The sequence below is a fragment of the Acomys russatus genome, chromosome 14 (assembly GCF_903995435.1).
Source record: "Acomys russatus chromosome 14, mAcoRus1.1, whole genome shotgun sequence".
Lineage (NCBI taxonomy): Eukaryota > Metazoa > Chordata > Mammalia > Rodentia > Muridae > Acomys > Acomys russatus.
Window position 1 is genome coordinate 45,808,424 of NC_067150.1, and position 141,534 is coordinate 45,949,957.

Here is a 141,534-nt window from a genome sequence, read left to right on the forward strand (position 1 = left end):
TCCAAGTCCACAGAATGGTGTTGCTCACAGCTAGGGTGGACCTTTCCACTGAAGGTAATGTGATCTAGAAATTCCCTTACAGGCTTGTCCAGAGATTTGTCTCGTAAGTAATTTTAGGTCCTATCAATGGAGAACCGATATTAACCATCTCCTTTCATTTTCCTTCTCCCCTCTGCTCATCCCTCTCCCCTGCCCTTCTCTTCACTCCTTCTCCCTGTCCCCTCCTTCACAGTTTGTTTTCTTTATTCAGTACTGGATTGAGTCCAGGGCAGCTCACATGTAAGATAAGCACTGGACCTCTGCCCTTCTCGCAACATAAAACAAGCAAACAAACAAAAACAAACAAGGGCTCACTGGTTGCAAAGACCTTGAGTGTTCCAGCTTCCTGCCTCAGCTTCCTGAGCAGCTAAAGTACTGGCCTGCACTCCCAGGCCTCTCCTTGTTGTGTGTTTTAAAAATGAAAACAGCGCCGGCCGGACATGGTGGTGCTTTTCTTTAATCCCAGCACTTCGGAGGCAGAGGCAGACGTATCACTGTTGAGTTCGAGCCCAGCCTGGTCTACAAAGTGAGTCCAGTATAGCCAAGGACTGTTACACAGAGAAACTCTGTCTCGCAAAACCTACAAAAAGAAAGAAAGAAAAGAAAACAGCATGATCATCCTTTACTTTATGGCTAATACCCACTAAGTGAGTATTTACTATGTTTTTCTGGGTCTGTGTTGCCTCACTCAGGATGATTTTTTTTTTTTACTTCCATCCATTTGCCTTCAAACTTCATGATGTTATTTTAACAGCTGAGTAATAAATATTCCATTGAGGGAGCCCACCCCTGACACTGCCTGGAGGATCAGGAACCAGAGGCTGCATAGCCCAGAGACCCAGGATAGAACCAAACACAACCAACAAAACCAAAACCAAACAAAATCAATCAGATGATTCCTAATGATCTTCTGCTAGACTTGTAGACCAGAGCCTATCATAACAATCATCAGAGAGGCTTCATCCAGCAACAGGTGGAACAGATGCAGAGACCCACAGACAAACATTGGGGGTAGGGGTGGGATCACTAGGGAAATCCTGTGGAGGAGGAAGAGGAAGGATTGCAGGAGCTAGAAGGATCAAGGACATCACCAGAAAACCCACAGTATCAGCTAGCCTGGGTCCATTAGCACTCACGAAGAGTGAACTGACAACAGAGACTTGAGTGGGTCTGACCTAGGACTTCCACGTATATGTCATGGTTGTGTTGCTTGGTCTTTTTGTGTGACTCCTAACAGTGTGAGCGAATGGGGCTGTCTCTGACTATTTTGTCTTATTCATTTATTTATTTATTTAGTATACAATGTTCTGCCTGCATGTGTGCCTGCCTGCCGGAAGAGGGCACCGTTCTCACTCTAGATGGTTGTGGGCCACTATGTGGCTGCTGGGAATTGAACTCAGGACCTCTAGAAGAGTAGACAGTGCTCTTAACCTCTGAGCCATCTCTCCAGCCCTCTTTTTCCTTCTTTTGGGACACTTTTACTCCTACTGGGTTGCTTCCTCCAGCCTTAATATGAGGGGAGGTGCCCAGTTGTACTGCAACTTGACATATCATGTTTGGTTGACATCCCTGGGAGGCCTGCCCGTTTCTGAAGGGGGAGGAGGAGGAGTGGATAAGGGGGAGGGGAGAGGGGAAGAGACTAGGAGGAGAGGAGGGGGAAAGAAACTATAATCAAGATGTAATCTATGAGAAAAGAATAAATTGAAAAAAAAATTTTTAAGCCTAAATGAGTTCTCTGTTCCCTCCGCCTGTCATGTGCCATTCACCTGACTTGGTTTCTCTCCATAGCTTCTCACTAGACTTTCAGAATCATGAGATTCCTGGCCAAGAAACAGAAGCAAAACTGTTCTATTCCCCAGTGGTTTGGCATGAAACTGGTATCAAAGGCAGGTACAACTCCCAGAGAAGGCCCTGGAGGAGAGCAGAGCCTGGTGTGCACGGATTCGCATAGCGTGGTGTGCCTTGGGGCTTCTGGTGGGTTGTGGCCATCCACCAACCCAACCAGATGGAGATGAGCGTGAAGCCTATGGAGACTTGGCTGGATTTTAATTGAGGGGGGTGAGGCACGTTGATTTACTTTTATCTGTTCTACATGAGCTAATTGGTTTGTTCAATAGTAAAATATGTAGGGGGCTGGAGAGATGGTTCGGAGGTTAAGAGCACTTGGCTGCTCTTCCAAAGTTTCTGAGTTCAATTCCCAGAAACCACATGGTGGCTCACAACGATCTAATGAGATCTGGTGCCTTCTTCTGGAGTGCAAGTGTACATGCAGGCAAAATACTATACATAACAAATAAACAAATCTTTAAAAAAAAAAAAGTAAAATATGTAGAACCTTAAAAAGCATATAAATAGTAATTTATTCAAATAATAATTTAACATGTGCCAAGCATTGTTATGGGCACAGTACACTGCAGAGAATGGCAGACCCGAGAGAGAGAGAGAGAGAGAGAAGAGAGAGAGAGAGAGAGAGAGAGGCTAGCGATAGAAGATAGAAGAGAGAGAGGAAACAGGTTGTTCTCTTTCTAGTCCTCAAGCTCATTCATCAAAACTCATGCCAGGGTATGAAAATGTGACACCTGTACTTCAGACAGACACATGGCAAGTCCCCTCGGCATTTTCCCCAAGAGTCTCGTGACCAGGAGCACCCTGTGGTGGATACCTTCACATCATGCCTCCCTTCTATTTGCTCCACTATGTTTTGTATAAAAAAAAAAAATTGTTTGTTTTTATTATGCGTGTATGAGTGTTGACCTGCATGTCTGTATATGTACTGTGTGCATGCCTTGTACACACAGAGGCCAAACAAGGATGGTAGATCCCCTGGAGATATAATTACAGTGGTTATGAAACACAGTGTGGAAGCTAGAAACTGGACCGTAGCCCTCTGCAAGAGCAGAAAACGCTCTTAATCTTGAAGTCATCTATCCAGCCCCTCCACCTTATTTTTTTGAGGCAAGGTCTCGCATTGAACTGGGAACTCATCAGTTCAGCAAGACTAGTTGGCTAGTGGTTGCCAGAGATCCTTCTAACTCCCTTCCCTAAAGCTAGGCTTACAAGTACAAGCCACTACATCCAGCTTTAAAAAAAAAAAAAAAAAAAAAAGATTTATTTATTTATTATGTATACAGTATTCAGGGTACATGTACACCTGCACACCAGAAGAGGGCACCAGACCTCATTATAGATGGTTAGGAGCCACCATGTGGTTGCTGGGAATTGAACTCAGGACCTTTGGAAGAGCAGCCAGTGCTCTTACCCTCTGAGCCATCTCCCCAGCCCTATATCAAGCTCTTTACATGATGGGAGGGACTCAGACTCAAGTCCTTGTGTTGTGCAGCAAGCCCTTGACCACTCCATCCCATTTTTATAGACTAAGAAGCTGAGGCCCAGTGATATCCCAGAGCCAGTCAGTGGGAGATGGCATTCTGAGCCATTTAGTCTGACTCAAGAGCCTATTGCCCCCTAAGCTCCCTCCCTACACCTCTGGAGTCCAGGGTACAACAGGAGAGGGAACTACTCTATAATTTGCTCCCTACCCAGAGCCCAGCATCCCTACATGTAGGGAACTGAACAATAGGAGACAGTTCTTTCTGAACAACCTTTCCTACCCATAATCCTTTACATAGCATACCCAGTTCTCTCCAAACCTGGGCTTTACCCCCCTCAGTCCCATATTTCCTTTGAGTATAAATATAGAGCACTCCTTATTTGCCTAACTTTCAGAATTGTCCACCCCTGGTCCAGAGCCATCTGCGTTATGTCCCTCCTTGTACAAAAAGCCTTTGTCTTCCTAGGAAAATGATCAGGTTCTGCCTGTAAATGTATCCAGCGTAAAAGGCAGTGGAGGGAGGATGCCTCATGGAAAAAGAGGGCAGGGCATTTCTTTGCATTTGAATACTTCCAGGACCTTCTTACCTTGGCAGCAAACCAGCACTGGGATGAACCTCAAAATTCTCGCTCTCTGTGGTGCCATGGGCCTCTAGGAAATCTGCTGAGTCCTGTGTGCCTCTTGGATAATTTTTGTTTTGAGACAAGGTCTCTCTGTGTAGCCTTGGCTGTCCTGGACTCACTTTGTAGACCAGGCTGGCCTCGAACTCACAGAGATCCACCTGCCTCTGCCTCCCGAATGCTGGGGCAGTAAAAGGTTTATATTGAAGTAGAACATGTAATTAGTGAAGGAGATAAACTCTGCCCCATGGATGTTCCTAGTGAGCACATCACCCCAATCAAGAAATAGAAACCAGCCCTTGACAGCTCCTCACTCCTTCCCAAAAGTCATTAAACACCCCCCCCCACACACACACACACACATGCACATTGCACACATACAAAAAAATGTTTTCCCACATGTCGTGGCCTTATTCTCAGGTTTATATCATATACAGCAGGTACTTCAGATCTGAGGTGGAAGGAAAAATTAATCAGCAAGGAAATTTCCCCACCAAAGCACAGAAGCCCCAGTGAGGGCTGGATACACCGAATTTCAGTCCAAGGGCTCTGCTCACAGAGGCCGTGTTGGTGTCTTCTTCTCCGCTGAGACAAAGACTGGAGGTTGGGAGAAAAGAGACCAAAGTCAGCAGCTCGTTTGCTGGCCCAGAGAGCACGGAAATCCTGCCTGACCCTCCTCACCAGACTGCTGTGGTAGCCTCCTGCTAGTGACTCTGGCCAACCAAAGTGCCTGGTCCCAAAGCTTCACAGAGGAGAATCATCTGTCAGCCCAGAGGCAACAGGCCTCCTGTGTGCTGCAGGCGTTGAGGAGGGTGTGTGGGTACAGGCAAATGAGCTGCATCGCACACAGATATAAAGGACGGCTGTCATTCGTACTCGGGTCCCACAAGTGCTCACCAGGATGGAGGGCGGCCCACAGCAGTTCCATCTGGGCAAGGCACTGGAGGAGACAGGGGACGGGCAGGCCTTGGCTGAAATCCAGGAGCTGGCCCTAAAGTGGTTCATGGAGACACAGGCCCCCTCTATCCTGCAGAACGGAGCCCTGCCCCCCTGGTTTCATGGATTCATCACTCGCAAGTAAGGCTGCCCCTGACCACGTGACTAGCATCGTCTTACAGCTCCTCAGGGCTGAGAATATGGCTCAAGGACTCTGGAACTCTGGGCTCCTGACCTTTCCCTCACTAGGCAGGACTCTGAGGATAGAGGGCACAGAGTAAAAGTAGCTTCAGAAGGCAGGTGCTGAGGGCATTTCCCTAGTAGGGGTCTTTGGTAGCTGTAGCTGTGGGAAGGACAGAACATGGACTGTGTGGGAGTTCTGAGTATCTTGGCCAAAGCTAGAAGGCTGTGCCATGTACCAGCCCTGGAATGCTACTGTAATTGAGCTAGAAAACTGTGCAGGAAACCTAGACACATGGTTGTCCTGGCATAGAGCGAGCACGTGGGATTTGGCATTGTGGTGGAGCTAGATTGCCAACCTTCCCACATCCCAGATGGAGGAAGGTGTGAGAACCAAAGCCCACCAGGTCCTGGGCCCAGTGCCTAGCAGCCCCAGAGACAGCTTTGTGGACCACATGAGGTTGTGTGTTCAGGGGGGACCTGCACCTGTTTCATGCTCTGTGGTCACTGTCTTACCATTCTTTATTTGGAAATAAGAGGCCCCACATCCTCATTTGGCACTGATCCCCGAAAAGTATGACAGTAGTTCTGACTAGAGTAGATGCTCAGGAAGTATCTGGTGAACGAGTGGAGAGGAAAAATATAGTCCGTGTTCTGCCAAGACTCCCTCCCCCACACCCACACACAAGCTAGAAGCTTCCACCATGTCTCCAAAACACTAGGCATCAGGTTGTGGGGTGAATTCCTGTAGGCTTCTCTTGAAATCAAGCTTGAGACCCAACAGAGGTTCTTTGCTTTGGAAACTCTTCTGTAGCGTACATCTTGCACAGCTTAGTCCCAAGAGAGGGATTCCTGACAGTGGAAGAAGTCCCCAGCTGTGTGGCATTGTTCTTCCTGTATTGCTATCCAGGTAGAGAGCAGGGAGCTGCAGGTAGTGTCTGCTGCACCTGCTGGCAAGGCTGCAGTGGGGAGTGGAAGGTGCCAGAGGCCATAGGACTCACATCCAACTCCAGACGGAGCCTTTAGTTTGCTCACTTGAGCCAGGACCAAGCACAGACTGTACCTTGAGAGGCCTGAGAGTCAGTCAGAGCTCTGAGGAGGTTATCTATCAAGAGCCTAAGGCCATGGTCTGCAAGGATCCTGAGGCAGATCTAATTCAGGCTGCTTGGTTACTGTGAGGGTACAGACCCCAGTTAATGGCATGTCCTCTGTCCAGGCAGACAGAGCAGCTACTCAGGGACAAAGCTCTCGGTTCCTTCCTCATCCGCCTCAGTGACCGGGCTGTCGGCTACATCTTGTCTTACAGGTAAGTGGGAAGCCATCTATGAAGGGACAGGAAGCCTGAAGGGTCCATAACACAGAACCTGCTGTGGAACACGGAGGTTCAGAAACCCACTGTCTGGTTTTCCCTGGGCCCTGACCTAATGATTCATCCATCCATACTTGGCCAACCCTTTCAGGGCAACAGCACTGGCCACATGCCAGGGATGGTGTTGCAGCCTTCAAAGGGGTGAGGGAAGCGGAGGGGGAGGGGGGCACACATCTTCCTGGTGGACACAGATAAACTCTAAGCCCAGGAGAGGAGGAATAGGTATTTGCTAGTGGGAAGAGGGCATGGCTGGGTATAAGAAAGTCTTTCTAGTAGATGGACTGGCATGCGCAGAAGTGGAAGATTTTGAGAGTCACAGATCCTTGGGTGCAGCAGGACACAAAGTCTCTGGGAACAGAATAGCCTCAGATGAGACGTCCTACCACAAGGAAGGGATCCAGGCAAACTGCCACTTTACCAGGGTCCTTCTAACTACATAAGGAGGGACAGCTGGGGATAGTCTGGGGTGTGAATACCACGTGGGGGGGCATGCCAGTGGTTGGATATGAAGATCTTGGGTCTTACTAGTGTAAGGCTGAGACTAAAGAGAAAGAGACATGCACCTAGTACAAAGTCAGAGGTGATGCCCGTGAACCCTGAAATCAGGCTGGGTTGGAAAGGTAGAAGGGCTCCCACTGGAGACCTGGAAGGAAGCCAGCCAGGCGGAGCAAGCTTCCAGGTCCTCAGATTGTGATGCAAATTATGTGCACAGACTCTCCTTGTTCAGACCGTAACCTGGAGAAAGCGCCTTTGCCTCTGTGCCTTTGCCATCTGATATGCAAAACAGGAGCATTCTAGTTAACTGTCAGACTGCTGCAAACGCTCAATAAGGTGACGCATTTGAAAGTGTGTGGCACGGTGAACAATACATGGAAGGGCTAAACAACTGTTCACCTTTGCTCAATTCTCATTTTTTTTTTTCCCTCTTGACACTATTTTGGGCACGCTGAAATATAATACATAAGGACTTTCCAAATCTCTTTTCAGTTTTGGTTTTTCTTTACCTTGTGTTCCTTTGAGCTTCTCTCTCCCTCGTGAGACCTTAGGTCGAATGCCACCTTATAAAAGATAGCGGGGCTGGAGAGCCGGCTCAGTGGTTAAGAATGCCGCCTGCTCTTCCAAAGCTCCTGAGTTCAATCCCCAGCAACCACATGGTGGCTCACAACCATCTGTGATGTGATCTGGTGCCTTCTTCTAGCCTGCAGGTGTACATGCAGGCAGAACACTATGCATAATAATAAATAAATAAATCTTTAAAAAATAAAAATAAGTAAAAGATAGCAAGAGGAAGTGCTCAAAGAAATATACAAGTGAAAAGGAATAAGAGAGTCCAGAGATGAATCAGCTTGCTGACTCACGTCGGAGGTGTCACTGCCATTTCTGGTTTCCCTGTAATTGGCACCAAGCAGTTGGATAGCCGAATGAGGAAAATATGGTCACTACCTCATATAAGGCACACAAATTAGTCATTCTACACGGATCATAAATCCAAAATAGAAAACAATAACCATTCTCAAAAGAAACAGGAATATATTTCCATAAGTAGACAGAGTGTCTATGAAAATAGGATGAAGAAAATTTTCTTAGATACAAAAATCACTCACTATAAATGATAAATTTGGACGTGAAGACTATGTGGCTGCAACACCTGTTACCCCACTGCTGGCCAGCATTGACTCAGCTGAGCCCGCTGCCTCCAGTGTCTCCTTCAGCCCTTGATGCATCCTGTGACTCTCCCCTGAGGCAGACTTTGTTGAAGAGGACAACCTTTCCAAAATAAAGGAGCCATCTTTGGTCTAGAACCCCCAAACAAGCTCTCAAAAGACTGATAAATTTGATTTCCTTAGGATTGTGTGTGTGTGTGTTGTGTGCGTGTGTGTCTTTTGCTCCACCTTGCCGAGGTTACTCTTCGGCATAGACTCAGTAGAAATGAATAAAATGCATTCACCAAAAGACAAGCATAACAAGCCGGGCAGGGTGGCACACGTCTGTAATCCCAGCACTCTAGGAGGCAGAGGCAGAGACAGGCGGATCTCTGTGAGTTCAAGGCCAGCCTGGAGTGAGTCCAAGATAGCCAGGGCTACACGGAGAAACCCTGTCTTGAGTCCTCCCTCTAAAAAAGACAAGCATAGCAGCATATCTATAACAACCTTAAGAAGGAAATAGTCTAAACACCCAATAGGCTGTAGGCTTTCTATCAGACGACACACTACATGTAACTTTTGAAGGAAAAACAAAAAACAAAAAACAAACAAACAAATAAAACCCCTAAATCTACTTTGACCTAAGTGAACCTGAAAAGTACATTGAGTGAAGGAAGTAAGACACAAATAAGGATTTTTTTTTTGCATAATTCTCATTTATTTAGAATTTCATAAAGGAAGAAACAAACTTGCGGCATAGCGGTCAGAAGGAGGCCACCTGTGGGATACGGGCAGGGAGGGGCTAGGCAAGGTTTTACATCCTGATCTGCATGTGGTTACGCGGTCATTTTTATGTGTACAAATCCATCTTGCTGCACACCCATGATGTGTGCTCTGTGTTTAAGCCATTCTTCCATTAAAAGGGGGGGGGGGGTGAGGAGGGGCGGGGTTCCGTTGTTCCAGAGGGTGGGGAGTGGGTGAAATGGTAATGGTGCAGGGTTGGATCTTGTTTTCGCTGGAAGCTTTGATGTTTTCTTCCTCTTTGTTTTTGTGTTTTGTTTTGGGTCTTGTTTTGTTTTCCTTTCATTTTGATCCTCTAAATACTGTATTAGTCAAGCATGGCAGCTCATACCTATAGTCCCAGCACTGGAAAAGCTGAGGCAGGAGGACTCACTTGACTTTGAGGCTGGTCTATAAAGTAAGATCTTCTCTCAAAAATAAATGCGTAAAGAATTAAAGGATTTAAAGTGAAAATAAATAAGTAAATAAGGCTGAGGGGCGTGGCTCAGGGGTCACAGCACTTGCACAGCCCTAGGGAGGCCCTAGGTTTGATGCTCAGACCACAAAAACAAACTAACAGATCGATTATTGCATTAGTAAATCCGATGAGCGATATTTGGGGTACCTTTTAAATTTCATCTCAATGAGTGTCTAAATCACTCTAGTCCTAGCCCTGGCCTCCCCAAGGACAGGCTCAGCTTCTTCCCAGGGGTCCAGACATTTGAAGTAACCCTCTGCTTCCCCAAGGAACACCACAGATGCCCATGGGGAGGCAGCCCTTGGCTAGCTGAGTCTGTGCTGACTGGAGAGATGATCCTCTCCAATACTCAGGGGTAAAGCTGGCTCTCTTGTAGCCAGCAGCCCAACCCAGCCTATGTGTAACTGTGTTACAGGGGTAGTGATCGCTGTCGTCATTTTGTCATCAACCAGCTCCGAAATCGGCGGTACCTTGTCTCAGGAGACACCCTCAGCCACAGCACCCTGGATGAGCTCCTACGCCATTACCAGGAGGTGCAGCTTGAGCCTTTTGGGGAGACCCTTGCTGCTGCTTGCCCACGGGTAGGCATTCTTCTTCCCCGGGGGTGAGGGTGGTAGGACGGCGTGTCCAGCCTTGGGCTAGCAATCACACAGGCACATGCTATCAAGGGAACTTAGGGGAGTCATGGCCCCTCATTTTAAAGAGACTCTTACCCAAGGTCAGAAACCTGGTGGGACGTTTCCATCCCTTCTCCACAGCCCCTGGCCAGCAGTTGAAGACTGCCAGTGTATGACCATAAGCCTGTTATATTCCCACTGCCCCAGCTAGAAGAAAATGATCTGTACGACGCTATCAACACAGGCCTCCAGCAGGCTAATCTAGGCCTGGAAATTCCAGCCACGGAATTCCCCAGCATGGTCCGGGACAAGGCCACCAGTCCTCGCCTTCCTGCAAAGCCCCAGGTCTCCTTCCTGCACACCAAGAAAGCTCAAGATGCAAGTCCCAGGACTGTTTCGAATGAGGAAAGTGCAGAGGTGAGGATTCTGTGCTACAGAAGCTGATGGCTGCCAGCCCAGGGTGTGGGGGTCATACCACAGCCAGGAGGTCGCTGGAAGCCAGCAGGGCAGTATCTTCAGACATAGAGGATGAGCAATGTAAAACCAGTCCCCCAGTGAGCCACCAATGCTATGGCCTGCCCTGGTCAACTGGATTGCCCTCAAGTCTAGACCAGATTTTTCCATTTTCTCACTGTGGAGCTTGGTGTGCTGTCTCTGAGTCAATTTACCATTCCTGAGATTCTTGAGAGGTCCCAATGAGAGGGGTCATGAGATCCCTGGAAATCACTTAGCAAACTGCAAAGTGGAGTGTCTTTATGATGGGCTCGGCTCAGAGAATGTCCTTGACACATAGACCACAGTGTGCCAAGGATTTCTTACATCAGAATAAAACCTAAACTCCTCAAGGTCTACAAGAGCCTCACTAGTATCCCGCACCTCTCTTCTGTCCTCACTGTGCCCCCATTGGCCTTCTAGATCTTTCTTAAACCCATGAGGCTTTTAATTTGTTGCATGCTCTGCCTGGCTGCTCTTCTTACCAGAGAGTGATGTCACTCACACTCATGCTGCATTCCATCTCTCCTCAGAAAGGTCACATGAGCTAAATGGGCATGTCACCTTTCCCACCTGACCTACGGAACATGTTTCCTTGGCCACCTACTACTTTCTCTTCTCTGTTACCTGCTTTGACCTGACATGACGTTACCAATGATGCATTCATAATACTGTATACTGCATCAAGTCTGTGGACACTGTACCACAGCCCCACGGCGCTGGTTTCCCGGTTAGAATGCAAACTCAAGCTGGTCTCAGGACTTAGACTGCCTGTCATGTAGTCGGTACTCAGCAAATATTTGTTGAAAGGATCCGTGAGTTGGGTTGGGAGTAAGCTACGCTGAAGGGGTGCATAGCACTGAGTGGATGGACTCCTGGAGTCCTGTGGGGGGACCAGTGGACCATGCTGGAGCAGGAGGGCCAGGCAGGATAAGCTTGGGCTGGCTGATGAGCTGGTGGCCTAAGGTCTTGGATGTCAAGGTAAAGACTACCTAAGAGTCATGGAGCCAGGAAACCCGAAGGTTATGAACCAAACCTTGCAAGTGATAGGCAAACTGAGGCAGAAGAGGGGAGGCGCAAGCTATTACCATAGCTCAAGGGGTCTGAGGTTGTGGTAGCAATGGGGTGCTTTTAAAACATCCTCTGTCCCTCTCTCCCAGGCACCCACTAGGGTACCCCCCATCCCCCAGAGGAGTCCCTCTCTTCTGGATGAGCCTTCTGCAGGCACCAGTGACATCGTCTATGCTGACCTAAAGAAGATGAACCGGCCACAGCTAGGCCTGGGCACAGAGATATCTGGCAAGCACAGGCCAGTTCCAGCTGGCAGCCTGGCTTCTTCCCCAGGCAGGGAACCCTCAAAGAAACTCTCAGATGAAGATCAGAACAGGCCCAGTAGCCCAGGGCCTGCCTCATCTGGGGTGAAACCAGACCAGGGCTCTACAATGCCTTACACTTCCTTAGGCCTTCCCCTGCCCCCCAATTCTGAGGCCCTGGGATCACAGCCTACTACTTGGAGACAGGGCTTTCTAAAGCTGAGCCACGAGGCTCAGTCCTCCTCTGAGGCCAGCTCTACGGATGTCTACCAGCTTGTTGGAACAGCAGGCCTACAACAGGAGGGTAGAGGCAGACCAGACCAAGGAGGCAGTACTTACGAGCAGATTCCAAACTGCTGGCATGGTGCTGCCAAGCTGCCAAACCCTGGAGTCAGTCCCACATACAGTCAACTCTCAGGGCCAATGGACTGTGGCTATGAGAAGATCTCAAGGACCTCTCAGCCCCCACAGCCAGGGAACACCTATGAGCAAATCCCAGCCTCCAGGAACAAGGACAGTGGACGGGTGCACAAGGTGAGTTCCCGAGGGGAGTGGGTGGTGGTGCACACCTTTAATCCCAACACTAGGGTAGCAGCGTCTGGAGGGTCTCTGTGAGTTCGAGGCCAGCCTGGCTTACATAGTGAGCTCTAGGACACCAGGATTACAAAGAGAGAATCTGTGTGTGGCCCTCAATCATGCCCAGGTTACTGCCAATGCTCAGAAGTGCCCAGAACTTTTCCTCCAGCTGCTAGATTTCAGGATGAAATCACCTTAGAGCTTCCTCTATGGCAGAGGACCCCCTGCTTTTCTTGGGGCCCAGTGAGGGGCTGTCAGACCACTGGGGGGTGAAAAGAAGGAGGTCCTTGGCCCTAGTCATGAATAAGCAGCTCTCTAGCTTCTCCCACCCTTAAATAACCAGGTGGAAAGTTCTGGTGGATGATGTCCCTGATGACTACAGCTACCAATTTAGCAAGATAAAATACAAGGCATCTGGTTACATTTGAACTGTATATAAACCAGTAGTTTTCATGTGTCTCAAAAGTCATGATGGGGGCTGGAGAGATGGCTCAGTGTCTAGGAGCACTGGATGCTCTTCCAGAGGGCCTGCGTTCAATTCCTACCATCCACATGGCAGCTCACAACTGTCTATAACTCAGTTCCAGGGGATCCAACACCCTCACACAGACACATAAGCCATATACCCAGGCAAAACACATGAAACAAAAATAAACTGATTTTTTTTAAGTTAAAAAAATACCAACACAAAACCAAGACGGTTTCTTATTTTCCTAGAATTCAAATTTAACCTGGCAAACTGTTTTTACTTGGTAACCCTATCCAGCCAGACTCTCTTCCTTGTCTATAAAATGGGCTGACCACGTGGTTGTGCTCATGGTAGCTGCCCAGGAAAAAGTCCCCCACATCCTCTCTGGACAACACACTGTCAGAGATGGTTCTTGGTGAGCAGGGTGGCTATTTCATGATAGAGAAGAGGGCTGTAATCCCAGAACTCTGGGCGGCAGAGGCAGGCAGATCTCTGTGAGTTCAAGGCCAACCTGGTCTACAAAGTGAGTCCAGAACAGCCAAGGCTACACAGAGAAACCGTGTCTTGAAAAAAACAACAAAAACAAAACAAAAGAGAGATGGGGGGGGGGGGAGACCATGGAGGGTAAGAACACCATCAGAGGGAGACGGTTGGCATATGATGGACCTGGATCTCCAGGGTGGCACGTGAGCCCATAGCCCCCTCCCCATGCCTCAGCTGCCTACATTTGCAGATGATAGGAATGGACAGGTCCTTCCCTGTGGACTCAGCCTCTAAGTCCAGGGAAACATGGAACCCCCCTCTCCTGGCCTGAACAGGAACATCCTGAGCTTCAGCCCAAAAGGCCTCGAGGGGAGCCAGCTCCTCCCTCAGGGCGGGGCTGTGCCCTCCTACCCCCATCATTTTCTGAGGTCGATCCTCTAGGATTTAGACAGTGGACAGTCCTTTAAGGACCTCAGAAGCCATGTCTGAACTTCATCTGGATGAGTATCCCAAGTCCTCCTCTAACCCTGGTGGTGCTGTGTGTGATGCCTCTCCCCCTCCACCTTTGCCACCAGGGCATAGCAAGGCCCTAGGTAGGCAGGAGGCAGCAGGAAGACCAGCACATACCCAGGAGGAAAGATGATGCTCTGCAGCATCTTCCGCCTCTTTTTACATTCCTCCCTTCCCTACCACCCTTCCTCAGCCAGACAGGCAAATCCTCATCTTAACCTTGAAGGCTGAAAGTGGAGTTTGGGGGGCCCTGGGAGCTATAGTCCCCTGCATGTGGAAACCATAGCAGCATGCTGTATTATGGCATCATCTTTCCAGCTTGGACCTTCACCCCAGGCCCGAGCTAAGAGCCTCTTTCCCTCTCTGCTGGGGAGCCCAGACACTAACATCTTTTCCCTCCTTCCAGCCCGACAAGTTTCGGAGGCTCTTCTTCACAGACAAGAAGCACAAATTCTGAGGAAGGCCTGGCATTCAGAGGGTCTCCTGGTACCCACACTACACTGGGGATTACTGGCTACCCTCAGCTCACACGAAGGTGTAACCCAGCCAGCTACTATGGAACCAGGCTCTGCGATGCAGCCTGGGGACCTGTCTGGGAAGACATGGGAGAGACCTCGCAGCAGCCTGCAACTTCTGGAATGTTCTCAATGCAGTCCATGCACACAATGAAGGAAATGAGGCCAGCAAGAGTGGGGACTAACTAAGAGAAGGGTTGGGTGAACATGGAGATGCCTGGGCTGACTGATCAAGCTGGCCTCACACCTCAGAGACTTAACAAGTATGTGGCAAGCCAAAACAAACCTTTCCCCAACGGACCAAATGACATCATGCTGTTACTTCTAAGAACAAAACCAATTCCCTTCCTCATGGCTTTGCCGGGAGATAGGAGGGGGAAGGCCAGGAGCCACATCCTCTGCTCCTGCCCCAAGAGGATGATAGCAAGAATCTGTTAAGGTCCAGGGTCAAAAGCCATGGCTCTGACCCCAATAGCTGGCGAGGCTCCTGGCAACAGCCCCTCACTCTTTCTGCCCCACTTCTCCATCTGTATCCTAGTTTCCCCATGCAAACTCCGAGCTTGTGCTACAGCAATCAGTTTGAGGACATAGCTGGTGAGGGCCTGAGCAGAGACACACACCCTGCCCCCTCGGTAAGGCACACTGAAGCTTGGGATGCTGGGCAGCATCTGGAGCCAGCCAGCTGACATCTGATGCCATGCCTGTGTGAGATGGGCACTCCTACCTGCTCTTGGCCTCCAGCCTGTCCAGACCTTTGGATCAAGGCAGATTCCTCCCACACAACCTGCCATCAGCCTGGTGGTTTTACCTCCAGAGAGTTCCCAGGGCTTTGCTCAGTCACCACTTTGGGAGGGAGTAGGGCACTCAGGCCTCTTGTTCCAGCTGGTCCATGAGGCAAGCACATGGGGTGTGTGCCCAGCACATTGACCAAGCTGGCTCTTCCAGGGGTCTTTCCTGTTTTGTACCACTCTCCCTCATCTATGTGTCCCCACACCCAGAGGGTGAGCAACTGGTCTGCCATCCTCTCTCTACCCTGCCCCTACACTCAGGAGGCAGGAGCTAATACCACAGGCCTCCTCCCCACCTGTCCGCCCTGGCTTGGTGCAGAGTTGTGGGGAAAGCCGTGCCTTGCTAGACATTTGGCTAATGTTCTTTTCCCTCTTGAAGTCCCATCCTGCTGGGAGGGGAGGGGTGGGGGGCGAAAGGCCTGAGAGTAGTCGGATACCCTAACAACGGCAACAGGAACAATCCTCACTCAACAACCTGGCAATGAAGTCAGCATCCAACACCGATGCTTCACCCAGGCCAAGGCTACAGGGACGGAAAAGGTACCCCTGAGCATGCCTAATGCTGACAGACATAGAGAGTGCAGGACACCAAAGTGTTTTATTCCTAGGGATTCACAAATCTGAGGTCAGCACACACCAGTTGACACCATGTCCTCAGAGAGGGTGGGTGGAGTGGTGTTCAAGACACAGGGGCGGAGCCCTTTGGACCCATTGCTTACACAGCTTCACATTGGGAAAGTATGGGGGTCGGGTGAGTACAGCCCAGCCTTGGCTTTGGTAAAAGATTGCATAGCTTGTTAAAACCCCAGCCTCTGTTTTGCTTGTTTTTTTGGTTGGTTGGTTGGTTGGTTTGGGTTTTTGTTTTTTGTTTTTTGCACTTAGCCCTGGGTGGCTGGGGTGTGTGCCCTGCATGTGGATTGTTCGTCTCCACTCTTCCTGCTAGGTTTTCCACCTTCCCCTCCTAGGAGGACACTCCTGTGTGAGAAAAGGACAGGGCAAGGGGGTGGTTGAGAGAGCCCACAGGGAACTGCAGGTGTTGAGGGTGGACCCCTGAGGCCCCTGGCTGGCCAGGGTCCTGTTCTTCACAACCCTGATGCTATTCAGTTTTTTTATTTTTTTTTTGTTTTGTTTTGTTTTTTGTTTTTTTGTTTTTGTTTTTGTTTTTTTGCTGCTAAAAGGGCCACAGGAAATGTCCATGGGTGAGAACCCCAGATGCCACAGGTCCTTTCCTAGAGCACTTGGAAACCATACCCGCACAGACAGTAGGCCAGAGGATGGTGTTCTAGGCCCCCCAACAGCCTTGGCAAGTGTCCTCAGATTCGGATGTGGAAAGTGCTGTAAAGAAAGAGAGAGCACAGAGAGGGTGAGAGAGGGTGTGCCGGCAGGAGGCTCTGCAGGGAAAAGCTGACCTGGCCCTGGTCATTTCCTTAAGGAACGCTGCATGGAGGTAGCCACGGGAGACTCAGAAGGGGCAGCTGTCCAGTTTTCAGCCTCCTAAGCTGAAAGGCTACACCCCTCCCCGCAGGCTTGAACCCTCCTGTGCACCATGGAAGGTCTCAGCCCTCCTGTGATAGGATTAGTCATGTAAGAGCCAGGCACACACCTGGGCAGCTGGGCCTTGACCAACTATTTCGGGCCTGCAATGCATCATTGCCCACTGGAGGGCCCATGAAACCAGGCAGCCAGCTGTGACTCGCATATTGTGGCCTATCCCACCCAAGCCCAGTCCCGAGGGTGGGGGGTGGGGGGGGACAGCACCTGAGAAAATCAGGGGCCTTGGCGATCATGTCCTCAAAGTCGGCAAAGCCCAGCTTGCCATCGCCATCCAGGTCAGCTTCCTCGATGACTTTGTCGCACACCAGTACCACCTCGTCCTCATCCAGCTCTGACTTAGTGAGTCGGGCCAGCGTCAGCTCTAGATCTTCTTTACAGATGAAATTGTCGGTGTTGAAGTCTGCGAGGTCAGGTGGGAGATGGTCAAAGAGGCCTGAGTCCCTCCAGGGCCTTTGAGGAGGGATGGGGCCCTGTTGGGGGGGGGGCCCTTCCTCGCAGATGGCCACACCCATCTCTCCACTAGTCTCTGGAGTCCCCAGGGTATCTCTATGAACTCAGAGGACACTGGGGTTCTTAGACCCAATGACGGAAACCAGGAGGCTCACGCACAAAGTATAGCTTAAACAACCACAGTGAACAAACATTTGGGGCAACCCACACACCCCCACAGTGAAGGCGTATACAGCCACAGCTCGAGCAGTTCCAAATATGAAGCTCTCTGGGAGCTTCCCACACAAGCCAAGCAGCCTTCCTGCCCTCGGCCCACAGTGGACTCGTACAGCCAAGGAAGCCAGGGCCCAGAAAGGCCAAGTGCCTGAGTCCAAGTCGGAGATCCAATCAGGGATAGAGCAAGGATTCTGACTAGGGCTATCTGACTCTAAGACCCACACTTTCTAAATGACACCTTGCCACCTCTAAATGACCCCAGGCCTCCAGACACACATGACTAACTAACACATATGTCATGTTGTATGCAGTCAGTATGTACAACTTAATCTGTCAATTAAAAAAAATGCAAGTCAGGTCAGGAGATACAGGATGCCCCTAGAGAGAGGCCAGTGCATGGATGGCCTTTATGTACAGAGTAGGGGGCATTGCTGGGTCTACTGGGCACTACCACTATCTCCAGAGCCTGGCAGGGTGGTTCTGTGGGGTGAGCAATGTGCAGGCTCATCATGCCTACCTACTCTCTCAGCACAGCGGCCAGCTCTGTACACTTGGCTCCTTGTGCCTCTGATGCCTTCCCAGGAGATACCCCCTTGGCCTTCACGTTTCTTCAGGCATCACTTTCGAGAGAGAGGGTCCCTCCATCTGAATGCCTGTTGCCCACTAGGCTGGCATAAATGGCAAAGATGAGGAACAAAGCCACTTTCCGCCTTTAGCTAAGCCATGCCTGAACTCTGCAGGTGAAGAAGCAGAACTGGGGAGGACTAGCTGCCCACCCCTGACCTTGCCTGTGGAGGCCTCCGTAGTGGGCATGCTCCTGAAGGACCTGCAGAAGAGTCTGGAAAGACCTGCTATCTGGTCAGTAAGAAATGGAGACCTCTGCATGTTCTGCACTTCCTGCTTATAGGAAGACAACGGCCTTTCCCAGGAGCAGCACCGTGGGCTCCTAGACTGAAGGATAAAGGATGCAATTTTAGAATCTACATTTGTGGAATGGACAGGGAGGGTCTGCTTTCGTATATGCAAACACGATGTATTGCACAGTGTATCTAAACCAAAGTCCTTTGAAGTAAACGTGAGATCACAAAATTAACAGGCGGCCCTTGATGGGCCCACTGCTTCGACATCCACCAGCTTCTCAAAGGTGTGGGAAGGCTTGTGGTCTTTTCCTCTGGTCCAGTAAAAGTTCAAGGCACAGTGGGTGAGCTGTGTGGTAACCTCCGGTTAGCTACAGGAGAAGTGTGTGTGCCTGGCGCCCTCTCGTGGCCAGTCGGTCAACAAGCTGAGGAAATGGGATGCCCCTATCTCCCCAGTGATCTTTCTAGAACACAACTGCCCTTCCTTTCCTGCCTGCCCTTCCCTGCCTGAACCCCGCATTGTCCTGGTCCTGAGCACTAGCCCCAAACTCCTCACAGCCTAGTTTACTTCTCTATACCCTCTCGGATCCCTCCTCCCACCACATTCCAAACATTTCATATCTTGGCAAGCCGTGCTGTCTACTCTGTTGGGGTGTCTGTCCTCTTGTCTCCAGGGAACTAACCCCTCCCCCAGTCCTCTAGTTCCCCCGACCCAGGGTGAGCAAGCCTCTCTTTCTTTCTGAAGATGTGTCTCAGGCATGATTTATGCCCTCAAGGCAGGCATTCATCAAAGGATAGCCTTAGTGTACCCATCAATAACTGGATGGTCCAATGGCTCCTGTGATGCTCCCTTCAGCTCTACAGCTCCACCCCGCTGCCAGCCCTTCCTTACCATAGATCTTGAAGGCATAGTTTGCCTTGAGCTCTCGGGGCGCTGACTCGCAGAGCACAGAGAACATATCCACAAAGTCATTGAAGGTGAGGTTCCCCTCGCCATCCTCAGAGAAGGCCTCCACAATCCTCTCCTTGAAGGGATTCTCCTAAAGACAAGCACAGCCATCACTGGGGGTAGGTGAGGCAGGCAGGGCCCTCAGGCCAGTCTGAGGGCAGCCTGTGACAGCTGGCAGGCATGGCCTCTGGAGTGAGGCAATAAACACAGCTACTTACTTAATGGGGTCATTGGAGGAGTTGCCAAGTCAGAGTGCACAAGGCCTTGATCCAGGACCTGGCTCAGCAAGCATGTTCCCATGCCACACAGGGTACATACATGCGCACAGCAAGCTGAGTGTGCCAACTGTCTCAGTTTTCAGAGGCACACACAGGCTCCTTCCTCCACCTACTGGGCAGTGTCCCCAGCAAAGGAACTGGTCCATGGACAACTGCTCCATGAAGCCCTCGCTCCAGGCTAATTCAGACCGGACAGGTGAGAAATGGAAGTCAGGCCACAACATGTCAGATAATTGGAAACAACACAAGCAGCAAGAGGTAGTCCTGATGCCTCCTCCAGCCCCACAGCCCATTTGTTCTCATTTCCAGCACTGCCTCTGCTCCTTCCGGTAAGGCCGAATTGTCTAGGGCCCACAGTGCTTTCATCACAGCTGCTCAGCCTGGATCAACTCTGGAGACAAAGTCTCTGCAGTGCCTCACATTCTCCATGACACTCAGCCTGGTCCCCTACTCCCTTGAGGACAGGCAGTGCTCTCCAGGGCCAGCCTTGTGCTCATCATCTCTCAGGACAGAGTCAGGATGCAGGTCCAAGGGGGATGCCATGTAGCTCTCTCACCCTACTGTAATCCATACATCCCAGGCCTGCCAAGTTCCACTGCACTGTGGAATCATGACCAATGCTCTCTTACTGTGGGAGAGTCCTCTGTATAGCCCATGTGAAGAAATCAGGAAACTTTTCATGTCTAGGCGACATCACAACCCTGGGAGCTGGCAGAGCCTACCGCACATAGCCCAAACCCAAATGAGCATTCTAAAAAAAACTCCCAGCAACTTTGGGTCTTAGATGTGCCACTAGAGATGACCAAGAATCCATGACCAGACATGGGGGAAGAGAGAAAAATGGTCTGAGAGAACCAAAGGCTGCTGTGTACGGCCCGGGCGACTCCACATAGGCATATACAGGTGGGCACAGGCCAATGGCTGGGCAGCAGGAAGCCACAGATGCACAGTACACCTCCCAAGCCCCACACCCTTCATAACTCATGTGTGCAAAGTACACATTGGGGAACTGAGGCACAGAGCGCTTCTGCGGTCAGGGCAACACATTCTCAGTGAGTAGAGGCAGACTTCAGTCTGGGTCTGGGCCTCTGCTCCATGCCCGGATGTGGAATCCCCCTGCTCTGCTCCAGCATCCGAGGCAGCGGCCTCTCACATACCCGGAGCTCCGGCATCTGTATGATGAGGCTCATGGGCACGTGGACGATGGGACTCTTCCTGTAGTCCATCGGTACCAGGTTGGGGGCCAGCTCATAGAACCGCGCATGGAGCCTTTAAGAGAAGCAAAGGAGAAGCACTTAAAGGCTGCCAGTACCAAGCCCCATGATCCAGTGCTACCCTGTCTGGGCTTAGAAAAACAGTCCTTATCCAGGATCTAGTGAGGGGATAGTAGGGGGCAGGGGTCGTCTGCTCTGTCCACAGTGGTCACAACTTAAAGGGGGAGCAGGTTCTGCCCAAATCCCTGTGCTGATGACCCAACCGCCTAGGCCCTCCTTGCTTCTGACACACCATACTTGCACCAGCACAACTGACCTCCCCTCTACTTCCTCCCCAGTCCCCAGCTAGGCGACTATCTCCCACCACTCTCTTTCTCTGTCTCTCTCATCCTATCTCCCCTTCCTCTCCCTCTTCCCACACCCCGACCTGATTTGGTCTCTCTTAAGTCTTTTATACTGTACTGGCAAGATGGCTCATTGGGTGAAGATGCTTTCTGTCAACAAACACCCTGAGTTTGATCCCTGAGACACACATGGTGGAAGGAGAGAACCAACCCCCACAGCTATCCTACAACCTCCACATTCTCTCTCTCTCTCTCTCTCTCTCTCTCTCTCTCTCTCTCTCTCTCTCTCTCTCTCTCTCTCTCACACACACACACACACACACACACACACACACACACACACAGATAAATAAATGGGTTTTTCGAGATAGGGTCTCTCTGTGTAGCCTTGACTGTCCTGGACTCACTTTGTAGACCAGGCTGGCCTCGAACTCACAGAGATCCACCTGCCTCTGCCTCCCGAGTGCTGGGATTAAAGGTGTGCACCACCACGCCTGGCTTAAATAATTTTTTTTTTTCTAAAAGGAGTTTTTTTTTTTTGTATGTTTTAGGCACTGTGCCTGACATTTGTCATCTTAATCCCCTGCTCATCACCGTGCAGGCAACACATCATGACCCCAGTTTGCAGCTAAGCAAGCTGAGGTCTGGGAGATCTGTCTAAGGCCACAGAAATAGAACTTCCAGGGCCCTGGCTGGAACCTGAGACTGGCCAGTCCAAAGCATAGACACACTCCTGTACCTGCCACAATCAGAGGTCCTCGAGGGCCCCAGCCCAGTTTCTGTCCTGAAGGTCAGGTGCTAAGAGCACTCAGCAGCCTTCACATCCTCCAGGAACCCCCCAAAATGGGTCTTTACAGCCTTCCTCCAATTGCAGTCAGCAGGACCAAGCCTTCCAACTGAGCTAACCCACCCTGGGTGACGGCTCAGGGCCCCAGCTCCCATCCCCCACTCCTGCCCTGTACTCCGAAGGCTGTGTCTTCCTGGAACGCATGCCCACCTCAGTCAGCTGCTCATCACCTGTAGGATGTGAGGCCTCCTGACACCATGTCACCTGGAAGTCCCTGTCATCCAGTCCTCTTTTGTCCTGTGTGTCTGTGTCTCTTACATCCCAGAGGTCATCCCTCCATCCCACAACAGACTCAAATTACACTCATATGAGATAGCACCTGTGATGTGCTGGTGTACGGGGCATGTGGAGGGGTACCAGCCAGGGCCCAAGGTAGGCATTTGCCCAAAGTGAGGCCCCACACTACAGTGGACTGGATCATGTATGACCTCACATCCTGGACTGGACCTGCACATCTACCTCAAAATCGGATCAGAATAGATCCCGTAAGTGACCTAAAATGTCCAGGTCCTCCCTTAGTAAGTCCCTCGGTATGACCAAGGCTCACCTGGGTCCCATCTGACCCCTGGCATTGGACAGACCATTTGGCTACTTCCTCAGCTCACACGAAGCTGCCACCTATCGAGTTCCATGCCTCCAGACTAGGACTGTGTGACATCCTTGTCCCCTTTAATTGTCAAGCATCCCTGAGAAGTAGATATTAGCCTCCCACTTTTCAGATGGGAAAACTGAAGCCCAAACGATTAAGTGCCTACTGGCACTTGTATAAGGCTAGTGAATGAGCAGTGAGGATGAGATTTGAACCCAGTATTATCTCACACACACACACACACACACACACACACACACACACACACACACACACACGCATCAAGCCACCCTGGAAGACACCGCCTCTCCGAGAGCAGAGCATGTCCGGGGTAAACAGAAAGTTCAACGCCACAGCTCACACTCCTGGAACACATCGCCAACAAAGGACCTGAGGTCACAAGGGACAGAGCAGAAGGGGAAACCCCCCACATCCTAGCCTTGGTGTAAGACGGGGTCAGCAGACACCAGAGTGGCCAGATCAAAGCTGGGACTGTCCGCAAGAGGACGTTCAGATAGTCTGTTATCTCCTACATTGAGGAGTGTTGCCCTTTTTATAACAGGCCTTGCACCAAAATTTCTATTTTGCATTTCACGCGCTCTTTGGAGGAAGCAGGGTTTGACGGGATCTCACCATGTAGCCAGGCCTTGCAAACTTCTCATGTCAGCAGCCTGCAGCCTCCCGATGCTGAGCTTGCCATTCTTGCCTAACTTGTCCACTTTTATTAGGTCCATTGTGTTTCTAGTTATATTTAGGACTACATCTTAACATCTACTTCTCTCCACTTGTGCTAAGGGTGATGCTGGGTGGCTCTGGGCATTGGCATGTGCCCCCAAAGTTGTGGGGGTTGCTGTAGCTATAGCTTCAAGCCAGGCTGAGGTTGGAAATGCACCTAAACCACTCACTAGCTAGTGGGGCAACCTTGAGTAAAGGGAGTATCCGCAGAGAGTAATTTTCAGTCAGAAATGGGAACCAGGCTATCATTTTCCCCACTTGTGCGGGTTAAATAAGACAATGTCAATAGAACTGCGGCAATTCCCAGAACCTATGTTAAAGAAGAAAGAAAAGAAAAAGCCAGGCACGATGACATATATGCTTGGGGTTTTTTGTTTTTAAAAATCTTGATGAAGCTGGGTGTGGTGGCTCACATCTTTAATCCCAGCACTCGGGAGGCAGAGGCAGGTGGATCTCTGTGAGTTCAAGGCCAGCCTGGTCTACAAAAGTAAGTCCAGGACAGCCAATGCTAAATAGGGAAACCCTGTCTTGAAAAGCCAAAACTGAGCTATCCTGATCTACAAAGTGAGTCCAGGACAGCCAAGGCTACACAGAGAAACCCTGTCTTGAAAAAACAAAAACAAAAACAGCAACAAAACGTGCTGGGCATGGTGGCACACATCTTTAATCCTAGCACTCGGGAGGCAGAGGCAGGCAATCGCTGTGAGTCCGAGGCCAGCCTGATCTACAAATGAGTCCAGGACAGCTGAGGCTACACAGAGAAACTCTGTCTCGAAAAACCAAAATAATAATAATTATAATAATAATTCATTTATTCTATTTTATCAGCATGAGTGTTTTGCCTGCATTTAGGCATGTGCATTACACACACAGGGATAGTTGTGAGCCACTGTGGGGTACTGGAAACTGAACCTGGGTCCTCTATCAGAATAGCAAGTCCTCTTAACCTCAGAGGTGCCTCTCCATGCCTGGCATATACACTTTTAACCGCAGTGCTGGGGAGTAGGAGACAGGCAGATCCCTGAGGACTGGCCAGCCGACCCTACTTGGAAAGCTCCAGGCCAATGAGAAACTCTGTCTCAGAACAAAAGGGGAAGGTGCTTGAAGCACATCTGAGGTTACTTCCTGGCCTTCACATGCATGCACACACAGATGCACCCCTATACACATGTGTACCCTTGCAGCCAGGTGGTGGTGGTACACACCTTTAATCCTAGCACTCAGGAGGCAGAAGCAAGTGGATCTCAGAGGTCGAAGCCAACCTGGTCTGAAGAGTGAGTTCCAGGACAGCTAGGGCTACACACACACACACACACACACACACACACACACACACACACACACACACACCCCTTGTCTCCAAAGTAAGTAAAATGTGCACCCATGCACACAGATGCATATATTCTCTTCTGATCCCCTTTTTTGATGTCTGCAGGCACCAGGCACATATGTGTCGCTCATGCATACGTGCAGGCAAAACAATCAGTGCACATAAAATAAATCTTTAAAAATATTCAAAAGTAGAGGGGCTGGAGATACGGCTCAGAGGTTAAGAGCACTGTCTGTTCTTCCAAAGATCCTGAGTTCAATTCCCAGAAACCACATGGTGGCTCACAACCATCTACAATGAGATCTGGTGCCCTCTTCTGGCATGCGGGCACACATGTGGGCAGAACACTATATAAATAATAAATAAAATAAAATAAAAATCTTTTTAAAAATATTAAAAAGTAAAACAACTAGAATGATGCTGGAAATTTGTTTCTTTTTGGTTTTTTTTTTTTTTTTTTTTTTTTTTTTTGGAGACAGGGTTTTTCTGTGTAGCCTTGGCTGTCCTGAACTCACTTTGTAGACCAGGCTGGCCTCAAATTCACAGAAATCCACCTGCCTCTGCCTTCCAAGTTCTTGGGATTAAAGGCATGTGCCACCACACCTGGCGATGCTGGAAATTTTTAAGGAACTCCACGGATAATTTGAAAACCCAAATCACTGTGGGAAAAATCATCAAAAAGAAGAGGAGGAGGAGGAAAGAAGGAAGGAAAGAAAGAAAGAAAGAAAGAAAGAAAGAAAGAAAGAGTGCATCTACACCTCTGTCACTCCTTCCCTCAATAAAGGGCACTGGTCCCATCTTAACCCTCAGAACAAGAAAATGACAACTACGCTACTCTAGCTACATGAAACCAAGTGTGGAAGTCACCTGGATGATTCCAGGAAGTTAGCGGAGCCCTTCCTACCAGCAAGGAGGCCAACCAGCCAAAAACGTCAAAACCCAAAACAATAAATAAATAAATCCATAGAGAAAGAAAGAGAGAAAGGTGGGAGGGAGGGATAAAAGAGAGGGGGAGAGACAAACCAAGCCCTCGTTCCAGAATCCGAAGGACGCATTCAGAATGAAACAATGGAACCTGCAAAAGGTCAACCAGCCAACTTTGTATAGCAAGGTCTTGACTTAACTTCCTGCCGCCTGCACCCTTCCCCCAAGGGGGGGAGATGACAAAAAAAAAAAAAAAAAAAAAAAAAAAAAGACACTGGCATCAGACTCAGAGGAGCTGAACCTGACTATTAATAAGATGTAATCTATGATAAGCAGCATTTGAAATCATTTGAGGGAAAGATAGATGGCTCTGAGAAGCCAGAAACTGATAACCCCAATCAATGCCGGGCTTTCACATGGGGTTTTTAATATATTACATTTTTAGAAAAGAAAGAATTAAATTAAAATTTCAAATTTATTTGCCAGCATTTACAGACTGAAAGACTTTTACACTGTGCATCTGTTTGCTGATCCTGCTGCTGCTGCTGGGAGCAGCTATTTCTGCAGAAATGATGCAGGGACCGGCCCACGTCCTGTACTCGGGGTGCAGATTGGCCCCTGCAGGCAGTTAAGTCTCAGACTCCTCATGTCTAATAAAAATAAATAAAAAGTAACTAAAATAGATTACATAAATGTTTTAAAGGATAAGAAAATAACATAGTAATCTCTTAGCAGATTCCCGGGGGTGTCAAGAGGACAAGCTTGCCTTTGGCTGGAGAGGACAGGACGCCCACTTGTTCAGGAACCAAGTGTCACTGGGGATGAGAGAGCTGAAGGACCAAGCTCTTATCCGCAGGAAGCGCAGGAAGCGCGGATGCTGAGAGAAATGGGAGGATGGGTGGGCTGGGCTGGAGAGTAATGGGATCTACAGGGGCTGATGGTAGGGGGAGCAGCTGAGCAGGGGATTATCTGTGATCCGAATCACTGACAGATGATCCTCCTGCTCAAGTTTCCCCGCCCTGCCATCTGGTCAGTACTCAGGGTGCAGCCTACCAAGGAAACAGGCAGCTGGGAGCTAGGGAAGGAGGGGGCTGCAGCAAGGTCCTGGGAGGAAGACAGCCCAGTGGATGGATGCACGGTCTGGCCAGCTGGGCTCTGCCACTGACCAGCTGTACATCTGTCACTGGGTGGTCTTTCTCCTTACCCTCTCTAGGCCTCACTGAGACATGAGCAGTGGAGAGGGGCGGGCCTGGCAGGCCTGCAGGGGTCAGTGACATGGGCCTCTCTCCTGGGAGTGACATCCAGAAACAAGAGAGGTAACAGCTCAGGCAGGGTGTCCGCCTACCTAGGAGGTTCCTTCACCTATGGGGGAGAGGGATTGTGGAGACCCAGGGGCCTTTGCCTAAGAGCCCTTCATTTGCCAGAGACACCCCCAAAGGCCTGTCAGACTAGCTCCATCCAACTCTTGGCTTGGTCTTGAGCCATTCTTCCCCAAGGGCAACCTGGCTGATGTCAATAGGATTAGTACAAAGTGGGGTGAGGAGGAGACACGGGCCTTTGTCTCTGCATTTTGCCAGCCTGGAACATCCTCCTGTGGCCAGTGCCCCTATCCCTTATCACACTCTTTACACAGTCAATGGAGGCTAAGAGGCATTGCCCAGGTGCCAGGCAGGGGTAGGGATGCCTGAATCCGGCTCCTGGGGGAGCTGGTTACTGAGCCTATGACTCTAGAGAGCTCTGGCTAGCTTTAGGAGCACTGAGGATAGGAATGCTGTGAACCTCTGAGCGCAAGCAGCCACGCAGCATGCACAAAGCGGGAGGGGGGCGGGGGGCGGGCTAAAGAGGCTGGAAGCACAGCTCCATAGAGGTGTCAGGATGGTAAAACTGAAAGGAGGGCTTGTCCCAAGACCTCTGGAAGGTCAGAGTCAGCACCAGAAATCCTCACCTAGGACACATCATTCAGGATAGGCCATCCCAGTGGTCAGGTGCCACTCCTTTTTGATTACTGTTTCTTGCTAGTGGTGACAGCAGCCCCAGAAAGCGAGGCTCCAGAGGGTCTAACCTCGCCAACGCCATAGAACTCCAGTGCTGTGGATATGGGAAGAGAGCCCAGGCCTCGGGCCAAGCCTGGGAGGATCTGACCCTCTAAGAGGTAAAAATGGGGTATCCTCTCCCTCACCCAAGTGACAAGGTCGAATGGTAGGCTGGAAGGGGAACACTGTCCCCACAGAGTGGTCAGGGTAGGGACGAGCGTCAGTGCAGCTCTCCGGGGAGGCTGCACCAGGTTATAGCCCCAGCCTCAGCATCGATCTCTAGGGAAACTGATCCTGAGACTTTGCTGGCTTTTAGTGACACCAGATAGCCTAAGTAGAGGGGGGGCAGCAATGGCTGCAGGTTTCCTAGCATCCTGTAATGGCCACTCTCTGGCCTGAGACTCACAACACTGCAATGTCTCCTGCTCAGGACCCTATCCTTAGCCCACAAAGAGAAGGGCTCTCCTGGACACCCCTAGTAAACAGCTCAGGTGGGCACTTTGGCCCTTGGACATCCCTGGAGTGACAGACATTGAAGCCAGAGGATTCTTAGAGCAGTTGGCTTAAAAGAAGGAGGATCCCTATGGTTGCAGGTCTCCAAAGACCCCACCCCTGCCACAGCCCTACCCCCCAGAGAAACCACACTTACTTGAGGATGTCCTTCTTATTGAAGAACGTGCAGTCCTGTGGAGGGAAAACACACATGGTGGACCTTTAGAACCCTTACAGCTACGGAGCCCTACCCATCAGCCCTGGGCCCAAGGCAGGATCGTGCCTACTGCCCCTCCTCATTCACCCGCGGAGGGGAAGACAGCCAGTTCTAGTAGGTTCAGAAGATGCCTCCAGAAGCTTTTGATCCTTGCCCCCTGCCAACTGGGCCCAGGATACTGATGCATAGGTGGGGTGGGTCTGGGTGAGATACATTTGGGGGGTACTTAGCAAAGAGGAACACAAATGGCAACAGTAGATTTGAAGGGGGTGGGAGTGGGGTGGGAGGATGGCGGGGGGGGGGGATACATTGTGGGAGAGCAGGGGAGTAGCTAAGAGACAGAGAGACAGTTCTACAGACCACTCAAGAGAGAATCAACAGGGTCCTCAGCACATCACCATAGGCACTGAGAACAGGACCGCGTACGGGTAGGCAGTCTAAAGTAGATGTCCTGAATAGCCATGAGCAGCAGCCCTGTGTTTGGAAATGTATACTTACAGGCATATGCACTCTGTGGTCTCAGGCTGCAGGGACAAGGGTTATCATACTGAGGAGGCAGTAGAAAGATGGAGAGCCTGAGGTAGGAGGGGTAGAGCCCAGAAGAAGGGAGTGGACAGGTAGCATCTGGACTCTTTAAGGACCTGTCTGTCTGGAGGAGATACATCTGTTCATGACCTGGAGTCTTAGATAATGCTTACTAGGCCAGGCCTAGGTGAGAGGAAGAGAAAGCAATCCAACAGGATGTAAAATGCCCACCGATGCGGGGCTTTTCCGTTTATCTCCTGCTGTCTAGCTCTTCTGCCTTTGCCCACTTTTCTAGCATAAGGAACGAAGGCCTCAGACTCTGCAGAGCCCACGGGGCCTCCTGGGGCCTTATGCTAAGCAGAGCTGTCTCTAATGAGGGGGCGAATGGACACAGGCCAGGCGCACCCAGCAGCCAGGCTGGCTCCGGAGGACCTGGAGCTGCTAGACACCAGGCCAGCTGGATTGGGCACTGAGGTGTGCCAAAGAGGATACCCACAGTGTCCGCACAACAGCTGGAGCTCTCCTTGCTGAACCTGGATAGGCAGAGAGGAAGGTGGGCGCAATCTCCAGGTTCCCACGATGCGCAGCGAATCTGTCTTTCTAAGCTACCTGCGGTCTACTGGGAGCCAGATGAAGGACTCCATGGGGCTGCACCCATCTTGGAAACTTGGGGGCTTCTCTTGGAGGGCTCAACTTAAAGCTCAGGCTGGGAAGCAGCAGCCTCATCCTGACCTAGTTAGTGCAGACAGAAAACTCCCTGTCTAGCAGGGCTAAGCCTCAGATGGGCTGAGAGCATGTGAGCCAGGAGCCCACGCCTCCCAGGAGCACTCTCCCTATGTGGAGGGATAGCTCCGAAGGGACCACGTGGAAAGGGCTGTCACAGGACCGGAAGACGGAAGAGGGGGTCCTGGTGGCTCCAGTCTCCGTCTGTTCCTCTAACATATACCCCGAGTCAGAAAGAAAACACACAGACCCCTCAGGAGTACTGCTTGCAGACGGTGGGAATGGTTCCCACCTATCCTGGCCACCATAGTACAATAGACTCACTTCACACTGCTCTTTAAAGAATGGTGCCCACACCATAGCAGCAGCCTCCCCGGGGATATGGTAGAGATATAGGCTCTCGTGCCAGGCTCCTAAGTCAGAAACTCTGGGTGGAGCTAACTCTTACTAGCAAGAGACCAGAAAAGACCACCTCCAGGCCAGTGCCAGCTAGGAGCAGTTTTAAAGGCCTGGATCTTGCTACCCCTCAGACCAATGAGAGGGGGAAGTCCCTGGGTCCTCCCAGGCATCCGTGGCCCTTCAGAGCCACCCAATCCTTCCAAACAGGCCTGTACTCCCAGCTACTTAGAAGGCTACGGAAGGAGGGTCCCAAGCAGTCCTTCCTGGACTACTGAGTGCTTAGTAGCCAAGGCCAGCATGGGGCAGTTAGTGAAGTACCGTCTAAAAAAAAAACGTTAAAAGTGAACAGTAGACGAGGGGTGAGGATACAGATCAGTGGTCATAGAGTGTCTAGCATCCAGAAAGCTTTAGGCTCAATCCCCCTTGGGGCTCCCACTTGACCCCTAGTTACTCAGTGATTTTAAAGTGCTGCCCAGGCTGAGAACCAATTCATAGCCAGTACACAATTACCATGCGCCGTGCATGAGGGACTCTCAATTGCCAGCCTCATTTCATCTTCAGCACTACGCTGGGACAACCATTATCTCCCTATTTTACAGATGGGAAAACTGTGTCTCAGGGGGCCCTGGGCCGGGAGAATTAGGGTCAGGATTCTGGAAGCACCAAACAGGCCAGGCTGGGTTCTTCTGGTCACTAGTAGAAGCCTGGAGGTCATCTCCATCAAGACTTCTTTCTGCCTCTCGGCGGATGTGCCACCAATCCCACCCCCTTCGCCAGCACTTCCAATCCCTCTCCTCGCCCCTCAACTCAAGAGCTCCTTGTGGCATCTGTTTCCTATTTACCTGGCCTGCCTACAGCAGTGGTCGGGAGCCAAGCCACTATCTGTGCCATCTGAAGGAGGGGGGGGGGGCTCCTCTCTGGCTCTGCAGCCCAGCCTGGGAATGGCCTTACCAACCAACAAATGGCTGGAGGTCAGGCTCCAGAATGACCTTAGTTGATCCCCATGACAGACCTCTGATGTAAGCATAGCTGGATGAGTAAGAATTCCCACCGTAGAAGTGGAACCTAGGCCAGGCGTGGTGGCGCACACCTTTAATCCCAGCGCTCGGGGGCGGGGCGGAGGCAGGCGGATCGCTGTGAGTTCAAGGACAGCCTGGTCTATAAAGCAAGTCCAGGACAGGCAAGGCTACACAGAGAAACCTTGTCTCAGAAAAAAAAAAAAAAAAAGAAGAAGAAGAAGAAGAGGAGGAGAAGGAGGAGGAACCTGGACCCAGAAGAGACACCAACTTGGTAATTTCCATAGCATCAACTGCCCAACTACAGCTGGGATCCCTATATATGAGTTCTTTGCCCTCTTAGAACTATATGCTAGGTTTGTGTTTGTTCCTTCCTTCTTTGCTTCCTCAGAAGTCTCTTCTATGCCTAGAAAAGCTTTCCCAGGAAGAGAGGAACACAGACAGCAACATGACCCAATAGGAGCCGTTCACTGGCCCAGGGAAGGACTGGAGAGGTCTACAAACCATAGGCTCGCTGCGCACTCTCAGGTGAATGAACCAGGGTGAGGTCCAGGAACGCTTCCTGAAGATGTGAGGCCTAAACAGACTGTTGGTGAGGAGCTGAGGCAGAGCAACAGCTTGACGGGAAGGCCTGCAGGGTGCCCGAGGCCTTGGAGCAAGAAATGACGCTGGGGGCTGAAGAGACCGCTCAATGGCTAAGAGCAGCCGTTGCTCTTGCACGGGACCCAGATTCCATTCCCTGCACCAGGGCCCATGTGGTGGTTTACAACCATCTATAACTCAAGTCCTGGGGATCCGATGCCCTCTTCTAACCTCCATGGACTGACCACAAGCACATACGTGGTCACATACATGCAGAGAAAACACTCACACACGAAATAAAACAACTAATTTGAAAAAGAAATCAAATTGGAGGCCAGCTGAACCTAGACCAGCCTAGGATAAAGCCCTGTTCCGACCTCTCAAACAGTCATCCCAAGACCCCAGAAGTATCTGGAGAAAAGGCGACCATGCCCATTTTAGAAAGCTGCTTGCTAGAGATGGGCATGGTGAGCTAGAAATGATCATACTGAGTGAGTTAACCCAGAAGCAGAAAGACTCACATGGTATATACTCACTTATATCTGCATACTAGCCCAAGGGGCATGTCCCACGAAAGCCTTCACTTACCAGGAAACTGGGACAGAGGGGAAGGCATCCTATTGGGACTCTAAATGAGAGACGCATGGGAAAATAGCAAAATAAAAGGCTACAGAGGGTCCTAGAAACCTACAAGTAGAACAATATGATAGGCAGATTTGGGCCCGGGTCCCGCTCAAACTAAGACACCAGCCAAGGACAATACAGGCGGTAAACTTTAAACCCCTTCCCAGATCTAGCCAATGGTCAGAATATTCTCCACAGTTGAGTGGAGAGTGTGATGTGACTTTCTCACGTAGTCTGGTGCCTCACGTTTGACCATGTCCCCTGGAGGGGAGACCTGGTGGCACTCAGAGGAAGGACAGCAGGTTGCCAAGAAGAGACTTGATACCCTATGAGAATATACAGGGGGAGGTAATCCCCCTCAGGAACAGTCATAGGGGAGGGGAATAATGGGAAAATGGAGGGGGGAGGGAGGAATGGGAGGATACAAGGGATGGGATAAACATTGAGATGTAACAAGAATAAATTAATAAAAAAAAAAAAAAAAGAGAGAGAGATGGGCATGGTATTTGTGTCCGTTCATTCAGTGGCTGGCTTCTCAGGGTTCCTACAAGGATCTGACTAGAGCTTAGTCAACCCAACTATACAGAGGCCCATGCTGCCTCCTAATAGAAAGATAAAGGAAGGAGGGAAGAGGAGGGGAGGGGTGGAAGAAGAGAAAGAAGAGGGACGAGAGATAAGACTACAGGGACCATGATGGAGGGGGAGGAAGCTCCAGGTAGCCCCTTGTCCCTAGGAGATGCTGGAGGGCTGACCAGGGTCATGTTCTTGGGATGGAAGAGCAGATCTCAAGGTGAACTGCAAAGCAGGCTGGGTTATAGGGTTTGTTCGTAAATGAAAATGCGGGCTAAAGCAAAGAGCTAGGGTGGCTGGAGGAGTGCAGCAGGTTCTGGAGAGGGCAATGGGCCCTGTGTAGGTACGTGAAGGGCTGGGGGAATGGGTGGGCCACGCACGTAAGCGGCCGGGACAGTAGCCTAAACTTTGGGCATCCGCAGTGGCATCTGGAGAGCAGGAAATGGGGCATCTTGTCCTGGGGAGGGAAGACTGTCAGGCTGTGAAACGCAGAGTTACTTGGAAAAGAGACTGTAACTCTGGTCCCCCGCACCCAGCCCTGGTTGGCCACCATAGAGAGAGAGGCAGAGGGATGGGGATGTGGGGCTCTCGCATTTCATGGCTCTCATTTCCCTGGCAGGGTCTAGTTGGGCCCTGGCAAAGGATCAGAACTCAACACTGGACTGGGTCTGACTAGTAACCCAATGCCAGGCTGGTCTAGCAGGCTTCCCACCTTCAGCAGGCCACTCTTCTCTCCTGGGTTGCCTGTATCTACCTCCACTTACAATGCCTCCTTTCCAGAACTTGCTGAGGGGGAAATAATCCTGATTTCTGCCAGGCATGGTGGCACACGCCTTTAATCCCAGTACTCGGGAGGCAGAGGCAGGCAGATCACTGTAAGTTCGAGGCCAGCCTGGTCTACAAAGCAAGTCTAGGGCAGCCAAGGCTACACAGAGAAAGCTTATCTCGAAAAACCAAAAAACAAACAAACAAGCAAAAAACCTGATTTCCCAAGGCTCCGTGCAAGCTCTGCCCTGTTTCTGAACCTCCTGTGCAGATACGTAGCCTCCTTCCTCAAAGCAAGGGCTGCCTTGCCATTGCCCTCCCGTGCCCACTAGGGCTGTCCTCAAGTAACTTTCTGTCACTTGGGTCCCTCTGGATGCCAAATGAATAGTCATGAAGGCTTTACACACATCTAAGGTAGGAATACACATGACATTAAAGCTGTTTAGAAAAGACTCCACAGTTGGGCTTTAAAAGATGAAAAACAAGGGGAAGACATTTCATGCCCAGGAAACTACCTGAGCCTGGCCAGTGGGGAAACTAAGTAAGGCAGATGGAATACAGGGTACAAGATATAGACACCTGGGGAGAGTAAGGCAGCAATGGTGAGCTACCCAGCTGAGCCAGACTCGGGACCAACCAGGAGATAAGGTTTCCCCCCCCCCATACCTCCAGAAGTTTTCACAGAGCTTGGGGCTTTGAGATCACTGTTCTGGACAGCTAGCTCTGACCTTGGAAGAATCAGGGTGAAAGGGGTTACTGGGAGCACAAAGTAAGTTGGGAGATGCCTCCTTCCTCCAGTTATGTCCATAGAGAAACCCCAACAGATAAACAACACACCCCGACCTGAACTGCATTTGGGGCCTCTTGTCCTCCCCCTACTCCAAGACCTTTCTGGGCTGGGGGTCATGCCCAATGAGCTGGGAGGAATGGCTGGGGTCCAGCCTGGGCGGGCAGGAAAAAGGTGAAAAAGGAAGAAAAGGGGTGTTGGCTCGGCGCATCTGACAGAATACTCTGACTGGAATGCACTTCTCATTCCCCGGCTTGGGAAACTGAGGCTCGTCGAGGGGGGGATGTCATCCAGCCAAGGTGCCGTTGCGCGCTGAAGGCAGCGCCAGGGCTTGAACCTCAGTGCCTCCCGCTTTGGAGAGGCCTCGGGAAAGGACCGAAGGGAGGACTGACTACAGGGGCCGCGGCACGCCGGGTTCACCTGGTAGTTATCCAGCTGCTCTTCAGTGAAGATGGTCTGCTTGTTCCCCATGGTGACCGCGGCGTTACGGGTGGCCGCGGCGTCGTCTCTCACCCTTCGGAGAGCTGCTTCCCATCGGCAGATTCTGGAGCCCCGAGCCCGGCGCCCGTGGCCCTTGCCAGCCCGGAGGCGGGCAGCGTCGCCAGCCTAGCCTGGCCCGTTCCGCTGGGTCCCGCAGTTCAGGGGGAGGGAAGCAAGGGTTGGGAAGTGAAGGCGGGGCCGGAGGCGGAGGCGGGCCTAAGGCAGGGGCGGGGCCAAAGGCGGGATTTGGGGGGCGCGGCCTGGGGGCAGGAGGCGGGGCCTTAGACCTGTCTAGATTGAGCAGGGAGGTGATTTCTCTCAGGGGACAGAGGCCTGCTCAGTCTATGCTGCAGCGCGCTGAGATGGCCTAGCGGTGGCCTCGGAGGGCCGCCTGACTGCTGGTTACTGTCTGTACCTCCCGTTCCACCTAGCACTCTGACCGGCAGCGCCTGGGTTATGCCTGGTGACAGTGGGCCAGAAAATCCCATGGAGTAGTGTGGTAGAACAGGCACGATTCTCCAGCCTCTGATGAGACACGTGGTCCTAGATTGAGAGTGAGAGTGTTATTTAGTTTGGCAGGGTCACAACCTACATCCCAAGTCGGGTCTGTCCTCAATAAGCCGATTTAAAAAGCCAAATTAAAAGTTGAAAGCAGTAAAAGAAATTTTATTCAATGTGATGACATTGGTCTTTGGGGTCCTAAACTGAGATCAAAGTATATTGTTTTTTGGGTTTGTTTTGGTTTTGGTTTTGGTTTTTGGTTTTTGGTTTTTCGAGACAGGGTTTCTCTGTGTAGCCTTGGCTGTCCTGGACTCCCCTTGTAGACCAGGCTGTCCTCGAACTCACAGCGATCCGCCTGCCTCTGCCTCTTGAGTGCTGGGATTAAAGGTCTATGCAACCACGCCCGGCTGAGATCAAAGTTTAAACAGAGGGCCAAGGATATACACATCTAAGCAGTCCTAGTCAAAGTGTATGTCACGCTCACAACTGCCCCAGCACTGTTTGAAATCTCTTTCTGAGAGTCAGAGGTAGGCAGATCTCTGAAATTGAGGCCAGCCTAGTCTACACGCTGAGTTCTAAACTAGCCAGGTCTACATAGTAAGACATCGATTCAAGCCGCGCGTGGTGGCCCACGCCTTTAATCCCAGCACTCGGGAGGCAGAGGCAGGTGGATTGCTGTGAGTTCAAGTACAGCCTGGTCTAAAAAGTGAGTCTAAGACATCCAAGGTTAACACAGAGGGACCTTGTCTCAAAAAACAAAAAACAAACAAACAAAAGACATCGACTCAAGTAAAAAGAAAAGAAACGGCCACGGCAGCCATCTTGCAGTAACTTGCCAAAATGACAAACACGGAAGGAAAGAGGAGGGGCACCCGCTGTGTGTTCTCTAGGCCTTTTAGGAAGCATGAAGTTTTTCCTTTGGGCACCCACATGCAAATCTACAAAAAGGGTGATATTGTAGATATGGGCACTGTTCATAAAGGAATGCCCCATAAGTGTTACCACGGCAAAACCGGAAGAGTCTACAACGCCACCCAGCGTGCTGTGGGCATCACTGTGAACAAGCAGGTTAAGGGCAAGAGTCTCGCCAAGAGCATCAGTGGGCGCATTGAGCACATCGAGCGCTCTGAGAGCAGGGACTGCTTCCTGAAGTGCATGAAGGCGAACCAGAAGCAGAAGGAAGCCAAGGAGAAGGGCACCTGGGTCCAGCTGAAGCGCCAGCCTGCGCCACCCAGAGAAGCACACTTCTTGAGGGCTAATGGGAAGGAGCCTGAGCTGCTGGAGCCCGTTCTGTATGAATTCACGGCCCAATGTACAAAAAGGAATAAAGGACCTGGACTGCATTTAAAAGGGGGGCGGGGTCTGGAGAGATGGCTCAGTGGTTAAGAGCACTGACTGCTCTTCCAGAGGTCCTGAGTCCAATTCCCAGCAACCACATGGTGGCTCACAGCCATCTATAATGTGATCAGATACCCTCTTCTGGCCTGCAGGTGCAGATGTGGACAGAGCAATGTACACATAATAATAAATAAAGAAATCTTTTTTTAAAAAAAAGAAAGAAAGAAAGAAAGAAAAGAAAACCTCTTTCTGAGAGACAAGTTCCCCCTCTTGTACATTTTCCTTCTCTAGGGATGAGATTTCTGTGGAAATTGCCATTTCTTCAAGGTTCATTGTTTCAGCAATCTAATAATCAGATTGACAGGCACAGGAGTCTCTCTAGAATGTCTTCCTTTCTTCCCGGCTGGTGAGAATAGGATCTAGGTGGAGCCTACTTGTGTCACCCATGCTGATCCTGGGCAAGCCTTTCTCCTTTGCCAGCCCCTTTGCAGAGGAGTAGGTCTGAGACACTGACCTCTGAAATCCTCTTGGACGGCAGGAGATGTAGCTGAGCACTAGAAAACGAGAGCCTGGGTTCCATCCCCTGCAGGGAAGAGAAGGAAGGGTGTGTGTGTGTGTGTGTGTGTGTGTGTGTGTGTGTGTGTGTGTGGTGTGTGTGTGTACCTCAAGCTGGGCGAGCACCTGGCCTTTGACCCAAAGTGTGGAGGCATCTCAGAAGGAGAACAGCCCTTCACAAAAGCCCTTCATCTCGAAGATGGCACTGAAGGCAGGAAGGGCCTTCAAGATGTGCCTTGTTTCTTAGGTTCTTGATTTTAAATCACAAGGGAAGCGGTAGCCCAGACTTTCTGATTTAGTCTAGGTGGGGTGGCTGAGGTTATAGGCATCCTCGTTACTGCGGGCCCATGCCTAAGACTGAGGCTGTGGCTTGTAATTGGACAAGTGAAAGTTTGTCAGAGGGCTTTGTGATGGTTCCTGGTTTGGGTTTTTTGTTTTTTTGTTTTTTTTTTCTTCCATAACTGGTTGGCGCTTTATTCTGTCAGCCCCCAGTGAGTGCAGCAGAGGTCACCTGAACAGACTGACAGGCCACCCTACAGGAATTGCAAGTGTTCCTGGAGGTATTGCAATTGGTGGTCAGGAAGCTATTAAGTGGCCCAGGGAACTAATGCATGCATGGCCTTCAAAGACCATCTTAACCCCTTCCTCTCAGTGCAGACACATGCAACAGGGGCCTTGGCTATAAGAAAGAAGCAATGTCTGTTCTGTAAGACACAGGGAACCAAAAGCTGACAGGTGCATTTAAGAGAGAGGGAGGGGGCCGGAGGGAGGGAGGAGCACAGAGACACAAAGACAGATGGGTGGGGGTGGGGGGATGGGTATGAAGACAGAGAGACAGAGACAGCACGAAGCGGGGTGCTCTGCCTTTGAGAAATGTCCCTTTCTCAAAAGTTAGAATTAGGGAAATAGAAACCTTGCCAAAGTACAGTCATTAGTACAAATGTATTTCCTGCCTTGGAGTGCTCAGGAACAATCCAGAATTCTGTGTGTTCAGATCCTGTTCTGGGACATTCTTGTGTAATTGCTAACATGCCTTTCATTTGTACAGCACACCTTCTAGGTAGAAAAGTCGGCACCTTTACAAACCTCTCACAGGAAATGGAGGAAGCCAAACTGAGTTGACTATTTTTCACTGCCCTAATTGAAGCCCTCTCTCTTTAGCTCTGATACTGTGAGGAAGGCTAAGGGCTGCAAATCTGAGTAGTAGGCAAACTGTAAGCCAGCAGCAGGATGGCTGGCCCAATGCCACCCAGCTAGGAAGTAGGGAAGTAAAGTTCTAACTTCATTCTCTTCGCCTTATGCCATGGTCATTCCGGATGTTCAGGACAGGCCCTGAGGAAGACAGGGCGTTGCTTAGAAGGAGAAGGAACACTGAGTCCATACCTGGTGTGTAGGACCATGTCAGACTTTATAGCAACTCAATACACTCACTCCATTAGCACTGGGTCAGTCTGTAGAGTCTGGTGTTACCTTCCTACTTAAAAGAGCAGAGAAATGGTCTCAGAAAGCACACAGTGCCACATATGTTGATGAACAGACTGACTGATTGATTTTGAGACACGAGCTCAGCTATGTAGCCCAGGCCAGCCTGGAACTTGTGGCAACTGACCTGCATCAGTCTCCTGAGTGTTGAGATTACAGGCGTAAGCCACCATGTCAGGCTAATATGTGTTTAAATCTGGGCGTTGCTGGGCATGAAGATACACGCCTTGCATCCTGGCATTTAGGAAGCTTCGCCAGGAAAATGTGGGGGTGGGGGGAGGAGTCCATGCCAGCCTGGGCTACAGAGTGAGACCCTGTCTCTAACAAACAAACAAAAAAAAAAAAAACAGATCTGAGCTCCCCCACCCTTCCCTGATCACGTTGTCCAGGGCAGGAAATAGAATATCTAGCTTCCACAGGTTAAGGGTTCCATACTCCTAGTCAATTGCAGTCTTGTCACCGCTATACACAACACAGGAAGACAGTGGAGTGGAGGGGTGGGAGAGTAGACCCTGGAGTGGGGCTCGGAGAGACTACAGTGGTATCTGTTGATTTGTAAATACTTTTGAAATGTTAGCTTTTTGCATTTGTCTATTTCATTTCTAATTCTCACAGTGAATTTTAAATTTTGGGAGGAAACCAAATAAGTGTCAGCAAGTAGCCAAGGAGTGAATCTGACAAAAGGTAAACGGTTTTAATCCTGAGGTTCACAAGAGGAAAAGCCAGTTCCACCATTTGAGCCAAAGTTGAGGCAAGCTTTATTAAATCCTGGCCAAGATGGACTTTGGTCAGGATCACTCCCTGGAACTTCCAGCTGAGTGGTCCCAAAACACTGTGTAGCAGGGGCTTATAAAGACAAACCCATAGACCACCATACTTTGCCATGAAGCTTTTGTTATTTTCCGAGAACTACAACTCCCAGCATTCCAGGAAGTTAACTGGTCCCTGGGCCTGTGGGATTTACATGTTAATGTTAGATATTACAAAAGGATTTGGGTGAATACAATAAAGTACTAAGTTCCTTCTGTCGTCCCACAGTCTTTCCAGTTTAATACATGGTTTTGCTTGCTTCTTTGTTTCTTTCTCTCTGAGGTACTGAGACTTGAACCCAGAGCCTCTGAAATGGGTGAATAAGTATTCTATTACTGAAATGGGATCTCAGTTGTTGGATTTCTGAGGCAGAGGAAAGAGACATAAGGCAGAAAGAAACCAGAGTCTGACCTTCAACAGACTGTGTTTATTATCGTATACTCCAAGGGGCAGCCTCTCTCACGAATGAAATCTAGGGGTCTGCAAGGGAGAAAATTTGGCTGCATCCCATTATAGGGGTGGTGGGGCGATACAGAGGATAAACGGGGCTGGTGCTCACAGATACGCACTGCACCGGAGAAGCCAGGAAAGTTAACCACATGGCTCACCTTTTCAATGGAACGGGGTGTGGGGCTGCTCTTCCTGGAATGCCAGGAATATTTTACAGCTTGTGATCCTTTGCTGCCTGATGAGACTGGCTGTGCTCATATCGCCTATGTGGATGGAACTTTGCTATTTACTTATCTCAGACACTTTCCTCCTTAAAAAAAAAAAAAAAGAAAGAAGAAGAAGAAAAGTATTTGGTTTTTTTTTTTTTTTTTTTTTTGGTTTTTTTGTTTGTTTGTTTGTTTGTTTGTTTATTTTGTTTTGTTTTGTTTTTTTCCGAGACAAGTTTTCTCTGTGTTGCCTTGGCTGTTCTGGACTCATTTTGTAGACCAGGCTGGCCTCGAACTCATAGAGATCTACCTGCCTCTGCCTCCCAAGTGCCAGGATTAAAGGCATGCACCACCACCATGCCCAACCCACCTAAGTCTTGAGCTTTACTTTTAGACCATAAATCCATCTTATGAGGAGTAATGTCATTTGTACTTTACCACAGCTTAAGTGACTTCTATGTTATCTTAGGAGGCAAGCCGATCCTGGCTCCCACAGGCATTATATCTACCTCAGTCACTCTCCCCAGACCCTCAGCTTGAGCATTGCTTTGAAGTCAACGGGAATGACATCATCTTACAGACAAAGCCACGCGTACTTTGCTTCATCTTACGGATGCAGCCCTAGGTACTTTGCTAAGAACGTCAATGTAAGCATGCCATAGGGCTGAGTTAATTGTTACCTGAATACTTTTTTCCAAAATTGTGCCGTGCTTAGCTATGGCTAAAGTAAAATGACCTGAGCCAGGTCTCATAGCCCAGGCTGGATTTGAACTCCCGATGTAGCTAAGCCCCTGTCCTCTGGTCTCTACCTTCCACATGCTTGGATTAAAAGTGTGTGGCACCCACACCTGGTTCCAAAAATCCTGAGACGTTATACAGGACCGTTTCCATCTAACCAGTGAGCTCTGCAGGACTTTTTGTGGGTGTGATAGCTCCGTTTTATGGGTAAGAAAGTAGAAATTCAAGTTCACCAACCTAAAGAATGTAAGAATTAGAGCTTATATTTGCCCGCCGGGGATGGTGCGCTATTGCTGTGACAGCATCACTGAAAATAAATGCTATATCTTTGAGATCGGCAACAGGTTCTGTCTCCCCTAGCTGCTGTGGAAGTAGGAAATGGACTTTCAAGTCTTCATCTTGTTACTTTATGCGTTCAGTTGTACTGAGGACAGAGCCTAGAGCTTCGCACAGCCTAGACAAATACTCTGACATTGAGCCGTATTCCAAGCCCCATCCTACCCCTACACACTTTTGCTTTTTTTTTTTTTTTTTTTTTTTTTTTTGTATGTGTGTATGCGTACTACATGTGTGCCCAGGGAGGTCAGAGGTCAGAAAAGGGCATCAGATCTACTGACACTGGAGTTACAGATGATTGTGAGTTACTATGTAGGTACTGAGAACAGAACCTGAGTCCTCCGGAAGAGCAGCCAGTGGCTCTTGAACACCAAGCCATCTCTCCAGCCAAGCACCCTCCCCCTCCCCATGGACACAATGTGACCTACTCCCTCCTGGTCCTGTTGCCATGACTACCCTTTAATGATGGATTATACCTTCAAAGTTCAAGTCAAAACAAACCTTTCTTTTCTTTCTTTCTTTCTTTTTTAAGATTTATTTGTTTATTATGTAAACGGTGTTTTTACATGCCCGTTCCCCTGCATGCTGAAGAGGGCACCAGATCTCATTCTAGATGGCTGTGAGCCATCATGTGGTTGCTGGAAATTGAACTCAGGACCTCTGGAAGAACAGACAGTGCTCTTAACCTCTGAGCCACCTCCCCAGCCCCAAACCCTTCTTTTCTTAAGCTGCTTTTCTGGGATGTTTTGTCTCAAGTAACGGATTCAGTCTGCCTTTGCCGGCTTCTCTTTCTAAAGTTTTGCAAGAGATGAAAGCTCAGGAATAGACCTAACTGGGTGAGAGAGTGAGAAAGCCTACTGACTCCTGAGACATATTGCTAAACTGTTCTCTAAAAACAGACTTGGGGCAATTCTTCAAGGTCAGCCACAACTTTGGGTGTCTCGGTTTCACCATCAGCTGCAACAGTGTGTGACCCTAGAGTCTTGGTTTACCCTGAGGAATAAAGAGGTTAAATGTTTCCACTATTTCCCTGATATGCATGTGCTCTTGGTTTAAGCTTCCATGTGCAGTTTTGGCTGTGAGCTGATTGTTCTGATCCTTTGCATATTTATTGCTGTATTTAATGTCTTCAGATTTGTTGGCGTTTCCCCTGAAACTGAGATAGGGATTGTGCTGGCTAGTTTTATGCCAACTTGACCCGAGCTAGAATTATCTGAGAGGAGGGACTGTAAATTGAGAAATTGCCTCCATAAGACTGGGCTGTAGGCAAACCCATAGAGCATTTCCTTAAGTGGTGATTGATGGAGGCAGGGCCAGTCCATTGTGGGCGGGGCCACCCCAGCGCTGGTGGTCCTGGCTTCTGTGAGAAGCAAGCCAGTGAGCAGTGCTCCTGCATCCAGGTTCCTGCCCTGTTTGAGTTCTGGCCTTGACTTCTTTTTATGATAAACAATGATGTGGAAGTGTAAGCTGAATAAACCCTTCTCCTTCACGGTGCTTTTGGTCATGGAGTTTTAGCCCAGCAATAGAAACCCTCACTAAGACAAGGATGCATGTTTCACTGATGACATTCTTATTCATTTTTTTTTTTGTGGGGGGGAGGGGTTCAAGACAGGGTTTCTCTCTATGTTATCTTGGCTGTCCTGGAGTCACTTTGTAGACCAGGCTGGCCTCGAACTCACATGCTTCCCAAGTGCTGGGATTAAAGGCGTGCGCCACCACGCTTTGCAACATTCTTATTCTTATTTTATTTTATGTGTATGGATGCTTTACATGCATGTTTGCCTGTGCACCTGGTGCTTTCCAGGGGCATTGGTTTCTCTAGGGGCTGGATTTATAGCACATGTGGGTGCTGTGAATCACATTCTGGCCCTCTGCACTCTGCCAATGCTCTTAACCCCGAGCTATCTCTGCAGCCCCCTCCCCTTTAAAAATGTGTTTTAGATGATTTTCAATTTATGCATGAGTGTTTTGCTCACATGTGTGTGTATACCACATGTGTCCCTACAGAGGTCAGAAGAGGGAGTCAGAGTCCCTGGAACTGGAGGGTGGATGGTTGACAGCTGCCATGTGGGTGCTAGGAACTGAACTGTAGGCCTCTGGCAGAGCAGCAGGTGCTTTAACTTCTGAGCCATTTTCTCCAGGCCCATTTTTGTTTCTGAGACAAAAGTCTTGTTCTGTAGGCAAAGCTGGCTTCAAACTCATAGTGATCCTCCTGCCCCAACCTCCTTAATATTGGGATTACAAACACAAGTCACCACATCATACTTTAGTGAAGATGTTTAAAATAAACTAGGAAAATTTTGTTGAAGAGTTTGTATGCTTCTTCTGAAAAAGGGGGACCAGTGAATTGGGGAGGTGGGTAAAGGGCTTGTCATGCAAGCTTAATGACTGGCTCAGTGCCCAGAACCCATGTAAAGGTCAGAGGGCAATGACAAGTACTCTCTTCAATCATTTTTCACTTTATTTTTTGAGACAGGATCACTCACTGTCTCAGTCACTGTTCTATTGCTAAGAAGAGACAGCATGACCAAGGCCATTCTGAAAAATAAAAGAAAGCATTTAACTGGGGCTGGCTTTGTTTCAGAGGATCAGCCCATGATCATCGTGGTGGGGAATGTGGCAACATGCATGGCACTGGAGCAGTAACCTAAAAACCCACCCTCTGTAACAGGCTTTCTTCCAACAAGGCCACACCTCCTAGTCCTTCTAAGCCCTATCAAAGAGTTCCACTCCCTGGTGACTAAGCATCGGAATATAAGAGCTTCTGGCCAATTAATGGGCAACAAGTACCTTGGTGCATTAATGTCTGTGCTCCAGAAACAAAGCGTGTCAGAGATGGTCTTGGGGTTTGACGGTATATAGTGGAAAAGAATGCTATAAGTTTCTCAGGCTAGTAGTCATGCCTTTGGTCTGAATAGAAGGGAGACTTGGACAGATGTTGGCGACTTCCCAGAGAAATCAACATCAGAGCTGAGTTTCGACAAGTGGCTGAGACTTCAGCAGTCAAGAATGGGGCAGAAGGGCACAAGGGCACAGGGGGACAGAATCTCAAGAGCCTAAGTGTGGAGGGTGGCACATGGGAGACATTTGGGGAGCAGCCAGCATGCCTACTTGGCTGGTACCTCTGGTCTTTGACCTTGGAGTGGGAGAGGGGAAATAAGCTAACAAAATACACAGATGACAGGAGGAAGTAAGGGAGAGTCACTCTCTAAAAGCATTGGGAACTCCAGTCAGAGCTTTGCTCAAAGAGTATGGCTGGGATGGGAATGCTGAAGAGATAGCTCAGTAGGTAAAGTGCTCGCCTTATAACCATGAGGACCTGAGTTCAAGCCCAAAATGGAAGGAAGGAAGTTGGAGAGAGATGACTCAGGGATTAACAGCATGAGTTGATCTTCTAGAGGTCCAGGGTTCAGTTCCCAGCACTTACATGGTGCCTGACAACTCTGAGTAAATCCCATCCCAGAGACCAAAGATCCTCTTCTGGCCTTCCATGGACACTAGGCATATACATACATGGTACACAGACATGTGTATAGGGAAAATACCCATACACATAAATAAATAACTTTAAAAAAAGAAAACAACTAAATAAACTAATTAGTGCATAGAAAAAGAATAAAGCAGAAACAAAACAAAACAAAACAAAAAAAAACAAAAACAAAAACAAAAAACCAGGCCAGCAACCAGGACAAAGATCCTGTTGTGTAAATCTGATCTCCCGAGATTGATACTTCTACGGATGGAGTTCACAAAGTTGTTCTCTGGCCTCACATATGTACCCCCTCCCCCACACATTAACAATAAATTAATTTTTTAAAGCTGGGCACGGTGGCACGTGCCTTTAATCCCAGCACTTGGGAAGCAGAGGCAGGTAGATCTCTACGAGTTCAAACCCAATCTGGTATACATAAGTAGTCTCAGGCCAGCCAGGGCTACATATTGAAACTCTAAAAGGAAACAAAAATGTTGGGCGTGGTGCTGCATAGTAAGTGCTTGTAATCCCAGCTGAAGAGCCAGGAGCAGACAAATATCTTTGAGGCTTGCTGATCAACCAACCACTTTAGCCTACTTGCTGAGTTCCACGTCTGTTGAGAAACCTGCCTAAAAACAGAGGGGGGGGGGGATGTGGGCAGCTGTGGTGGTTTAAATATAAAAGCCCCTTATAGGCTGATATATTTGAATGTTTGGTTTCCAGCTGGTGGCCTGTTTAGAAAGGATTAGAAAGTATGGCCTTTTTGGAGGAGGTGTGCCACTTGGGTGGGCTTCAAGGTTTCAGAAGCTTTGAGCTTTCTCTCTGCCTCCTGTCTTCAGTTGGGGATGTAAGCTCTCAGCTACTTCCCCAGCGCTCTGCCTAGCTTGCCTGCAGCCACACTCCCCTCCATAATAATAGCCTAACCTTTTGAAACTGTAAGTAAGCTCCCAATTAAATGCTTCTCCCCCCCCCCCCCCACCTTTTAATCAGTTGCTATGGTCCTGGTGTTTCATCACAGGAGTAGAACAGTAACTAAGACAGTTTTGCTTAAGGAATTACATGTGAGGTTGTTTTCTGGCCTCCACATGTGTACACACACACACACACACACACACACACAATGTGTACTCATGAGCACAAATAATGCTGGAGTAAAGTACTAGAAGGGAACCGTCTGGGCACAGGCTGTCAGGCATGAAAGCAGCTGTGAGAGGTCTGCTGTGGAAGCCCGACTGCAGGGAAGGGCACAGGGGATGGTGTTGATGAGAGTCCCCTCCCTACCCCCCTCCCTGACAAGACCACAGGTTTATCTGGAGTGCACTTCATCTCAGAGCAGTCTCTGGTTTCCCGTTTGGGTTCATCGCCCTTCTGGCTAGTGGTGGATAGCTTCTGTGGGGCCAGAACCCTTTCTGGGATGGGCTCTGGGGAGGCCTGGATTAAATTGCCCTACCTCCCCTGGCTTCCAGCTAGGAACCCTGGGAAAAAGGAGTGTGGATATTATTTCCTCAAAGAAGCCCCGCTGGGTTGAGTCGTAGGTCTGACTTACCTGATTTTATCAAGAGCCTTTTGAAATCAGGACTGACCAGGGAGCAGAAAGAGGCCAAAGAGAAGCCTTAGAAATACAGTCAAGAAAGAATGCTAAAAAAATCAATCAATCAGCACCTTTAATCCCAGCACTTGGGAGGCAGAGGCAGGCAGATGGCTGTGAGTTCGAGGCCAGCCTGGTCTACAAAGGGAGTCCAGGACAGCCAAAAGGCTACACAGAGAAACCTTGTCTCCAAAAAACAAAAAAGCAAAACAAAGATCAATCAAGCAAACAAGCAAACAAGCAAACAACCCCCAGGGGCTTAAACTCTTTAAACTGTATATTTTCTAGGAATAGGTCAATAATCATCAAACTGGGCTTTGTGCTGAAATAAAAAAAATAAAATCATCTGCAGACATCGTGAGTCACCTCTCAACTGGAACCAATCAATCTTCCTTTCTTTTCAAATCACTATGATGATTGACAGGAGCTGGAATCACCTAGGAAACCAGGTTCTGGGTCAGCTGGGGAGGGTTATGTAGGTCAGGTTAACTGCCGTGAGAAAGCCCATTCTAACCACTGGACTGAGTGAAAAGGAGAAAACAAGTCGAGCGCCAGAATCCATCCCAGCTGCTTCCTGACTGCGGACGGACGTAGTGTGACCAGCTGCCTCCAGCTCATGTCATCATGACATCCTGACCCTGGAACTCCTCTTCGTCAGACTAAATCTCCCTTCCTTCATTTGCTTTTGTCAGGGTGAGTTATTATACCAAAAAGACTATAATCGATACAGTAACCTTTGTTAAAACCAACCTATGTAAGCTTTATGTAAGTTTTACGCCCACCAAGAAAATCCTGGAAAGGTGCCTCGGAGAAACCAGATCTCCCTCTTGAGTGTGGGCTTTTGATCGGCCATGAAACTTTCTCCTAATTTCTTACTTTTTATCTCCTCTCAAGGTTTGCTCTAAGGGGGAACCCTGGATAGATGTCTCTAGATGGTCTATCTCTGAGACTGTCACAGCCTTCTTCACCTGCAACCCTCTTGCTTCTTGCCACTTACACTTGATTGATGCCTGCCTTTCCCACCTGGCATGTAAGCTCTAGTCCTGGGTGCCTCTGATCACCAGCAGGCACAATTACCAAGGTGTACCTACAAGATGCCCAGCTAGAAGTGGGGCCCTGACATGTAAGTGACATTAAACAATGTTTGTAAAAGCTACACCTAGTGGCTCAGGCCTTTAATCCTAGCTTCTCTAAAGGCTGAGGCAGGAAGATAGTTCAAGGCCTGCCTGGACTATAAAGTGAGGTTAAGGACAGTATGGGTAACTTAGTGAGACTCTGTCTCAAAAAAAAAAAAAAGAAAAGAAAAGTAGAAATAAAGAGGGCTAGTGATATAGCTCCTTGGTAGCATTCTTGCCTAGCATGTGCCAGAGCCTAGTTTCCCCAAAACTAAAAAAGAAAGTTTATGGAGATGTAAAGATAAAAAGACAGATCAAGAGTAGATGTCTCAGTGGGTAAAGGCACTTGTTACCAAGCCTAGTGCTCAGCCACACATGTGCATGGTACATGTATGCTCTGCCCCACCATCTGCCACACATGTGCTGTAGTACATGTGTGCTCTGCCCTGTCACCTGCCACAAAATAAGTAAATGCGGGGGGGGGGGGGGAAGAAAGATGATCAGCAGTTGCCGGGATGGAGGTCAGGAACAGGAACGGACTGTAAACAGCCTGAGGAACAAATCTGTATGTTAAGAACTGGATCGTGAACTGCGTGGTGGTGGTGGCGGCGGTGCAGGCACACACCTTTAGTCCCAGCATTTGGGAGGCGGAGGCAGGCAGATCTCTGTGAGTTTGAGGCCAGCCTGGTCTACAGAGTGAGTTCCAGGATAGCCAGAGCTATACAGAGAAACCCTGTCTTGAAAAACCAAAACCAAACAAACAAACCATGCATGTATGTGCATGTGTGCGTGCATGAGCACACACACACACATCCAAAAAAAGCCACATGGATGTTAAATATTCCACAAGGCCGACTGGCTGAATGCAGAAAGCTAGAATGCTGCAGGTCCAGACCCAAATTATGTTGGCTATCTTATCCTCTAAATAGGCATCTGTTGCCCATCCCTGTGTGTGACCCACCGCCCGTGGAACTATTAAGTAAATCCTTTTTAGAAGGCACTTGCTCCTAACTTTTCCTAACCCAAAGGCTGAGAATGTCATCAGATAGCGTCTCAGGCCTGTAGGCAGGGTTTCTTGGCTTTGCTATAAGCTGCTAACCTGATGTTCCCAATGTATTTGAGAAATGATGATTTTTCTTGTTTTACTACAGTTCATGAAACTGTTGCCATGGTGGATGATGTATGTGTGTTTGGGTGCCTCTCAGTTCCTTTCTTCTTGAAGGAAGCAAGTCAGGCAAGAGACATGGATAGTTTGATCAGCAGTTTGCTTAACAGAGCAGCAGTCTAGTCAGTAAAGCCGAGTAGGGCATTCCCCAGAGAGTTGAATGCACTGGCCCAAGTTGGGGCAGCAGCTCGGTGGGTAAAGCAGGCTCTCCAGAGAGAGACAGAATGGCTTCCTGAGGGCAGAGAGCTCCATAATGGAGAGAGAGAGAGAGAGAGAGAGAGAGAGAGAGAGAGAGAGAGAGAGAGAGGTGAGTATGAATATTTATGAGGGGAGTAACATATTCATGAGATAAGGTGACAATTTTTCCATCTGAAATTGTGAGCAGGGTCTTCCTTTTTGCATATTTCTTTCCATGATGCCAGCAAAAGGGAAGAGATTTGACACATCTCTTGAGACTGCAAACCCTTTGTTAGTATACATGAGTAGGCAAACGTCCTGGTGTCTTAAGTGTCTGATATAGTGGAAATAGCAGAACTGCTGATCCAAGGATGTTTTAACCCCAGAAGGGCATTCTGATTGTCTATAGGCATGGTTACCAAGATGTAACTGCAATTTTCCTTCCCCACCTCCTATTTAGATATTCCCACGGTGGGAGCAGGGAGGAGACAGGGAGGGGACAGGGAGGGGACAGGAAGAAGACAGGGTCTCCTTCCCGGAGATGCTCTCTTACAAACTTCTCTTCTTTAAAAAAAAAAAAAAAAGGTTTTATTTTTATTTATGTGTTCATGTCTTTGTGAGTATATGCTACATGTATGTTGGTGCCTAGGGAAGCCAGAGGAGAGTGTAACTGCCTGGAGCTAGAGGCACAGGTGGTTATGAGCCTTCTGCATTGGGTGCTGAGAACAAACTTCAGTCATCTGGAAGAGTAAGAAGAGCTCTTAAGCTCATAACTGCTGGGTCATCTCTCCATTTCCAGAAGTTGTTATTACTTGGTTTAGTCTTTTGCCCCAGGAAATGCTTTGTGGGTGCTCAGAGCCTGCTAAGACTGAAACCAACTCTTCTCTTACCTGGTGAGCTTGGCTGTCTCATACCCAGCTGTTTCTTTGTTTTTTTGTTTTTTTTTTTTTCCCCAGATAAGATTTCTCGGTGTAGTCCTGCCTGTCCTGAAACTCGTTTTGCAGACCAGATCCAACTGCCTCTGCCTCCTGAGAGCTGGGATTAAAGGCGTACACAACCACTCCCAGTTTGCCACAAGAAGGTGCTGGGTCACCTAGGCCTGTAGTTACAGACGATTGTAAGCCACCATGTAGGTGCCAGGAACCGAAGCCAGATCCTCTTCAAGAACAACAAATACTCTTAACCTCTGAACCACACTAAGTATATTTAATATTCAAATTATATTTCAGTAAGGCTATTAAAAATAAAAAATCAAGGTAGGTATGGTGGTGCATGCCTATAGTCCCTGCACTTGAGAGGTAGAGGCAAGAACAGAGGATCAATAGTTCAAACCCAGCCTCAGCTATATAGTGAGTTTGAGGCTCCATGAGTTTGTCTCTAAGAAACGAAACAATACGAACCAACGTTTGGAAATAAGTAAAATATCTGTCGCAGTGGGATTGCAGTTTTAAGGGGGCGCATTATCCCCCAAATAAAGAAGGCTGATTGGCCCCTAATAGGTAGGAAACATATACATCATCGGAACAGCTACTCAATGAATGAAGCCGGGAAGGAGGGGAGGCTTCCGGGTGGCAGCTGGTCCCGCTCCGCGTCATCAAAAGATGAGGGCGGAGATTGGTCAGACAGCGGCAGCTGTGCACTAGGGTCAGGAGCTGGCGACCAGCAGCAAGAAGACCCGAGTTAGGGGCGGGGCCACGCGGGGCCTCGGGGCGGGGCCGTGCGGGACGGGCTGGGGGCGCCGGCTACGCGCATGCGCCTTGCTGTTGCCGCTGTCGCCGCGGTGAGGGAAGTAGAAGCGATGGCCGGGTCCGCGTGGGTGTCCAAGGTGAGCGCCACAGGGTTGCAAGCTCGCGGGCAGGCAGCGAGGGCAGGCAGTGATCCCGCCTCATGTATGGCGGAGGCGAGAGCGCGGAGGCGGCGCACGGCCGGCGGGGAAGAGTTGCGGGATGGAGGCCAGCACGCCGAGCATGGCTAGCCCTGATCCGGGACAGCCGCGCCCGGCGGGGACGGCGTCAAGGTCAAGGCAGCTAGCACTGCTCCCGGTGTCCCCATCAGCCTCCTCCAGGATTGGAGCACAGCCTCTCTGGGAGCGCTGGAGGGTCACGGAGCGGCCGCCCAGGCCCCGCGGCCCTGTTACCTGCGGGTCTCCGGGCAGCCTGCTTCATGGCCCAGGTCGCCCCTCCCTGGTCCCTGAGCCTTTGACCGGGTAAACTACGGGCGCGAGAGGTTTTCCCAGGTGAGGGAATTCCGCAGCCGGCCAGCCAGCCAGATTTTTCTCCCTCTTGGAACTCTTCCTTGTCAGATGCCTGGTGCCCAGTAGGTATTGCCACTTCAGAGGACACCGGGCATCCTCCTCCTTGGGATTACACCCAGGGAGACTGCAGCGTCGTCCCTTCACCTTCCGTTGTTGGAAACCCTGAGATCTGGGATGCTCTGGCTTTCCTCGATAGCTCAGGTACTAGAGCTGGAAGGCGCTTCAGGTTACATATGAAATCTTTTGGTTTTCTGGTGGAGCTGACCTGTCCCCGAAGACAAACTTGTTCAAGGTCATAGAGGAGGTCATTGTCATCTGGACGAACAACCCAAGTATTTTGATTTTCAGCTCCCTTCTGCCTGTCCGGTGGCCAAGGTCACTTAGCTAATTATGGGTATGGTACTGACCAGGCCTTAGGTCATCTGATGGTGTAGCAGGCATTTCCCTAGAAATCATCTGTAAGCAATGCAAATTTTTAATAAAATTTGGTATTGCTTCCCCCCCTTTAAATAAAATATAAAGAGAACTTCAGAAATGCACTATTATGTACTAATAATTCAACTTAGGGATCTTAGTTTTAAATCCTGACAAGGCCATTGGCCAGCTGTGCGCGCTGAGCAAATTACTTAAAGTCAGTGAGCCCACCTGTAAGATATCTGCACTTGTGTTGCAGAGTTCTTTGTGCATGAAACCACCTACCTCACAAAGAAGGACGTGAGAACTCGAAGCTTTCCTAGCTATCAATATATTTGACTTGGCAATTGTCAAGCAGTGGTTTTTGGATAGCAGTAACTAGACTCTACTTGGTCATTCTCTTCAGACCCACATTTGCCTGGGATGCTGTTAGGTCACATTGGTTTTTTTTAAAGGTGTAGCAACAAGTCAATCCTTTAATGTCTGGCCCTACACTCCTACCTGATCCTGGTAGGTATGGTCGGCCTTCAGGAGAGAGTGCTGGGAAGTTGGTTCTGCCTTAAGCGCTGTTAAGAAAAACTCACAGAGTTTTGGCTGTAGGGTCAGAAGGTGTTCCCCGGTGTGACCTTTGGCAGTGTGGCCCAGTGTTTGGGTCAGTCCCTCCTCTCAAGGGACTAGGGCCTCAGCAGGGGCTGACTGGTGGTGAAGTGCTGAATGGCATTTGGGTTTCCATCAGGACAGCTACTTTACTGGGCTACCATTTAAGGGCTTTGTGCCTCAACTAGTCCAGCTGAGGCTTAGGTAAGGGTGACCTTGAACTCCTGATCCGCCTGCTTCATCCTTGAGTGTTGGGGATCATAGGTGTGAGCCACCATATCCAGTTTCCATTTAAGGTTTTGTTTCTTTCTTTTAAAAGGGTCATCTGCAGATCTAGATTGTTCCCACTGAGAAAGTCAAGGTTTTAAAGGCCTTTCAGGCTCCAGAGACCATAATGAGCCAGTTTCCTAACCACAGGCACTTATTGAGACCTGCCTTAACTTCCTACACTATATATTTTGTTTTTTAGATATGAAGGTAAAAAGGAGATGAGGAGTCACAGGGTTTAGGGCCCCTAGGGCCTAAAATCAAGCTCAGGAAACCAAGGCTAGGTCCTCTCTCCTGAAAACTTATCTCCTTAGGTTTTATAGAGGTAAAATGGCACATGAGTATATTATAAAGTAAAAGGCAGCATGTCCTAAAAATTGGTGTGAAGTTCTATTTGAATGGACCGTGTCAATGTGTTACTTTAGTCCAGGGTCATAGAGGAGAGATGAAAATGAAATACTGGCTGTTAGATGAAAGTCACTGCAGGCACAGAGGCTGGCAGGGGACGCCTCAGCCACACATAGGATGGAAAGTGACCTGACTTGTTTTACAAAGGCATTTATTGATTATTGACTGTGAGGCAGGCAGTTGACAAGGCACAGTAGATACAGTAGCAGACAAATCATAAAATCTTGCATGTGTTGGGATGTGTGTTTATTGTTGTGGTGCTGGGCCTTGAGCCTGGTGATGGGGCGCTCTACCAATGAGCTGTATCCTCTGCACCTCTCTTTCCGTCTCCCTTTCTAATTGTAAGGCTGGCCTTCAACTCACTCTATAGGCCAGGGCAGGTGGGCCTGAACTATTTGTTGTTGCTTTTTGTTTTTTGAGACAGGGTTTCCCTGGGTAGCCTTGGCTGTCCTGGAACTCTTGTAGATCAGGCTGGCCTTGAACTCACAGAGAATTGCCCACTGTGTGCTACTATGTCTGGCTCTTCTCTGTTCAGTAAACACAGTGGCTTCCTGGAACTTTAGGGACTATGCGGTACTCTACAGGTCCCACGTGGGCTGCGTTCATTTCCACTCCCCATTGGGGCCTTTTCGTTAGGCCATGGACATGGAGCATGCGCTTTTCTCGGGGCCTTTACCTTTTCTGTGCACAGAATCTATGCATAGAATACTCTTCCAGATCTATGCATGGCTCTTTCCCTAACTTCTGCCTCCTGAGTGCTGGGATTAAAGATGTGCACCACCACCGCCTGGCTGGCTGGCTTTGCATTTTCAGTCCTCTTGCTTTAGCCTCCTGAGTACCTGGGTTTATAAGCCTTAGCCTGAGCAAAAATAAGATAGTGTGTAACACATGTCTCCTTGCTCATGTGCCTAACATGAAAAAGTTTTAGTGAGGCCTGGTGGTGGTGGTGGCGGCGGTGACACCCGCCTTTAATCCCAGCGCTTGGGAGGCAGAGGCAGGCCAATCTTTTGAGTCTAAGGCCAGCCTAGTTTACAGAGTGAGTTCCAGGAGAGCCAAGGCTACACAGAGAAACCCTGTCTTGAAAAAAAAAAGTTTCAGCGAATTCAAGTGCCTTTGGTTTGTGTACTCAATTATTTGTTTTAGTTTTATTATAAGACCTTATAGCCAGGTGTGGTGGCACACACCTTTAAGGATTAAACTATTACATTTGAAAATTTGAAATAGATCTTTATTTGAGACAGAGTCTCACTATATAGCCTAACACTCACTAGATAGAAGCCCTGGATTGTTTTTCCTTTCAGCAGTACTGGGGCTTGTACATGCTAGAGAGGTGGTCTGCACTGAACTCTTCCCAACCCGTCTTATTTTTCGAGATAGGGTCTCATTAAATAGTCTTGCTGGTCTTGAAGATTGCCTACAGCCCAGACAGGTCTTGAACCCAGAATCTCTTGCCTCAGTTTACTGAGTAGCTGGGATCACAGGTCTTCCACTAGCCAGGCAAAAATTGTTTCTGATTTGCTGATTGGATGCTGGAGAGATGGCTTGATGGTTAAGCGCACTGGCTGCTCTTCTAGAGGGCCTGGGTTCAGTTTCCGACAGGAAGGATAACGCAAAACCATCTATAACCCTAGCTCTAGAAGATATGGCTCCCTCTTTGGCCTCCCTGGGCAACAGGCACACACACACACACACACACACACACACACACACACACACGTATGTATGTATGTATGTATATATGTGTGAGTGTGTGTGTGTGTGTGTGTAATTTTTAGAACTCAGTAAGTTTACTGATTGGTCACTTTGATCTTAGACAAATTCTTGAGATTTGCCCCTTTGTCTACAGAATAAGTTGAGGAAGGAGGAGTACTGTTCTGGGTTTCTTAAGGACCCCACTTGCTTTCAATCTCGTGACAGTTTTCTTAGAGCATATGGCATCCTCTAGTGGTCAAGAGTATGAACCAAACTAACCAGAGCATTAGAGGCTTGAGACGGGAAAGTGTAATTCCATTCCATCTTCCAGGTCTTTTGAGGATTTATATTTAGAAACTCCATTTCCAAAAAGTTCAGTGCTGAGATTGGGGAGTTGGCCCTGTCTTTAAATTACTTGTCCTGCAGCATGATGGCCTGAATTTAGATTTCCTGTACCTGCATTTTTAAAAAGAAAGAAAAGGGGGTGAGGGGAAAGGCTGGGTGGTGGCACATGCCTGCAGTTCCAGCCTTAAGGCCGAGGCAGGAGGATCCCTGCGGCTCCCTGGCCAATGAGCTCACCCTATTACAAAAACTATGATAAGAGGAGTGACCTGGTGTGCACCTCTGACTTTCCCATGCCTGCAGGTGTGTGCATATACACACTAATTACCACACAAACCCCCAAAGAAAGAAAAAGTACAGAACTTCAATTCTAGGGTTTCAAGTCTGAGCAGGTCAGCTACATTGAGCTAATAATATTTGAGAAAATATTTCTGGAAAGGCTCCAAGCTTAAAAAAAAGAAAAACAAAACAAAACAAAACAAAACAGTTTTTCCAACTCCCCCAAGAAAAACTATCAAATGACTCAAGTGTTCATCTGTTTTAATTCCGCGCATAATATTTCTCTTGATGTTAATGTAGGTCGCTCGGCTGCTGGGTGCGTTCCACAATACAAAACAGGTGACAAGAGGTTTTGCTGGTGGTGTGAGTATAATTATGTCTTTTAATTTTTCCTTTTAGAAGTTTCTCAAGAAATGCTCAAATATGTTTATAATGTAGCATTCCATCTTCATTTATTTAAAACTAAAGGGAATTGGCCATACTTCTAATATATATATTTAAATTACTGGCCGACAACACAAATCTCTTGTCATTTTTCTATTTAAGAGAAGTCTGTTACATCTGGCTATGTAAACCTGTACCATTAATATCTTCAAGGAGCTATGATAAAAATAGAAGTTACCCTGAGCCCTGTTACTTTATTTTGTAATCTCATTAGTGTCTTAAGACACTTAGGGTTTTTGTTTTTTTTTTCAAAAACAAGTACAAGTTGAGAGGAAATTGTTGAGAAGCTTCAGAAACTTGCTTTGCACTTTTATTTTCTGAGCCTCCCTAAAAAGCAGTAGCTCGGTCTCCAGTCTGAGCATCTTGTGCATCTGTGGGCCCTGCGGGCTTGCGGGTTCCCTGTGCAGACTGTAGACCTTGTGTTGGTGCGTCACCGACTGCTCCTTAAATCTGCTGCTTTTGGAACTCCCAGCTTTAGAATTCTGTGTTTGAAAAGCTGATGCCACATTTCTGGAGCATTCCAAGGCTGTGTGTCAGTGAGTTCCTATTTATTATTTTATCCCCCTTTTATAGAATCTGATTTGGATTTCATAATTCCTTCATTCCTGTACTCCCACATCATAGTTTATGCCATGAGGAACTGATGAGACTGTAGTACGTTTCTCCCTCTATTTGCTGTCTATACTGGAGAAGAAAAGTAGCTGCCCGAGTGACATTGCATGTGGGAGAGCAGGAAGGAGGAAGCCTTGGCCCTGCTTATGCCAGAAATGCAGATCTGAACTCAGAGCAGCTGAACGCATGCACAAGACCCATGCAAGCCCAAACCAGACCAAATCCCAGTGTGGAAGGGAGGTGTGGAACTCAAAATGCCACCTCTAGCTGTGGAGTGATTGGCAGGTATTAGCTGCTGGGAGAGGGAGAGCCAGTTTTCTCTAATTAGAGTGTAGACCCTGGTCAAATGACCAGGCTCCACTGGAAGCCCAGTGTTCAAGAATATTTGAGCATTACAAATTGGTTCTGATGAGTGAAAAAGAAGAAAAAGAACACAGAGGTGGGTGGGCGGGGAAGGCAGGGGTGAGTCTGGGGAGAATTGGAAGGAGGTGGATATGATCAAAACACATTGTATGAGATTCTCAAAGAACTAGTAAAATCTTTTTTTAAGAATATACACTAAGGCTCGCACTGCAAGCTCAAGAATAGCTCAGCCAGAGGCTAGAGAACTGGCTCAGAGGTTAAGAGCACTGGCTACTCTTCCAAAGGTCCTGAGTTCAATTCCCAGCAACCACATGGTGGCTTACAACCACCTATAATGAGATCTGGTGCCCTCTTCTGGTATGCAGACATACATGCAGGCAGAACACTGTATACATAGTAAATAAATAAATATTTTTAAAAAATGATAGCCAAGCCAGCATTTCAGACCCATTCTGAAGCTGGACCTGAGGGTGCAGGGTTATGACCTCTGCTGCTTAGGAGGCTGAGGCAGGAGAATCGAAAAAAGTACAGGGCCTGCTGGGCTCCAGAGAGAGTGGAAGGCCAGCTTGGGAAAAAGAACTTATCTCAAAATATAAAGTAAGAAGGGCTGGGGCTGGGGCTCTGCACGGAGTACTTGGCTAGTGTGTACGTGGCCCCAAGTTCCACCCTCAGCACCACAGTGACCAGAAGAACAAGAAAAGGCCAACGCATTCTGAAATGGCTGAGACAACCATGATTCTCTTCTGGTATTTGATCTTTGGCCACCGATTTTTAAAAATATAGTAGCCTGGTCGACGAGGTTATTTTCAAAAGAAAGAAGACAATATATATATTCAGCTGTATATAAAACTTGAGAAATAATCAGTCAAACAGTCCAGGTATCAGAGGACGAGGGAAAGTTGAATTAGTGATGAAAACAAATGAATATATGATTTAAAATATATATGTAATATTTTCATTTATTCTTTGAGAATTTCATGTATGTGCACAATGTATTTTAATTATATTTATCTCACTCTTTCCTTTCAGTTAGTGAAGTTTAAAACATTTATAGTTGAAGCCAGGTAGAATGCAGTTCCTCATGAAGAGTGAGTCTTCAGGCCGTCTTATCTTTTCTTCTGACATATTTAACTTCCTCAGTGTTTGAAATGCCTGCTTGCTGTTTGTTGCCCAGATCATTCGGAACACGTAATTGATGTCACACCATAGACACATTCACTGTCATTCTAACTGGGGCCTTGCGGGTCTGATCATGTTATTGGTTGATGTTGACACCCCATGCTCACTTGGATCACAGGGTGGAGCCAATTTTATAGAGGAACTAAGGAAAGTAGAAGCCCTCCAGATATAAAGTACGGTTTTTCCTGCAGGGTCTAAGATTCTGGAAGCATGTTGGAGTTTTATGAGCCTGTCTGTTTCCTAAGAACTCCCTATGACTCCACAGACCAGAGGCTGGGGCTGTCATGCAGGCCCCTGAGCTGTAGGCGAGAACAGTGCTGAAAACGTTTTGCTGTTTTGGGATTTGCAGACTTGAATGTTAGCTAGTTGTTGAAGTTTGTCTTGAAAAGAAATACAAGTCAGGAAGTGCAGTCGGCGGCTGGTTTTTGTTTTACTGAAGAGCATCGCTTGCGTTGCTGTTTAAATTGCTAAGCTCAGTTGAGAGTAGAGACAGGGAGCATCAAGAGCTGGCTTCTGCCTCTGCCATAGTGGCAGTGGGAGGTTTGTTTCTTTAAAGCATTTGGGTCTTTCAGACATACCCAGGGAAGGGAGTCTCTCTGTGAGGGATGCTCTCATTAAAAACCAGTTCTTATTGTTTTCTTCAATGATTTCTCATATTCAGGTTCAGACAGTAACTTTAATTCCTGGAGATGGAATTGGCCCAGAAATTTCAGCCTCAGTTATGAAGATTTTTGATGCTGCCAAAGTAAGTGTTCTTAAAATTCTCTTAAGGATACTCTACAGAGACTTTATTAGCCACGATGAATTAAGTTTCTATATAATCTGTAGAGGCATGCACAGCAGCAACAGCAAGAGACCCTGTCTAACAAAGTGGAAGGTGAGGACCAACACCAAAGTTGACCTCTAACCCCTGCACATTCCTTGTAACACTGAAAGTAAGCATACAATCCAGTCCAGTGATTTTTAGACTATTCAGAGTTATGCAGCCACCCACACAGTCTAGTTCAAATCAATGTTATTGCCAAAAAAAAAGACAGCCCCTAACCCATAACAGTCACTCCAGGTTTTTCTCCTCTCCACCCCAGGCAGTCTTGTGCTTTCTCTTTATAGATTTGCCAGCTTGTTCATATCAATAGACTCTATTTGGTCATTTCTGGTGGACTTTTGCTGTTAGTATTGTGCTTTCAAGGCTCATCCACATGCCAGTGCCATGCATTGTTTCTGTGAACCTTCTATCTCCACTTCTTACACTAACCTTAAGAGTTAATAGCCACCTTAAGAGTCCTTGTGAAGAAAATAAATGAGCAGGTGGCAGCTGGCCGTGATGACTAGGCCAGGGTAATGCAGAGAATCCCTTGGGGCACACTAGTGAGTATCACTTACAGCATGTCAGGAACTTTTGTGACCTTATGGGGTATATTTTTACTAGTTGCATCCAGTCCTGATGAACTATCACTGTAGTCTGAATGCCAGAGTAGTTTTAAGTCTGTCCAGTTCACTGTGCTGTTGTGTGGCTTCTAGGCGCCTATTCAGTGGGAGGAGCGGAATGTCACAGCCATTCAAGGACCAGGAGGAAAGTGGATGATCCCTCCAGAAGCCAAAGAGTCCATGGATAAGAACAAGATGGGCTTGAAAGGTACAGTGCAGAGGGAGGAGGCTGTGGATGCTTCCAGGTATCACACAGTCTGTCAACGGTAAAGACCTCCTTTTATGTGTTATGGAACTTTACGTATGTATTCATTGAATGCTTTATATTTTTGAGACTGGGTCTCCCAGAATAACCCAGCTGCTGGCCTAGAACTCGCTTTAAACTTGATTCTTCGTGCCTCAGCCTTCTGATACCAACTTTACTCTGTCTCTTATTTTCAACTCCATTTACCCTCTCATCAAATTTTCAATGTTTTTGTTATTTTAATACATGCTTAAGGCCATAATTCAGAATACTTAGCATTTGGCGAAGGCTTTAAAACCATGTTCAGATCCAAGTTTGAATCTCCTTTTGCAGGCCACTGGCTGGTAAGCTTAGGCCGAGTTCTTACTCTGGGATTGTTTTGTTTTCTTTCCCTCATTTGTAAATGTCCCTTGTGGGGAATGAGTATTAGAAGATGCCAAGCACCTGATGCAGTGCTCAGTCCTCAGAAGTTCTCCAGACAGGAAATGCAGCTCATGTTCCTGAAACCTCCCTGGATGAGGTGTTCCTCCTCTTGGGTCTGAGGGCGGAGGTGACACTGAAGGCAGATCACATATTACAGGAGCCAGGTGGGTTAGTGGGTTCCCTGTGAGACCAAGTGTATCCTGGTGCCATCTGATTGTTTTGTTTTTTGTTTTTTTGTTTTTTTTACAGGCCCTCTAAAGACCCCAATAGCAGCTGGCCATCCATCCATGAATCTATTGCTCCGTAAGACATTTGACCTTTATGCCAATGTCCGGCCATGTGTCTCAATTGAAGGTTATAAAACCCCTTACACAGATGTAAATATTGTCACCATCCGAGAGAACACGGAGGGAGAATACAGTGGAATTGAGCATGTGGTATGTTCATCTCAGAGTTTTAGTTTGGTTTGGTTTGTTTTTTCGGGGGGGGGTTGTTGTTGATGGTGTTTTGGGAGGTGCTTTTTTGTTTTTTGTGTTTTGAGATAGGGTCTCTAAGCTCTGGGTGTCCCGGAACTTACTATGTAGAGCAGGCTGGTCTCAAAACTCACAGGGATCTGTCTGCTCTGCCCCCTGGTGCTGGGATTAAAGACATGTGCCACCACACCTGGTTGAGAGAGGTTTTTGTTCCCTGTGGGATGTCCTGTGCATTTGAGTCAGTTGTTCAAATTCTCAGTTGAAGATATCTCAACAGCTCAGTGTCCCCTCACAAGGAGTTGGGGGATGTTTGCTTTGGTGCTGTGGGCTTCTGGCTGACTACTCAAATAAATGGGAGAAAAGATCCTGGCCTGGTATAGTTAGGGTATAGGCCTGGTGCAGGCTTGGAAACCTGCCCTCCCCAGTTCCAACTCCCACTTCACAGGTGTGTCCTTGCCTGGTGACCATCTCCGTTGGTCACTGTACAGCAAGGCTTTTTAGGCCTAGCTCATGGGGTTGGAGTTATTAACATTGACTGCAGCCAGCCACAATAATGTGGTCTATAACGAACCTGGCTGGTACCAAAGTGTTGCCACTCCCCTTCCGATGAAGCAGGGCCTCCTCTCTTTCAGATCGTTGATGGAGTTGTGCAGAGCATCAAGCTCATCACGGAAGAAGCAAGCAAGCGCATTGCTGAGTTTGCCTTTGAGTATGCTCGGAACAACCACCGGAGCAACGTCACAGCTGTGCACAAAGCCAACATCATGTGAGTGCCCAAGAGGCCCAGGCTGACTTGCTTTGCTGTGGGGATGGGGCTTCCAGGACTTAGTGTCCAGTTTGTACTCAGATTTTGGAAAAGAACCTTGTACCAACCAGAGGGTGGTTTGTCCTTAGGTTGTCACTGGGGAAATGATAGGAACAAGTGAAGAGGACAGGGATTCAGCCCTGGGAGTTAGGAGGAGGAGGAGAAGGTGTCAAGGGAGCTGGAGGAGATGTCTGGGTTAGCAGAGGCCACATGGTTCATGTTTCCCAATTGGAAGAGCGGGGTGTTTTCTGAAGTGCCATGTTCTCAGGGCTTAAAATAGAGCATATACTGTTGGAAGTGTTTCTCTGACATCTCAGGTTCTCAAGCCCAGGCTATAAAGGGCTCCTCTGACTGGACAGAGGCACAGCTTTCCTAACCTAAGAAAGGACCGAACCTGCACAAGAGTAAACAACTTAACCAGCACCCTCCTAAAGTAACCTTCCTATGAGCCAGGGCATGGTACCTACACTCCCAGCACTTGGTGTTCAAGGCCAGCCTTAGCTACATGAGACCCAGTCTCAAAAAAAAAAAAAAAGTATTTCTTAGTTCTTGGTAGATAGTAGTTTCGTCCTGAAACTCACTCTAAAAACCAGGCTGGCCTTGAACTCAGAGATCTTCTGCCTCTGCCTCCTGAGTGCTGAGATTAAAGGCGTGCGGAACCACTGCCTGGCATGTTTTTACACTTTTGCACATCCATAACGATCTGAAAACTTCTCAACTCCCAATTTGTTAGCTGTGATTGGAATCAGACGCTTTGGATTCTGGAAGTTGTTTGTTTTGTTTTGTTTTTGAGATAGGGTCTCACTTTGTAGCTCTGTCTGGCTTGGAACTTTTAGATATCCACCTGCCTCTGTCTACTAATGCTGGGATTAAAGGTGTGAGCTACGGTGCTACCACACTGGGCTTTTCTTTCTTTAAACAAATAACAATAGGGCCGGGTGGTGGTGGTACACGCGTTTAATCCCAGCACTCAGGAGGCAGAGGTAGGCGGATCGCTATAAGTTCGAGGCCAGCCTGATCAATAAAGTGAATCCAGGACAGTCAAGGCTACACAGAGAAACCCTGTCTCGAAAAACCAAAAACAAACAAACAAACAAAAAAACCCAAATAGCAATAAACAAACATGTGCATGTATGTACACATATATGTATACATAGTATCATGTGTGTGTATGTATACGGGTTTGTGTGTAAGCATGTGTTCATGTGTGAGGTGGACAGCCACAGGTATCACCCTTAGGAAGAATGTCTGCCTTTTGTGAGACAGGGTCTCATTGGCCTGGAGCTCACTGCTTGGCTAGACTGGCTGTCCAGTGGGTCCTCCCTCAGCACTGGTACTTCCGTTTTCTGGGGTGCTATGGATCTGAACCCCATCTTTAAGCGCTTCACCGACTGCGCCATCTTTCAACTGCTTGGAACTTAACTTTCTTGGACTTAATTTCCTTTGATTCTTTGCTTGCTTAAGTCTTCATTTTTAACAATTCATCTATTTATTTTATTAAATACAGGCGGATGTCAGATGGACTTTTTCTGCAAAAATGCAGGGAAGTTGCAGAGAATTGTAAAGATATTAAATTTAATGAGATGTACCTTGATACCGTGTGTTTAAAATGTAAGTGCACATCAATATTCCTGGTTGTTTTCATGGCATACGCTGTGTTTCCATGGTGTGCGGATTAAGGTTGCTAAGTGCACAACTGTTACTCTTTGTAGATGGTACAAGACCCATCCCAGTTTGATGTTCTCGTCATGCCAAATCTATATGGAGACATCCTTAGGTGAGTTGACTGTGCCCTTTTTATCTTTGACCTGTAGTTTCTATAAAAACATCATAAAGTGAATTGTGGCTTTATGTTATTAGTAACACATAATAAGCTATTGTATCTACTACAAAAGATGAGCTAAGCTGGGTGTGGTGGCCCACGCCTGTGGTCCAGCACTCGGGAGGCAGAGGCAGGTGCATCTCTGTGACTTCGAGGCCAGCCTGGTCTACAAAGTAAGTCCGAGACAGCCAAGGCTACACAGAGAAACCCTGTCTTGAAAAAAAAAAAAAAAAAAAACAAGATGAACTAAATCCGGTGTCGTTTCGGTGTGTTTTGTTACATGCACAGCCATCTAGACTGGTGGTCATTTTCTCATTTCCTTCTCTTCCTCCCACCTCTTTGTGCTGAGGTCTGTGCTGAGCTCTCACGGGGCGACACCCACAGCCCCAGCCACTATTGACATAAGCTCACACTGACAAAAACCTACAGTAATGGTACAAGAAAGCCCCGTTTATTCAGTGCCTCAGCCTTCAAGCGCTGGTGTTTTACCAGCTCTTCCTCTATCCTTCTCTCTCACCCTCATGGGATGTTAGAATGTGGGCTTTGTAAGCCCTTCCTTCTTTTACATTTCTTTTTCTTTTTTTTTTAAGATTTATTTATTATGTATACAGTATTCTGCCCACATGTGTGCCTGCCCACCAGAAGAAGGCACCAGATCTCATTACAGGTGGTTGTGAGCCACCATGTAGTTGCTGGGAATTGAACTCAGGACCTTTGGAAGAGCAGTCAGTGCTCTAACCTCTGAGCCATCTCTCCAGCCCCGAGAAAGACAAGCTTTAACCTCTTGTCAGACACCATATAAGAAATGTAAAAGAGGGGGCTGGAGAGATGGCTCAGAGGTTAAGAGCACTGACTGCTCTTCCAAAGGTCCTGAGTTCAATTCCCAGCAACCACATGGTGGCTCACAGCCATCTATAATGTGATCTGATGCCCTCTTCTGGCCTACAGGTGTGGATGCAGGCAGAGCACTGTATACATAATAATAAATACATCTTTTTTTTTTTTTTTTTAAGCTTCTCTTTCTCGGGGTCTGTATATAGGTTCTTTCTTTCTCTCTCTCTCTCTCTCTCTCTCTCTCTCTCTCTCTCTCTCTCTCTCTCTCTTTCCTTCTTTTTGATTTTTCGAGATAGGGTTTCTCCATGTATCCCAGACTGTCCTGGAACTCTGTTTGTAGATCAGGCTAGCCTCGAACTCGCAGAGATCCGCCTGCCTCTGCCAGGATTAAAGGCACATGCCACTACGCCCAGCTGTACATAGGCTTTTAACTCTGGAGCTTTGCACATTAGCTGAGGAAATTATGCTGTATTTTTTTCATTTCGTTTATTCTAATATTTGAGGCAGGGTCTCAGCTGTGTAGTCGGATGTCTCTGTCAGTGTGTATATTCCTGGTTTTCTGTTTTATTGGGGTTCCGGCTGGCTCAGGTTGTCTTGACTGGGCTTGCTGCCTCCTGTGCATGGCTCGTGTGTCCCTGGGGCTTGGCCTGCCCTTTGGTCCTTGCCTTCCTGGCACAGTGGGCTGTTCCAGTTCATCAGCATTCGTGACCCTGATGCCTCGAATGAGCCATTTCTCCAGGGAACGCTGCTCCCTAGTAGGGTATAATATTTAGACACTAAAATGTCATTGCTAAGTGAATTGCTTTCTTTCTCAGAATGTCCTTTTTCTGTCCTCAGTGATCTGTGTGCAGGACTGATTGGAGGTCTTGGTGTGACTCCAAGTGGCAACATTGGAGCCAATGGTGTCGCCATCTTTGAATCGGTAAGGACGCTGACACTTACACAGAATTCATGTCTCATTATATAGCCTGGGCTGGCATCACACTCATGCTCCTCCCACCTCAGCCTCTGGAGCTGAGATTATGGGTGTGTGCCATCATTCTTGGCTTTTAGTTTTTCAGGTGTGCCACCTCAGGCCACCACTGCCCGTCAGTCCACCTTATCTCTCTAGGAGCCTGCTTCCTAGAGTTCCTGGCCCACTAGAACCTTCCTCCACCAGATCCTGCCCTTGTTCGCTGTTCGGCACTCTGCCTTTCCCTGTCTCTCCTCAGCCAGTTTATATCCCGCCCTGTAAAGCCCTTGGCTTCACAAGCATTCTGCCCATACTGTACCTTGTCAGCTGGGCACTCAGCCTTTTCATTGGTTAACTCTGCAGCTTTGCACATTGTCTGGGAAGTTAGACTTTTTTGGTTGCATTTATTTTAATTTTTGCGACAGGGTCTCCAAAATTCTAAGCCTGGCATAGAATTTGCTAAGTAGACTAGGCTGGCCTCAAATTCAGAGATCCACCTACCTCTGCTTCCTTGAGTGCTAGCATTGTAGTCATGTGTCACCAAACCCAGCTTTTTTTTTTTTTAATAGCCTTGGTTTGTTTATTTCTCTCCAGATATTTGTTTGTTATATACTTTGAGAAAGAGATTTGTTTATGCATCTCAGGCTGGCCTCAAACTGGAGATCCTCTGGCTTCATGTCTGGATATGTGTGTGTGTGTGTGTGTGTGTGTGTGTGTGTGTGTGTGTGTGTGTGTGTGTGTATATATTATTTTTTATATGCCTTCCTTCACTTTAAAATGTTTGACCATGTCTGGATATATGTGTGTGTGTGTGTGTGTGTGTGTGTGTGTGTGTGTGTATATTATTTTTTATATGCCTTCCTTCACTTTAAAATGTTTGACCAAGGCCGGGCGGTGGTGGCACATGCCTTTAATCCAGCACTCAAGAGGCAGATGCAGGCGGATCGCTGTGAGTTCGAGGCCAGCCTGGTCTACAAAGGAAGTCCAGGAGAGCCAAGGCTACACAGAGAAACCCTGTCTCAAGAAAAAAAAAAGTTTGACCAAAATTTACTGAAAAATATTATTGACTCACAATTTTTTTGTGTATGTGTATGATGAATGCGTGCGTGCATGAGTGTGTGTGTGTGCGCGCGTGCGTGTGCGTGTGTGTGTGTGTGCATGCGTGCGCGTGTGTGTGTGTGTGTGTGTGTGCGTGCATGCGTGCGTGCATGAGTGTGTGTGTGTGCGCGTGCGTGCGTGCGTGTGCGTGTGTGTGTGTGCGTGCATGCGTGCGTGCGTGCGTGTGTGTGTGTGTGTGTGTGTGTGTGTGTGCCATGCTTGCGTATGTGGAGGCCAGAGTGGTGGTTCTTGCTTCTCACCTTGAGACACGATACCTTGTTTTTCTGCTGCATGCACCAGGCTCGTTGGCCCACATGGCTCTCTAGGATTCCACCATCTCTACTCTGCCCCATTGGAGCTTGGGATTCCAGACGCTTCTGCCACTTGTACAGCGAGTGCTTTTCCTTACCCAGCCATCTCCCTAATTTTGGCCCATGGTTTTGTTTTGTTTTGTTTTTTGTTTTCCTTTGGTTTTCCCAGACAAGGTTTCTCTGTGTTGCCCTGGCTTTCCTGGACTCCTCACTTTGTAGACCAGGCTGGCCTCGAACTCAGAGATCCACTTGCCTCTCTTCCCGAGTGCTGGAATTACAGGCATGCATCACCGTGCCCGGCCTTGGGCCCATGTTTTCGCACTTAAAAATTAGCACTTTGTTTCTTCTCATTTTTATTTATTTCTAAGATCTGTGTCAATGAATTGCATACCGCAGCTTTCAATAAATATCTTTTTATTGGCCAAGAAAAAGGATAGAGACGTCAGCTTCCCCAGAAGGCCACTTTGTCTTTTCAGTGTTGTTGGTGTTGGGGATTGAGCACATGCCAAGACCTGGCAGGGGCTGCCTGTTCCCATCCCTCCTGCTGATGCTGTCTCCTCTTGCTGTCATAGGTTCATGGAACGGCCCCGGACATTGCAGGCAAGGACATGGCCAATCCCACAGCCCTCCTGCTGAGTGCTGTGATGATGCTGCGCCACATGGGGCTTTTTGACCATGCCGCAAAAATCGAGTCTGCGTGTTTTGCTACAATTAAGGATGGAAAGGTATCTGTGAATCTACGCAACTGCAAACTGGTTGAAATGTGTTTGTGTGGAAAGGGAGTAGAGCCCTGAAAGGTTTGATTTTAAACAGAGTTTTGGTTTGGTTTGGTTTGGTTTGAGACACGGTTTCTCTGTGTAACCCTGTCTGTCCTGTAACTTGCTCTGTAGACCAGGCTGTCTTGAACTCACAGAGGTCTGCCTGGCTCTGCCTCCCTGAGTGCTGGGATTAAAAAGGCTTGCTGCTGCTGCCACCACCCAGACTGAAACAGATCGTGGACCCTTGGTTGAACTCAAGGAAGGCATGTGTCCATGTGTGCAGTTTCCTAGGGGAAGATCCTCTGGTAGAGTCAGAGGCACTGGTGGGCACCAGTATGCAGCCGAAGGAACATGAGAGCCAGAGGTGGGCACAAGCCTGCCTGGCTGGACGGGTGTTGGCCGTGTGGTCTGGTCAAGTAGTCTTAACCAAGTGTCCAAAAGCTGGCCCCTTCTGAAAGTTACAGCCTGGGATTACTTCTTGTGGCCAAAATAGAAGAAGTGAAAACATGTTTTTAGCAGCTTAACATCTGTTTGTTACTTATACCGAGCCCATATTTGGGGAGCAATCATCTAGAGCTGAGCAGAAGCATGCACAACTTACACAGGATCTCTTAGCTCTGTAGGACATAGCTACAAGAAGAATTCAACATGTTTTTAAAGTAATTTATTTTTAAATTTTATGTGCATTGGTGTTTTGCCTGCATGTATGTCTGTGCAAGGGTGTTAGGTCCTCGGGAGCTGGAGCTACAGATGATCCAAGCTGCCATGTGGATGCTGGGGATTGAACCCAGGTTCTCTGGAAGAGCAGCCAGTGCTCTTACCCACTGAGCCATCTCTCCAGCTCCAGAATCAACATATTGATGTCTGTTTGCAGTAAAGAGAAAATGAGTTGGTAGAAAACAGATTGGTTGTACTAGAGACTCCTAAAGAGGAAAGTTAGGAGTTAGCTGTGTAAATATTTTCATGCTATTTGCCTCCAAATATCAAACTAGATCAAAACATGTCTTACGATCTTTTTTTTTTTTTTAGCTTTACAATTTTCCCACAGACTTTATGCTTAGATTTGCTTTCATTTAACTATCCCCAACCAACCAGTATTTTCTTAGTCAATAGTTTGAGAAAAGGGGACATTTTGGAAAACCTCCCTGCTGTTTAGATAAGCCTTATTCTTTGAGAGGTGATTGTTAAGTGCCAGGCAATCAATATATATCCAGAAATGGTCCCAAGCTGGACTGTGGAAGGATTTTTGATGGTTAGATAAAAGCCAGCATTCCTCCATAGTTTGTGAAACTTTTTTTTTTTTTCCTGAGACAGGGTTTCTCTCTGTAGTCTTGGCTGTCCTGGGCTTGCTTTGTAGACCAGGCTGGCCTCATAGATCTGCCTGCTTCTGCCTCCTTGAGTGCTGGGATTAAAGGATGTGCCATCACGTCCAATTGTGAAACTTTTCTTTCCCCAAAGGGTGTCATTTCTCGTTCCTCCAGCAGAATAGACTTATGGCTCTCCAGTGATATGCTCCTGTAGTTACACATCAAAACCCCTCAGTCCCTACTCATAAGTAATTGCTGCACATTTCAAAGCCTTCACTCTAGCGTCCTGGCCCTTCTCTCCTCCCCAGGCGTCCTTTCTCCTGTTTTCCCCTGCTCGCTAGTCTTATCTCTTGCTCTCTCCACTGTTCTCTCTTGCGCTTGCTTGCACAGTCTCTCTCTCTCTCTCTCTCTCTCTCTCTCTCTCTCTCTCTCTCCCTCCCTCTCTCTCCCTCCCTCCCTCTCTCTCTCTCTCCCTCCAAGACAGCCCTGGCCATGACCAGCATGTTTCTTTTCTTCTCTGCTTTGGAATCTCTAGGTGCCTCTGGATACTTTCTCTCTTTCTCTTTTTCTTATTCACAGTAAAAGCCTTCCCCTCAATGGAGGGGCCATTTCAGTGGTTTCTTTACTGCTTCGTTTTGAGACAGGCAGGGTCTTGCTACCCAGCCGTAGATGGCCTGGAACTCAATGTATATATAGACCAGGCAGGCTTTGAATGCGTAAGAATCTTCATTTCTCACCAGGCAGTGGTGGTGCATGCCTTCAATCCCAGCACTCAGGAGGCAGAGGCAGGTAGATCTCTGTGAGTTCCAGGCCAGCCAAGGGTACACAGAGAAACCCTGTCTCAAAAAACCAACACACACAGACACACACACACACACACACAGACACACACACACACACACACACACACACACATACATACACACACACACACACAAAGGAATCTTCCTTCCTCAGCCTCTCAGGGCTGGGACTGTAGCAGTGCACCGTCATGCCTGACTTGTGAGTGTTTGAGGGTGCAACACACCTCGTGGGATTTCCCAGGCCTCCTAGGGTAGGTAGATAGTGTGTGATGGACTCTCATACTGAAGTCAGTACGCAGGTATCTTGCTCAGTTCCTACTTCACTCGGTGCTTTAAAAATATGTTTGCCTTCATTTAGTGTGGTGATGGGTATTTATTTTTGCTTTTTCCTCTTCTCAGAGCTTAACAAAAGATCTAGGAGGCAATGCAAAATGCTCCGACTTCACAGAAGAAATCTGTCGCCGAGTAAAAGACTTAGATTAGCGCTTCTGCTGGTGGATTTGCTGCACTCAGTCACTCCGGAAGGATGCCCCGTGATCCTCCTTGAGAGCGCCCGCCATTGGTTTGCTTGCTTCTTGACAGAGTACATTTTCAAATCTGGCCTTTTCTTAACAAAACCCTTGCAACGGATGCACGTGATGGCCCCAGGCCTTCATTCAAAGGATTTTCCCAAGTGCTTATTATTTATTGTCTGTCTGGTAAACCTCTTTTTGTAAACTGAGTGAACTGTATCATTTACCATTGTTCTCCATTTTACACTTCAGGCAAAGTAAGTTTTCCTCAACTGTAAATATTCTGATACAGAATTAATAAGAGAAAATATTTAACTTTTTAATGAAAGCCCTGGGTTTTTTTTTTTTTTTTTTTTTTTTTGGTTTATGAAAAACATACTGAGAATAAAACAGGGTTTTAACAATTGCACAAGATAACATTATTCTAAGACTAAATGGGCACAAAAAAAATTTACTGGGAAAGTTCAAAGCAAAACTGACATATTTCTTAGCAATATGGACATAAAGATATTTGTCCTGTACATGAATTACTATTAATAAAAATGTAAGCTCCAAGAAATACATAATGAATGATGTAATTTTGTTAATAGCATATAGGCAATCCTTGTCAAAGCTCCAGATGCTGTGTTTTCTATTATTTTGTTACCTTGAGATTTACTATTTTGGGGGGTTGAACTCTCAGTTAAGGGAGGTGATGCCTCTTCATTAGACATGTTGTCAGCATCGTGAGCTATTTGAACCCCTGAATAGACCCTCCCAGTCAGGGAGCCAGTCACTGCAGACTGACTCCTATATGACCCTGAGGGAGTGACACTCCAGCCAGTGCTACAGGTGACATTGGAAAGGCCCAGCTGCAGTTGAGCAACCCAGGATGCTGTCTGTTGATTTATATTTCTACCCTTTCACTTTGCCCAAGGCACCCACTCACCGCCCTGCGCCCTGGTCGCACCCGTTACAGGCTTCATTGCAGAGGCGAAACTAACTGAGCCCAGTTGGGCCTGTCTTACCAGCTTCTGACCACCAGGTTCTGTCCCCTACCCCTCCCACAGCCTCTGCACCACAGCATGAAGCTACCCTTTGGCCCACACCACAGTCAAGTTGTCTTCCCTTAGGCGTTGTGCCAGTTTGCAAACCCATGGCTTTGTGTAACGTGCCCAGGTCACAAGGGGATTTCTTAACAACAAGTACCCCTGACTGGGTCACTTTTTAAAGCTTTTATTCAGACTTACAATCTTCTATGTATTCTACTTTACACAGCTGCTTTCTCTGTCTTACTGCATTGTTCCCCTTACCAGTGGCTTTGAGTTCACAATATAATAAAGAACTTAAAAACTGACTGAGATATTTGCATTCTCTGCCAGTTTCCTGGTCAAGTGCCTTGGGCATTTGGCTTAGCTTGTCATAACAGGTAGTAATAGAGTCTCGGCTGCTGTAACTAGAGTGTTCCACCTGACCCCATCCTGAACCCTTGTTTATTGTAGGCCAATAATGATGTGCTAATGGCGACTCACGGTTCTGTGAGTCAACTGTACACGCTCTGTCCCACCTGCCCAACTGACAGAAAACATCAGGTACTTGTAGGTCTGTTAAAAGGTTTAATAGTCAAAATTACACATTAAATACAGTCACATAGGCGGTGGCAGTTTATTAAGCATCAAGCCTATTTGTGAGGTGGCGGAGTTGGTACTAGTTTCCAAGAAGAAGACAGAGCTAAGTCAGGCCGTTAGGCGAGCTGTGACTGCTGCCTGCAGCACACATTAGTAATGGGACTGTCATCCCTTTCCCCTCCCGTCCCACAGCCAGCCCTGGTAGGCCTGTGGTAGAACTTTGTAAATCTGCCTGGACCTGAGGCCAAAATGAGCAGTCCCTCCCTTTGGGACGGAGAATGATCTCGTTTGACACCTGAATAGGAACAGTGGTTAGAATCTAGACTATTTGCACATTGGAGATGTCAATGCTGGGCCCTGAACTAAGGGTGAAAGCAGCTTGTCAGAGGTTCTGGTCCCCAGAGGGGAGACACCTGACCCGTCAGGAAGATGTCTGGCATGCTGTGCTGCAGCACGGCTCACGGCTACTGGTTTTACTCCTGATAAAAGGAATCGATGATATCTTTGTACCTCTCCAGGACTGTGAGCCGTTTCAGTTTCATGGTGGGTCCTAAAAGAAGCATTGGGAGAGATGAGTGAGGCCTAGGTTTGACTCTTAACAAGGCATGGTTTGAATGAGAAGGACTCCTGTAGGCTCATGTGTTCCAACACTTGCTCCCCAGTTGATGCAACTGTTTGGGAAGGATTGGGATGCCCACCTTGGAGATGGTGCGTCCCTGGGTGTGGACTTGAAGTTTCCAAAGGTTTCTGCCATTTTCCAGTTACCAGCTGTCTGTCTCTGCTACTATGGACTAACTGTCTGGAACTGTAAGCCCATTGAACACTTATAAGTTGCTGTGGTCATGATGCTTATCACAGGAACAGAAAAGTCAGGAATCAAGCCAGAGAAGCAGGATGCGCGGTCAGCCTGCCTCTAAGGCAAGAGTCCGTAGCATTATCCCCTGGAGCCTCCCCCTGTCACAGTGAACTAAGGTTGGTCTGCAGCCAATAGTTTATAGAGGAGATGGTGGGGAGTCACTTCCAGGAGCAGAAGTGACCTGTTTCTTCCCAGTACATAATAAAAGTACAGCCTTTCTCACTTTCCCCTTGACCTGACCCCAGTCATGATCCTCAACTGATTCTTCCTTGAATGAACATCCCCTGTCTCTCAGAATACAGGGGTATGGGTCCAGAAACCTTTTCAGATACTGTCTTAGGGTTTCATTGCTGTGGAGACACCATGACCATGGCAACTCTTATTAAGGAAAACATTTAGTTGGGGCTGGCTTACAGTTCAGAGGTTTAGTCCACTATCATCATGGCGGGAAGCATGGCAGCGTGCAGGCAGGCATGGTGCTGGAGAAGGAGCTGAGGGCCGGTCGTGGTGGCTCACGCCTTTAATCCCAGCACTCAGGGGAGGCAGAGGCAGGTGGATCCCTGTGAGTTCGAGGCCAGCCTGGTCTACAAAGTGAGTCTAAGACAGCCAAGGCTACACAGAGAGACCCTGTCTCGGGGTGGGGAAAAAAAAAAAGAGCTGAGAGTTCTACATCTTGATCTGCAGGCAACATAGAGAGGCTGTGTGCTACACTGGGTAGGCTTGAACACAGGAGACATCAAAGCCCACCCCCCACAGTGACACACTTCCTCCAACAAGGCCACACCTCCTAATAGTGCCACTCCCCATGAACCAAGAATTCAAACACTTGGCTCTGTAGGGCCATTCCTATTCAAACCACCACAGATACCTAAGCTAGAAAATGCTCAATTTCTTTTATAAAATTGTGTAGTATTTGCACAAAGCCCATGAAAATACATCTATTTTAAGCCCAGACTGCTCAGAATATGAAATACAGTACAAATGCTATGCAAATAAACTAGTGTTTATGTAATAATAAAAAATGTGTAGTCAGGCCTTTGTGGCCTGTAATCCCAGGTACTCGGGGGTGGGAGTGGGGGTTGCGGGGACAAGCTGAGACAGGAGGATCACAGTTCAAGGCCTATCTGAGTTACAGTGAGTTCAAGACCAACCTGGGCAATTTAATGAGATCTTGTCTCAAATTTTTAAAAGAGAGCCAGGGAGATTGCTCAGTGGTGGAACATGGCATGGTGGAGGTCCTAGAGTCAACCCAGCACTATAGAGAAATTGGGCGGGGGGGATCTATATATTCATATGAATTATTTAATTTTTTGATCTGATGATTAGATCCACAGATGTGGGACCTGTGCATGCAGCATATCAACTGCAAATGATTGTAACAATCAGACACAGCCTCTGTCTCAGGCCCTCTCAAATGAATTACATGAGTATGCAAACACCTGCACCCAGGGCTCCCAGTGCCTGCCACCCAGCCTGCTCTGACTAGCATCATGGGTAACTCCCAGTCTGGCCGCTCAGAGAAGCTGCCCCTGATTCTTGGCCCACCAAAATGAAGATAATGTTTATTGTTTGCTTGTTTGTTTGTTTGTTTGAGACAGGGTCTTGTGTAGCATAGGCTGGCCCTAAACTCACTATGTAGCAGAGACTAGCCTTAAAGTCCTGATCTTCCTGCCTTCACCTCTTGAGTGCTGGGGTGTCAGACACGTCCTACAATAGGTTCCATGCCTATTAAGTTCCTCCTCTCTTAGCGATTGATTATTCACAAAGCCTCTCCTGTTTTAGGGACAGTTCATAATTGTGGACTTAGCTTCGATGGGTCAGGAAGCTCCTGACCACATCCTAATATCTAAACCATCTTCCTCAAACCACATTCCTTAGCCTTTGTTTCTCCCATTTAATACAAGATTGAAAGGGCTCCAATTTGAGGGCTGGAGAGATGGCTCAGAGGTTAAGAGCACTATCTGTTCTTCCAGAGGTCCTGAGTTCAATTCCCAGCAACCACATGGTGGCTCACAACCATCTATAATGTAATCTGATGCCCTCTTCTGGCATGCAGATAGAGCATTTGTATACATGAAATAAATGAACTTAAAAAAAAAAAAAAAAAAAAGAAAGAAAGAAAGAAAGAAAGGGCTCCAATTTGAGGTTCCTGGGCAACTTAAAGGTCTTTTTGCATATAACCCCTAACTGGAAACATCAAGGAAGGTTAGGGTGGTCTTTATAAATTGCCTGGAGAAGACATCTTTCATTCGGTTGCCCTTGCATTTAATTTGAACGAATCTGGTTCTGTATTCTCTGCATCTCTGATACAGCAAAGCATTATTGCAGATGGTGTGACTACTCCCAGTGGGAGTGGATTTGAGAGTCTCACCAGGGAGCTATAGTCAGTGTTCTGTGCCATGAGCACTCTGAGATGCCACAGCTAGAAGACTCTTCTGGCCAGGTGAGGATGTACCACAGGCTTTTCTGGGCTTGGACTGTGGTCCAGATAGGTCTGTCTTTTTAATAGCCACGTGGCTGACGTCACAGACTACAGTAGTCTCTAGATGAGTGCAGCCCCAGTGCCAGCAGGCCTGTGGTGTGTACCTGATGGGTGCACTACAAGTCACCAGAGAATAGAGTCTCATCGTCAAGGCAAAACTAAGCCTTGATCATATCAATAAGTTTTGGCACATGTGTGATACACTCATACCATGTTCATGAGTTTTAGGAGCTCCCTACCCCAACAGTGTTCTAGCCCTGTGTGTGAAATGGCATGACCGACACATGTCTTCCTGTGTGCTCTAAGTCATCCCTAGATGGTGTTTGATACCAAAGACACTGTAAATACTTTGTGAGGAGTCACACTCTATTATTTAAAGGGTGGGTAGGGGACTGGAGAGATGGCTCAGAGGTTAAGAGCACTGGTTGTTCTTCCAAAGGTCCTGAGTTCAATTCCCAGCAACCACATAGTGGCTCATAACCATCTATAATGAGATCTGGTGCCCTCTTCTGGCCTGCTGGCTCACATGCAGGCAGAATACTGTAAATATAAATAATTATTTAAAAAAAAAACCTATAAAGACTGAGGGGGGATATTTCTAATCCAACGTGGTTGCATCCAATGGATCTGGAAGTGACTGCTTATTTTTCAGCCTGAATAGAATCAGAGGCTTGTGTGCCCAGCACAGATGCTGCCCAAAGGCCTACCTGACACCTTCTGCTGGCATGGCTACTTCTTTCTGGGCTCCTCTCTGCCACTGTCATGGGCTTTGCCCTCCCATACAGCCCCAGGAATGGTGAAAAGAAAAACATACCTAGTTCTCCACCCGAAATGGAGAAGTCACGTTTGAGAATGGCCCACTTCTGGATGTGGTAGGGACGGGCTGCTGCATTCGCGTTCACCCTCTGGATCCCCTCATGGATGGCCTGGTACACAGCCTCATCTCTCTGGCCCACAATCTGGGACACGGTGCTGGCCTTGCTGCCCACCCTCTGGCAGAACTCTACAGCTTGCTCCGTCAGATTGTCAGTTGGCTCAGACGTTTCTGGGTCCAGCGTGCACTGAAAAGAGGACCAGATGAGGACCCACCCCTGCTCTGCAGAGCCACACTCTGGTTTGGGAGGATGTCATAGGCAACAAGGTAGAAGTTCCTGTGGACTCAGTTTCAGAGCGGAGCTTCTAAAGGGGGCAAGATGCTGTGTTGAGCCCCAAGAAGTAGCAGAAGAGTGGACTGAGTTGGACCTTAGTTGGCGATGTCAGTGCCTGTTCAACAGGGGCCATACTCCTACTGACTGGGATGCTGGGGGCCTGATCATGGGGATGGGCAGCCAGACCTTTGCAAACCAGAATGTACTGGCAGGTGGAAAGGATCATTTCAGGGGCCCAATGGGCCAGAGGAATGTCCACCTACCCTCTGAGTGCACAGTGTGGCTGAGTGATGCCAGAATAAAGCTGTGAATGCCAGGTGCACCTCGGGCTATGCCACAGGTGACCCTCCTGCTACACCCCCAGAGCCAGAGCCCAGGACACACACACCTTCAGGGTTAGCAGCATGGACAGGAACTTCCTCTGGTCCCCAATCAACATGGCACTGCTAATGATGGGCAGCTCCGTCTTCACGGCCTCCTCGATGGGCACTGGGGGTACATTCTCCCCACCCGCAGTGATGATTAATTCTGGGGAGGCAAGACAGGCCCTGGCTGAACCACACTCCTAGGCCACAGTTGGAGAGGCCCGAGCAGTAAGCACGGTGCTGGAGATGACCTGTTGGCAGCCAAGAAGCCCTCTGGGCCCTCTGGCAGCTCTTAGGACAATGGCTTACTGGGTCTCCCATTCCTCAGGCTCTTATCTGAGTCCCTCCTCTGCTCAGCAAGAGCACATGCCAGGATGCTTATTAGCATCTTACTCTGCCCCTGTTCAGCGGGCAACCCTCCCAGCTTCTGCTCACTAACCGCCTGGCACCTTTAAGGCAGTTGTCATGCCCATGTGCTGCCCAGACCAACACTTTACACCCAGCAGTTTACTCAGCTCCCACCATGAGCCACTAATGATGGGTTCTCGCACCACCATTTGCAGATGGGGAAACTGAGGCCAGAGGTTTAGGAGCTTGTCCTCTGCCGCATCTACTGAGTAAAAACCTAAGGTTTACACCAGTTCAGATCTGTTCTGGGCCCCGGCCCATAACAACCTCCTCCCCTGCCATGAGGCCCCTCATCGCTCATGCCACGCCCTCTGGCAGACCTCTTCTCTCCTTTCCGTGTGGCCAGCACCTACCTCCCAGCCCACCTTGACCGGTTCCTTCTCTGAGCTGCCTTCATGTATCTCTTTACCTACCCAGGGCAAGTGTCTCATTCACCATTTATTGTGTCTCTATGGGAAGGCCAAGGCACACCATTCAAGATTACAGTCCTCTGAGTTATGATAGATTTCCAGGCTAGGTAGCAAGAAACTCAATAACATTTCCAGTGAATCCTGGGCTGGGTGTGAGAGCATCCGGAAACCCTAATGGTAGGTTTCCAAGTGGGACAGACAGCTGAGGTGCCTATTTAACATATCCAAGTGGACCTGGCCTCCAGGTTCTCCCAGCATCCCTCAGTTCTCTGGCTGTTATAGGGCCCTCCTGGCAGGCATGCTTTGCCCTCTAACCTGAACTCTCCAGGCGAGAGTGCTGGGCTATCCTTCCTGTATAATCCGGACACTTTGGTTACCTGTACCTGGTTTAGCTCTCTCTCCCGCCTCTCCCTTCCCCTCCCCCTCTCCTCACATGGTACAGTTCAGTTTGGTTGTGTCTGGACTCCCCCAAGCATATGCTCTCCCACATATCTATAATAAACTCACCTAGAAGCAGTCTTCTTTCCTTTTTTTTTTTTTTTTTTTTCTTCTTTCTTGGTCATTTGGTGCTAAAGACCTGGGATCCATCATTTATTTTCATTTCTTTCTTTTTATTATTATTTATATTTCATTCATATGGTATAGAAACCTGGCAATGGTATAAATAAACTCCCTTCTAGGGAACTGGGCTGTTCTGAACCAAGTTGCTCATCTGACTCTCCTAAGGTATGTACGGATCATTTGTTTCTGCTGGCTTCTTCTACCTCCAAAATTTGATTCTAAGTTTTAGAGACTGTATCTTTAGCTGCTGGCTCCCTCTACCTTCTTTCTTTCTTTCTTTCTTTCTTTCTTTCTTTCAAGATTTATTTATTACGTATACAGTACTGTCTACGTGCCAGAAGAGGGCAGCAGATCACAGATTAGATGGTTATGAGCCACCATGTGGTTGCTGGGAATTGAACTCAGGACCTCTGGAAGAGCAGACAGTGCTCTTAACCACTGAGCCATCTCTCCAGCCCTCTCTACCTGCTTTCTAACTACTGCTCTCGTCTCTCTGGGCTCTGGTATTTATGCCCTCCAGGTGGGCACCTCTCTGGCTCCTGTAAACTGCTAGGCCTATGGCCTCTACATTTATATGGACACCTCCCTTTTCTCCTGCTCTCTCCCCTCCTGCTACACCCATCTAGGTCTCTCTCAGGAGCTGCAGTTCCCACCCCACCCCACCCCCACATGCCAGCCTGGGACTCTTCCTTGTTTCTTCCCACTTGGAGCTCTATAAGTATCTCTCTGACTCCTGCAGCCTGCTGCTATGCCCTTTTGGGCCACCCATCACACGGACAACTTTCTACATCTGTCTGGGTCTCTACTAAAGACACTTCCTGGCTCTCTGTTCCCCTACTCTCTCTTCTAGCTTTCTCTTGCCTTCCGTAGGAAGTACAGCCTGCCTGCAGTTCCATTACACTGTCTCTCACCCTAGCCTGCAGTTCCACACTTTTGGCTCTCAGCTCTCTCTTGAATGGTATTCCATTTTGCAATCTTCTCTCTCCTCCTCCATGGACTCAGCTTTATTACTACAGTTTGGCCTCAGTACAGATCGGTGGCCAAAATTTGGCACACTTGATTTGCAAATTCTCACAGACTATAACAACAACTGCTAGAAGCAAATGATCCCAAATTCTCTTATTTCTGTGGTTTATGATTTTCCATTCTTATATCTTTTATCTCTATAATTACTCTGTTGTCAAGAAAAAAAAAATCTCTTAAGACTATGCTGTAACTCTATCTGAGGATTTATAAAATCATTGGCTATGGTTAAAAATATATAAAATCTGTAACAAAATTTGACTTAAAAGTTATAACAAGGGGCTGGAGAGATGGCTCAGTGGTTAAGAGTGCCATCTGCTCTTCCAGAGGTCCTGCGTTCAATTCCCAGCAACCACATGATGGCTCACAACCATCTATAATGTGACCTGATGATAAAGTAGTCATATTCAATAAATAAAAATTTTAAAAAAGTTACAACAAAAGGCTTATAGATAAAACCTACACATAATTGATTTTAATGTATTATAACATCATATATATATATATATATTAGTTTTTCAAGAAAGAGTTTTTCTGTGTAGCCCTGGCTGTCCTGGACTCACTTTGTAGACCAGATTGTTCTTGAACTCACAGAGATCTGCCTGCCTCTGCTTCCTGAATGCTGGGATTAAAGGTGTGCACCATCACACTTGGATAAATAATAGATATTTTAAAACACCAACCATATGGTTGGCAGCCATCTTTACTAAGATTAAAGGGTACATGCCACATTAACTCACCATCTTAAGGTGACCACATGGTATAAGGCAACAATTATAAAAACTTGTCAGTCCTACTGAGCCTTCTGCTTGTTATTGTATCTTGCTTTAAGAATAAGGAAGCAACAGCAAGTCTCCAATATTTTAGATTGTTATGGATAACGATAAAAATTTAACGTCCTTTGTTACAACATACTAAATATATGATTCACATCTGGTTAGAATATACTATATGTGATGATTACAAAATTCAAGGTTATAAAGGTCTACTCAGATTAACAAAGGCTGATTTAATATCTATGTCTAACTACTTATGTCTTTGCTAACTGTTCAACAGCAGGCTTCTAAGAATTTAAATAACATGTTTGATAAGGTCTGTTTAATAAATATGATTTATCAATTCCCCAGGGTCATGGTAATTGTCCAGCTTCTTTGCCTTTGCTAACTTTGTTAAGGTACTAACTTGTAAATGCTCATTTAATGACAAGCTTTATTTCTGTGTGTGCATTCAAGGTTAAGCCTAAGATCAAATACACTTAATAGATAAATGGTCCTTAAACAATTCAGAGATCTGCTGAACAGGCATTTAAAACGTGTTAGTTTTCCCATCACAGACATGCCCCTTCCTAACGGGAACCCCGCGGTCTCCAAGGCCAACAGATGGGTACAAAGAGGACTCCACTTGGATTGGGGTAACACTAGCCACTGGGAAAGACCACCCCATGCCTCGCCTGCTGCCAGGGCGCTGCTCAAACTGCGGACACTTTGGGGTTGACTGTCCTACTTGGCCTGGCTAAGGTAACGTCAGTTTTCCCAAATTCCTCGACAGGAAAAATCTCAGACCTGGGGTTGACAGACCGAGGCCTATGGTGCTTCTGTAACCGCTGAAGATTAAACAAATACTATGCTGTATCACACATGATGGTGATGACCTAGTGCCCCCAACAAAACTGTGAAGACAGACCACCAGAGCCTAAGGCCTTAGGTACTAGGTAAGTCTCTGGCATTTCAATACATACATGGCCCATTTGGATTATACTTCCAGCTAGAATGTATCCTTTTCTGATCTTTGACAATGTTGAAACCTGTAGCTTTAAGACCAGCAAGCATCAGTTCCTCCCTCAAGGCTTCAGCTGCCTTCTCAGCTCCTTCGTAGATAAAAATCAGGCTTCAAGCCTCCCTTTCCTAGGCCTCCAGCTGAGAAAGTAGCAATGTACCTCCCTACCAGACTCAAAAAGAAAGAAACAAAACAGGTTTCAAAGTAGCTTTTTACTATTCCCTTATTTAAAGGAACTTGCTTCACAGTGACTGTTCTCAGGTACCAACTGCTTGTGTCTCATGGTAAATAACTGGATTAAAAAAAAATGTTTAAAGTAAAAAAAATAAATTAATAAATTAAAAAAAAAGAAAAAAGTTTAAAGTTTATGGAACTTATAAAAGTCTAAGAAAATTACTTAAGATATATAAAAATGTTTCCGATTTCTTTCCCTCCCTATGCTATTGTTATATTAAGGCTTCAAAAGTTAAGGATTTTAACATTAATCAGTGGAGCTATGATAAGCTATTGACCTAGCTCTGGTAAAACACTGCAGTGTTATCACAGTCACAAGCTCAAGGTTTTAAATGTCCTTTGGTTGTCTTCCGATACCCATGTGCCCCAGGACAGGGGTGCTCACCTTTGAGGCGCCCGGTGATGTAGAGGAAGCCGTCGGCATCCAGCCGGCCCATGTCACCTGTGTGTAGCCAGCCTTCAGGATCAATGGCCTCACATGTCTTGTCCTCCATGTTCAGATAGCCCATGAAGATGGTGCGGCCCCACAGGCAGATCTCACCGATGCCATCTGCATCCTGGTTCACCAGCTTCACCCGGCAGCCAGGTACCACCCTGCCGGAGCTGGTGATAAAAGACAAGCCAGAGAAAGTGCTGAGTCAGCCCCCTGTGGGGTGCTCAGGGCCTCCGGTCTCTCAGCATTCACTGGTGGTTGGGATCCCCTTTCAGGATTGCTTTTTAAGACTTAAAATAATTGTGTGTGTGTGTGTGTGTGTGTGTGTGTGTGTGTGTGTGTAGGCCAGAGGTCAATGTTAGGTGTCTTCTATCACTTTTGATTGTCTTCTTCTTCTTCTTCTTCTTCTTCTTCTTCTTCTTCTTCTTCTTCTTCTTCTTCTTCTTCTTCTTCTTCTTCTTCTTCTTTTGTGACAGGATCTTTGACTGAAATTGGAGCGCTCACCAGTTTGATGAGAATGGCTAGCCAGAGATTTTTCTTGTCTCCATACCTCCAACACTAGGATTAGGCATGAGCCATGATACTTAAGACAGCTGGGCAGGGTGTCACACACCTTTAATCTTAGTACTTGGGCGGCAGAAGCAGGCGGATCTCTGAGTTCCAGGCCAGCTTGGTCTACATGGTGAGTTCCAGGATAGCAAGGGCTAACCAGAGAAACAATGTCTCAAAAAAACAAAACAAAACAAGACAAGACAAAACGAAACAAAAAGACAGGTTCTAAATATGTATTTCTGCCTTGCCTGAAACTTGTTATGTAGACCAAGCTGGCCTTGAACTCCCAGTGGCCCACCTGTCTCTGCCTCCCGCCTGGCTTTCTACATGGGTGAGGGGATATGAACTCCAACTCTCATGCTTGTGTGTGGCAAATGCTTTACCAACTGAGCCATTTTCCCAGCTGAGGGCTTTTGTATTTTAATGAGCACCTTAGAAGCAGCGTAAGGTAGGACCACTTGGAAGGTTTTTATTGAATGAATAAAGGAATGAATGGATGAATGACCTAAATGCTAACAGGAGAAACTGAGGCACTGTCATACCAGATGCAGGGGAAGGTGCCAAAGCGCGATAGAGCCTTCATCAGATCACTCCCTGGAACTGACTACCCTCCCTGTCCTTCAGCAGCCTGGCCCTGACCTTAGTCCCACACAGTCCAGCATTCCCTGCCCTACTGGAGGAGATGAAAGGAGGAAGTTTCTTCACCAGGAAGTTCTAGCCTGGCCATCTAACGTGTCTTCAGCCATAGGACACATGTCATGGTGGCCAAGACTGCCCCTCTAGAGGCATCAGGACAGGCAAGGGGCTTGGCCAAAGATGGTGTCACTGACACAAGATCACTGCTCCAGTGTGGGATGGAGAGTGAGAGGAACAATTCCCCCAAGGCGCCAAAGGGTGTCATCAAGGACAGTGTCCCAACTTCAGACCTTACCTGTAAAGCCGATAGTTGTAGGGACTGGACATGAAGTGGGGGCCTGTGCTCTCACTGAGGCCATAGCCCGCGTACAGGCGGATGTTGAGGCCCAGAAAGAAACGCTGTGTCTCCGCAGTCATGGGAGCTGCTCCGTAGAAGTTTTTCTGACACTTGGCAAAGCCCAGAGCCTGACGGACCCTGGCTAATACTAGGTAATCCGCTAGTCTGCTTGTGAAGGGCTTCAGGTCGCTGGGAGAGGGTTGTAGGGAGGAATGGTCCACAGGAGGAAGAAAAAAACACACACTCGTAAGTACACACCAGCATGGCCACTGAAGCTGCCCCGTTCTGATGAGCTGTGGTCATGCTGAACCCCTTGTAAACATGTTGGCTACCGGCCTTGTATGTATGCAATGTGACTTGGTATGCAAATGTAGGTGTGGGTGCTCCTGGTTATATGCAAACATGTAGTGACTCATGAAGTCAAGCAAGCTGAACCATCTCTCCAGCCCCCTGCCTTTTAATTTTTTTCCCCCCTTTTGAGACAGCCTCATGAATTTACTCTGGCCTTGAACTCGCTCTGTGGCAGGAGCAGACTTTAACTCTTGACCCTCCAGCCTCAGCCTCCTGAGTGTTGGGATCACAGGCCTGGCTGCATAGTCACCTTTCATCATGTGTGTTAATGCTGTGGGTGGACAGATGTGCCCACATCTCTCACAGAGCTGACACTGCTGTGCTGGAACCCCCTGCCTCTACCCTTCCCCTCCCTCTTCAGGTCAAAGGATCTGAGCCTCAAGCTTTGTGCTTGCTGGGTAAGCACTCCAACACTGAGCTAGATTCTCAGTTTGAAAAGTATTTTAATGTTGAAACAAGGCCAGATCTCTACTGTGGATGGTGCATAGTGTAGGAACTTGAAAAACAGTCATGATCCAGAGGTGCCAGATGTGATGGTCTACACCTACAGTCTCAACACTTGGAGGGCCAAGAAAGGAGAATCCTCAACTTTAGGCTAGCCTGGGCTACCTATTAAGACTTAGTCTCAGAGCTGGGCATGGTGGTGCACGCCTTTAATCCCGGCAATCGGGAGGCAGAGGCAGATGGATTGCTTTGAGTTGGAGGCCAGCCTGGCCTACAAAGCGAGTATAGGACAGCCAAGGCTACAAGGAGAAACCCTGTCTGGGAAAAAAACAAAAACAAAAACAAAACCCCCAAAACCCAAAAAACCCCAAACAAACAAACAAAAAAGACTTCGTCGCAAAAAACAAAAAGTAATAATAAGAAGCAATCAGAAGTGGTTTGGGAGAGATCTGAGTGGTCAAACGGGCTGCTGGGAAAACAGGATCACTGAAGCCCTTGTGGTGATTTGAGTAGAAATGACCCCCACTGACTCATGACTCATGTGTTTGAATGCTTGGCCCATAGGTAGTGACACTATCAGGAGGTGTGGCCTTGTTGGAGGAAGTGTGTCTCTGTGGAGGCGGACTTTGAGGCTCATATGCTCAAGGTAGGCCTAGCGGGACAGTCTCTTGCTGCTGCTTGCAGATGCAGATGTAGAGCTCTCAGCTCCTCCTCCAGCACCGTGTTGGCCTGCATGCCGCCATGCTTCCTGTCATGATGAGAGGGACTAAACCTCTGACACTGTAAGCCAGCCCCAACTAAATGTTTTCTGTTGTTGTTGTTTTTTGAGACAGGGTTTCTCTGTGTAGCCTTGGCTGTCCTGGACTCACTTTGTAGACCAGGCTGGTCTGGAACTCAACAGCGATCTACCTGCCTCTGCCTCCCGAGTGCTGGGATTAAAGGCATGTACCACCTCACCTAGCTTTTCCTTTTTTTAATAACTTATTTTTTAAAGATTTATTTATTTTAGGTATGAGTGCTCTATCTGCATGTACACCTGCATGCTAGAAGAGAGCATTGGATCCCAATATATGTGAGCCACTGTGTGCTTGCTGGGAATTGAACTCAGAACCTCTGGAAAAGCAGACAGTGCTCTTAACCACTGAGCCATCTCTCCAGCCCCAGTGTTTCCCTTTTTAAGGGTCTCTTCACAGCAACAGAGACCCTAACTAAGATATTCCTTATAAAGCCAACTACTGAAGGCAAGTAGCTGGCAAGAGCCATCTATCCCTAGGAAGGTAAAATTTTCAGCAGAAACAAGTCAGTCCTCCCAGCCAAAGCCCCCAAATGCCAACTGTCCCCATTAGCTCTGCGGTGGGTATCAGAGTGCAAGCTCAGTTGTAGATAGGCTACTATGCAAGCTGTCCCCCAAACTGAAGTCCTCTGGAACCAGGGTAGCCTATCAGATTCTTGCTTGTGTGAGCCAGCCCTGTGCCTCCCCAGGCCTCTTGCCCCCCACCCCCCCCCCCCCCCGCCCGGCTTACTCGCTAGGGCAGGTGAGGTTCTGTTCCAAGGTGACTGACATGGCCCACAGCAGCATCTTGCGCCGGATGAAGCCAGACTGGGCGGCCACCTCCTGGATCCGTTCCATGATCTTCTCCCACACACGGGGCACCCCCATGTGGGATGTGGGCTCCACCTCCCGCAGCGTGTTCACCAGGCTCCCCTGCTCAAGGCCAGGAAGAAACAGAGGTGGTACCAGGCCTGCAGACACAGCCTCACAGTATAAATGCTAATGCTGATCCGAGGATGCACCCATGGATGTGTACATACTTGGACCCAGCTTGGGCACATGCCGGTGGCTACGGTTCAACAGCGGCATCCCCACGCCTGCTAACATAACTTTGGTGTCCTTTGCCAACCACTGTAGCCAGATGCTTGAGAGTAGCTTCATCCCTCTGATCTTTCTGCATCTGTCTGACTCAAACATGCCAACCTCATCTTGCCAGGTACAGGGGTTTATGTTTGTAATCCCAGCTCTCAGGAGGCTGTAGCAGGGGGATGCTGAATTTGAGGCCTAGGCTGGGCACATAGCAAGTTCAAAGCCAGCCTGAGCTACCTAATGAGAGTCTGTCTCAAGATAAGTAGGCATATAAAACAAAACAAAAACAAGGGCCAGCGAAATGGTTCAGTGGGTAAAGGGGCCTATGGCTGAGCCTGACAAACACAGGTTTATTCTCCAAATGCACACAGCGAAAGGACACAATGGGCCCCAGGAAGCTGTCCTCTGACCTCCACCCTGTACACTGTAGACACCGAAGGCTCCTGCTATACTCCCTACAGTTAGGAAAATAAACAAATAAATATAGGATGTGGTGGCACATGCTTCTAATCCCAGCACTTGGGAGACAGAGGCAGGTGGATATCTATGAGTTCGAGGTCAGCCTGGTCTACATAGCAAGATCTAGGACAGCCAGATCTCCTCTCTCTCTTTACACACACACACACACACACACACACACACACACGCACACACACACACACACACACACACACACACACACACACACACTTGTCTCAAAAACAAACAAATACATGTAATTTTAAAATTAATTGAGGGCTGGTTAGATGGCTCAGCGGTTAACACAGGCTGCTCTTCTTCAATTTCCAGCAACCACATAAAAGGATCTGATGCCCTCTTCTGGCATGTAGGTATACATGCAGACAGAGCACTCCTACATTTGAAAAAAATACATAAATAAAAAAATATTTTTTTTAATTAATTAAAAACAAAACAAAGGGGCTAGGGAGATGGTTCAGTCATGGCAGGATGGGTATCTGAATTCAGCACTCATCTTTAAAAAACGTCATTGCACAAGCCTGAAACTCCATGTTGGGAGAACAGATCCCAGAGACTCAGTGACTGAAAAACCCAGCCAAAATGGGGAATTCCAGGCACAGAAAGGGGCCTTGTCTCATGCAAACGTCCTATGTTTGGATAATGAAAATGTGGTACATATACACTATTATTCAGTTGTCAAGAAAAGTGAAACCGTGAACTTTGAAGGTAAAATGGATGGAACTAGAAAAAAAAATATATTGATTGACCCTTGAAAGACAAAGGTCACTTGACCTCTCTCATTGGAGACTCCTGGCTCCGAATCTTCTGATGTGAGCACATTGCCTGTAGTTACTACAGCAACCAGAAAGTACAATGGGGCCATTGCTGGGATATGGGCATGGAGGACAAGAAAGAGGGGAATAGCAGGGTACAAGTTGTCTGATGGGGAAGCGGGAGGGGAGGGCTCTTTAGGGAGGAGGAAGGGAGGTACATACGGAAGAAAATGAGTAAAACAACAAAAAGGATGCTTGAAAAAGCCACAAGGAAGCATACTATTAAGTATTCATCTTTTAAAAAAAAACCGAGAATACACAATTCCATGTATAAATAAACATGTATAGTTTTAATGAACTTTTGTCATCTGGATCGGCAGGGCTCCTTCTAAGAGCCAAAGACCACCTAACAAAAACCCCATCTTTTGAGTTGTTGGCCAGGGCTGTCTAGTAGACTCCCAAAACACACCCTATTGGGGTTGCCCTTGGTTACACATTGGAGCTAGAAAGTAGATCCCTATTGCTGAAGACGCCACACACTTCAGAAACAGGGTTCAAAAACCTCTGAGCTGAACTGACCTGGATGCCCAACCCCTACCCCATCCCCACTAGCTTTCATGGTGTCAAAAGGCTCCATGCAGGATCCCAAAGGAGGGAAGCAACCAACCGTCCCCTACAGCTATGACACCAATGCACCATGTCAGCAACCAGCAAGGCATTATAATCAGTAGCAGCTTGTATTAACTTGCCAGTCGACAACGACTCGCTAACTGGATTTAAGACCGCTCTGGTCTTAAGGCAGGGTTGAACCATGCCTGCTATGGGAACCTAGCTAATTGCTCAGTGTGAGTGAAGTCAAGCCTAGTAGGGGAGAAGCTTCGACCTCCGATTTACTGAAGTGGCATAACTCCTAACAGCATCTACAGCCATCTGTCCTTATGCCCACAGATTAGTGCAGTCCTCACCCCTCACCAAGGCAACTTCTCTTCGTGATAGAGAAGAGACCACTACAGAAAACCCAACAATCAAATTGCTGAGCTGTGGAGCCCAATCCCAACGGATACATCTACAAACCACTCCCGGACCCAAGGCTCAGGGGACACTGTGGAAGAGGGGATAGAAAGATGGTCAGAGCCAGAGGGTCCTGGAGCTTCGGCGAGGTTGTGTTCCCCAGACGTATCAGAAGCTGCATCCATAAAGTCTCACCAGCAAGACCGCCCACAAGTGAGCTGAACTAGGAGACCAACAGATGTGCCAAAGCATACAGGGAAAGCCTGCAAGGTTGCAACCCTACCCAAAGTACCACAGGCAACTGAGGAAAGCTGGGGGTGGGAGAAGTGGCCCTCCCCAGGGAGGAGCGCCCTGATAGTTTGCCAGGACCAAGTGGTCAGGGCTGAAAACATACATACAATAACTTTACACAGACTGAGCAGGCTATGCTTAGGCATATGTATGTATATTCTTAAATTATATACATGCAATAAGAGTTAGTGAAAAAAGAGGCCATGAATTTGAAGGAGGGCAGGGAGGTTTATAAGGAAGGGTTTGGAGGGAGGAAAAGGGAAGGAAAAACATTATGATTATTTTATAACCTCAAAAACTAAGAAATAAACTAGGGCCACGCCTTTAATCTCAGCACGTGGGAGGCAGAGCTACATAGTGAGACCCTGACTCAAAAAAAAAAAAAAGTAAAAACCCTCACTTAAAAATATTAATTGTAAGAACTGGAAAGATGGCTCCATGGTTTGGAGCACTGTTGCTCTTGCAAAGGGGCCGGGTTCAATTCTCAGCACTAACATGCTGGCTCATAAGTTCTAGCCATGACTCTAGTTCTAGCAGATCCAATGACCTCTCCTGTCTTCTGACCTCTGAGGGCACCAGGCACACAGGTGTACACATACATGTATGCAGGTAAAACATTCATACATATAAAATAAGATAAATATTTTAAAAGCATATCAATTGTAGATTAAAGTTCTATATCATTAAAACTAATTTCACTTGATTTATTACAGAGAAGGGGAGCCTGTCTCAAAAAAAGGTTGGAGAGATGTTTCAGCAGAGGACCAGAACTCAGTTCCCAGCACCAACACCAGACAGCTCACAACCCCCTGACAGCCCAGCTCCAGGGATCTTATGCCCTCTCTGGTCTCCATTTATGTGACAAACATACATAAATTAAACAATTAAAAAAATCTTTACTTTTTTAAAATTTAAAGATGAATTTAAATTAAAGAATCTAATTTAAAATAAATTTATAGAAGAAAGCAGTTTATTTTGACTTCTAGCTTTTATATGCATGCACACAGGCGAGCACATGAGCACATAACACACACACACACACACACACACACACACACACACACACACACACACACACACACACACCCAATAGCCAAACAAGCACTTACTGACACATTCCCCTAGCAGTGTTTGTTTTAAGAATAAGCATGTGACACTGTCCAGGCTACCAGGTTGGGAAAACCAGCTAGGGGGTTTCTGGGAATTTTCCTCATGGTTAAAAAACTAAAGATGCAAAGAATAGGTGTATTTTATGAGATTGGGGTGCAGGGAGCTGAGCTGTGGTTACCCTCTGACTATTTTGTGGTCACACTCTGAGGAAGCTGTGGCTTGATGGTGTTTGAGATTGAAGGAGACAGTTTATATGACTTGGTATAATGTCATTAGCTTCACTAATTGTTTGTTCATGAGTAAGGCTGGGAAAGTAGCTTCTGAAAGAAATCTGAGTGCTATGTGCCCTGGGAGCCAGCAACTTCTGGATGCGTACAGGGCAGGGGCCCATAGATGTGAACAGACACGTGGGCGTGCCCTTGTTCACACATTGGACACACATACAGGGCAGGAAGTCAGGAAGACAGACTGACCTTTAGGGCATCTGGATCTGCAAAGCAGACCTGGGCCCCCCACTGGATGCCTGTCCATAGGTCGTAGATCTGGGCAGCGATGTGGCTGAGAGGCAGGTAGCTGACCACCACCTCCTGCTGGACTTCCGCTGGCTGGATGTCCCCGGCCTGACTGCCGTACCGTGCTGTCCATGTGATCTGAGGGGGAAGGAAAATGGCCCCACAGGTCCACACCCAGTCCTCGCAGTACTTAAAGTGAGGTCACCTTGGGGACTTGGGCTACCTCTTGAGAGGTTCCGAGAGTAGGTAGGTGTCCTCCTAGGCATTTTTACAGGCTCTGGAGACCTATAGGGACAGGCCTCCCATCTGTTCCCTTTGCTCCCCCTCTGCCCAGCTCTGTCTGCACCATGAATGGGTGGACATTCCAATTCATCTAGCTCATCCAAGCTGAGTAGCCAGAGAGGTTTCCCCAAAGATGCTGTTGAAGAAGGACCACAACCCAGAGTCAGCCCCCATCCCACCCATCATCCATCTGGGCATCTGTCCTACATTGTCTTGACTCAGCATCACGCCCTTGGGGTTCCCAGTGGTGCCAGATGTGTAGACAAGTACGCAGCACTGGTTGGGCTGCTGGGCATCAATGATGGTGTCTAAGGCCTCCTCAGGCACTTCTTGTCCCAGTTCTATGAGTTCTTCCATCTGTGTGGGAAGGTAGGGCAGAGAAGTCAGTCTGGGTCATCTGGGCAGGCAGAGACAGGCCCCACTTGTCACCCAGGCCCGCTACTCATACCGTGTACACGTTGGCCATCTTCTTTGGAGGGGGTTCTTGGTAGATCACCACTGCCTTTAGATGTGGCAAGTCTTTCCAGATCTGCATTGACAGGAAGGCAAGTTGGGCTTCAGCGAGAAAATGGTCACACATCTTAGGAAGAGCCTCATCAGCCTGTGTTAGTCTCTGATAAAACTCTCCCCTTTCTGACCCTTGTCTCCAGTGGGACATCTCTTCCCGGGGCTCTCCATTATGGAAACTTGGGGGGGCAATGACAGCGGGGGGGGGCTAGGGCCTTACTGAACAGGTCACACAATGGAATATTAGGTTAGTGCAGATGACAAACAGACGGAGGTACGAAGGGAAATCTGAGCTTTAATACAGAGTGGCTTCTGGGAGATACTACTAGGGGAGAAAGACAGTGTGCCTATAGCGTGATGTCATCACCTGAGAAAGGACTATAGTGTGAACACATATGAATAATGCATACACACACACACACACACACACACGCAAGAGGCATCTGCTTCAGTTTGTCGCAGGGACCCTGGACTCTCTACAGGCAGAGAGGGGGAGGGAGAGAGAGAGAGAGAGAGAGAGAGAGAGAGAGAGAGAGAGAGAGAGAGAGAGGGAGCAAAAGCAGAAAGGGGAAGGGAAAGCTCTTCAAATAGAACATATAATTTTGATCCTGGGATCACGTGCATGTTGCAATTATTTAACAAACTCATTTGTATGCGAAAGAGAAAAGTTGACTCTTCAGTATTGAGAGCAACCTGACAGAAATGAACGTTAAGAGTCATGTGTGGTAGCATTGCCTGGAATCTCAGAACCGGGGAGGTTGAGGCGGGGGGGGGTGTGTGTGTGTGTGTGTGTGGTGTGTCACAAAGTTAGCCTGAGTTATGTAGCAAGACTCTGTTTCAACCAACCAACCAACCCCCCAAATACAAATGAAGTCTAAGTGTCAAGCCGTGAAACCTACACATAAACACACAATTGCATCAAAGTTTTTTTGTTTTGTTTTGTTTTATTACTTGTTTGCGTGTTTTGGTGCTTTTCCTTAAAGACAAGCTCTCTCTATGTAGCCCGGACTGGCTTGGAATTCACTATGTGGACCAGGCTGGCCTTGAACTCACATGTCTGCCTGGCTCTGTTTCCCAAGTGCTTGGAGTAGAGGAGTATGCCACTGGCCTCATCAAGGACTTTTATACCTGCACTTTGATTCTGCACTCTTAGGGGAAGAGTTAAAAGGAATTTCAAACTGCATCCAGCAGTTTTCTTTTTTTTAATCCTGTGTGTGTTCATGTATATGTACACTTTGCCATGCCTAGCTTTATCTATCTATCTATCTATCTATCTATCTATCTATCTATCTATCTATCTATCTAGGCTCACTCAGGTCCTCAGCAAGTGCGTTGCCCACCGAGTCACTTCCTAGCCCCCTCCCACTTTATTTTGCCTTCAAATGTTTTTATTTATTATAATTGCATGTATATGCGCATGTCATGGTACGCACGTGTGAAGGTCAGATGACCCTTGCTGAGCTAGTTCCACATTTATGTGAGCTCTAGGGATCGGACTCAGGTCATCAGACTCTCATATAATAAGTGCTTTATCTGCTGATCCATCTAGCAAGTCCTGTCCCCCTGCCTCTGTGTGTGTATGTGTATGTAGTGTGTGTGTGTGTGTGTGTGCACATGTGTGTACATGTGTATGTGTGAACATGTGCGTACACGTGTGTGTATGTGTGAACATGTGTGTACATGTGTGTGCATGTGTGTACTATGTGTGTACATGTGTATGTGTATTGTGTGTACATGTGTGTGGGCATGTGTGTGTATGTGTGCACATGTGTGTACACGTGTGTGTATGTGCACATGTGTGTACATGTGTATGTGTGCATGTGTGTACTATGTGTGTACATGTGTATGTGTATTGTGTGTACATGTGTGTGGGCATGTGTGTGTGTGTGTGTGTGTGTGTGTGCTTTTTGAGACAGGATATGTAATCCAGGATGCCTTCAAACTTGTAGCCTTGGCTGACCTTGAACTTCTAAACATTCTCCCTCTACTTCCTAAATGCTGGGATTCCATGTATGTGCTACCATGCCTGGCTTCTTTATCAGTCTTATTCTGGCTATAAATCCATGCTATTATTTTGAAATTAGTTGATAGGCACTAGAGGGTTAAAAATCAATGTTGGCTGCTACAGGTTTTAAGATCAGATAAGAGAAATTCAAACATAAAACCAGTTAAGTTAATCCCCACCGTGTAATGTCTGAATCAGAGCTATCACTTGTGACTCATCGTTTAAATGTGCACGTGCACACACACTCCTGAGAGAAGAGACATGAGTGAGGTGGGCTTCTACGAACTCAGTGTTCTTTCTGAAGATGTGAGGGGAGAGGGAAAAAGAGCAGGGAGGATAAAGGTAAGTGAGAAAGGGATGGGTGAAGAGGGAAGGGAGAGGGCTGGAGGGAGGAGGGGGCAGGAGGGAGGCGAGAGGGCAGGGGGGAGGGAGTGCAGGAAAGAGGGAGAAGAAAAAGGAGAGGGGAAAAGAGAAAGAGGGAAAGAGAGAGAGAGATGAGTCGGGGTGGGGTGGGGTGGGGTGGGGCGGTGGGAGGGCTGGGGGGTAGGGGTGGGGTCAAGGTGGTTCAGATGAATGGAGCAGGAGAGCTACAGAACCAGAGCTCCAGACATTCTCACAGGGTCAGTGACTCACTGATTGAACTCATCCATGCTGACAGGCATCACACTGATGAAAGAAAGCTCAGGAAACTTGATATGGAGCAGTGTCTGAGCCAGAGGAAACAGGCCTCAACAGGTGTCTTGGAGGCCATGAAGCAGGGACCCAGAAAGCTTTGTCTTAGGAGTGTTGAATTTGTTTCCAATAAAAGCTGTCCAAAACCACCCTCAAAAAAGTTTAGAGCAGACAAAATATGAGTTGTGGCACAATATAAATAAATGTAATTTATGTGTAATTGAAATCCCTAAGTATTCTTTTAAAATAGTTGAGAGCTGGGTGATGGCGGCACACACCTTTAATCCCAGTACTTGGAAGGCAGAGACAGGGGCATCTCTGTTAGTTTGATGCCAGCCTGGTTTACAAACCAAGTCCAGGACAGCTAGAGCTACACAAATAAACTCTGACCCCCCCAAAAAAAACAAAACAAAACAAAACAAAAAATAGATAGATAGAAAAAATTCAAGTTAGATCACAACTATAATTCCACCAGGTTAATAATCTTAATGAATTCAAAGCAAGATAAAACACATAAACACACACACAAATAGATTTTTAAAAACCTCTCCAAGATACAGCCTGAGCCAAGTGCTAAAATCAGTGATACAGCAGACATCTTGAGTCAGGCAAGATAATGCAGCACCCGAAAGGTACAGTGGGAGGATTAGGGGTTCAAGGCTAGCCTCAAAAAAAGCAAAGAAAACAAGAACAAGTATTCAAAGTTGCCAGAAAAATAAACATATCATTACGAGAAACAGAGTAACTGTAGACTTCTGTTAGGAGCAACACAGAGAAAACATTGAGATGAATCTTTAAGGATAAAGAAGGAAGGTCAATCAAGAATTCAAAATCAGATGAAATTAATCTTTGCTTGTTTTGTTTTTTTCAAGACAAACAAATTGATCTTTGTTTGTTTGTTTCTCTCTGTGTAGCCCTGGCTGTCCTGGAACTTACCCTGTAGACGAGGCTGGCCTTGATCTCAGAGATCTGCCTGCCTCTGGTTCCCCAAGTGCTGGCATTAGGGGCATGTGCTACAGCACCCAGCTGAAAGTAATCTTTTAACAAATAAAGTCAAAAGTAAATTTTTTTCTTTGAGGAAAAGAGAAGCTTAAAGAATGTGTTGCCATGAAAGCCTAGGAAATGCTGAGGAACGAGTGAGCCAGCAAGGTGGCCCCAAGAGCAAACGCCTGCTGTGAAGCCTGAATTTGAGTTCAGTTCCCAGGACCTACGTGGTGGGAAGGAGAGACCCAGTTCCTGAAAGCTGTCCTCTGATTTACCTATGTGTACTGAGGCACACATACATGTGTCACCCGCCACCCCCCACATATCGTAAGAAAATGTAAAAGAGAAAAGGGGCCGAGGAAGCTACTTAAGGCAGAAGGGAGATGACACCAGGGGAGACCTTGATTTATATAAAGGACTTCAGTGTCAGAAGGAGCAGGACACTTTTCACACCTACAGTCACGGGAGCCAGGAGGCCAAGCCAGGAAGACTGTAGGGAGGTGGAGGCTAGTCTGGGCTATAGCGTGAGACTCTGCCTCAGAAAAGAAAAGGAAAAAGGAGCATGCTTTAAAATCTCCTTGAAAGATACCCAACTGCTAACGGCAAGAACAACAATGTATTATGATATCTATAACCTAAATAGGAGTAGAATAGATGGCAGCGTGGATAGAGTATGGAAATACAGTCACTGTCAGTATCTGAGGGGCATTGGCTCCGGCACACTCAGCAAATACCAAAGTCTGAGGATGCTTAAGTCCTTTACGTAGCTGGTATAGCATTTGCATATAACCTGGGCCATCCTCCTGCATGCTATAATAATCTCTGTATTCCCTATGATGTCCAAGACAACACAGACACCGTCTACATAGCTGTTCGCTGTATTGTCTAGGCAAACGCACGTGCGCGCACACATACCAATGTACGTGTTCAGCACAAATGTAGAGCCCTCACTATTTTCCTCTGAGGTTGGTTGGTTCCTGTGAAGCTCACTGATTTGTGGGTCTACTTGCCTGCTGCTACTGCGGGTTCCCGTTACATATGAGGTTGTATGCTGGGTGAAAATGCATGTAATATGTTCAAGATGTGTATCGCTGGGTCTAGAGCAAACCCTGGGGTGAGAATGGATGCCAAAACACAACACAGGCCAAATGTAGGAGTCAGAAATGGGCAAAGAACACGTACCCACATGTTGGCTGATGATGGTTTTTTTTTTCTGATGGAATAAAAATGTAAGACCCAAATATATGGGGGGGGCGCAAATTACTCATTTAAATTTAAAGACACAAAGTTACATTACTTATTTACGTCTGTCTGTATGTGCGTGTGTGAAGGTCGGACGATGACTTGGGGGAACTGATTCTTTCCTTTTACCACGTGGCTTCTGGAACTCAAATTCAGGTCACCAGGCTTGGCAGCAAGCATCTTTACCTACTGAGCCGTTTTGCCAGCTGAGTTTTTTGTTTTGTTTTGTTTTGTTTTTAGACAGGCTCTCACGTATCTCAGGCTGGCCTCTAACGTTCTGTGCAACGAGAGAATGATTTTGAACTTCTGATCTTCCTGTCTCTGCCTTCTGAGTGTGAAGACTACAGTCATGTACCTCCACACACCAGCATTATATGGTGCTGAGGATGGAACCAAGGCTTCCTGTAAGCATTCTACTAATGGCTTCGCTACCAAAGATTATTTAAGGAAGATGTGGTGGCGCACGCCTTTAATCCCAGCACTTGGTAGACAGAGGCAGGCGGATCGCTGTGGGTTCGAGGCCAGCCTGTACTACAAAGTGAGTCCAGGACAGCCAGGAATAGAAGAGAAACCCTGTCTCAAAAACAAACAAACAAACAAACATAAAGACATCACATCTGCCAAGGATACATGATGAAGTATTTGGGGAATGAAATAACATGATGTCAGAAGATTTGCTTTAAATTTAGGAAGAAAGCATGTGAGAGCACACTGATAAGTATGAAACCTGATAATGCAGGGGAGTGCCTCTGTTATTATTTGAGAATTTCTTTAATACAAATTTTGTCTTAACCCTAAAGCAGACATTTAACCGAGATTCCAGATCTGGACCTCGCCTTCCTCAGCTATAAGCTAGGGATGGAGGAATGGTTTGTCTCCCTGGCAGAATCTAGTAGGCAGCTTTTTACGCTGTCCATCCCTCCCGCACCCAGTATCCAGATATAAACATGGGAGGGTTTAAGAGAGAGCATCCAGTTGGCTACAGGGCCTGTCAAGTTGGTTTTCCTTCTTGTAAGCAAAGGCTCAGTGAAACTACTGAACTAGGCCATTCCACAGGTGGGAAGAATGTTTATTGTAAATATAAAACTGCCCCCTGGCTATCAGGTGGTAGAGACAGTAACCGGAGGCATCTGGAGGAGTCCAAAGCTGCCATGGCTACCTCAGGGTGGCAGGGAGAGAGAAGTGGGGGCAAGGCATGTTTGCCAGTTTTAAAGAAAAGAGTGGAACAGTGGAAGAGAGGGAGTGGAAGCTGAAATGGCCTGGAAGTGTGGGGTAGAGGGAAGAGGAAGAGTGCAGGCCAGAAGACCTATGTGGCTTTCACATGCATTACAGGTAGATGCTAACGTGAGTAAGGAGGAAGGAGCCCGGAGGTTAGCTTGAAGCTTTGATATGTTATGTTTGTGCTAATAGGGAGGTAGCGGTAGGGGAGATAAGGGAAGTGGTTCTTCTTGGCACACAGAGAACCATTTCACAGACTCCTGAGGAATGCTGGGTGTAAGCTTCTATCTGCCAGCAATGCATCTGAGTCTAGCCTGAGCTGAGTCCAGATGTCATTTAGGATGTTGTCAGTGGCACTGCCATTTTGGGGCTTGGGACCTGACGGTTCTCCCCCTGCCCTCTGTGCATGTGTGTGCCATGCCACAGGTTGACAGTGGATGTCTTTCCTCAATCACTCTCAGCCTTATTTTCTGAGGTCTATCAGTGAGCTTAGCCAATGAGCTTCTGGATCCACCTGTCTCCTTTCTTCTCTTGCACCTGTGTTACAGGCACTTGCTACAGTGCTGGCTTTTCATGTGTGTGTTGCTGATCCAAGCTCAGGTTTCACAACCATACCTGGTAGGCACTTTAGTCACTAAGCAATGTCCCTGGCCAAGCCAGATTGATTCTTTTAAAAAATTGTTTTCTTTCTTTTTTTTTTTTTTTGAGATTATAATTACATCATTTCCCCCTTCCCTTTCCTTTCACCAAACCCTCCCATAGGCCCTTCCTAGCTCTCTTTCAAATTCATGAACTTTTTTCATTAATTGTTGTCATACACACACACACACACACACACACACACACCCTTAAATACATATATACAGCCTGTTCAGTCTGTACAAAGTTACTTGTATATTATGTTTTGAGGGCTGAGCGTTTGGTATTGGATAACCAGTTGGTATGCTTGTTCCTAGGGAGGATTATTTCTCCTGCTCCCAGCATTCCCTGGTTGTTCATAGTTCTTGGTGCTGGAAAGATTTCAGAGCCAGAGGATCAGGGTGTTTGTCATGAGATTGTGTCTCCTAGGAATGCCAGAAGCTCTGCCTATGAAGTCTCACCAACAGGACAGCCTAAACATGGCCTTGTTCCCAAGGACACCACCAGTGGATATGCTAACATGGATGGTGAGAAGAGTTCATGAGGCCTCAACCCTATGCTAGACTGATTCCTAACCATCAAGCCTTTAGGCTTAAGCGGTCCTGGGGGAGCCTGACACTGTTCTGAATTAGACTGTGATGAGTGAGGCTCAGAAAATGACCTAACAACCTAGGTGCTTCTGAGGCCACTGGGCTATCTGAAGACTTCTGGGTAATACTAAGTCCCAAGATGCTTTGGAAAGGCCAGGAATAGATAAATGTCTCTTATGACTACTCCAACAGAGGCAGGGGAAGACACCTTCCATGGCCTCGCCGGAAACCCAGATCTCATGGTTCTAGAAGGTTGACCAGTTGGCCCTCAGACCAAGAGTTTGGAAAAGGGGATGAAGAGGCTTGAAGTGAGCTCAGCCCTCCTTGTTTCAGAGGACTGGTTGAGGCCACACACTCTCAACCTATCTGTCCACTCCTGATCCTACACACTGATCCAGGCCAGACAAAGGGGGATGCTCAGAATGATATACTGAAAACAGGGCTAAAAAAAAAAAAAAAAAAAAAGGGCCCCATAAAGAGTCAGGACAATCCCTCACTATCCAAGGAAGCCACTGGAAAAACCCTTCATAGTGAAGCAGAAGGGCCGGAAAATGGAGTTTCCACATCACTCTAAACTGGTATAAAAGGCTGCACTCACATGTCTTAGACTAGAGCAAACTTCCATGGAGTCTAAAGAGTCTGAGTACAGGGTCGCCAAGTATAAGATGCAAAGGTGGGTCCCTTAGCCAGCTTCACTGACAAGTTCAAGAGGGCTTGTGTCATCATAGCCTGCCAGGCCAACACTGTTGTTTGAGGAGTTGTCTCTTAAGTTGATGATTTAGGTCCCTTCTCAGACCTTGTTGGAGGTCCGGGTCCCCCTGCCCTCCCCTCCCACAGCTTTTCTGCCTCCCAGCTCTGAGTGGCTTCCTCGCCTCTCTCAAGGAGGAGCCATGCTTAGCTTCCTTGCTGTGTAAGTGTTACCTGAGTAGGCCCGGACTCTGGGAACTTCCTGGAGGTCCCCTCACTTTGCTGTGAGCTAGTGATTCTCAGTCAGGGCTGCTCACAGCTTCACCTGAGGGGGGCTATGTTAAATCATGAGAGGACTGTCTCCAGGAGATTGTGCTAGGTGTCTCACCCACAGCCTGGGCCTGCCCTAGGGAGGATTTCTGCAGCCAAGTGAGAACTACAAGCCCCAGCTTGCTTCATCTTGGCTTAAGAGACTTTTCCAGCAGAGATGAGGGGAGGCATCTACTGTGCTTTCTCTGGAAACCCAGGTTCCATGGTTCTGGAAGGTTGACCAGTTGGCCCTCAGGAGCAGATGAGTACCTATGGCCCAAGGAACATTTCTAGAGAACAAACTAAGCCAAAGAGGGGCCCAGTGTCCACAGCCCTTCCTTTAGATAAGACCCTGTCCAGAGGGAAAGCTATGGTAGACAATGGGCTGGCCAGCAGTGTGAGTGAAAGATGCTCACTACCCCACCCCACCCCCCACCATACATGTATGTATACATGTGTGAATACATGTGTGTTGTATGCTCATATGGGCTGTAGGAGATACGAATGCTGGATGGGAGGTAAAAGTATCCTTGCTACACTAGAGTAGGTGTGCAGCCTTTAACCACATGCCCACTGCTCCTTCCCACCAAACCTTCAGGATCTTTCCCAGCTGCTTCTGTGTGTCAACCACGATGACGTTGGCACGGCAGTCATGGGCGATGTACTGGCAGGCCTCAGGGGAGCTGGTGGTGTAGATGCCAGTGACAATGCCCCTGTGGGAGGTCCAGGAAGATTCATATTAGGTTCAGTAGAATCATCCCCTCCCCACAGCATCCATCCCCAGGGACTTCCAGAAGCCTTAAGGTGGGGCCCCTAGTCATCTCAGCAGGCAGGATGGGAAAAAGTAGGCCTGGAAGGCCCTAGGGGAGATATGGGAGGTTGGGGAGTGGTAAAAAGGCCCTTTAAAGAGATAATAACCCCAAAAGCCAGGCGTGGTGGTGCACACCTTTAATCCCAGCACTTGGGAGGCAGAGGCGGGCAGATTGCTGTGAGTTTGAGGCCAGCCTGGTCTACAAAGCGAGTCCAGGAAAGCCTGTCTCAAAAAAAAACAAACCAACTCAAACCAAACCAAAACCAAAACACACACACGCACGCACGCACAATCAGAGAGAGAGAGAGAGAGGGAGAGAGAGAGAGAGAGAGAGAGAGAGAGAGAGAGAGAGAGCCATCTCCTGCCCACAGAAGCCCTTAATCCTGGTTAGCTACTCACCCTGCAAACACCGTCCCCACTGCAGAGAAGAACCACTCTGGGGAGTTGAAGCCGAGGATCGCCACACTGTGGGCACGCTCCAGGCCGAGCTCCAGGCCAAAGGAAGATAGGCAGGTCAGTTACCCCTGCCGCTCTCCAGTGGACTGCAGAGACCCCTCCAGGCCCATCTCAGGGTCAAAGAACCTCCTGGGGAATCAGTTTCTGGCATCCCTATCGACCCTTCCTATGGTTTTCTGGGGGAGCCCAGGCTACTGGTTTTCCAGCCCTCCTTGAAGATGACCTGTAGTAAATGCTCCATAAATGTAAAATTCTTAGCACAGGGCCCAGAATATAGTATTAGCTTAACTGATGGTGTCAGACTTTACAGGGATGGTTTCTAGGGACCTTGCCTGGTGGGGAGTTGGGGAGGAGGCCTACGAGAACTCATGCTAGAAAGCAGGTGGCAGGGGGTAAGGGGCGGGGAGGGAGAAAGGATGTGCAATATGAGGCTCCTACCTTCAAGAAGCCTTTGGCTACTTTGCGGGCAATCAGGTAGTACTGGTAGTAAGAGATGCGTTCCCACTTATTCTTGTACTTGAAGCCCAGAGCACTGAGGTTCCCGTACTTATCCAGGGCCTCGTAGAACATCCGGTGCACAGTATAGGGCAGCTGCGTGCAGAAGGGCTCCAGGCGTAGGCGTACTCTCCCATCGGCCCGAGTGGTCCATAGTGCTTCCTCTGCAGGGGGGCAAGATGGCCACAGACCGGTCAAGCCTACCTGAGTTGTCTGCAGGGGATGCACTTCTGACCAGGGTAGAGAACCTCCCTGTCTACAGCTGCTGCCACTGCCACTGCCACTGCCACTGCTGCTGCCACCTCCAGGACAGGACCTTGAGAGACAGCAGGCAAGCCCAGCCTGGGGTGGGCTGGAAGACAGCTTGACGGAGCACATCTGGGCTGGCTTTGGAAGAGGAGCAAAGCTTAGGGATATGGCAGGAAAGAGAAGAGAAAACAGTGAGACAGAATGCGTGGAGATGGAAACTTCTGGGCCTTTTTCTGCTTTTATCCAGTTGGAGCTTCCCTGTCAAAGTTGGGTTGGGCAAAGGAAAGCTAGCACCTGCTCACAAGAGTAAGATTGTCTCTGGGCTCAGAGCTTCCCTGGATCCTGCTAGAAGGTAGGGACAGACCCAGTTGGACAGAAAGCCAAGGCTTTAGAGAGAAATTTTGGAGGAGACCAAAAACCAACAGGCCTAGACCCCTAGCTGCTGGAGCCTGCAGTGCAGAGGACTGCCAGCTGACGCCTAGACACTAAACTCTGCCAGGATCTTCTCATTGCATCCTCGTGGTGTGGATCAGGGCAGCCTTGTGTCACAGATGGGCAGCTGTGGCCCAGACAAGGTTCAGCTACTTTCTCCATGTCACATAGCAAGGAAGAGGCAGCGTCAAGGCTTGAACTCACATGCGCCTGAAGTTTTACCCCACAGTTTGGGACACTGTGTGTGGTGGGCAGGAACAGAGCCCAAAAGAAGGCATCTTCCTCTTGGCTGAGCTACTTAACGTGCTGGGGCTGAGGCAAACACTACAGCCTACATCTGAGGGAAGGCAAGGCGTTTGCCGTTGAGGATAGGGGCTGGAAGAAATGATGTGTATGAAGGAGACTCGGGTACTCACTAAATGCCCACCCTCCTCCATTTTCCTATCTGTAAAGGAAGTTTGCTTGGGCGATCTGAACTCTTCTAGACCTTTTTTAGGCTTGTTTGTTTGTTTACAGGCTCTCAAGTATACAATCTTCCTGACTCTGCCTTCGGAGTACTGGGATTCTAGGTATGTGCCACCGTATCTGGCTGGGCCTCCCTTCCCTGGGACAAGGAGCATTATTTTTTTAAAAGGGGGAGGGAGCACAATGTGGGTAGGGAATGAGCTGTCTAGGACCCCTGAAACTTCACTGCTGCCTACTAGCCAGACACACCCCATCAATTGTACACCCTTCCCCCCGTGGGAAGCCAACTTCTACTTGCCTCAAGGCTGCTACCAAAAGGGTATCTTGCCTCTGGTCCTGTATGAATTAGAAAAACAGTCAAGATGCCCTTGTCTTTCTGAGATACAGTCTTTGACTGCAAATAGAGTTTGAGGTTGGCAGAAAAAAAGTGAAAGCTCCTAGGCCTGAGACAGGAGAACATATCCAGGCCCAGTCAAAAGGAAATATGAGGCCAGGGACATGGCTGCCCGTGAGAAATACAGGCTGGGCCAGGGGAAGGCACCAGAGCAAGGGTCTGACTGTGGACCTGCACTGGCAGAGGCCAGAACCAGTTGGCTGGCATCCATTCACCTTTTCCAACTGAGTATCCCTTGCAGCTATTGCTGGAGCTCGCTGCCCTTAGAGTGCAGGTATGAGTCCTATCCTGCAGACCCAGGCCAGCAGCCCCAGCCTCCAACCCTGCCTTTTGCATACTCAATCCACTAACTAGAAGGCTACAGAAGGATGGACTGTAGAGGGTCAGGGTAACTTGGCTTCCAAATCTTGACCCTGTCACTCCCTGACGTGACCCTAGTAAGTTATCTTCCTCTTGGCTGTGCTGTGACCATGGAAGGTAGGAGGGGTTAGTGAGGACAGAGAAGCTAGGTGCTCAGGCAGCACTGTGGGGAATGAAGGCAGTGGACAGCCCTATTGGGAGACAGCTTAACAGTTTCCCACAGTCACTACAGCACCAGGCATTGTGGCTCCTAGGATCCATCCAAGACCAAAAAAAAAAAAAAAAAAGGTGTGTCTCCACAAACAGCTGTACGTGGATGCTTATAGGAATATTATTTACCAACCCAAGAGGTGAAAGAACTCAGATGTCCACAGACAGGTGACTAAAGGCACAATGTGGGTGATCCATGTGACAGGATACATCTCCATTCTAAGAAGGAGCAAGAACTGATTCTGATGTGGAGATAGCTCAAAGAAGCCAGATGCAAAAGACGATGAGTCTCATGATCCCAAGTATAAGAAGAATCTAAAGAAAGACTGGCTGGCCGCCTAAGGTAGGACTGGGAAGGGCCATAAGAAGGACATAAAACATCCTCTGGAGTTGATGAAAATATTCTAAAAGTGAATTATGGTCATGTCTATTCAACTCTGTAAATTTCTAAAAAAAAAAATAATAATAATAATAATAATTGTTGGATTGGCCTTGGCCAGATGGTTCAGCAGATACTGACACTTTCCTAAGGATCTGAGTTCAATTCCTAGGGCCTACACAGCAGAAACAAAGAGCTGACCCCTGGAAGTTGCCCTCCACCTGCATAACATGGTACCTTCACATCCTCAACCTACAAACACGTAATAAATAAATAAATAAGCTGAAAAGAAATCTTTGGATTGCATGCTCATATAAACTATACCTTACTGAGGTCGCTTCTAAAGTAATGAGAGGAGAGAAAAGAATGTGAGGAGGCCTGGGGATGTGGCGAGTGGGCGGGTGCTTAGCCAGCATGCACAAAGCCCTGGAGTCCATCTCCAGCACTCGATAAACTATGTGTGTACTACATGCCTTTAAAACCAACACTAACCAAGTGGAGCTAGCGGGGTCAGAAGTTCAAGGCCATCCTGAGCTACATAGCAAGTTTGATGGTCGCTTGGGTCTCAAACAAAACAAAACAAAACAGAACAGAACAAAAGCCAGGTGTGGTGGCGCATGCCTTTAATCACAGAACTCCGGGAGGCAGAGGCAGGCGGATCTCTGTGAGTTCAAGGCCAGCCTGGTCTACAAAGAGAGTCCAGAACAGCCAAGGCTACACAGAGAAACCCTATCTTGAAAAAAACAAACCAAGCCGGGCGGTGACGTCACACGCCTTTAATCCCAGCAGTCAGGAGGCAGAGGCAAGCAGATTGCTGTGAGTTTGAGGCTAGCCTGGACTACAAAGTGGGTCCAGGACAGCCAAGGCTACACAGAGAAACCCTGTCTCAAAAAAAGAAAAAGAAAAAGAAAAAGAAAAACCAAACCAAAAACCAAACAAACAAAAAACAAAAAAGAATGTTGCTCTTCCAAATAGAGCAAGGACCCAGAAGCCAGTGTGTTTAGTGTGTGTGGAGCTGGGCACTGTCTTATTCACAGTCCTTTTCCGACAGAGTCTTCTGACTGCTTGGACCAGAAAAAGTGGCCTCCTCCTATGATCTCTTCCAGAAGCCCACACCTCGCTGCACCTGCCCCCTGGCTGCCAAGCCGAGCAGAGGTAAGCTTCAGTCTTGTGATCCACTGCTAAAGCCTCCCTCAAGCCAAGCGTTTTCTTTCCTCTTTTTCTACATACACTGGGCCTTGCCAGGGCCTTACACATGCAGGGCGAGTGCTCTACTGCGATCTCCAGGCCAAAGCAACAGGCTTAACGTTAAGCAGGTATAATCCCTTGTTTTGATAGGAAAATCGCACCACTTCCTCTAAGAAAGATGTAATGGCTCCGAAGCCTGTGCTGTAAGAATGGGTGGGCCTCCTTACTCAAAGGCAGCAGAAAGGAGTTGCTTTTTATTTGGCTGCTATTGCAGACGGGTTGTTTTTTTGGTTTTGTGTGCCGCTGGGGCTACAATCTATACGATAGCCTACACTAAGCCACAAACACAGCTCAGCAGTGTGGTTGGTGTTTATTCAAAAAGTAGCGGGGCAGGGGAGGGAACGATCATGGCACTTGAGTAATAACCACAGAGGGAAAACTCAAAATGCCCACGAGACTTTTGTGGCTCATGTGTCAGCATCATAATAAATAATGCATTGTGATAAATAATAAATGGATGAGAGCCTGGCGACTTGCCATGGAACCCACAGCACAGTTTTCACTCCTACAGAGAAAGGCCTCTTGCTTTCTTTCAGATGCGGAGCTTCTACTTGTACCATCAGTTTCTTCGCCTTTGATGGAGACCCTGAACAATGTGATAGATCTCTATTCTGAGAAAAGCTACAAGCTTGGAGAGAGTGCAGTTCCTAACAATATGTCTTTGTGAAATGGCTGAGTAGACTGTGCTCTCCGCACAAAAAAATTTAGTCTGTGATGTAGTGCATATGTTAGCCATTCTGCATTATATATGTCTTAAAATAGTCTGCCATAAGCACATGGGGTTTGTTTGTTTTTGTTTTTGTTTTTCGAGACAGAGTTTCTCTGTGTAGCCTTGGCTGTCCTGGACTCGCCTTGTAGACCAGGCCAGCCTCGAACTCACAGCGATCCATCTGCCTCTGCCTCCCTGAGTGCTGGGATTACAGGGGTGAGCCACTACGCCCGCCCGGCAAATACATGGTTTTGAATTTGTCCATTAAAAAAATTTAAGGTGGAAATCAGAAATGCAAGCACAATAATTATGCCCCAAAGCCTCTGTGTCAGAGAGGTAACAGGGATCAGGGACTCCTGAGGAAATGGAAGAGGGTGTGCCACACAAAACAGGGCAGCCCGCTTCAGCGGTGGGGTCTGGTGCCCAGTAAGCGCGGTGTGTTGGCTAAGAATGGCCCTCAGGCTCATATGTTTGAATACTTGGTCCCTAGTTGGTGGGACTGTGTGGGAAGGACTAGGAGGTGTGGCCTTGATGGAGGAGGTGTGGCCTCGATGGAGGAGGCGTGTCACTGGAGGTGGGTTTGGAGGTTTCAAAAAGGCTTCACCATTCCCAATTAGCTCGCTCTCAGGTTTTTGTTTTGTTTTGTTTTGTTTTGTTTTGGGTTTTGTTTGTTTGTTTGGTTGGTTTGGTTTGGTTTGGTTTTTTTCTTTTGTGCTTGTGGATTGAGAGGTGAGCTCTCAGCTGATGCTTCAGCACCACACCTGCCTGCCTCTTTCCATGCCTCTGATGACGTGATGATCATAGACTCTAACCCTGTGGAACCATGAGCTCAAAATGAAATACTCTCTTTTATAAGTCACTTTGGTTGTGCTGTCTTATCTCAGCAACAGAAAAATAACTAAGACAAATGGAGAGCAAGAGTTACCAGAAATTTGTATACATGTGTATATTCAGATTTACTATATGTACTATATATAAAACCTATATTTTTTGGACATTTAAATTTTATTTATTTATTTATTTATTTTAAAAATTATGTGGGCAGATCAAATGTAGTCATTAACCAAATCACCCATCCCAGGCTCTCTAGAGGACAGATTTCTAGAGGTAGAATTACTGGCTCAGAAAAATAAAAGTGCTTTTAAATTTTTGTTTTGGTCCTAGGGAATCTGATACTTTGGATTGAACCTGATCACGTTCTAACAATGTGTTCCTGCCCCTGGGCTCCAGCCTCAGCCATGTTTTTAAATTTTTAAAAAATAATTTATTTAATTTTTTAAAATTTGTGTGAATTGGTGTGAAGTTGTCAGATCCCCTAGGAATGGAGTTACAGAGAGTTGTGAGCTGCCATGTGGGTGGTGGGAATTGAACCTGGGTCCTTTGGAAAAGCAGCCAGTGCTCCTAACCACTAAGCCATCTCTCCAGTCCCCGTGTTTAAATGTTCGTTGCACATTTTTGGACAGAGTTATTCATCTAATGTTTTTATGTCTTGTCCCTGCTTTAGTCCCGGGAGACTATTTTTGCTTTTGTGTGCTCGGCTTACCCTCTGCCTGAAAGGAGGAAAGACAGGTGAGAAGAGAGGCGAAGTTGGTTGGTCTGCAGCTCAGGCCCCTCCTAGTCCAGCTGTTTCATGAAACAGGCCAGAGCCCTGGCCTTGGCGAGCCATGCTGCAAGAACAGGGTTTCCTAGCAGCTCGAATCTCCTGGCCCTCCTGTCCACAGGCCCAGCTAGGCCAGAAGAGAAAACCTGGGGAAAGGGCTAGCCAGCTATCCTCTCTCAGGAAGGGGTCACCATGGTCACACGAGTTGAGCGCTATCTGTATGCCCTCAACCTTCTGTCACCTAGCTAAAGCTATAGGTCCCTAGGGAGGCAAGTGGTAGCAGAGCTGAGTGACAGACCTGGGCTCTAGAACCACACTGCCTGACACTCACACTGTTCTCTTCTGAGGTGCTGTCCCTCACAACGGCCTTCACTGTAAAGCTTGTTCCCGTATCTCCTCTGGGAAAAGACAGTAACTCTTGCCCAAATCCTGTCTTGGTAACCTTGGACTTCCAGTTGATAACTTGTCCCACATTCTTCTCGCTTCCAAAGTGTCGTTTCCAAACCCAAATCAGATCTGCTCAAAAACCTTTCTTCAAGCTCCTGGGACTCTGGCCACTCCCTTGTTGTCTGCCAGGCTCTCTCTCTCTCTCTCTCTCTCTCTCTCTCTCTCTCTCTCTCTCTCTCTCTCTCTCTCTCTCTCTCTCGGGGTTCCCTTAGCTAGCCTCGCCTTAGCAACCCCTTCCTCCCTTCCTGAGATGTTTCTACTCTCCTATGCCTCCTCCCTCCATACCTTTGTGCATGTTTTGACTCTAGCAGGAAGACCCTTCGCTCGGCTACAAGGACATATTCTCTGTCACGTCAAGACCCATGTGCTGCCCTCTGGCTGAGAGTCACCATCCCTAAGCTAAGTGGGAGCTGAGCCACAGCTGCACCTGCCTCCCCTGCTTGGCAGTACAGGTGACCTCCCCTTTGGGTCCTGGGCATCAGCAGCCAGGTACCAAGCAGGCCCTTTAAGTGTCTAGAAGAGATTACATCGGCCTCCTCATTCTAATAGAGGCTGAGTAATCTGTCTCTCTGGCTGGGGTGCTCAGGACTAGAAAGACTTAGAGAATGAGGGACTTCCAAGACCCCTCAAAATTCAACAGGGGCACAACCATTGCCTCTCTGCTATCCTTAAGTTAATGTTAATGCTGGCGTAACAGCCATGATTTTCAGCTAGCGGCCAGTTGAAACCGCCATCACCCAGCAAGGCAGCCAGGAGAAGACTCCAGACAGTGATTACTACAGCTCACTCTGCCACGCAATCGGAGGCAAGCCAATAGAAGCCTGTGCCAGAAGCCACAGTCCTGCAGCTAGCTGAGTACTGCCTACTGCAGAGCCAGGCTGCCTGGGCATGTGGGGTGGGCTTTTCCTGACCCACTCACACTGCCTGTTGCCTCCTTTTTCTTCTATTACCTTTCATGTTGCCTGTCATCTTGGCCTGACCCTGGCAGGGTGCTTATCAATCCACCCATTGTGCTAAAGGGTGCTGGGGCAGGGAGGGAGGTGTGTGTTCTGGGTTCCCCCCCGCCCCCGAACAAAGGCTTCTAAACAGCAGACTGAGAAGGAGAAAAACACCAGCACAGGGGTGGAAGGTGAGGGGTGGATGGCAGGGATGAGGGACAGGGGTGAGGGATAGGGGTGTTTTCTGTAGTCTGTGGGAATAGGCAACCTCAGAAGCAGGAAGGGGAGGAGGGGGAAGAGGGGAAGGGCACACACTGGGCCTGAGGACAACAGGCTCTCAGGCCGGTGGCAGAGTTCTTTCCAAGACCGAGTGAGTGATATCAGACATGGCGCCCACACTCCTGCCCCTGGTGACCTGTGGAGAACTAGCCCCAGGATGTCTTCTCACATGGGGCTCCCATGAACAGGGCCTCTAGGTGCCCTATGGGCCTCATGGGGGGGGGGGCACTCTTAGGGAAATAGAAGGTGCAGAGATCACCTTGGCCTCAGAACATGAGGAAGGATAAGGACAAGGCACGAAATTCAGAGTGGCCTGTTCAGACCTTGGTGGTATGGTGTAGACTATTCTGCTAAAAAACAAAAACAAAAACAAAAACAAAAAACAAAACAACAAAACAACGAGTTATTTTGTTTCTCTGTACTTGGGAGGAGAAGCCCTGGAGCTGGCAGCCCCTGCTAGGCTTGCCAGTAATGAGTCAAGGGTAAAGTGACCCTAGGCAGATGTCTGCCATCTCTGAGCCTTGGTTTTCCTGTCTGAATGATAACAAGGAAGAACACATAACTGCTATGAGCCTCTCCCAGTTGTTGCTCTAGGGTCTCTAGCCAGCTTAGATGGCACAGAGGAGACTCTGGGGTGGGCACCTGCTGGGGAGGAATGAAGTCTGGAACCCTCCTACCTGTCCTGAAAGGAAAGTCCCCAGGAGAGGGCAGAGGTTCAGGACAGAAGTCAGTGTCTGAAGAATGTCTAGGAGGCGCCAAGTACCCGACCCCTGGAAAGGTCTCTCCAAGGACCGTCCAGATGCATCTTTGGCTGACAGGGCTGGGATTACTTCCTGTTTGCATTTCATAGATGAGGAAGCACCGCCACCATCTCTTTAGGCCTCCAGGAAGCCCTTCCCACTTCCCCCAATCCTATTTCCACAAAGGCTAAGGTGATATTTAGGCCTCTGCCCAGCCCCCAGCTTCAGGCTCTGAGCTCCTTGAGATAAGGGAGAGACTTGTTCCCTTCTGTCTCTCCAGTTTGCTGCTCCAGCCTGGGCCTTCACATGTGTCCCTGGGATAAGAGTAAGGGACTAGAAAGTGGTAGGGACCCTTGAGCCCCAAAGGTCCTCCCTGGCCTAGAAACCAAAGTGGGGTCAATGCCCACTTCCTAAATCTTCAGCTTGGAGCTCACCCAGTAGAACTCAGAACTTCCCTGGGCGGGCGAGTGGGCAGGCAGGAAGGGGTGGAAAGCTACCCGAGTCGGCACCTCTATCAGCTGTGTCCCTGGCAGCTGCTCTCCCTAGGTCCCCTCCCCCCTCTTCTTCAGCTGGGGTCCATGTTTAACCTAGAAAGGGCTAGAAAGAAATGTGTCTCAGGCCCTGGCACAAGGCTGCCTTTGTGTAGAGGTCAGATTCCAGCAATTGGCTTGGCACCACTGTTCCCTGGGAGCTCAGCCTGGGGCTTGGAGTTTAGGACCCTCAAACCTCTTGGGAACTCAAGGAGACCAAGGAACCTCTGAGGGGCCCTTGGTGAACCCTGACTCTAGCAGGCGAGAATCCAGGAGCTCTGTAGTAGCTAGGTGGAGGGAGACTGGGGCTGGCCTGACTCCTGTATGCAATGGAGTCTAGGGCCCAAAGAGACAGGATGGACCATTAGGAATTCTACCTCTAATAAGCTGTTGGGCTCAGAGAAAATCACTTCTGGTTGTAGAGACCCACGTCTTTCATCCCAGCACCCAGGAGGCTAAGGCAGGATAATGGCAAGTTCAAGGACCACTGGGCAACAGAGTGAGATGCAAGAGAGACAGACAGACACGCAGAGAGAAACAGACAAAGAGAAACAGAGAGAAGGCAGTTTGGGAATCACTAAAGCTCTCTCTGAGGTTTCTTTTCTCAACTAGAAGTGATTAATGCGCCTTTCCTCTCTGCTGCTAGGAAGAAGAAAATGAAAAAGCACTTTAGCAGGAGTCCAACCGCAGGAACTGTTCAACAAGAGGCAGCTGTACGCATGTGCTGCTGGAGAGGATTATGGGACTTTCTATCCTGTCTGGATCCCACAGATGCCCCTCCCAGGCCTTTGGAACGTACTAGTTCCTGCTGTCAATCTTCTGAAAAGCACTATGCCACTAGGCAGCTTCATAATCCACCCACCCAACCTGCGACCCCTCCTCTCCCCTTTTCAATGGCTGCCATAGCCCAGTTTCCCCCCAAACCCCACAAGCGTCTTCATCTAGGGAGACAAAGAATGTCAGGCCTAAACTCAAGGTCTAGCAGGCTGATGGTAGCTGATGAACTCCAGTTACATCTGGAACTCTGGGCTGTTCCACCAACATCCTCGCACCCCCTCCCCCAGGGGCATGAGTGGGGTCCTTAGGAGCCCATTTACCCTCTGTTCTGAGTGCCTGCTGATAGCCATGAGGATAAGAGGTCCATTAGATAGACAGACAGACAGACACAGACGCACACATATACATACACACTGCCTCTAGCCTAGTGGAGTAACAGGGTCTGTGGATAGCAAAAGTTCCTCCACACCTAGGATGCTCACCCAGCCCTCCAGCCAACCTGCCTCACTCCATCCATGATGACCCCAAGAGTCTGTCTGCAGAGAGGCTGGGACTCCGGGGAGGGCAGGAATGACACTTAGTTCAGGAGCCCCATAGGCAGGAACACAAGGTAGAGTCAAGACAGGGCCCACTGGCCTGTCCCTGACAGATCCCCCACAGTCCTGGTAAACTAGTTGTGGTGGCTTTGTGCCTTCTTGTAACCCCACCCTACACTAGCTTTAGTGTCCTCTTCTTATCCTTCCTGTCCCCATATATCAGATGGCACTGTAGACAGGGCCTTCACCAGGCACCAGGTGTCCATGCCCACCTTGTTCAGGCCTGCCTTTTCCTGTACCAGTAGTGCAGGCATGAGGATGGTTGTATTCCAACTGAGCAACCGAGGCCCACAGGCTAGTATCACCTGTGCTTGCTAGGGGAGCCAGATGTCCTCGGGCTCTCCCATATTAGCTCCCTTCCTTCTCTTTCAGCTATAAGAGTGCCAGCATTACCACCCACCTCCCAGACCTCTGAGACTTAGGGCTTCCCTGGCCTAAGCTACTGGTTCTGACACCTGCCCTTCAAGTGCCTCAGGCAGCAATTAACCTTCTTGCTGTTTGTGCAGGAAGAGGGCACTGGAGGGAGGACAACAAGTCAGTGAAGTGCCTGGGCTCTCCAGCGCAGGCGTGCTCAGGGCAGGGAAAGCTGCCTGGGTGTCCTGTTAGCTCTGCTTTTTGCCTCCTCTGGAGCCTAGCAAACTATTCTCTGAAAGCAGGGCACAATCTGGCTTCTTCTCCTCTACCTCTGATAGGTGGGGGGAAGGGGAGGCACACACATGTGAGAGGCTTAGGCACACAAGACACGCTTAGGCCTCCAGCTAGACTCTTGCCAAGGCCACCAGAGGCAGCTTATTACCTGCTAACTGCAAGCTCACTCCATGAAGGGACCGGAGAGGGAAGTGCCCAGGAACCCTGGTCTAGGGCCTCTCTGCTATACACTCCTTTGGTTGTTGTTTTCAGATATTTTATTTTATTTTATATTCTGGGAACTTGCCATGCATCCCTGGCTAGCATTAAACCTGGAACAATCTTCCTGCCTTGGTCTTCTAAGGGTTGAGACTACAGGTATGTGCTATTATGCCTAAAATAAATATCTCTTTATGCCTCAGTTTCCCTGAGGAAACTGGCTTTAGTTACTTCCTAGTTACTTACTAGCCTATGACAATACTTGCAACACAGCAGAGAAACCTGGGCCCTGTTGTCTTTTCACCACTCAGGGGTCTCAGCAAAATCCGGTCAGCAGAAATACAAGGAGATAGGATTTGAGACGGGGCCATGGGCCTCTTACTCTTTCCTTGGCCCCTTGTTCTAACATTACTCTGTGGTTCAGAGACTTAGAACCTGGCTCCTTCTTCTTTGCTTTGTCTCATTTCACACACTGCCACCCATCCTCCCAAACCTGTAGACACTTTAGGCACAAGGAAAACAGGCATGCCCAAATGGAAGGCCATGAGACAAAACATAGACACTTGACAGCAACTTGTCTTCAACTCCAACGAGCTCCCTCTCAGAGGCCCGCAGAGTGGGATGGCCACCAAAGGCTGTCTGTCTGTCAGTCTGTCTACTCTAGGAGGAGTGTACAGCCAACAAAATCTAAGACTGGAAAAACCAGCAACACAGTGCTCAGCCCTGGAAAGGAACCTGGGCCAGGGCCAGTTAGGTCCAAGGACAGCACAGATAGTGGGGAAGTGGGAGACTCTCAGCTGAGTAGCCTTATTGTTTCTTTTTTGATTTTGAAATGCTGCTTTTGTTACAATATTGTTCCCCACTCGCTTTGATAAACACGAACAAATGCTGCAACGGTAGAATTATCACCCGGATAAATTTTCAAGGTAAATGATAACTGCCTCTACCTTGAGGCACATTTATCTGAGGGGAAGGTCGCTAAGAGAGCATGTGACGATCCAGCTTCCAAAACAAACGGTGCTAGCTTGCACCCGTCTGCCTGCCCCATGCCCCAGTAACTAGCTCCAAATTCCCAAGGTGTTGCTTAGCTGGCTTGGCCCCTTCGCTCCCTTCAGCAGCCTAAGTGAGCAGGGCATTGCCTGCTAGGGTCTTCCCATTGTCAGCCTCCTTCCCAACCTTACTGAGGAAGAAATCGACCCCTTCAATCTGTCATCATGCCTGGTCCTGATAGCAGCTGTGGCAGCCACGAGTGAAGAGTTAGATGCCGCCCACCCCCCACCCCACCCCCCGAACATGGACATAGTTAGATTTCTGAGTACTCTTCCCCAACACTCTGCTCTGTGGCTCCCAGCAGCCCCTTCGACTCCCCCACCCCCAGAAACACTCCATTCGCGCAAACTCACCTGCCGCATCCAGCGAGGCAGCCCTGGCCTTCTCTGGAGCTGAGAGCTCAAGACAGTGACTCGGGGACTCTTTGGAGAGTGTCCGACCATCGATTAAGGAGCTGGTGGGGAGGATGGGTAACATTGGTTAGCATGTCTTGGGTTCTATCTCACTTCCTCCAGCCCCTCCCTTGCCCTCTGTAGGAGAAGAAATCAAATCATGCTAGGCTCTCCTTTGCTCTGTGTCTCTGTGCATGGGTTCATGTCTCCCTCTGAGCCTCAGTGTCCCCATCCAGACAAGAAAGGGTTGGACACTGGCTTTGAGAGACTCTGAGCTTTCATTCTAAGAGAGGATAGGCTTTAAGGGTTGGGAGAAGCCCCTTCCCATCATTCTTTGCACCTACTAGTTCAGGAGATGCTCAGAGTGGATGTTCCTAGGACTCTTGGAATCCTAAGAGGCTCCTTCCACCACGGTGTGTCTGCCTGCAATGCTGATGGAGTGCCCCATGGAGAGGACATGGGCCAGGGAGGCCTGGGACTCTGCTTGTCCTAGCTCCCTCTAGTCTCCCAAGCAGGGTGGCTCTGAGTGTCAGATATCAGCTGGGTTTCTGTCATCATCTCAGCCTCACTGTCCCTCAGCCCCTCATCAGCAGTCCTTCCCAGGGTTTGCCTGGCCACACATCACCTTCCTGAGTAGATGAGCAGAGCGATTTCGATACACACCCTCAGGACTACACGGGGCTGCAAGATTGTACACCACCAGGGACACAACATCGTCATAGCTATGTAAACAGAACCTACGGGAAGTGTATAGTAGGTAACCTGTATAGCTGGTCATAGATGCCCTGAGGGTATGACCCTGGCTCCAGGGAGTCCCATCTATTTGTCTGGGTGGTGTTCGCCCCATCCCTGCCCAGTTCCCAGGAAGCCAGGCCAATTACCTGCTTCGTACATTCGGCCTTATTCCTTGCTGGCACTGCAGGTTCAAACTAAGTTTTCGAACACACCCAGGCCCACCTGGCAGCAGTCTGCTTAAGAACCTGAGATATGTTTTAAAGCAAAAGACATAGGAAGTTATGAAGGGAGAGGGATGGGACAGGGAAGAAGGAGAGGACTGAGTTGGTCCTTTTTATGTGCACACTGTGAGTAAGGCATGGACCACAGGGCTGGAGCATCCCCTCTGTTGCTCTGATGACCTGGCACAGAAGGGAAGGACTGAGTTGGCTCCTTCTTGTGCACATCTGCTCCAGGGAGGAGAGAAAGGATGACGAAGCTGAGGTCTCTGAACACTGTGCATTTACTGACTTGTGTATGTGTTACACCACTGTTCTCTAGGACTGCTGGGTGGGAGCTGTCCCACATGGGAACAAAGGCTAATGCCACCAACCAAACCCATGAGTTCCCATAGTGAGCCATATCCTAAAAAAAAAAAAAAAATAGGGCCAAACCCTGTGCTCAGAACTGATCCATCTTTGAAGTCACTGAGTGAGTGGAGAGCCTCCACAAAATTACTTATAATCTCCCACCATCTTAACAGGCTCCTCCAAACAGGTCTGTTTTTAAGTCTCCACCATTAAAGATACAGGTACACTTCCCAATTACATTTGGGCAAACTGGTTCTGACTTTCACAAAGCTAGACAAAGGAAATTAAGAGACAGCCACCTGGAGAAGCCAGAGGGCTAAGCTCCTTGTCCTGATGGATGAGAGCCTTCTGGTAACAGAGTGAGGGGAAGGCCATCTTCCTAGAGCAGGCTTTTCCTTGGGTCTGGCACCCAGTACAGGAGAACCTTCCAACTTAACAAGCCTACTCTCCCTCCCTTTATGTGGACCCTGTTCTTTCTCCAGGGGACACCTCACTTACCCTTGCAGCTGGCCCACAGAGGGTCATATTCAACCCTCATGTCCTGGGCTTAGAGAATTTGGGGTACCTGGGTTAAAAAAAAAGTAAAAAAGGAATTTTCCAGACAAATTAGCTGATCTCCCCTGGAGAGGGCCTTGGAAGCTGAAGCCCTTCAAGGGACGGTCATCTGAGTTAGAAACCTGAGTTAACGTCCCTCCTGCTCACTTAGGGTTCTAGCTAGTGGTGGAAGTGGGTTCCGCTGCGTGATAGCAAGATCCATCCCCATGGATGAACCACAAGCCTCACACAGCTTCTCTTCTTTGTCATTGCTGCAGGAAGCTCAGATTCTGTGTGTTTTTAACTCTGTCCTACATCGTTTTTGCCATTGTTGACACTGATTTCTAGCAAGGTATCTTTTTGTTGTTGTTGTTGTTTTTTTTTTTTTTTTTTTTTTTTTTTTAAAGAGCAGAATAGGAAACAAATGGGTTCAAACTATAGGTTAGCCCAGAAAGGAGATCCCCAAATGGAATAGCCCATGGCTCCCTCAAAACCCTACTCTTAGACTCTTCAGAAGCAGTTTGGCCTAGCATGTGTGGGGCTCCATGGTCAATCCTCAGCACTAAGGGAAAAAAAAATGAGTTCTCTCCTTTAGGCCCTCTGCTTGTTCCAGAAGGGCAGGTGACCAGCGACTGAGCCTAGCAGGTAAGATGACACTACAGATTGTAACGAGGTAATGAGCCTGTCATTTGTGCCTGTCATTCTGGAAGAGTAGACTTGTCCCGGAACCAGTGCTCTGGGAGCTGGCAGGTTTCCAGGAAGGAGGAAGTCACCTTGAGTAATAAAATGACAATGACGGTGGGAGAAGCGCCTGAGCTGACTTGCCTGTGTTTTGGATTCCAAGGAGGAAGAATTCCAAGATGGCGGGAGGCTGGCTGCTGTCACCCAGTGTTCTCCTCACAAAAGCAAAGCCAGGGTTCTGTGCTACCTCCCCAGGTGTGCAAGGAACAAGAAAACCAAGGTGTGTCTGAGGAGCTTGATAAGATGCATACAGGGCAGAGGCGTGTGGCAGGACCTGCTCACCACCTCCCTCTTACCCATCCCATCCTTCCACCTCATCCAGTCATCCAGGCTTGCCACAGGAGAACTAGTGAGGACCATCTGGGCACAGAGCTCCCTGGCTTCCTTAACTCTTCAGGAAGCCCTCCTAGATTCCCCCAATACCCTCTAGCTTGGTCTTTGAAGGTCACACACAGAGAGTTCCTGGAAAGTAAGGGCCATTCCCAATTTGCCTCTGCTCTCGGCTATGAGTAATCACTGTGGGAGCCCAGTAAACGATCCTCACATCGTCACTGAGGGTGACACATAAGTTAAGGGGAGCCCTTGCCTCCTGTGTGAACCTCACAACGATCCATTTCTGACATATTCTTGTCACCCCATTCTTCCCAGTTATCCCTCCGCAGTAATGCCACAGGTGCTCAATAAATGTCTTCCTGAAACAACCTAGCATTGAGTCTGTCCATCTGCTAGGGCACGACTGACTTCGCAAGCTGTATGCCGTGCTCAGACCACCCTGTGAATCCGAGCCATTTCCTAGCACACGTCCTCTGCTAGAGGACAATTTAGGAAAAGTGCTCAGTGTGGTCATCTGTCATCTTTATTCCTGGTGAACTGTCACAGATCTCTTGAGAAGAAGACTGGACAGTGAGATGGGGAGGGTGAGTGAGTGCAGTGAAGAGCCTTAAACCCAGGCCTGGGACTCAGGTACTGTGCTAAGTACTGCCCCATAAGAGACGGTGGGGAGGCAGGAAGATGGTGGGACCCTGGTTCCTTACACGGTCTTCAAGATGGAGCTGGCAGACCTGAGAAGAAGCGCCTCTGGCATGGTCCCTGTGGGGTGGCTGCACCCCTCGAGCTCACCCAGGAGAGAGGGAGAACCTCAGAGGGTGTGTCACAGCGTCCCCTGGGGAAGGCCACCGCAGCCCCAGAGAGGACCAACTCGACCAGACCGCCCTGCAACAGAGACACAGCATGAGTCACTGCCCAGGCCTAGCAGGGCGAGGGGCCGCCGTTGCCCTCTTTTGAGGCATGACTCACCACTCCTGGGGCTGGGCACCTGACTGCAATTTACTGCCTCCTAAACCCACACGTTCTTTCAATCTGGGAACAACACAGACTCACAGGAGGTGGCTGCCTTGAGGCACCTGGCTGGCTCAAGATTCCCTAGTGCCAATTGCTCACCTGCAAAAGCAATTCACTCAGATGTCCGGGACTCCTGCTTTGCAAAAACTTCTGACCACTAGTCACTAGCCTCTCTGCTACGTGAACTGTTCATCTCTCTCTCCTCAAAGGCAAAAGACAATCAACATCCGGCAAGCCTGAGAATGCTCTTAATGGAGGTGTTACCTCAGTGCCACCCTGAGTCCTAAAAGCCCCAACGAGAAGAAGATGGTTTCTTCAGACACATGCTGAGGCTCCCCAAAGAAGGCTGGGTCCACACTTCGCAATCCTGTTACCTTGTACACTAGACCTCATATCCCAGCTTCCTTTTGGTCTATATGGACTGCCTTGTCTCAAAGATGAGGCCTCTGAAAACTCTCTCCAGTCCTCACTCCCATCCCACAGACCCTGCCCCCCCTCACAGAAGTCTCACGGCAGAGGGCCTGCCTAGCAGGCTCTGCCCCAAACACCCCTCTCACCTTCTTCTTTCTTGTGGCAGCAGGCTCAGGGCTGCATACCCCTTGCTCCTGCAGCTAAGGCATGGTGAATCTGAGAACTGGCTGCCGCAGTGGCCCAGGTTCCGGGTGATGAGCCATGAGGGCTGGGCATGAATGGGGACCCGCCCCAGCCCGCCTTGGGGCTCCTGACAAGGTGTGGCCCCAGACACCTCTGACCCACATGGCACAGGACCCAGCTGCCCACCTATGTGCTTCTTACATAAGTGGGGCGGAAAGCAGGACAGGAACCTGTCAGCACAGTGCTAGAGACAGCTTGTTGGCTGCGATCCCTGACAGAGCCTTGGAGAAACTGCTTCTGTTACTGGGCCATACACTTGGTGGGGAGAGAGCCCATCCCGGGACCTCTGGGGTTATGCCAGAAGATTGACTTGTTTGTTCAATTTGATTTGGGGGGGGGGTAGGGTCTGCTTTTATAGTTCCTAAGTACATATACCTTGTCAAATGGGCTGGCCTGGTTTCCTGTATCCCCTGCTCAATTTTGTAACGTCAATGTTATTAATAGCCCCATTTTCCAGATGAGTAAATGGAGGCCCATGTTACACAGCCAGCAAGAGGCGGAGCCAGCATGTTTAAGCTGGCTCTCCACAGCTGGCCCTGATACCAGGGTGCCAGGACACAGGTTTATCTGGCGCTTGCACCACCAACTCAACCATTCTACCTACCCTACCTCAGAGAGCCCTCATCCATGGACTTTGCCATCAGCTTCCCACTGCACCAGACACTGGTAGGTTTGCAGCTGCTGTGGCTCCTTTAAAACAAGAGCCCTGCTGCCAGGAGAGCCCTTCCCACCCGCTTCTGAGAGGGGTCCCCTGTTGGCACACCTCTTTCTGGAGCTGGGTGGCTAGTCCAGGGCATTTAGCATTCAGGGACTAGAAACTGCTAGGAAACCAAATTTTAACTCAGCCCTTATTCCCAGAGATGGGGATAACCTCTCTCAAGCCCCAGTGACTGACAGCTTCCCGGGGAGGGAGGTGGCGAGGATCCTCCCTCCTACCCTGGGTATTGACTTAATACCTTCTGTGAGCCAGATGGCATGTGGGCTATTGGGGCAGAGGCAAGCAAACTGGATGTGGCTAAGCGATATGGGTTTGATGGGTAATTAGCATGATGTGTTCAAGGCTCCTGGGAGAAGGGGTGTCATCAGAGACAGCCCTGGAGAGGGGAAAGACGGGACGCTGAGTGGGGCCGGCGGTATGACTACTTCACGTGAAACACTAGGGATAGGACAGGACAAGCCAGTATGGGTATCAGACCCGGGTGGTGGACCATCCAGTCTCGGTTGGGCAGGCTCATGGGCAGGGCCTTGGGCCAACGTAAAGATCTGTCGGGTATATGTAGTCTCTGGGAAAGGATTAGGGTAAGACATCCATGATTTAACATATGCCCAGAGCCACCAGAAGGGTCATATTGGAACAGGGTCCTGGGGCCCTTAACTGAATGAGTCCTAGTAGGAGCGTGTTGTTTACCGAGAGGCCTCGCCCTGACGCATTCATCCTTCCTAAACCTTGGTTCCCATCTTGATGGGTGGGGCAGTCATCTAGTCAGTTCCCTTTCACCCAGCTGGCAGTACCTAGACTGAGTGTTCAACCTGCTTAAGCCAAATCCCATTGTCTGGGTAAAGAGATAAATAACGTCAATTATCAAGGTCTACTACAAATGGAATTGGCTTGCACATTGGTCAAACCCAAGACAGACTTCTCTGGACACTAACCTTTGGATTTTGGCCCAGGCTTTGCCTTGACCATGCGACCTCAGACAACTCCTGGCTCTCCCCTGGGACTCCATATTCTGAGATGTCACAGATAAAGGGCCTCCCAGTTTCTTTCTTCACCATGATCAACAACCAAAGGCCTGGGCTAGAGTTCTGTACTAAGATAGAAGGCTACAGTCTGCCCGATGCCAGGATCCCAAGCCTCAGAGGGCAGGGGGAAGCACCAGGGAATAAGAATGGCTTGTGCTCATAACTTTACTGTGACAAGAGCTTACCGGCTGTTGTGCAATGCTCTCTGTGTTTTACATCTGTGGACACATCCACGCTCACAACAGCCCAGAGAAATTCTGCTGCTGTTTGCACTTTATAGATGAAAAAGCACACTCAAACACAGGCTCGGGAAGGTGGGCTCCAGAGCTCACGTCCTTAGCCAGCCAGACATCCTGGACATCTCAAGCCCCTCAGGCGATTGGAACCAGACAGAGCAGGGACAAGAAGCCAGTAGAGAATGGGGATCTCATGATCTTCCACATCGGTTCCTGACTTCGTATCAGAAATCCAGTGTTGTAACTAATGGTATGGATAATAAGAAAGGTCGGAGCTCAAGTTCCAAAATCCTAATGAAGCCATCTTTTTCTTTTAACTCCAAAGTGTCCTTTCTTTCCTTCTCTCTCTCTCTCCTCTCTCTCCCTCTCTCTCTCTCTTTGTCTCTCTCAGTCTTTCTCTCTGTCTCTGTCTCTCTCTCTGTCTCTCTGTCCCTGTCTCTGTCTCTGTTTCTCTCTGTCTCTCTGTCTGTCTGTCTGTCTGTCTCTCTCTCTCTCTCTCTCTCTCTGTGTGTGTGTGTGTGTGCGTGTGTGTATACATGGGCATATTTGCACACATGTGGAAGTCAGAGAACAACTTCTCTTGTTCTACGATGTGGGCTCAAGGGATCAAACTTAGGTTTTCAGGTTTGGCTGCGCATCCCTCACCCCCTGAGCTATATCTTTTACGTGGCACCAACAATAATACAACCGGTGGCCTTGATGACCAGAGAGGGGCTTGATGACCCTAGGGGAGGCAGTGTGAAGCTCAATAATTCTAGCTCAGAGAGGACTTGAAAGTCACCCGTTTTCCACTGACTGCCATTTTTTATTTGACTCGCCGGATGTGTGCTCCTTCTCTCTGCAGGGCCTCCGCTGCTCCATCTCCAGAATAGGTACATGGATAGGCTGGCAAGCCCCGCTCTCATGAAAGATGATTCTCTGCTTCTCTCCCAGGGAGATGAGGGGAGAGACGCACACCGCCTGTTCCTCTAGCTCTAGGTGAACCTCAGTACGGAGGGAAGCCTTCTGTCAGTGCACCCAGCTGTGTGCTGATGCTGGCTTTCAGCGTCGTCAGTCCCTGCCCTGAGGAACGCACCAGCCAAAGAAGAGAAAGAAGTGACACATAACCATAATCTGTACTTCTCGGACCTTGGCAGGCAAGGGGCTTGGCTGTGGGGTGGCTGGAGTGCCATCGAGCAGCACAGAGGACTCCAAACTCTAGCATTTCCGAGGTAGACAATGTTCCAGTTACTTCCCCGGACTGGTTCATTTAGTGGTCATAACTGACTGCGACCCACATTTTATGAGGGAATGGAAATGCAAGGAGATGAAGTAGGTTGCTGAAGGCCACACAGCCAGTGAGCTGGGCAGCTGAAACCCAGGCTAGCCGACTCCAGAGTTTTATGGTGGGTTTTTTGTTTTGGTTTTGTTTTACATTTTGTTTTCTGGTTGTGGGGAACAGAATGAAGTTGAATAATTTATTCGTGCATGCTGACTAACCTCTGCGCCTGAGCCCAGCTCTATGAAGGCCCCAACTCTACTCCATATGTCTTAGCAGCATGTGATTTCCTAGAAACAACTGACCCAGAAAAGCAGATGTGGTGGCTAAAGTTCTGGTTTAATATGTTTGTGCTTGTAAAGCCTTCAAACTATCATAGTCTTATTCCTTCCAACACACAATTCATAATAGCAACCATCTGGCCAAGAGTTAGCAGACGGCTGAAATTAGGTACAAGCAAAGGGGAACGGCAATATCAGAAACAAACCCTGATAGTGACACCGATATGGAAGAGAAGATACCAGAACTTTATAGCAGTCATTAAGACAAATGAGAAAATTAAAGGGGGAAAAGTATGCACCTCCCCCATTCCCCTCCCCCTCTGTGTGTGTGTGTGTGTGTGTGTGTGTGTATACAAGTATGTGCTGCCTGCCTTTCTGTCTGTCTGTCTGGATATTTGTGTGCTTGAATGTGTGTGGGTGCATGTGGAGGTCAGAGATCAGCACTGGGTGTGTTCTCCCATCACACCTGGTCATTGAGTCAGGGTCTCTCACATGAACCCAGAGCACACCAAGTAGGTGAGTCTAGCCAGCCAGCTTGTCCCAGGATTCCCTCTTTCTACCTCCTGAATGCCACATCCACCCAGATTTACATGGGCACCTGGAGATCTCAGGTCCTCTCACTTGCATGGCAAGTTCCTCACTGACTGGGCCTTCTCTCTAGCCCCCAGGGAGGGAATCTCCACAAAACAGCAAAGTGTAAGGTAAGTACAGCCTCTGAAGAAAAAGGTTTACCAGATGGCCTCAGATTCAAACTGACAAAAAGTGTTAGTGAACTTGAAGAAAAATAATAGAAAGAATTCAATCCAGGGAACAGAGAGAAAAGAAAGTCTAAATTCAATAGGAGAAAACATTACTGAGAGAAGTTGGATAACTAACTAAGGAGAAGCCTTAGGAGTGAGAAAACATTGTTGCAGTTTTCATGATCCATCCTGTGGACCTGGAGGCCAGCACTCAGGCTTTGGCAGGATGGAGAGGTCAGCCTGGGCTACATAGTGAGACTCTGGCTCCAAAATAAATAAAATGAGACAGAGAGAGGAGGGAGGGGGGATTAATTGATATAATATTGGCCAAATTGGCCAAAAGTCAATAATCTCTATAAAAAATCCTGGGTAGTATCCTCACAAAAAAAAAAAAAAAAAAAAAGCACCCAGGGGCTCAGCAATTAAGAGAACTGGCTACTTTCCCAAAAGACCAGAGTTCAATTCCCAGGATCCATAGAGCAGCTCACAACTATAACTCCAGCTCCAGGAGATCCAATGTTGCCTTCTGACCTCAGGGAGCACCAGGCACATATCAAGATATCCATACACATTAATAATAATAATAATTAATAATTAATAATAATAATAATAATAATAATAATAATAATAATGTTTTTAAAAAGAAAATTCAAGATCCAGAATAAAACAAAGTTGGAGAATTTACATTTTCTGGTTCCAAAGCATTTTGAATAGCTGCTGTAATCAAAACAATGAGGCACCAGCACAGGGTGGACACATGGACAAGTGTGGTGGCCTAAAACTCAGAAATTAGTTCAAGTTTCTTGTGAGTCTACAGTGAACGGATTTTCACCAAGATGAGAATAGAACTGAACAGAGAAATAAGGGTTTTTCCAACACGCTGAGATGGCTGAGAAAGAACGAAGACAAAGCTCCTCCCTGCCAGTCACAAAAAACTAACTCAAGATAGAACAAACTAATACAAATTATTTAATCTAAGTATTCAGTGTGAATCCAATTATCTAAGGCAAAAGCTAAAGCTGTAGAAGCATTGAAAGAAGTAAATCTTATAACTGTGAATTAGGCAAAGATTCCCTATACTTGACACTAAAAATACAAGCAACAGAAGAAAACCGGATAATTAGATGTAATTAAAATTAAAACTATTTGAATGTCAAGGGATACTATCAAGAACCTGAAAATCTAACCCAGTGAACTGAAAAGAAATATTTTCCAAATCAGATATGTGGTAAAGAGGCTTGTGTCTGGAATATGTAAAGAACCCTCGCGCCAGCTGGTGGTGGCGCACACCTTTGATCCCAGCACTCAAGGCAGAGGCAAGTGGATATCTAAGTTCGAGGCCAGCCTGGTCTATAGAGTGAGTTCCAGGTCAGCCAAGGCCACAGAGAGAAACCCCATCTTGAAAACAAACAAACAAACAAACACTCTTGCCACTCAATAATAAACATAATAAACAATAAATGCAGTGGATTTGAAAAGACATTTCTCTGAAAAAGACATAAATATGGACAGGTTCTTTTTTTTTTTTAATTTTATTTAATTTTATTTTTTTGGGCAAGTTCTTTAAAGGTTGCTCAACGTCTTCAGCTATCAGGACACCAAACTCAGAGCCACGTGAAATCACAGCACATACCTGCTAGATTGCAGTAAACAAAGAGAGCAAGTGTGTTGGCAAAGGTGTGGAAACGCTGGAACCCTCTCAGGCTTCCCACTTCTCAAACAGCTGTGTGTTAAGCTGGGTGTGGGATGCACTCCTTTAACCCCAAGCCTTGGGAGGCTGAGGCAGGCAGAGCTCTGAGTCAACATAGAACGTTCTAGACTAGCCAAGAGTACATAAGTGACACCCTGTCCCAAGAAGGAAAACAAACATTTTAAAGGTTAGGCATTGAGTTTCATCTGACCTAGCAACTCCTCATAGGTATATACCCAGGACAAGGATATGAATATTTAGAATAGCTTGGTAATTATAACACCCAGATGTCCACCAGCGGATGAAGGGATAAACAAGTTGACATAAAGAAATATTATTTAAGCTGGGCATGCCTTTAAGGCACGCCTTTAATCCCAGCACTTGGGAGGCAGAGGCAGGCAAATCGCTGTGAGTTCAAGAGAGCCTGGTCTACAAAGTGAGTCCAGGACAGTCAAGGCTACACAGAGAAACCCTGTCTGAAAAATAAATAAATAAATAAATATTATTTAGACATGAAAGACATTAAAAAAACAAACAAGCCTGCTGCACCTTTATTCTTGGCACGTGGGAGGCCGTGGCAAGTGAACTGCTTTGAGTTCAAGGTCAGCCTGATTGACACAATGAGACCCTGTCTCAACAACTTTCCCACACACAAAGGGAACTCATGAAAACATTAACAATGAATGAAAGGTCAACTGCAATAGGTCATATATCAGCTTGGTTCTTTGTTTTTGTTTTTGTTTTATGTTTTTTAAGACAGGGTTTTTCTGTGTAGCCTTGGCTTCCCTGGATTCCACTTGAGGACGAAGCTGGCCTTGAACTCACAGAGATCTGCCTACCTCTGCCTCCCTGAGTGCCGGGATTAAAGGCGTGTGACACTACGTCTGGCTAATCCGCTCATTTTAACATAATGTCTCTAAAGAGACAAAATGATGGCTTCCTCAGATTAAAGGCATCAGAGAGGGCTGATGTGTGCAGGTGAAACAATATTCTAAAATCTGTTGTGGTGATGGTTACACATCACTGTGAATATACCACCAAACAAACTGCACAGTTTAAATGAGCGAATTTTATGTATGTGACTGTATTTCAATGAAGCCTAATCTTTTAGAAATAAAAAGAGATTCATAGTGGCCTATTAAACACTTTAATATTCATTTATAATACATACATATTTAATGTTCTAAGATGCATTTTTCCCCTGTAATTCCTCAGAAGAAGAAAGAGAATGGAGCTGAGAGAGAGAGAGAGAGAGAGATTTGAAGAAGCCATGTCTATATTTTTTTTAAGTTTGGTTAAAATAAATAAATAAATAACCTACAAATTACAGAAGAAAATCTAGAACTTTCATGTCGCTGAACCTCACCTGGACTTTCACAAAAAGGAAAGAAAATCACACCTAAAGCCATCACTGTCAAACTCCTTGGAACAAAACAAACAAACCAACAAACAAAACAAGGGGCAAAGATATTATTCTAAAAGGAGTGGAGGACAGGGAGAAAGCACACATCACATAAAGGGGACAAGGGCAGAAGTGACTGGCCACATGTCATAGGAAACCATAGAGACCAGAGACGTCTGTAGGGCTAGAGCAGATGCCTGGATTCAAGTGAAAATTCTCTCCACCTTTAGAAGGAAGGTAAAACAATGACATCTTCCTACAAATGAAAGATAGGAGGATTTGTCACAAAACCTGCTGTGGTAGATTGAAATCACGTCTGCGAATTCATTCTTGAAATAGGGTCTTCCTAGGTATCCCAGCCTGGCTTGAGCTCACAATCCTCCTGCCTCAGCCTCCTGAGTGCTAGGATTACAAGCATGTGCCACTGTGCCTGGCCATCCTGTAAATTTTTTAACACTGCTTCCATCAGTGTGTGACATCTAATTAATCCCGCTTTACACCCCTTAATTAATGCTAGCCTGACGCCTCGCTTTTAACAAGCACTGTAGGGAAGTGCCTAGCTTCCAAGGCTAGGTCAGAAAAACCAACTGTTTCCACCCCACTCTCTCAAAATAGGTGACTTTGGATCCCTGGCCCATTATGTCATGGATCTACCTACTTGGAAGACATGACGGTGACATCATGCAGGGAAGGCACATAGATCGTCACTTCTCAGCAGAGTGAATGGTCCCAGCACGGAATCCTGTTGTGAGGACACTTGAGTAACTCATAGAGAGGACCATTGGCTGGAGGTCTCCAGCCAAGGGCAGTATAGTAATTGAAATGTCTCTCAAACGATCCACATGTTAATCACCTGGCAACTTGTGCATATGACGTCATTGGAGGGATGGGTTTTATGGATGTGATTAAGGACCTCAGGACTGGAAGGTTATCTTGTATTATGTAGAGGACCCTAAGTACAATCACACATGCTCTGAAGAAGGTAGCAGGCAGCAGTTCAGGATGGTGGCGATGGTGTGACATACACCAAATAAAATGGGAAACTCAAAGGACCCTTGGCAGAATAAAAAATGAACACCCTGTGGCACACACAAAGAAGCAGAAATGCTCCTGACCACTTAGAACAAAGAATGCGCTACTGAAACACTTAATGGCATGGATGATATCTCAGGTATAAGGTGTGACAAGAGCCAGGTGTGGAAGGGAACATTCAGTGTGGGTTGGCTTGCACACAGGGTGTTCAAGAACGTGTGGAGCAGTGTGTGGACCCGAGGACTTTTCTGGAATGATGAACATTTTCTATATTCCAGTTGGGTTTTGATTGCACGATGTGCACATTCAAGTCATCACTCTATGTGTCAGTGTGTTTCTCTGTATGAAACATCTGCCTCCATTAGTAAGGCCCCGCCCACCCACTCAACTCTTTAGACGGCGTTTTGGAAGTAGAAGTTCGGGGAGCGAGGCCCAAATGGCCTTCCTGTGATCATGACCTTTGTATTTCCTCAGCATACCCTTGACGCTGTTCTTAAGTGTTTTCCATACACAGCCAGGGATCAAGGAGATTATTTTTTCCTTTAGTTAGTTTAATTGTTAATTTCTAAAAAATTTATTTGTTTGTTTGTTTGTTTGTTTGTTTATTGTGTATATAGTGTTCTGCCTGCATGTAGGTCTACATGCCAGAGGAGGGAAGCAGATCTCATGATAGATGGTTGTGAGCCATCATGTGGTTGCTAGGAATTGAACTCAGGACCTCTGGAAGAGCAGACTGTCCTCTTAACCTCTGAGCCATCTCTCCAGCCCCTAATTGTTAATTTTTAAATTAATTTATTACTTGGAAAATTTCATACATACCACAGACACATGCACACATGCAGGCATGAACACACACATATATACATACATAAACATACATATATGTACACATACATACATAGATATATTCTGGCCACACTCACCACCTACCATGTCTTATCACCATCCCTTGCCCCATGCCTCTCTTCTCAACAAGTGCCTTCCCACTATCATTTAAATTTTTTATTATTTTTAATAAACAAGTGAACCTCCCACTATCATTTTTAGATTTTAAAAATTATTTTAAATTATGAATGTGTTAGAGTGGCATACATCCCTGGAGGTGGAGTTACAGTGGGTGTGGGGAACTGGGCCTGGGACTTTTGCAGTCGTGTGCTCTTAACCACTGAGCCATCTCTTTAGCCCCCTACTATTGTGTGTGGGGGGGGGGGTTAAGCAGGGCTGTATATATGAGCACCCACTGCGGCTGGAGGAGGGGCCAGACCGACGAGCCCCTCTGTCATCCGTCACTGAGTGTTGATGGGTCTAGTCCTGTGCAAACTGACCCCAGCTGCTTTGAGTTCATAGTATGACAGACACTTAGTGCCCAAAGAGAGCGTTCCACAGCCCCCTTCTCATTGCCTGGTCCTTCCCTTCTGCACCACACGGGTGTCTCAGAGGACTCAGTGTGAAACGGAACTTTCTCCGACCACCACTGTCCTCACACAGATGATGGCATTAAGTAGCAAATTCCCCTTTCCTGGAGGTATTCAAGTTAGATGGACTCTGTGTGGCTGTTGTAACAGAATGGGTAAGACCATGACCTGAAAGAACCCATGGTCTGGGGAGGCGTCTCTTGTTCAAAGGGCTGGCCTAGGGACACAGTAATTAACTTTGGTCCCAGCATCCGACTTTGAGCCAGTTTGGCCTCTGCTGCACCCTGGCTAACATCCCAGCAAGCCTGCAAAGGACCCAGAGCTGGCCTGGGTTAGTCTGAAGACATCCTGATTGGCTTTCATATTCTGGGACCAGACCTAGTTTGCCTTAGGAACTCTGACTTCCCAGATAGGTCCTTTGGGAACTCCTGACACCAACACCTTGACTTCCTGTGGCTATTATAGTCCTAGCTCTGCCATGTTCCCACTGGCTTTGAACACCAAGGTCCTTCCCACTCTTCTAAAGAGATCTTTCCCCTAATGGAATTCTGCTTAGCTTCCAGGTCTCAGATTTAAAATCTTCTTTAATCCCCAAGAGTAAGTTGGATCTCTCTTACATTACCTCTGTTTCTTTCTTTCTTCTTTTATTAACAACATTAAAAGCCATTTTTATTGTAGTTAAATAAATACAGCATAACAGTTAACATTTTTACTATTTAAGGTGTATAATTCTCTGGCCCTGGGTGCAAAAGTTTTCTGAGACAGAGTTTCTCTGTGTAGCCTTGGCTGTCCTGGACTAGCTTTGTGGATCAGGCTGGCCTCGAACTCACAGCGATTTGCCTGCCTTTGCCTCCCGAGTGCAGGGATTAAAGGTGTGCTCCACCATGCCCAGCCTGTAAAAGTAATTTTATTCTCCTGGCTCAGTTGTTATCAGGGAGGCTATTTCTGCTGACCTAGCCTCCATACAATCTAATGTAGGCCTAGAATGTTTTCAGCCTCCAAGACTTACTGCTTACTAAGTTCACCCTTACTTGTTCTTTCTGAGCTCTGGGCTGGCTGGTTCAACAGAGCTCTTCTGGCTCAAACTCTTCTCCCAGCTGACTTATTCAATGTGGCTTCTCTCTTGGCCCAGAATTGCTCTGCTTGGCCTCAAACTAACTCAGCAGTCTGCTCTAATCTTCTGGCTTCTTCTCATTTTCTGGCTTGTTCTGTCTTCACCTGAGTTCTCTCTCTCTGCAACCCACCTCTTTATTGCTGCCCTGGTGAAAACTGCCTTCTCTCTCTGTAAACTGCCTCTGAAGTAGCTTCCCTTTCCTCTCTCTTCTGGTGAGAGTTGGGCGTATCCTATTCTGTCAAATCTTCTCTGATTCATTAGCTTTTCTGCCACTCAATTAGACATCACTTTCAAACATAGGTGCTTCCTTCAACTAACTTTACCTCCACTGTTTGGGATTAAGCACCACTCCTGGACCTAAGCTTTTCTTTACCTGATATTTGCTCTATACCAGGTTGGCCTTGAACTCGGATCTGTTTGCCTTTGTCTCCTGGGTTAAAGGTGAGTTTGTATTCCAGCCAATCACACAGACCTAGAGGATCCTTGGATGTGATCTCTTGCCAGAACAGCCATGTTCTGGATCAGCATTCCTCTATACTTGAGTATTTTTTTTCCTTTCTTTTCTTTACTACATTAAAAAAATTATCTGTGTGTTTGGGTATGTGCATATAGTGGGCAGAGGAGAGCTTGCAGTAGTTGGCTCTTTCCTTCTACCATATGGGTTCTGGGGATTGAACTTAAATCCTTAGGCTTGGTGGCAAGCAGCTTTTCCAGCTGAGCAATCTCACCAGTACCCCACTTCCTCTCTCCCCGCCCTAACTCTGGCACTGGGAATAGAATCCACATTCTCACAAAAGCCAAACTAGTCCCTGACACACACCATACACCACACCCCCCACACACATCAGCATTTCTTCTTCACATTTTAAAATTACTTTTTGGTATGTATCATTAAGCATACAGTTTAACTAACTAATTACATAATTATTTTATTCACGTCTGTCTTCTTGGCCAGAATGTAAACTCCTTCAGGCAAAGACTTGCTTTGTAGTCTGTGATATTCTCTAGTGTTTAGTGCAATTCCTAAATATTGAACAATAAATAACTTTGAATAAGTGAGTGTATTATCAAACCGGGGAAACAATAGCGATAGCAAAGCACAAAGAAGAGAAGACTATGCGAAGTGGGCAGTGGGAAGAGCTTCAGAACTGGGAGGTCCTGCGCGTTCCCAGAGATGGATGGAGTGATCTCTCCCTGACCTCCTTGGCAGCCTGTGTCCATGAGGTCAGCCTTCCTTGCCTAGCTTGTTGCAGAACTGTCTTCCATCATGAGCTCTCAGGAGGGGTGGGGGAAGGGGGGAGGGGGTCTCCACACCACTCCACACTGGGTATGGGAGGTTTCAAGCAACCTGCCTCACTTCTCCCAACCACCTCATGCCCAGTGTCCTTGTGGCTACCACCATATTGATTCCTTAATCCCCACAAACTGCCACCTGCTATGAGCGCCTCTTGAGCCTTCAAAGGATGAAGGGATGGAGCTATCTGCTTCCTCCACCTCTCTGGCTGGCTGCCCTAGGCCTGTCCATCACAAGTAGCTCACATCAGACTCTCTAGACCCATGAGCTATCTTGGCCCCAGTCTTCTGGCCTGATGGCTACTCCTACACCCTACTACTTACTGCCCCTGCTACTACCCTGGGACCCATAGCCTTTCAAACCTTAGACCAACAGTCTCCTTCTCAGGTTCCTTGGGGCATGCTCAATAAAGGCGTTGATAGATGGCATGGTCTACAGCCTCCATCTCAAGAGACACACCAGTTCTAGGCACCCCTCAGCTGACCAATGCCTGTTCCTCCATTTCCAGCCAACCCCTCTGCAGCTGAGTGAGGAAAGAGGAAGCAAAGCTCTATCTCAGTTAATAGGAGGTCTCTGACATCACCCCTGTCCCCAGAAGAGCTTTCCCTGACTATAGAGGTGGCAGCTCTGGTGCTTCTAAGAGACTGATGGTCTTTCCTTGCAACTACACTGCAAGGCTCCCAAGGTACATTCACCTACCCTGCTGGACAGATGGGGAAACTGAGGCTCAGGGAGGGTAGGTATATCTTGCCTTGAGTCACAGGGTAATCCAGGAGCAGAGCCTGAGTCATGAGCTTTACAGTCTGCTGCCAAGATGCCCTGGGGTTTGCTCTGGGGCTACTGTTCCTGTGGTGTGTGACCCAGGAGCCCTGGAGCCACCTCCGTACATGACCAAGGTCGAGGGAGGCCAGGCCTTTCATCTTCAAGTGCACGGAGAGACACGCTGATACTCAGAACATGCCCAAAGTTGCTCAGAAAGTGGTGACATTGACACTCCAACCCTGGCTTCCTGTCCTTGTCTGTCCTGCAGGGCCACGAGCCTGTGCTCCCTCCCATGGCAGAGTCTTTCCCTGCCCAAGCTGAAGCTGGCCTCCAGGTCTGACCACTGCCATGTAATCAGTGAAGCAGACCCAGGGTCTACGAGCTCAGGTGTTCAGCTTCCTCCCCAGTGGCTGAGTCCCTGTCAACACAGGCCTCACCTACAGACTTCTGCAAACCCTGGGGCTACTGACCCTACTTAGAATAGGGGACTTTAAAACCGAGCAGAAGTTGCTCTTCATTGTCACAGGATGAACTTCTCAGCCACCTGTGAGCGCCACCTGGGATAGCATGCTAGCCTCTGCTCTCTGAGCTCAGGAGCCATGGCACCCAAAGTAGACCCCGAGCCTCCAGGGCCCAGGATTTTCTGTGCCAACAGCCCGTGTTCAGGGCTACAGCTGCACTGTGCTTCCTACAGGGGGAAGGGGTGCTCTTCCTGGGTGAAGAGTGGCCCAATCTGACCTGGCCAGAGGACCTGATGAGGCCTGTTAACATGTCGCCCCGTCTGCCCCATCTCCCTTTCCGTACAGTCCTTAAAAGGACAGTGGCCGTGTTCTTGTAGCTCAAAGCCTTGCAGGTTCTGCACATTATCAGACCTGGGTACTTAGCTCTGAACTACCCTGTTTACAACCCAGCCACTTAGCACACTGCTGTCACTGAGCCCCATCTTCTACTGTTCTGTGTTTGGCCTGTTTCTTACTCTCTCGTGGAGCACAGATGCGGTTCCTCCATATCAGATGTTTTGAACCACTTCAGTCACTGTTCATGTACTGTCGGAGAGGGCCGGGGCTTACCAAGGTCATAGCATGCTAGAGCTGGGACCATGGGTACTCATTCCCCTGAATTTATCAGCATTGACCCCCCCATGTTATGAGCCACTCCACTTCTAACCCCGGGGAGACAGAAGAATGTGTTTGTTGACTGAAAACTTCGTTTGTTTTGTTGTTGTTGTTGTTGTTGTTTGAGATGGGGGTTTCTCTGTGTAGCCTTGGCTGTCCAGGACTCGCTTTGCAGACCAGGCTGGCCTCGAACTCACAGGGATCCACCTGCCTCTGCTTCCGTGGGTGCTGGGATTACAGGTGTGCACCACCATGCCCAGCTTGAAAATTTCTTTCTTAGTACCAATGCGCCTCATTCCTCAGTCTGATTGCTAAAGGCCACCAGAGGAACAGACACACTGAAAAGCACTCAGAAAGACACGAGGCCCTGTTCCGTTCCTTTTCCTCCACAGAGGTCAGGTGAAGAAACCAAGGCTCAGAAAGACTAACCGAGAGGCTTTCTCTAGCTGGTACAGCTGAGTGAACTCACCCACGCTCCGTGCACCTGAGCACTGGACTCACCTGGTTTGCGTGTTGTCGTGGGAGACCTCTATGCAGGCACCTTGCTGCTGATCATCTCTGCTGTCAGGCATGTTGGAGTCCCTGGACAGACAACAGTATCCTGCTTCAGAACTGTGTGGCATCTGCTGTGGGCATTCACGGAGGACAGTACGGTCTCTCACAGTGAGAGGTTGGCCTTGAGTGGGCAATCGGGGCGGGCATGGAGCAGAGGTAGGCGGTACTTGGAGTGGCCCAGAAGGCCCCACTTCCTCTCTATTTTCAGAAGCTCAGAATGTTCCTAGGCAGTGAAGTTGCTCAGGACTAAAACTTTCCTTTTCTTCCTGGTTTTGCAGCGGCTCCCGGATGAGGAGAATTTCAATGAAGCCAGCCTTCATTTTTATGCAAATTGGCCTCCAGTTCTCCCAGAAGGTCTGGCCAATGGGCTTAGGACTTCTAGGCCCCTAGAAAAACCTCCTCACTGTCTTTAAGGGGACACTTTGGAGCGAAGGGGGTTCCCAGCATAAATCCCGACCCTGAGCCTGAGATGGCTGCTGGTCCTGGTGCTCCGGCTGCAGCCTAGCTTGAACAAATGAATGCAACTCTGGAAGGTTTGTCCCCAGCCCCTGGCTCCGGATCCTGTACTGGACACTGCAGGAGAGCCCACAGCTCCTGCTTTCAAAGAGCCCAGTGTGTGTGTGTGTGTGGGGGGGGGGAACCAGGAAGCAGAATTGCCAATAGGGAGGACTGCTATATAGTTCATAGAGGCATCTTCAGGAAAGCAGGCGTGAGAAGGAACCATTGGCCCCAGTGGGGCCACTTGGGACAGCTAGAGACAGCAAGCATTTGCCCCTTTAGTTTAAGGAGGGAAGGCTAGTTGGCAGGCAGGAACAGAGGCAGGAAATTCTCAAGGCAGACTCTTTTCTCTGAATACCAGGAAGCTCCTCTAAGGCGAACTATATATTCATTCCTGCAGCTGGTATAAAACAAACAAACAAACAAACAAACAAACAAACAAACCCTGTAATCCAGATGGCTTAGAGGGACACAAACGCATTCTCTCATAGCTCTGAAATCCAGGTGTGAAAGAACCACACTCCCTCCAAGGCTCATGTCCTAGTTTCTGCAGGCCACTGCCCCTGCTTGTGTTCCTTGGCTTTGAGATGCAGTGTCCATGTCCCCGCTGCTTTCCCATGCCTGTCTTCCCCTCTGCCAATACCTCTGTTTTCTTATAAGGGCACCAAGCATCAGACTAAAATCCATCGCAATCCTGTATAGGTTCATTTTAGCTGATTATGCTTGCGTAGACCCCATTTCCAAATGAAGCCACTCTCTGAGGCTCTGGGCCAGACATTAATTTGGGGGAGACAAAATTTAACTCAGTGCAAATGTTCACAGGAGGCTTTGGGAGGGCTTCTGGTTGTTATTGGGGGGGGGATCAGGGCTCCCTCTGTGAGTCTGTGGTCTTGTTAACAAGAGAACTTAGAAACAGACATAGAATGAAGCCTAAGAATACTTTTATTATAATTTGAAAAGAAAAACACCTGGCAGGTAAGGTTAAAAAAAAAAATCCACCAGGCATGGTGGTGCACACCTTTAATCCCAGCACTCAGGAGGCAGAGGCAGACAAATCTCTGTGAGTTTGAGGCCAGCCTGGGCTACAAAGCGAGTCCAGGACAGCCAAGACTAAACAGAGACCCTATCTTGAAAAAACAAAAAAACAAACAAAATAAAGAAAGAAAAAGGAAGAAAGAAAGAAAAAGAAAGCATATTTAGGCTTTCGACTGGTATCTAAACCACAAGGAGAAGGAAAATGAAAAATGGGTTTAATACCAGACTGTGGATCTGAATCCATAGGGTTCCATGGGGACCTTTACAAGTTCTACGCCAGCAGGGAGATGGACCAGGACAGGCAAGAAGAAAACCTAGGTTACTGGGCTGGCTCAAACCTCTTGTATCTGACCCCAGGTAGTTTATTTTTGGTATATTTAAGCACAGTACAGCTTTGGGAGGGGGCGAGGAGGTGGGGGGGGGGGGGAGTTTCCTCATGACAATTATCACAACAAAGCTTAAGGCTACATCTAAGCTCCTTTGTAAAGCGCATGTCTTTTGCCAGGTTGCTGTCCCTCTTCCACTATGGAGGGAGGTTTGTAATAAACACGATAGCAAACTCTTTTGCAAAATACATGGGGCCTCTTTCATAAGAATGCATTATTCGGGTGAGGCTTGGCTCTACCGAGAATAAAGGTTACCAGGTTATGAGTACATCCATGTGCAGGCATGCACATCCCTTCCCCTAAGGAGAAAAGCCTGGCTGTTTAACAATCCTGGATTCTCCATTGCTATCTGTAAATGCATGGACTTTGTGGCCTCCACAGGGTACCAGATTCCAGGCTCTCGTGTCCTAAGACAAAAAAAAAAAAAAAAAAAAAAAAAAAAAATCACAGCAGAGACACGTGACTAGAAATAGCTGTAGAGCTCAGTTATTTATAAAGGGAAAACTCTCCCAAGAATAAGACGGGGCTCATGAGCTGAGAGGAGACTCCCCAAAGACACGGGGGAGCCAGAAGGAATAGCCTTTAAAAGAGACTCACATAGCACCTGTCTTTTTCATGTTTGCATATTATAGGCTTTGAGGGGGGCGGGGCACATGTTCTGCTTGTTAAATAAAGCCCAGGAGGGGGAGGGCTCCAGTATTTCCCTGCCAACCAGGTTTTTTTTTTTTTTTTTTTTTTCATACGTTAACTTGATATAGCTTTTTGTGATCTCCACTCTGCCATCACGCTAAGCGATGTCCCCCCAAGAAGAGCGATGAGTCTGCTGGTCACTGGTGGTGCTATTCTGAGGAAGGCAGTTGACTAAGAAACACTAGACTGTCCCCAGGCAATTCAGGGCGAGGGCCGCGTCCCCGCCGCCCCCCCCCCCCCCACTCCGCCCGAAAGCTGCCTCCACAGTATAGCCGAGAGACTGGGCGGGAGGCCCAAGTCTTCCTCTTAAGATTCCCTTTAACTTTGTACTGATCCCTGTGTCTTCTTGGGCCCCCGTTTGGGCTCTTTTGATCATGAAGTGATGACCTGGAGGCTGGCCAAAAAGTGACTGCCAGCTCCAACTAGACGTGAGGAAGTAATGGTGGGGGCGGGGGTAGAGCTTTTCCAGGGGGTTGATTGGCTGCGCTGAGGGCACAGGTGACGTCACTGTAAGAGGTGTCAGTGTGCCCCACCATGGAGGAACTGAATCAGAACGGACACGGAAGTGTTAGCTTGTAAGTTCAGAAGCCTTGTTCAAAATGAAAGCTGGGAAAAGGTTGGTGAGATGAGTGACGTGGGGCAGGGGTTGGGGGTTAGGGAAAGCCGACTGGGTCTGGAAAAGAAGGGGTGTCGCTTAGGTCGATAAGACCTGAGGGTGGTAGCACCCAGGAAGTTGATAAAGCCCTAGGGTTTCCCAGCAAAGGCCACAGAAGCAACAAGGTCCAGGCAGCCATACGTCCCAGAGCACAAGGTGGCCTGCGTGTCAGTCCCTGTGAGGAGAGGGTTGGCCATCTGGCAGCAGAGGCTGATGAAAAGTGACTCTTAGCAGTCACCTGGGGACGAAGGATACATAGCTCAACAGAAAGTCAGTGCTGGGACACAAACACCAGGGAGTGGGAGAGGCTGCTCAGCCCAGTTGGAAAATGGCAATTTAGTTTCCTCTTGCAAAATAAATACAGCTACCACCGTGGCTATTCTGTCTGCCAGAGTCCCGTTTTCCAAGATGAAGAGGTTGCTAACCCTTGGAGCCTCCACCCTGGGGTTTCCTGGCCTCTGGTCTCTGGCTTAGTTAGGCCAATTCAGGGTGGTAGTGGTTAGAGTGTGTTGTATGTGTGTGCCGGGAGCGGCACGTGTATCTATGCTTGTGGGTATATGCTGGATTGTGGGCACTGGGAAGGGCGGGGAGCGGGAATTAAGTGTCTTCTGTTTCTTTCTGCTCTGTTCCCCTGAGACCAAACGAAGGCTCACCAGTTCAGCGAAGCTGGCTGTCCAGCAAGTTGTAGGCATCTTCTCTTTTCTGCCTCCCTCCTCCGGGCCCCCCCCCCCCCCCCCCCCCAGTGCTGAGGTTGCAGGATAGGCTTTTTTCCTGAGTGTGGGGGATCTGAACTCAGGTCCTTATGTGTGTACAGCTGGCATTCTTGCCCACTGAGTTCTTCCTTCAGCTCTGAAGTTGAGTTTTTAGTGTCTCTCCTTCCTTCCCTCCCTCCCTCCTTCCCTCTCTCCCTCCGTCCCTCCCTCCCTGCCTTCCTACCTCTCTGTGGCTACACTTTTGGCAGCAGCAAAGTCCTTGTCCTTGTAGCTAGCTACATCTCTTACTGTGCAGCTCCTCCCTGGCCCTGGATAGGATAGAGGTTCCCCCTACCACAGACCTTCACAGAGATCTGCATCTCTGGACAGCAAGTCCAGGACAGCCAAAGCTAACACAGAGAGACCCTGTCTCGAAAAACCAAAACCAAAACCAAAACCTAAACCTAAAAAACATTAGATCTTTGTAAGTATCTTTAGATTCATGCAGATTAAAAATTGAGCATAATTCAACCTTTCAAAAATTTAGAATGTGCCAGGGAGTGATGGCATATGCCTTTAATCCCAGCACTTGGGAAGCAGAGGCAGGTGGATCGCTGTGAGTTCGAGGCCAGCCTGCTCTACAAAGTGAGGCCAGGACAGCCAAGACTATACAGAGAAACCCTGTCTCAAAAAACCAAAAATAAATATAAATAAATAAATTTTAGAATGTAAGTAATTGATGCCCAGAATGCATCTTTAAAATGTGTGTGTGTGTGTGTGTGTGTGTGTGTGTGTGTGTGTGTGTGTGTGTGATGCCTACCCAGAGCATTTACCCTACTGACTAGTATTTGTGATACTGGAAGGCACTCCGCACATTACCAGAGGAGAAAGGTAAACACCAACCCAGCTACAAACCCTGTGGACTACACTGGTAACCAGCCTGCAAGATACACTGGTGCAATAGTGGGCACAAAAGTTGTGGGAATAACCAACCGCTATCTGGTTGAAATTAAGGCCCATTATATTTTATAGACCCCCATGGTTGACCCTGCCCTGGTGTCCATGCACTGAGAGAGAGAGAAAAACAAAACAAAACAAAACAAAAACAAACAACAACAACAAAAAACCCAAATACTGCTGTCTGATAAGGAAATGTAGCAATGAAATGGCTCCTAATAACTCATAGATCTGGGTCTTGCTGAGCCATTATCATTAGACGCTTCCTCCTGCAGTAGACGGAACACTCAGTCCTAAATCGGATGTCTCCACCAAATTCCTCCCCTCAGGGCTGAGAGAACTCTGTGTGAGGGGAAGTAGAAAGATTGAGAGAGCCAGTAGAGATGGATGAAACCGAGGAAATGAGGCCTTCTGGACACAACAGGACTGATGCACGTATGAACTCACAGAGACTGTGGCCGCAGCATACGCAGGGCTTGCACACGTCTCAGTGGTATTTTTGGAGGGTTATTTATTTATTTATTTATGTCTCATCAAATGTCAGAGCATTTTTTTTTTAACCTTACACATCTTTTGCTTATGTGTTATGATTTCCAGTTGTGTTTTTGTGGGTTGTCTGTGTGTGCAAATGTATGTCTTAGAGCCTACATTTCTTATGATTTTTTTTTGGCGTTTTTTTCCCTCTTCTGTTTGTTTTTTCTGACATTATTTGTTTATTTTTGTCTTCTTTTCTTTCTTTTTTTAGATTTCTATTTATTTTCTAATGAGAAAGAGCAGGAAAGGGTGTGGATTTGGGTGGGTGGGGAAACAGAGAGGATCTGGGAGGAGTTGGGGGAGGGAAGAAACTATAAGCAAAATATATTGTATGAAAAAGTAATTTTTCAATGTTTAAAAAAAAAAGAGCCTGGCAGTCGTCCCCAACTAAACACTTCCTTTTGTAAGGTGTCTAACTCATGATGTCTCGCTGTGGCAATGCAACAGCGAGTTAGACACACAGTGTGTGTGTGGAGATCAGGGAACAATTTTTCAGCAGCCGGCAATCTCCTTCTACCATGCACATACCCCGGGAGTCTGACGCAGATTGTCTGGCTTGGCAGCAAGTGCGTTTACCCGCAGAGTCCTCTTGACAGCCTTGAGGATGCTTTTAAAAATTAGGGTGGTTTTTTTCCCTCAATCATCCATTCCCTGATTCATAGGTAGATAATGTGAAGAATTATTCAGAGGCAGAGAACGGTGACTTTTCGGGGAGGGGGGCGCTTTTGGAACATGTAGGAGATGGTTATGGTTGGCTGTTAGAGAAATAGTTACGCACTGTTGGAGAACTGGGAACCGGGCAAGGCAGTCTGTCTGTGGATAGCTGCCTGTAAGTGCTCTGACAGTGTGAAACAAATGTACCCTGTAATGGATCCTACTGGGTCCCTCTCTGTCCTTATTTGGAGAAGCTGGCCTTTCTTGACCACAAAATTAGACTAAAGCAGAGACACATACAGCAGAGAAATTGATAGCCTCCCCACCCCCACCCCCACCTCCACCCCCAAAAGGTAAAACACTGCCCTGTGACATATTTAAGGAAATATCTGTGTCTAAGGCAAAAGTACCAATGTCAACTAGAACCTAATTCTTGTGTCTAAGGCAGCAATTCTCAAACTTCATAATGCTGTGAGCTTTTAACTCAGTACTTCATATTGTGGCGAAGCCCACCCCCCCACCACCACCATAAACTTATTTTCATTGCTACTTCATAACTGTATTTTTGGTAGTTATGAATCATAATGTAAATATCTGATCTGCAGTGTATCTGATATGTAACCCCAAAGGGGTCACAACACACAGGTTGAGAGCCTCTGCTCTAAAGCAGCCACGATTTCTTTCTTTCTTTTTAATTTATTCGCTTTATATCCTGGTCATAGCCCCAATCCCTCCTCATCTCCCAGTCTCCTCACCCTCCCCCTTCTCCTAGTCCTCATAAAAAGGGGAGCCCCTTCCTATGCACCCCAGCTCATCAGCTTGCATCAGAACTGGGCGTCTCCTCTTCTCCTGTGAGTAACAGCTTTTCTAATTTTTTTTTAAAAACGCGTTGTTGTTATAGGAGGATCATGCATGTGGAGGGCAGAGGACAACTTCGTGGAGTCGGTTCTTCCTATTCACCATAATCTGAGCTCTGGGGATCAAGCTCACATTGCCAGGTTGGCATGGCAACAGCCTTTACTCACTGGGGCAGCTCTCTAGCCCAAAGATATTATCTAGGTAATATCTACAAAACAAAGAATTAAGTTGGAAGATGAGATTTTTGTGTTTTGTTTTTGAGACAGGCTTTCTCTGTGTAGCCCTGGCTGTCTCGGAACTCACTTCGTAGACCAGGCTGGCCTCGAACTCACAGAGATCCACCTGCCTCTGCCTTCCTTGTGCTGGCATTAAAGGCCACTAAGCCATACCTATGTTTAGCTTTTTTTTTTAAGGTTTGTGTTTTCTAGTAATCTTGTCGGGCGTTTGACTACTTAAACATTTGTCTTAGTGCTAGAGAGGAGGTGCAGCTGCTAGGATCAGGTCCTCTCTTTACAGAGGACCTGAGTTAAATTCCCAGAACCCACAGTGAGGAGTTCATTACTGCCTGTAACTCAAGGTCCATGGGATCCCATGCTCCCTTCTAGCCTCCTTAAAGACCATATGCATGTGTACATGCACAGGCACACACAAATAGTTAGATAGATAAATAGATAGATAAATGTAAGATACATCTTTAAAAATTATCTTGTGGTTTCCTTTTTTCTTTCTTTCTTTCTTTTTTTTGGGGGGGAGGGGTTTTCTGAGACAGGGTTTCTCTGTATATCCCTGGCAATCCTAGACTCACTTTGTAGACCAGGCTGGCCTCGAACTCACAAAGATCTGCCTGCTTCTACCTCCCAAGAACTGAGATTAAAGGCATGTGCCACTATACCTGGCATTGTAGTATTTATTTTAAAGTGATATTAGCACACTTAGTACAACGTGTATCTGTAACTACAAACACACAGAACTACATGTATGAATTTTATACATATTTTCTAAAGTTTACAGAATTAATGCAAATTTAATACACATGAACTGACCAGAAAATGCTTTTTCACTACAATATGCATTACATATAAAATAGTCAGTGATACTTTTTTTTTTTTTTTTTAACATTTCTGCTTCATTTTAATTAGTGCCATTTAATTTTTTTTTTTTTAATTTTGACATTTTGGGCAATTCTGTTATGTGAAAGCCTGGCGTGTGTCTCTTTGCCCCAGTAAGTAAGTATTGTGTTATTGTATGAGATGAACTTTCATGTCAGAAAGTGTGTTTCTAGTCCCTTGCACTGTTCCCTAAATTTGTCAGGTCTGAACTGTTTCTGTTTTGTCAGTGCTATAGTCCAGTTATCCCACTGAGCCAAAAATTCTACATTTGTTTAGAAGGAGAAACTGAGTTGAGAATCAAAGGGTGTCTGTGTAGTTCTGTGTTGTGTTGGCTCACTGCTATTGTGTACTGCAGAAGCCGTTGAAAATGCTGAGCCTGAGAGAACACTTCCGCAGGTGTCCTACAAACCTGATGATGCCAACCTCTTCCTGGTTGGTGTTCATTGTTTCTAATTGTATCATGGCCATTTCCTTTTGGCGATGATAATTAAATGCACTGTAATACTGTGCACTCCAAGCCATGCCTCCTAGTAGTTAAAAGGGACGTTAGTCACCAAAGGGGTACAGCTGTAAACAAATATTTAATCTTCTAGCTAGTTTTTAAAAAACATTTGCTTTTGTTGATTGTGTTTTGTACAGCTTCATAAGTGTTGCCTTTTGATACTCTATAGAAGTATTTGTTATTTTTATTTGTTTTTGTTTTGTTGGGGTTGTTTGTTTGTTTGTGTCTGAGACAGGATTTCTTTATGTTATCTTGGCTGTCCTGGACTCACTTTGTAGACCAGGCTGGCCTCTAACTCACAGCGATCCATCTGCCTCTGCCTCCTGAGTGCTGGGATTAAAGGCGTGCACCACCACGCCTGGCTTGTTTTTGTTTTTTCAAGACCGGGTTTCTCTGTGTAGCCTTGTCTGTCCTGGACTCACTCTGTAGACCAGGCTGGCCTCGAACTCACAGCGATCCGTCTGCCTCTGCTTCCCGAGTGCTGGGATTAAAGGTGTGTGTCACCACACCTGGCAAAGTATTTACTCTTGATAGTTGTATTTGTGTGTGGGTGTACCTGGGGGTGTATATGAGTCTGTTTGTCCAGGTGTGTGTGGAGGCCACAAGTTAACATCTGGTATTTTTCTAGACTGTCATTTCTCTCCACCTCATTTTCTGGAGACAGGGTCTCTCACTGAACCGGAGCTCACCGATGAGCTAGACTGACTGACCAATGAGCTCCAGGCTTCTACCTATTGTAGTAAGTGTACACATGTTTTTGTTTGATCCCAAATGTGGGATAGGTATTGGATACAAACATGTTTTTGTTTTGATCCCAAGTGTGGGATGGGGAACAGACTTGTGAGAGAACAGGCGATCTTTATCCACTAGAAGACACACCACCTCATGCGGGGGATTGGTTTTTGCCAACTGAAACACATCTCAGTACCGACTCTGAGAGGAGATATATAAGGCCAAAACAGGGGGCGGGGGCTTTTCTGGGTCTTGGTATTGTTTGGCTGTTCATTGTTCCACTTTCAGACGCTCCTAGAGAGAACCGTGCCAGAGAACACATCAAGGCTCCGTGTTCCGGCTGCTGTTCCAGGTTCCAGCAGCAACTTTGGTTGGATTGCTGGTCCGCTGAAATCCTGCCGACTACGCCAGGGGACTCGCTCCCAGGAACTGAGTCCACAAAGGCCTACTTCTCCTGTTCCCATTAACCTCTTTTCCCTCCTATCTAGGGCAGGTGGGCTGGAAGGGAGTATAAGGATTAAAGAAGCCCAAATAAATTAGGTTTGGAAAAAGTCAAAGCCTACAACCTATCTCTGCTCCACCCAGTGCTGGGATTGCATACATCTACCCCTTCACCCAGCTTTTATGTGGGTACAGGGTATATATGAACT

At 47.9% G+C, this 141,534-nt stretch overlaps 5 protein-coding genes across 6 annotated transcripts; 3 read left to right on the plus strand and 2 right to left on the minus strand.

Moving 5' to 3' along the window:
- Nucleotides 1–4,891: 4,891 nt before the first annotated feature.
- On the plus strand, nt 4,892–14,622 carry Sh2d7 (SH2 domain containing 7). Its single transcript, XM_051156472.1, has 6 exons — nt 4,892–5,067; nt 6,323–6,412; nt 9,792–9,957; nt 10,201–10,410; nt 11,646–12,332; nt 14,243–14,622. Exons 1-6 carry the CDS (start codon nt 4,892–4,894, stop codon nt 14,291–14,293), a joined length of 1,380 nt encoding a protein of 459 aa, XP_051012429.1. The 3' UTR covers nt 14,294–14,622.
- A 1,728-nt stretch (nt 14,623–16,350) lies between these two features.
- Cib2 (calcium and integrin binding family member 2) lies at nt 16,351–34,811 on the minus strand. Of its 2 annotated transcripts, XM_051156458.1 has the most exons (6): nt 34,580–34,811; nt 28,109–28,143; nt 20,601–20,712; nt 19,109–19,256; nt 16,898–17,093; nt 16,351–16,474 (listed from the first exon to the last, which is right to left on the minus strand). In XM_051156458.1, the coding sequence occupies exons 1-6, from the start codon at nt 34,628–34,630 to the stop codon at nt 16,453–16,455; spliced, it is 564 nt and encodes a 187-aa protein (XP_051012415.1). In that variant the 5' UTR covers nt 34,631–34,811; the 3' UTR covers nt 16,351–16,452. The 2 variants fall into 2 exon arrangements, with proteins under 2 accessions (XP_051012415.1, XP_051012416.1); XM_051156459.1 differs by lacking the exon at nt 28,109–28,143 and having other exon boundaries at nt 34,580–34,810.
- Nucleotides 34,812–35,980: 1,169 nt separating this feature from the next.
- LOC127197898 (60S ribosomal protein L21-like) lies at nt 35,981–38,155 on the plus strand. Its single transcript, XM_051155731.1, has 2 exons — nt 35,981–36,452; nt 38,082–38,155. Exons 1-2 carry the CDS (start codon nt 35,981–35,983, stop codon nt 38,153–38,155), a joined length of 546 nt encoding a protein of 181 aa, XP_051011688.1.
- Nucleotides 38,156–50,322: 12,167 nt separating this feature from the next.
- Idh3a (isocitrate dehydrogenase (NAD(+)) 3 catalytic subunit alpha) lies at nt 50,323–69,759 on the plus strand. Its single transcript, XM_051155732.1, is given in 11 exon segments — nt 50,323–50,397; nt 55,126–55,188; nt 58,085–58,168; nt 58,945–59,059; nt 59,768–59,955; nt 60,624–60,757; nt 62,304–62,407; nt 62,486–62,573; nt 64,290–64,374; nt 66,386–66,538; nt 69,081–69,759. Coding segments are annotated over 11 exon segments (1,173 nt in total). The 3' UTR covers nt 69,165–69,759.
- Nucleotides 69,760–70,559: 800 nt separating this feature from the next.
- Acsbg1 (acyl-CoA synthetase bubblegum family member 1) lies at nt 70,560–116,983 on the minus strand. The gene is made up of 16 exons (XM_051156469.1): nt 116,849–116,983; nt 115,985–116,162; nt 113,253–113,351; nt 112,333–112,433; nt 99,674–99,894; nt 99,179–99,267; nt 98,561–98,681; nt 89,564–89,644; nt 89,323–89,472; nt 88,795–88,971; nt 84,340–84,521; nt 81,980–82,210; nt 80,449–80,666; nt 75,675–75,814; nt 74,953–75,199; nt 70,560–71,350 (listed from the first exon to the last, which is right to left on the minus strand). Exons 2-16 carry the CDS (start codon nt 116,032–116,034, stop codon nt 71,274–71,276), a joined length of 2,184 nt encoding a protein of 727 aa, XP_051012426.1. The 5' UTR covers nt 116,035–116,162; nt 116,849–116,983; the 3' UTR covers nt 70,560–71,273.
- Between the last annotated feature and the right edge of the window lie 24,551 nt (nt 116,984–141,534).

What these genes read in the sequence shown, in the direction of transcription:
- Sh2d7 (XM_051156472.1), top strand. Translation starts at nt 4,892, where the DNA reads ATGGAGGGCGGCCCACAGCAGTTCCATCTGGGCAAGGCACTGGAGGAG. An exon ending in CATGGATTCATCACTCGCAA is followed by an intron (nt 5,068 to 6,322) that starts GTAAGGCTGCCC and finishes TCCTCTGTCCAG; the next exon opens with GCAGACAGAGCAGCTACTCA. An exon ending in CGAATGAGGAAAGTGCAGAG is followed by an intron (nt 10,411 to 11,645) that starts GTGAGGATTCTG and finishes CCTCTCTCCCAG; the next exon opens with GCACCCACTAGGGTACCCCC.
- Cib2 (XM_051156458.1), bottom strand. Translation starts at nt 34,630, where the DNA reads ATGGGGAACAAGCAGACCATCTTCACTGAAGAGCAGCTGGATAACTAC. An exon ending in AGCAGCTGGATAACTACCAG is followed by an intron (nt 28,144 to 34,579) that starts GTGAACCCGGCG and finishes TTCCCTCCACAG; the next exon opens with GACTGCACGTTCTTCAATAA. An exon ending in AAGGCCCCTGATTTTCTCAG is followed by an intron (nt 16,475 to 16,897) that starts GTGCTGTCCCCC and finishes CTTTCTTTACAG; the next exon opens with CACTTTCCACATCCGAATCT.
- LOC127197898 (XM_051155731.1), top strand. Translation starts at nt 35,981, where the DNA reads ATGACAAACACGGAAGGAAAGAGGAGGGGCACCCGCTGTGTGTTCTCT. An exon ending in GTATGAATTCACGGCCCAAT is followed by an intron (nt 36,453 to 38,081) that starts GTACAAAAAGGA and finishes TCATTTGTACAG; the next exon opens with CACACCTTCTAGGTAGAAAA.
- Acsbg1 (XM_051156469.1), bottom strand. Translation starts at nt 116,034, where the DNA reads ATGCCAGAGGCGCTTCTTCTCAGGTCTGCCAGCTCCATCTTGAAGACC. An exon ending in TAGCCAAAGGCTTCTTGAAG is followed by an intron (nt 99,268 to 99,673) that starts GTAGGAGCCTCA and finishes TTTGGCCTGGAG; the next exon opens with CTCGGCCTGGAGCGTGCCCA. An exon ending in AACCTCACCTGCCCTAGCGA is followed by an intron (nt 82,211 to 84,339) that starts GTAAGCCGGGCG and finishes ACCCTCTCCCAG; the next exon opens with CGACCTGAAGCCCTTCACAA.